This window comes from Primulina huaijiensis, chromosome 3 (genome assembly GCF_012295235.1).
Source record: "Primulina huaijiensis isolate GDHJ02 chromosome 3, ASM1229523v2, whole genome shotgun sequence".
In the NCBI taxonomy this organism is placed as follows: domain Eukaryota; kingdom Viridiplantae; phylum Streptophyta; class Magnoliopsida; order Lamiales; family Gesneriaceae; genus Primulina; species Primulina huaijiensis.
In genome coordinates this window covers 28,620,197-28,729,733 of record NC_133308.1, presented here as the reverse complement: position 1 = coordinate 28,729,733, position 109,537 = coordinate 28,620,197, and the positions used below count along the sequence as shown (strand labels likewise).

General features: G+C 33.5%; 13 protein-coding genes and 1 pseudogene across 32 annotated transcripts; 12 read left to right on the top strand and 2 right to left on the bottom strand.

Annotated features, from left to right (window-relative positions):
• Positions 1–3,147: 3,147 nt before the first annotated feature.
• LOC140974424 (transcription factor TCP5-like) lies at positions 3,148–5,036 on the top strand. The gene is made up of 2 exons (XM_073437873.1): positions 3,148–3,389; positions 3,527–5,036. Exon 2 carries the CDS (start codon positions 3,640–3,642, stop codon positions 4,657–4,659), a length of 1,020 nt encoding a protein of 339 aa, XP_073293974.1. The 5' UTR covers positions 3,148–3,389; positions 3,527–3,639; the 3' UTR covers positions 4,660–5,036.
• A 6,957-nt stretch (positions 5,037–11,993) lies between these two features.
• On the top strand, positions 11,994–22,327 carry LOC140974423 (putative receptor-like protein kinase At5g39000). 2 transcript variants are annotated; one of them, XM_073437872.1, is made up of 6 exons: positions 11,994–14,560; positions 14,769–14,887; positions 15,001–15,220; positions 21,185–21,413; positions 21,518–21,668; positions 21,908–22,327. In XM_073437872.1, the coding sequence occupies exons 1-6, from the start codon at positions 12,046–12,048 to the stop codon at positions 22,193–22,195; spliced, it is 3,522 nt and encodes a 1,173-aa protein (XP_073293973.1). In that variant the 5' UTR covers positions 11,994–12,045; the 3' UTR covers positions 22,196–22,327. The 2 variants fall into 2 exon arrangements, with proteins under 2 accessions (XP_073293973.1, XP_073293972.1); XM_073437871.1 differs by having other exon boundaries at positions 21,182–21,413.
• Positions 22,328–23,999: 1,672 nt separating this feature from the next.
• Positions 24,000–31,946, top strand: LOC140974422 (uncharacterized). Of its 8 annotated transcripts, none has more exons than XR_012174780.1 (4): positions 30,363–30,594; positions 30,684–30,707; positions 31,071–31,130; positions 31,688–31,946. XR_012174780.1 is itself a non-coding variant. In XM_073437868.1 (2 exons), the coding sequence occupies exons 1-2, from the start codon at positions 25,838–25,840 to the stop codon at positions 31,756–31,758; spliced, it is 939 nt and encodes a 312-aa protein (XP_073293969.1). In that variant the 5' UTR covers positions 25,791–25,837; the 3' UTR covers positions 31,759–31,946. The 8 variants fall into 8 exon arrangements, 2 of the variants coding, with proteins under 2 accessions (XP_073293969.1, XP_073293971.1); XR_012174781.1 differs by having other exon boundaries at positions 31,685–31,946; XR_012174783.1 differs by lacking the exons at positions 30,363–30,594; positions 30,684–30,707 and adding an exon at positions 24,000–24,151.
• A 5,185-nt stretch (positions 31,947–37,131) lies between these two features.
• Positions 37,132–38,086, top strand: LOC140972420 (uncharacterized). Its single transcript, XM_073434854.1, has 3 exons — positions 37,132–37,219; positions 37,519–37,607; positions 37,750–38,086. Exons 1-3 carry the CDS (start codon positions 37,196–37,198, stop codon positions 37,895–37,897), a joined length of 261 nt encoding a protein of 86 aa, XP_073290955.1. The 5' UTR covers positions 37,132–37,195; the 3' UTR covers positions 37,898–38,086.
• A 12,361-nt stretch (positions 38,087–50,447) lies between these two features.
• LOC140974421 (cytochrome P450 85A1-like) lies at positions 50,448–53,291 on the top strand. The gene is made up of 7 exons (XM_073437867.1): positions 50,448–50,653; positions 50,771–51,092; positions 51,190–51,582; positions 51,671–51,757; positions 51,845–51,923; positions 52,556–52,662; positions 52,792–53,291. The coding sequence occupies exons 1-7, from the start codon at positions 50,463–50,465 to the stop codon at positions 53,002–53,004; spliced, it is 1,392 nt and encodes a 463-aa protein (XP_073293968.1). The 5' UTR covers positions 50,448–50,462; the 3' UTR covers positions 53,005–53,291.
• Positions 53,292–54,296: 1,005 nt separating this feature from the next.
• LOC140974420 (probable UDP-arabinopyranose mutase 2) lies at positions 54,297–56,189 on the top strand. Its single transcript, XM_073437866.1, has 4 exons — positions 54,297–54,692; positions 54,962–55,212; positions 55,335–55,503; positions 55,625–56,189. Exons 1-4 carry the CDS (start codon positions 54,378–54,380, stop codon positions 55,934–55,936), a joined length of 1,047 nt encoding a protein of 348 aa, XP_073293967.1. The 5' UTR covers positions 54,297–54,377; the 3' UTR covers positions 55,937–56,189.
• Positions 56,190–56,352: 163 nt separating this feature from the next.
• Positions 56,353–61,637, bottom strand: LOC140974419 (tRNA (guanine(26)-N(2))-dimethyltransferase 1-like). Of its 2 annotated transcripts, XM_073437865.1 has the most exons (13): positions 61,500–61,637; positions 61,220–61,469; positions 60,591–60,884; positions 60,375–60,462; positions 59,851–59,972; positions 59,218–59,357; positions 59,063–59,135; positions 58,413–58,501; positions 58,209–58,314; positions 57,880–58,092; positions 57,058–57,252; positions 56,857–56,934; positions 56,353–56,689 (listed from the first exon to the last, which is right to left on the bottom strand). In XM_073437865.1, exons 2-13 carry the CDS (start codon positions 61,376–61,378, stop codon positions 56,459–56,461), a joined length of 1,788 nt encoding a protein of 595 aa, XP_073293966.1. In that variant the 5' UTR covers positions 61,379–61,469; positions 61,500–61,637; the 3' UTR covers positions 56,353–56,458. The 2 variants fall into 2 exon arrangements, with proteins under 2 accessions (XP_073293966.1, XP_073293965.1); XM_073437864.1 differs by having other exon boundaries at positions 61,220–61,624.
• A 4,558-nt stretch (positions 61,638–66,195) lies between these two features.
• LOC140972382 (uncharacterized) lies at positions 66,196–67,692 on the top strand. The gene is made up of 2 exons (XM_073434826.1): positions 66,196–66,549; positions 66,656–67,692. The coding sequence occupies exons 1-2, from the start codon at positions 66,384–66,386 to the stop codon at positions 67,579–67,581; spliced, it is 1,092 nt and encodes a 363-aa protein (XP_073290927.1). The 5' UTR covers positions 66,196–66,383; the 3' UTR covers positions 67,582–67,692.
• Positions 67,693–71,405: 3,713 nt separating this feature from the next.
• Positions 71,406–74,531, top strand: LOC140974418 (rhamnogalacturonan I rhamnosyltransferase 1-like). The gene is made up of 8 exons (XM_073437863.1): positions 71,406–72,325; positions 72,450–72,517; positions 72,629–72,717; positions 72,800–72,965; positions 73,051–73,340; positions 73,418–73,622; positions 73,725–73,882; positions 74,135–74,531. Exons 1-8 carry the CDS (start codon positions 72,010–72,012, stop codon positions 74,358–74,360), a joined length of 1,518 nt encoding a protein of 505 aa, XP_073293964.1. The 5' UTR covers positions 71,406–72,009; the 3' UTR covers positions 74,361–74,531.
• A 1,376-nt stretch (positions 74,532–75,907) lies between these two features.
• LOC140974417 (calcium/calmodulin-regulated receptor-like kinase 2) lies at positions 75,908–81,896 on the bottom strand. 5 transcript variants are annotated; one of them, XM_073437857.1, is made up of 10 exons: positions 81,534–81,896; positions 81,257–81,455; positions 79,435–79,809; positions 79,026–79,115; positions 78,791–78,944; positions 77,718–77,844; positions 76,828–76,913; positions 76,666–76,737; positions 76,382–76,585; positions 75,908–76,270 (listed from the first exon to the last, which is right to left on the bottom strand). In XM_073437857.1, exons 3-10 carry the CDS (start codon positions 79,746–79,748, stop codon positions 75,971–75,973), a joined length of 1,347 nt encoding a protein of 448 aa, XP_073293958.1. In that variant the 5' UTR covers positions 79,749–79,809; positions 81,257–81,455; positions 81,534–81,896; the 3' UTR covers positions 75,908–75,970. The 5 variants fall into 5 exon arrangements, with proteins under 5 accessions (XP_073293958.1, XP_073293960.1, XP_073293959.1 ...); XM_073437859.1 differs by having other exon boundaries at positions 81,429–81,455; XM_073437858.1 differs by lacking the exon at positions 81,257–81,455.
• Positions 81,897–83,481: 1,585 nt separating this feature from the next.
• LOC140974413 (O-fucosyltransferase 27-like) lies at positions 83,482–87,417 on the top strand. Of its 2 annotated transcripts, none has more exons than XM_073437849.1 (9): positions 83,482–83,863; positions 84,307–84,391; positions 84,577–84,644; positions 84,745–84,833; positions 84,913–85,156; positions 85,274–85,477; positions 85,593–85,721; positions 85,797–86,353; positions 86,573–87,417. In XM_073437849.1, the coding sequence occupies exons 1-9, from the start codon at positions 83,630–83,632 to the stop codon at positions 87,051–87,053; spliced, it is 2,091 nt and encodes a 696-aa protein (XP_073293950.1). In that variant the 5' UTR covers positions 83,482–83,629; the 3' UTR covers positions 87,054–87,417. The 2 variants fall into 2 exon arrangements, with proteins under 2 accessions (XP_073293950.1, XP_073293951.1); XM_073437850.1 differs by having other exon boundaries at positions 83,482–83,892.
• A 511-nt stretch (positions 87,418–87,928) lies between these two features.
• Positions 87,929–91,162, top strand: LOC140974415 (uncharacterized; annotated as a pseudogene).
• Positions 91,163–91,870: 708 nt separating this feature from the next.
• On the top strand, positions 91,871–97,084 carry LOC140974414 (WPP domain-interacting tail-anchored protein 1-like). 6 transcript variants are annotated; one of them, XM_073437852.1, is made up of 6 exons: positions 91,871–91,958; positions 92,812–92,860; positions 93,168–93,770; positions 94,054–95,159; positions 95,983–96,180; positions 96,687–97,084. In XM_073437852.1, the coding sequence occupies exons 3-6, from the start codon at positions 93,206–93,208 to the stop codon at positions 96,897–96,899; spliced, it is 2,082 nt and encodes a 693-aa protein (XP_073293953.1). In that variant the 5' UTR covers positions 91,871–91,958; positions 92,812–92,860; positions 93,168–93,205; the 3' UTR covers positions 96,900–97,084. The 6 variants fall into 6 exon arrangements, with proteins under 6 accessions (XP_073293953.1, XP_073293957.1, XP_073293955.1 ...); XM_073437854.1 differs by having other exon boundaries at positions 91,937–91,958; positions 92,815–92,860; XM_073437853.1 differs by lacking the exon at positions 91,871–91,958 and adding an exon at positions 91,971–92,121.
• An 817-nt stretch (positions 97,085–97,901) lies between these two features.
• Positions 97,902–99,831, top strand: LOC140974412 (uncharacterized). The gene is made up of 2 exons (XM_073437847.1): positions 97,902–98,168; positions 98,241–99,831. The coding sequence occupies exons 1-2, from the start codon at positions 97,994–97,996 to the stop codon at positions 99,260–99,262; spliced, it is 1,197 nt and encodes a 398-aa protein (XP_073293948.1). The 5' UTR covers positions 97,902–97,993; the 3' UTR covers positions 99,263–99,831.
• Positions 99,832–109,537: the final 9,706 nt, after the last annotated feature.

The window sequence follows — 109,537 nt, the reverse complement described above, 5'->3', positions numbered from 1 at the left end:
TGAAATATTGCAAATTTAGTCTTATATGTTTATCTATATGTGATTTCGGTTATTTATATCATTCAATTTTAGACTTAATAATGTATATTTCAAATTTTGGTACTTTTTCCTTGAATGCTGATACATCGAAGCCATGATCGTGTAATATCAGCGTACATCAGTTTCATGTGAAGAAAATACTGATTAAAATTTGTAAAAAATAAAAGATAATAAATTAAAATTGAAATTTGACAAATCAAAATATCAAAGTCATATGAATACACGTAACTAAAATTGTTGTATCCTATATAAACAGTGAATTAGTACTATTTCTTATGTCCCTGAACATTCAGAGCTTACTTTCGAGTACACGTGCGCGGCTAGCACGCCACGATTAGATACAATTTCTACAAAATCTTGGCCTGCATGCGATCACCTGCCCATAAACAATAAAAAGCTAGTTTGATGCTTTAATTTTGTATCCGCCAATAAATATTTTTCGATTAATTAAGGTATAGGAACATAGGTTATAAGGATACAAAAATAAGGGACATCTAAAATTTAAGAAGTAACTGGAAACAAATGTGAGGATAGTGAAGTAAGGAGTACTTGAGTCATGTGAGCTTGGTATGTGTATTAATTTAAAAAGACAAATATGTATAGGATCTGCTGACCATTTATTTATTATTAGTAATTATGGAATTGGGGCCTGGCCTTTTATAAAATAAAAATATATAGTAATAATGCAAATAAGAAATAAAAAGTAATTAAATACACTCCAAATAAATTAAGGGCAAGAATATGGTTTTCAATTTTAATCAAGTGAGTAATTAATGAAATTTTATAATATTTAAAATGCTATATAAATACAAATTTTATACGTGTAATTTGAATATTTTCCGACTTGTAGTTGGGCTAGTTAAGAGCTAAATGAATAGCTTTAACTACGTGGGAGTATTGAATTTCTTGTGTATATATTAATTAGCAAGAGACATTAATTATGTCAAAAATAAGAAATCAACGGACTTGTTCAACAATTTTGGCATTTGAAGATTTCGATATTTTTTTATTGTATTATCGAGGGAAATATTGATTTGGCCAGTTTCTAACAAGAAAATTAATAACATAATATAAATCTTTAATCTTTAAAATTTAGCTGAAAAATATTTAATTTAGTTTAGAGAATATTTTTTAAAATAATTTTTATATCTTTCGGGAAAATGTTAATTTTTTGAAAAAACCATCCAAAAACCATGTTAATTTAGTTTAGAGAATATTTTTTAAAGAAAATTATATAAAGCAAAAATGATTTTCTTTACTTTGTATAGACAAATTAAATTTTAATATAAAGCATAATTTTAAGTATAGTACTAAAATTTTACATAAATATAATTATATCGGAATAATTTCTTTTCCATCAACTATTATTTTTGATAATAGATTAAAAATCACAAAAATATCAAATATACACTTGCCAAAAAAAAACATAAAATCTCACACCTAATAGTATAGTATAGTATAGTATAGTATAGTATAGTATAGTATAGTATAAATATTAATATATACGTAATAAAAGGTGCGGTCCTCTCGTAAATTAATTAATAAAATGAAATGGAGAGCTACGAATAAATTGATGGTTGGTTGGTCCCCACAAAAAAAATGATAAACGTGACCTGTAGTCTGGACAAAGTCCACAAATTTTAAATCTTTATTTAATGTAATTAATTTTATTAGATTTTTCGTCTTCACTTGTATGATTTTGTCACTTACTTCATATTAAAATGGGAAAAAAATATTTTATTGGTTTTATATCTTTGTCTGTCAGTTAATTATGTTATCAAGTTTCAGTTTTAATCATGCATATTTCAATTTTTTGTAATTTTAGTCATTTTTATCGGAAGTATTGATGTGGCACTATACGTCATTGTCACATCAGCACTGCATTTGTGCTACGTCAGAAAAATAACTAAAATTGAAAAAAAAAAACAAATATTTAACAATAAAGAAGACCAAAATCACAAAGATACAAATATAATGTACAAAACAAAAAATAATTTTTCCTATTAAAATAATTTTGCATATGCAACGTAAATATATGCACCAGTTATCTAGCACACATAAGGTAATATATATGCTCTATTAATTTTACGGTCTGCTGATCTAATATTATATTTAGTTTTTTTTTGAAACAAAATATTCATTCTTCATAATATTATATCTAGATATAAAATTATAAAAATATCATATATATATTTTTTTACTTTAAAAAAAACATAGAGCTAGAAATACTAACCAGCACTGTACAGCTCGAGTGATTTGATTCGCAATTAATCTATCGCCATCTATATTTTTTTTACTAAAACAACCAACACTTAAATCATATGCACTATGTACTTATTGTAAAAAAAGTTGGGAATGTGCGAAAGTCTTCGTAAATAAACTATTTTTTTTTAAAAAAAATTAGATTCATAATATTTTGGAAATATGCATTTAATTCATTCCTTCCTTGAATCTCATTTATTTCGAGAGTTTTGACAGACTAATAAAAAAGAGGAGGATATATATGAGCCGATCGAGCCTCCTACAAATTACAACTACTCTTCTTGCACCGTAAATAAAGTACGTAAATTAAACCGCATACCTTTGAAATAACAACCTATCAAATTAAGGTGTTCAAGTCACCTTCAAAGGAAAGACAGGGATTGAGAAATGGTTTTTAGCATCTTTAGGAGCTGTTTTTAAACACTGCTAAATTTTTATCAGCAATTTTAAAACCACTCCTTTTGGTGGCGCATTCTCCTATATTTTATAAGAGCGAGTTGTATAACTAGTGGAGCTTCAATTGAATGCATGAATAGGAAATCATAGCTAGCATCGAATTCATCAATCCATGCCAAAATAAATGTTTATTTTTTGATGCATTCTTAAGAAAATATGCTAAGAGTAGCATCGAACTGATACGTACGAGCCTATTTTTTTTAACATTGCAGTGCATCCATCTGCCAAGCCACGTGATAGAAAATTTAGCCACTTAAATTCCTTTTGTAGATATCGATGAGGAAAACTTTACCCATTAAATTAAATTTATCGGTAACAACTAATACCCGCGGGGTTTGTTTTGACCAACACATTTGATTCGTAGCTCACGTAAAGAGTACGCGTGGCCGCCTCTGCACCATTCTTTTATTCTTTCCAATGGAGAATGGTCGGCTCAGGCCGAGCATCTTCTTTGCTCCAAGCACAGAATTAACTTGATTATATATAAATAAATACATAGTTGCAAATATGCTTAGTACGAAAAATCAATTATCCTATCTGAAGATAGCTTGCTATGGCAAGTACGTTTCCTGGCAGATTTCTTAATCAAGAAATGTTTACTGAATTAGGAGCTCCATAATTCCATTTTTTTGGTTATGTAAGTGTTAAATTTCACATCATTTGCAGTTCAACATATGTTACGTATTCATAGATTTCATGGAAAAAGATTCTGTTATTCAATATTCATATGATATTTAAACCTTTTTTTCATGATCAATATGCACGACAGGTAGTTTTGGAGCTGGAATTGGGAAGTTTTCTGCAGGATGGGTTCAAGATTTAGAAAGTTTCATCGATTTCATTAGCAAGTAAATTCATTTCCTTGAGTTACACAATTATCAGATGAGAGACGTAAGGGAAGAAGAAGAAGATTATAACACAATTCAGGAGATCAGCAGCACAAGTACTACTACCTCTATGGCCTCATCGAATTCAGCATCATCGTCGTCATGGTTTAGTTTTAAGGATCCCCGGATCGTACGTGTTTCTCGAGCTTTTGGTGGCAAAGATAGACACAGCAAAGTATTTACTGTGAGAGGTTTGCGCGACAGGCGAGTGCGATTGTCGGTTCCGACTGCGATACAATTGTATGATCTTCAGGACAGGTTAGGGCTAAACCAACCAAGCAAGGCGGTGGACTGGTTGCTTAATGTTGCAAAACATGAGATTGATGAATTGCCACCACTCCGATTCCCGGATGGAAGATTTGGCCAAAATCTTCATCACAATCCAGATTTTCTTGAATTTGGGGGCTCTCGATCTAACAAAGAAAGCTTCAAGATCATAGGCAGCCCGGTAAACTGGGATGATCCGATGAAATATTCTAAGTCAGATGTTTTCTGGGGGAAATCTAAGGATGTTCCAGATGGGAAAAGTGACCATAGAGATGGGAATTGGCCAAGAAATCAAGAGGAAAGGCAATTCAACTTAGAAAAGCAGGGTGCATTTGTTGTTTCTGCTGCGAACAACCTTATTTCTAGGCCAAATCCCTCTTCATTACCAATTTTTCTCGATAATACTACATCTAATAATCAAGTTTTCAGATGGGATCCTTCCAATTTAATTCTATCTCAACCGTCGGATCAAGCACGGGAAGATTTGCACAATATCAGCCTGATGCCAATGGCAGGTTCTCATCAAATTCTGGTGCATCAATCTGCAACGAGTTCACATGAATCTCATTTCCCTTCTTCAAATTCAGAATTCGATCCGAAACAACTGAATTTTCAGGCTTCACAGTTATCGGTTTCTCCGATCACTTCAACTGTTGATGACTCCCATGCTTCTCAACCGGTAAGGCCATCTCATTTCAGTGTAACTGCAAATCTTCTCCCTTCACAAAACAACGCGGAACATTCTTAGTTACGATAGCCACTGCTCTATTGGTGAAGCCTTTTTTTTTATTAAAAATAAAGATTCGATTCGAATTCATCGTTCTGGGAGAGGTACTTCGAACCACTCGATGCGTTTATACTTCTTTCATACTGGATGAATGTGTAAATTTGTTCATTGCTGAAAATATAATTGTAATGAGTTACAGTACTGACCTTCACATAAAATTATATGGTTGAGAAATGACAAATTTTCCTGTTTTGAGTATATTTTCTAAGATACTTGAATTTCGAGCCTGTAAGCTCTTTTTACTGACTCCTGCTGTGTATAGTTGAATGTTTGATTTATGTCGTTGATACAATATTTCAAACTTACGTATCTCCAACATTTTCTCATTCCATGCATTCGGGACTTTGGGAATAGAAACAAAAAACCCTAAATAACCAACCCTTCCCATATATATCCGTTTAGGCCTGCAGCTTATATTCCTTTTCTAGTTCATATATTTGCAACATGAGGAGTAGAAGAAAACAATGAAAAAGGGTTTTTAGTTTCTTGGGCTGATAAGATAGGCGTGGAAATGTCAATTTTTACGCAAGATCCAAGGAAATAATTAACACGCAGAAAAAAATGAGCCTAATCTTGAAGTTCCCGTGGCATGAAAGAAAACTGGAAAAGATAGCGTGTGGTCCTAATCTTGAAGTTCCCGTGGCATGAAAGAAATCTGATAATCGTCCCTGAGCCCCATACTCCTGCATCACCAACTCAGCCATCTCAGCTCTTGTCACTGCATCCTCAAATGATACCGGGTTATTTGATTGCACACGATCAAATAACTCTAACTTCAACCCTTTCAAGAAGTGCCTCATCTTCGCATGAACATTCGTAGCAACATGTGGCACATATTTCAGCAATGCAGAATATCGAGTCTCATACTCAGCAACAGACATACTACCCTGTCTCAAATCTTCAAATTCTTTCTCTTTCTGTTGCCTGGCTGCTATAGAAAAATATTTATCAAGAAAACGAGACCGAAACACATCCCAATCAACAGTACGGCCCTGGGCTCTCAATCCGGCCTCAGTCGTCTGCCACCACAATAGTACATTCCTCGAAAGCTGAAATGTAGCCAATCGTAACCAAGCAGACCTAGCACACGGAGCAATCATAAAAATCTGCTCTATCCTCTCAATCCACTCCTCTGCTCGCTCGCCCGTCTCGGAGCTATCAAATCTCGGCGGAAGATAACTGCTGAACTGTGCCAAAGTCAACTCACCAGGCAATAAAGGCTGATCTGCAAGTGCCTGTCCCATAGGAGGAGATGGCAATGGATTCATCTGCCCAAACCCACTGTCAACCTCGTCCGTTTCCTCGTGTGGATGTACCTGTTCTCTAGCTGCCATCACTGGAAATCAAATTGTTAATCATAACATTTAACAATTACAATCCAGTAATCATCAGCACACTTTTCGCACGAAAGCACACGCAACTAAGGACCAATCAATCATATCGAGAAATCATCAATAACAAGTCAAATGCACGGACACACGCAGATAATAGCGTCATCCAACTCCCTCATCACAAACCCAACTCCTAACCATCCCAGACATCTAACATATGCTCTGATACCACCAAATGTGGCGCCCCAAACCTCGCCACGTAATCATACAACATGTGACGTCATATGCATAAAAATTTTCTTTTCAACGACGTAATAATATAATGCATATACGACAAAATAGTGCAATCACCACACTATCTACATCAGTGTAGCAGAAACAATATAATAAATACACACATACAACTCAAATAAGACAATAAACTATACTGTCTCTATCTACTATCAACTACAGGACTGTTTGACTAGACACACCTAGTCCTTCACCACTATTCTGTCTCACAGCAGAGTCCTGTAACCTGTCCAACAGAAACAGCCCCCAAAGGGTGAGCATACACAACAATCATCATCGTAATACATAACAGTTATATTATCAACAATATAAAATATAACTGGAATGATAACAGAAATACTCCCTTTGCTGTCTCTGGACAATCAAACCACCAACGATATCAACGTCATCACTCCCATACTACTGCAACAACAACATCGACGATACGTCGCACCCCAACACCGGCGACAGCAATATCGTCGAACGAATAACATCAACGATACGTCGCACCCCTACTCCGGCGACAGCAATATCGTTGAACGAATAACATCGACGATACGTCGCACCCCAACACCGGAGACAGCGATATCGTCGAACGAATAACATCGACGTGACGTCTCCCAACAAACAACAACCAACAATATCAACGATAATAAACAACAACAGATATAATATCAAATCACCCAATACCAGTGATTTATCATCGTTCAACACAATAGTATTCATCAATACTAAACAATAACAACATATGCTCGTACGTCAACACGTACCTGATAATCGGGTATATATATAATCTGGCTATTTCTTTGATCCTGAGGCTTGTGATGTATCTAAATAATTCAACAACAATTATTAGATCATTGTCACCGTATCAACACAATCATAACAACCTCAATATATCACATCAAATAGCCCAACAACAAGTAATTCAAATTCTTATCGTTCATCAATTTCATATTCTAGTGTATTTAATTCACAATACTACCATCAAATACACCCTAATTAATTTAACATCAAATAATAGACTATTTTACAACATCCGTCAAATTACGAAAACGTTATATCAACGTGTAGCCTATACTTCGTAGACTCCGAATATATAATCAGAATTAATAACAACTGACAAACAACTCTCTAATCTCAATCCAACGATCAAAATCCCTAATTATAATAAATTAGGCATAATGCGAAACAACAACACAATAATCTTCTCTACTTCGTTAAGATCATACACTATTCAACAATATTCAATTTATGTATGATTTAACAATTTATCGGATTTATTCCAGAAATCGACGAATTTCAAACATCACCAAAACTATAAAATTTATACCTCAAATCGAAGACCTCGTGTCAACGATTCCAGAACTGAAGTCGGTTCGTCGATTGGATAAACCGATAAGTCGCACGATTGAAAAGAAAATTTAAAACTGTATTTTCTTTTCTTTCCTCTACTGTTGCCTCTCCCTCTCTGTTCGTGGAATTGGAATGAATTTCAATTCCAAGTCCACCGCCTCACGTTTTATTTTTATTTTTATTTTTATTTTTTTTAAATATATTATATTATATTAATATNCATATATAAACACATACATTATACGTACACATGCATGGGATGGGACCATATGCAAAGGTCTCGTAGAAGGGTCCCCATGGCTGCTACTGTTGGGTGTCGGGGTGTCTCTGTTGTTATATTCAGTCGGCCTAATAAGCCAATTTACTTTAGGGTTGAGTGAGGTTCGTGCATTGTTTTTCCATCCTATTGCTTCAAATTCTATGAGAATAGTTACTTTCCACAAAGAGCTTTAGAATAACGATTTAAACGCATATTTTTTTTAGAAATACAAAAATTTTGGACTTCAAACTATGCATACTAAAGAGCCATCTTCAAGGATATTTGGCCAAATTGCCCAATATATATAGCTAATCATCACAAAATATTAATACTATTGTTAGTTTCTTTCCTGTTACGGTCCTTCGTGTCGAAAAATTAAGATTTTATTTGGACAAATACTTATAAAACGTTTTTATAAAAGTGATTTTTACAAAATATTTATAAAATGTTTTCAAAGTTGTTTTAAGAACAAGTGTATTTGGACAATTATTTTATAAAAACGTTATTTTACAGTTAAATAGTAATATGTTTTGATTTTCCATCATTGTTTTCATTTATAAAAACATCAAAAAAATCTATTATTTGTTCTTTAAAAACAATACTTGAAGAACACGTTTTTATAAATATTTTTCAAAAACGTTTTACAAAAACTTATTCAAACACATACTTTAAGTTTTTTTCAGTTATAAAAAAATTCATTAAAACATTTTTAAAATACTTTACCAAACAAAACCTAAAATATCCTAAAATGTGAAACATGACTTCTAAAATCTTGTATTTTCCACACGGTGGACATTTGACTTTTCAATCCTACGATCTTTAGAATAGATACATATTCTCGTGCCCTCGAGAATTGACCATATGGCAAGAAAATGAACTTATATTTCTAGAAACAGTCGTGGATATTTTTGAGCTGGTTCGTCCGATTTTAAAAATATCTTATGCCAATTTGAATTTATCAAATCGATGCTCTCGAACATGTTTAAACTTTTTTTGTTGTGAGTTCAAGCTAAAATTATTTTGTTTGATAGTTCACTACAAGAAAAATGATTTTTCGCAGCACGTCATCAACGGCGTGCATTAAAAGCACGCTGCGAATATTACTTTTAATGGCGTGCACTCATATGTGTGCTGTTGATATTATTGCACTTGACAGTATTAACGGCGTGCTTTAAAAGCACGCTGCGGATAGTAATATCCGCAGCGTGCATGTAAATGTGCGCCGTTAATATTTAGCGACGATTTTTTGAAAACCGACGCAATATTTATATTAGCGATATAGCGACGGTTAAAATTATTTTGTTTGATAGTTCACTAAATTTTTTTGTTGTAGTGGTTTGTGAGACGCGAGTAATATTTTATAAAAATAATATAATTACATATTATAATAAATATATTTTGAGTATTTATTTTCGAATAACTCATAAACATGTTTGAATATTTTGAGTTGAGCTTGAGTTTGAACTGAAAACAAAGCTATAAAAATTTTCGAGTTTCGAATCCGTAATTTGGAACCAGTCCATTCCGATTTACAAGGTCGTATTAATATTAATTAAATATATTTAACCTAAGGGATATATAGTGGACACATGAAGATTTTAAGTTTGCAAAATGAGTAAAGGGTCACTTGAAATTCAATTTTGGCCAAGTTTAGAGTTCTGACGTCATTCATTATTCAAAATGACATACATATTGAGTATGGACCAGATGAAGTAGTTGCCATGAAAATCATGGACCAATAGGCCCAGTTATGAGCAAGCCCACAAAAATGGAAGGAAGTGGCTCGAAGGATTGCTTCAATATTATGATTGGCTCTTTTAACTGTAATAAAAAAAAAAAAAAAAAAAAAAAAAAAAAAAGAAAAAGGCCGGGGCCAACACTTACAGGAAAAAATGAGAGTTCATATTTCATTCTGACCATTTTGATTATCCAGCTTACGTCCCCGATGACGTTTCAATTACTGGAGGTTCCCTGGCTACAAATCAAGGGCAAGTCTACCATCTCAAGTCCCTGCACTCCATATAAAGGTTTTCAAAAGTACATGGAGGCTGGCCCTTTCACCCTGCTAAGCGACTTCAGTGCTTCTTCACTAACTGCTGATGCTCTTGGCTTGACTTCTATTATTAAAGAATTCTATATAAGCGTACAAGAAAATTAACCACTGCATATAATTTTTACTCCTACAAGTATTCAGTCAGGGGATACTTATAATGTTTTCCTAAATGGTATTGAGATAATCACAGTACCTTTAGGCCATTCTTATTTTCATGTTGATGGAGATATTGGAGCCCAAATGCTCAGACGTAAGTCTTAAACATATCTATGTAGATAATAGCACCGCGTTTGAAATGGTTCGTCGGCTGGTTCTGTTTCATCGGGCGATGATATTAATGATATTTTTGGGGTGTGGGGAACTGTTCTTGGAGCAAAAGCAAATCAGTTCAACAATATTATGTGGACAATACCAGTGGATGTGGGATTTAGGTACTTGATCAGGCTTTATTTCTCAAATTTAGGGCTCAAGTTCCTGCAAGAGATTGGTTCTGTGAATTTCAATGCCCTGATTAACGAGTTGACTGCTGACAGTGCTCTAGAATTGGACAGAGAACGAGATACCAATAATATCGAGGTGTACAAGGACTACATAGCGATGTTGAATGGGCATAAACAAGGAGTTAAACATGATATTTTGGTTACTTTGCAGACGTACAGTGAATTCATAGATGAATATGGTCCTTTCACAGGATTTGAGATACTCGAGCTGAGCAACCATGACAATAGTCTTGCTTGACCAAATCCTTGGCATCCTGCTCGGGATTTACAATTCGGTAGTTTCCAAATTTTACACTCAGCTCTTGGTCACATAAATTCCTTTGTAACTATTTCAATAATTATAATTGCTTTGGCCAGCACCATTATTCACAAGCTTCGAGAAATTTGGTAGGAAAACAAACCATCATGTTCATGTCGTCATTTTTCACTAATCGAGATGCAATTAGTCACCAAAAATTTTAGTCATCATCTTATCATTGGTAATGGTGGATTTGGTAAAGTCTATAAAGGCCTCGTTGATCATGGTATGTGGGCTCGAAACAAAATTAGAGAAGGAGAAGTTGAATTGATTGTAGGAGATAACAATTGATGCTTCATGTACTGATGAAACTAATTTATATGCTGATGAGCAAGCAACATGGATCGACGAGCGTATTCCTACATCTCCACCAAAAGAACAAACTAACAACCAAATTGATTATGATAATCTTTCATATTAAAGAAAGGATAAGAAAAGTCTTAGCTTATAAATCCTCGCGGATCATTTGGCCATGGGATGTCTTATGGAAAAGAGTTGAACTGTCCAAGAAAATTGAAAACTCAATATCAGGTGAATACTATATTGACATGAAAAAAACATATTTTTCCATAGTCTGCTCATGGAAATCATGATCCAATTTCGGAGAATTTCTTTTATCAATGTACCTTAACTTGAGCCTCATGAAGAGGCCTAGAACTCAAGAGAACTCGTTTAGTAATGAAACGCCAAAGTTGACATGCATTTTTTTAATGAAATTATCTTGCAGAAATTTGTAAAGACATAAACTTGACTAAATATGACTGGTTAGTGATTGTGTCAAGCCACTAATCAGTTCTCATCTTCATATAAGATTGGAGGATCTGGATACGGTCCCAGGTATTATAAGGTGAGTTTCTGGAAATTGACCATTTTATTTATTTTCCTCTAATTTAACAAGAAATGACTCGAAGTTAGTCTGAAAATTTTAAAAAACATAAAACATGTTAATTAAAAATATTAATAAGCTTCTGCATCCTTTATTTCTTAAAAAAAACAAAACAAAACAAATATGTTTCATTCCCATGTTATAAAAATTTAGGCATTTAGTGTTTTTTACTCTTTTTTTTTGAGTGAGTCTCATGTGAGACCGTCTCACACAAGTTTTTGCCTTTTTTTTATAATTATTATTGATGGGAGGAGATACAATTAGCCTGAATTTTGTTATTTGATTTTTTTAATTATTTATATATAATAATAAATAAATATCCATCACAAAATGCCAATCGTGAAGACCCACTATTCCAGTCAAGAACACTATAGTCTGTCGTTGTACATAATTCATGTTTCATTCTGAATTACAATTCAAAATGGATCACAACTCTTTCCCAGTTTCTTCCATCTCCTTCATGCTATGTCTGTGCTATTTCCTCAAATTTACAATTTGTGTTGATGATCCAGCTTACCTCACAGGTGGTGTTTCAATTAACTGCGGTTCAGTTGGAACTTCCGCGGCACACATAGGGAGACAATGGCTCGGAGATACGGACCCAAGATTTGCTTCCTCCGTACAAATCAAGGGCAAGTCGACCATCTCTAGGGTTGCACGGGACTCCGTCTCTGCTGATCCAATCCCATACGAAGCTGCTAGAATATCTCGTTCAGGATTTGCCTACGTATTTCTTGTCAGCCCAGGTGAGAAATTCATCCGCCTTCATTTCAAGCCCACTCTATACAAAGGATTTCAAAAGTACAAGGACTTGTTCACTGTTGAGGCTGGCCCTTTCACCTTGCTCAGCAACTTCAGTGCTTCGCTAACTACTGATGCTCTTGGCTTGACTTCTATTATTAAAGAATTCTGTATAAGCGTAGAAGAAAATCAACCACTTCATATAGCTTTTACTCCTGTAAGTAGTCTATCAGGGGATACTTATGCTTTCCTAAACGGTATTGAGATCATCACGGTTCCTTTAGGCCTTTCTTATTTTCACAATGATGGAGATATTGGAGCTCAAGTAGTTGGACGTAAGTCTCAATGGTTCTACATTGATAACAGCACCGTGCTTGAAATGATTCGTACAGTAAATACCAAACGGGATGGTTATGTTTCGTCCGGTGATGATATAAGTTATGTGTTTGGGATTTTGAAAACTGCTCCCAAAAAAAAAGCTAACCTGATCGACAATATCACTTGGAAAATACCCGTGGATGTGGGATTTAGGTACTTGGCCAGGCTTCATTTCTCAGATGTAGGAGTCAAGAGGGTGCAAGAGACTGGCTCCATGAATTTCAAAGTCCTGATTAATGAGATGATTGCTTACAGTAGTATAGATTTTGTTAGAGAGAGAGACACAAGTAATATTATTGTGTACAAGGATTACATGGTAATGTCGAAAGGGCCGAAAGGTGTTAAACATCATATTTTGGTTTCTTTTAAGCCGTACGGTGTATCCATAGATGGATATGTTCCTTTCACGGGATTTGAGATACTCAAGCTGAGCAACTTTCATAATAGTCTTGCCTGTCCAAATCCATCTCCTCCTGCCTTGGATTCACCACCCAGAACTGTCCAATTTTTACTCTCAGTTCTTCGTCACAGAAATTCTATTGTAACTATTTCAATAACTATAATTACTCTAGCAAACATCATTGTTCACATGCTCGGAGAAATTTGGGAAGCTAGTTGTATGGAGGAGGAAATCAAACCATCAGCCAAGGCCGAACGTTCCTGTCGTCGTTATAAACTAGCTGAGATACAATTAGCCACCAGAGATTTTAGTCATCAACTTATCCTTGGTAAAGGTGGATTTGGTACTGTCTATAAAGGCCTCATTGACAAGGGGAAACAGACGATTGCAGTAAAGAGGCTAAAGTCCGATTCGAGGCAAGGTGAACACGAGTTCTTGGCAGAGATTGAAACTCTTTCACAGCTGCGACATAATAATCTAGTCTCTTTGATTGGTTATTGCAACGAGCAAAAGGAAATGATTCTGGTTTATGAGTACATGGCTGGTGGAACACTGGGGGATCACCTTTACAAACTAACCAGAAAAGGTAGTAGTTGTACTTCTCTTACATGGAAGCAGCGCCTTAACATCTGCATCGGGGCTGGTCGAGGACTAGACTATCTCCACACAGGAAATGGAGTCATACATCGTGATGTCAAGGCTTCAAACATCCTGCTGGATGAAAAGTTCACTCCTAAGGTAGCAGATTTTGGCTTGGTAAAACATGAAAATTTAAGCAACTTACAAAGCCATGTAAGCACAAAAGTAAAAGGCACGTTTGGGTACCTCGATCCAACTTATGTTAGGACGGGTAAACTAACCAGGAAAAGCGACACATATGCCTTTGGTGTGGTGTTGCTGGAAGTATTGTGTGGGAGACCGGCACTTGATCTAAGGGTTTCCGAAGCTGAGCAAATTCTGTCCCAGTGGGCTCGAGAAAAAATTAGGGAAGGAGAAGTGGAACTGATTGTGGATTCGAGTCTGATAAAAGAAATTTCACCAAATAGTCTGAAATCTTTTGTAGAGATTGCTGAGAGATGTTTAGATGAAGAACCAAAGAAACGACCAACAATGACTCAAGTTGTGCGACAACTTGAATCTGCCCTTGAGCAGCAGGATCTCCGAGAATCGTCAGTACCAAAGGAGATAATGGTGCCCTCCATCGATGAGCGTACTCCTACATCTCCACCAAAAGGACACACCAACAATCAAATCAATCATGACTATTCTTCATATCAAATTAAAGAAGGAAGCAAAGCCTTGTCTTATAAGCCATCACGGAAGTTGCCATGGGATGCATTTTGGAAGAAACTTAAACCATCCAGGAAAAACCAGGACCCGATATTATCAGGTACGAACAATGAAATAAAAGAAACATCTCATGCATTGTCTTTGATCATATATCTTTTGAAATGGTCCAAAATTTCTGGAGAATTTCGTTGCCTCAAGTACTCAAGCCTGAATGGATCCAAGCTCAAGAGAACTTAATTAATTTTGAATAATAAACTTGGCATGAACTTTTTGACAATGAGCTTACATTGAATGAAACTATCTTGCAGATATTTGCAAATTGGACAAAAACTTGCCTAAATTTGACTGGTCGATGATTTCATTTGCCACCGATAATTTCTCAAATTCAAATTTCATGGGAGAAGGTGCATTTTGTTCTGTTCATAAGGTGAGTTTCTCGAGACTGAAAATTTTATTGACTTCCTCCTAATTTAAAAAATAAATGATTCGGAGGTGGACTAAAAAAATCTCCATGTATCTACTTAACTCTATTTTGCGTAGGGTGTGCTTCCGGTGTCAAGACAGATAGTTGCTGTTAAAAAATTTAAAGCAGATGTGGATCAAAGGTATGCCCGAGAGCTCGTGATTAATGAGTTTTTTATAGCTCAGAAAATTCAGCACCGAAACATCCTTAGACTACTGGGGTACTGCATTCATAAAGAAAGACTGGTGCTTGTACATGAGTTCATGGAAAACAAAAGTTTATCTGACGTTATATCCGGTTAGTGCCCAACAATTTAGTCTTCTGTCATCCCTTTCCGCCCTCTTCTCTTTCTTTTTTTAATCAACACTGAGATTTACTGACACTTTATTGGATTTGGTTATAAACCCAACCGGATATCATCTCAAAAGGCCATTCACATTAATTAAGTCTATAATATGCACGCCTTCTTTTTTTTTTTTTTTTTTTTTTTTTTTTTTTTTTTTTTTTNACTAATGACAACTATTTTTATAGGTCGTCTCTTCCATTACGTCGACTCTCAAAGAGAACACCAATATTAAATTAGGTTACATATACAAAAAAAAATATCATTTCAAAAGTTTTGCATAATGGATAGTATAATCTCATGAGTTTATAAACTACTTGTTTATCACGAAAACGGGCGTGCCAGACACGTGATCTTGTCAAATGTGAAATGAAATGACTTCTATTATTAAAGATTGTGTATCCTGATTCGACCGTTTGTTATAATTATTTCGGTATGACTTCAAAGCTAAGAATTTGTTTGAGAAATATAATGAAAATTATAGAAGAAATCTATGAACAACATCAAATTTAATTATGTTATTATGAACTCGAACAATATTTTTACAAGAAAACTGAAGGAATATGTCAAAAATTAAAGAAAATAGATTGCTGGAAATTGAAAATAAGCGAACAAATTTTTTAGAGAATTTGCATAAACTTTGTTGTAGTTTTTTGATGAATTTTGTCGAGAGTTTCTTCTGATTATTCCTTGCACTTTTTGTTCAACTCTTTCTCGTGGTTTGGCCATTTTCCACGATTATTCATCGTGGGTCAGTTTTTTCCAAATTGTGCATCAACTGATTTTTTTATGAGATTGACAACTGGGCTTCTCATATTTTTTAAGGGCTCCCATTGTTAGTAGACTTCAAAGAATTCGGACTCAACACTACTCTTTATCTATTATATCTATTATCTATTATATATATAAATATGTGACTTTATATGTGAATTTTCACTTATATCCTTATTAATCACTTGTTTTTAATGTTGTCTATCTTATTAATTGCTTGTTTTTAATATTTTCTACCCACATTACAATATTTTATTTTTTATCAAATGATTTAGAAATATGTGATTTTATATGTGAATTTCCATTTATATCTTTATTAATTACTTGTTTTTAATGTTATCTATCTTATTAATTGGTTACTTTTAATGTCTATACACATTATAATATGTTATTTTTAATCCAATGATTTAGATTTTATTTATTTATCTTTTCTTATGTCAATATAATTAATTAAAATTTAAAAATAGTTCATTGTTGAATTATGAATTTTCTTTGGTGTTTTATTGATTTTTTTTCATGTCCTCATTATTTTTTTTAGTTACTTTGGCTATAACTTATTAGTTTTAATATTTTTTGCACAAGTTTATATTTAAAAACTTCTCTAATAAAATATGGTTAAAAACTTTATTGTGATATACCATTTTTATAAAAAAAAGTTTCTAATTTTTAAATCATTTTACTTATGGCCGTTGGCTAGAATTTATATGTTTAAAAAAAAAATTTGAATCAACATTTTTTGTGTTTTATATTTATAAATTATTTGAAAAAAACACGGTAAAAACTTCTCTAATAAAATATGGTTAAAAACTTTATTGTAATATACCATTTTTATAAAAAAAAGTTTCTAATTTTTAAATCTCTTTACTTATGACCGTTGGCTAGAATTTATATGTTTAAATAAAAAAAATTTGAATCAACATTTTTTGTGTTTTATATTTATAAATTATTTGAAAAAAACATGGTAAAAGATCGTTGCGATTAGGTTCGTCAATTTGGGTTGGGTCCATTGATTTGGCCCACATCACCAAATAATTTAAGTGTGTTGGGTTGAAATTTTGTCAATTCATTTAAAGGTGGGCCTAAATGAGCTCGCACGAGTTTATATTAAAAATATATATAATATTGTCGATTTTCAATCATGAATTCCTCCTGTAAAAGGGAGAATATCGTCTTTATTTTAAAATTTTGATGTTAGTATCTTGTCCATAATTTATGGGTTGTTGAGATATTTTAGTAGTCACTGAAAATCGAGTGTCAAAGTTGACATTGAAATGTATTTTTTGATTCCTAACAATATGTTCGTTAACATATTATTTTTAATTTATTTTTATCAGTATCGTGAATGATAAACATGTTTATTGCAATAAATAAATATTATCATATCTTTAAATTAATATCCACTTTCATGTTTAACATGTTTTGAGTCTTAACAAAATGTGGAACAATAGATTCAAGCAAACGAATAAACAAAATATGGGGCGAGACCAAAATTATGTAGTAACAAGAATTAAAATAAAAACTAATAAATTTTAGTGAATTTATCAACGTTAAGATGCATAACAAATCTTATATCATAATATATAAAATTTCAACCTTATAAATGAAATAAATCAGATATATATGAAATATACAAAATTTCATTAAAAATACAATCCAGTAATTTATTGTATTGTGTTTTATTTTCCAAGAATTGATCTTGTCAAACTCAGTTATTGTGAATTTAGCATTTATTAAATCAACAAACTAAAGAGCGTGTCAATCAAATTATTAAATAACCACATATTTTTGAATTTTCTGATTAGTTTTTTATCTTGATAATTTGTTTCATTTAGTATTTTAAATCATAAGACACTATTAATATAACTAAAAGCACGAATTTTTTTTTTAAAAAAATGTTCACAAGGACTCAATCACTAACTTATACGGAAAAAAATTATGAACATACTATATTTAAAAAATTCTAATTAATTTAGCACATAGGCTGAAAATTTTATAATTAATATAGAAAAATTCATTTACAATAATCATATTTAATTTTTTTGAATTAACACCATTTGTTTCATAAGATATTCATCACAATTGTTTAATAATATGTTAGTCTTTAAATCTATATTATGATGTATATTTTTTTTCCTAAAAGTTCTTAAATAATGATTTAATATATTTATTTGACACTTCAATATTAATATTTTAAAATATATTAATTTTATATGTATATTGTATGCGTGCAACACTTCTAATCCTAACGATAAAAATTCAATAAAAATCTAAAAATGAATTAGGTATGACATAAAAAATTATCCAATTAAACAAAAGGCAGATGACAAAAACTAAATAATTTTCTATTACCTATAAATTACTAATATCAACTTCTAAAAATTGAAGTTGGTGAGAGTGGAGGCCACTATTTACTAAAAAAAAATCAAAAGTTAATGTTTGAATGAGTCACACTGGTTGATTACCACAATGCAAATTTAGTGAAATAAAAATGAATGACAAAGTGAGTTAATAAAAATATTATAATTGGCTAAGCTCAATGAAACTAATATATATAAGTATCTCACTTGATATAAGTAGTTAACTCATCTTATGTTTTGTCACTTCACAAAATGAAAGTTTATGCATTGTGTTGTTCTACATTTTCTTAATTTTTCTCTTGATTTCAAATTTAATTCTATCATCTACTGATTTTTAAATATATCTTAGAATTTTTTCTAAGTACCTAATCTTAAATGTGATCATTAATCAAAAAATTATTATATTTTGTATACAACAATAAATAGATTAATACATTTGAAGATGGAAAAAGTAATGTATTGAAAACAATAAAAAAATGTTAGAACTAACACTTGATTATCTAATTTCAATATTAAATTTAACATCTTACATTTGAAAATATGTTTATTGAGATAAAGACTATGATGATAAACTAAAAATAATAATTTATTTATCATTGTAATATAATAATAATGTGATCGTTGTTCAGAATCAAAAACTGGTGTACTTCGACTTTTTCATTAAATTATATAAACTATTCTCTTAATATTTTTAGTTGTATAAACATGTTGAATCCATTAAAATTAAATAGTAGAATTTAATAATGAGTAGAAATGTATTAATTCAACTTTCAATTTGGGTTTCCGGATTTTGTCAACATGATATGTATTTTTTTATGATTTTTCTTTTATTTTAAAATATAAATTATCAAATACATGAAAATTATTTTTTCTCTACTACTTATGTGGAATATCAAGTATATACACTACTCAAATGTCTTATAAATTCATATGATAAATTAAAAATTTATTTGCATAAACTTATTTGTTGGGTACAATAATTGAACATGTTGGGAAGAGCAATTGAAATGTTGCGCTTGAGCTGCTGTATGGTTTAAAATTTTGACTTGCATCGTTACCATCAGCTATCGTCGTTTTTGTAAAGTAGCAAACGATCAGTCCTACATTATTCGATTGTCAAACTAGAAGAAACAAATTACATTAACTTTCAGTTTTGTGTTGGTCCCTTACATGTTATCCGATTTTTAAATTTAGAAACATTCTTCAGTTTTCAGATATAGTTGTATATTGAATTATAATTAATTTTTTTCAAATTGAAGAAATACACAATAAAACTCATGTAAGTATAATTAATAAAAATATTTAAATGAAATATTGGATTTGTCGATCATCAAAATGAGAAATAAACAAAGTTTGATCCTTGAGTGAGAAATAAGATATTTAAATAAAGTCATAATCGCCACAATAAATTAGTGCACCTACATGCATTTATCACTGTAATTTGCAACTAAATGGTCAAAAATAATTTCACATATTATTTTTATATCATATTTAAAATAATTATGAATCCAAATTTTCAGTATTTTAAGTTGTTCTTTGTTATGAAAATAATTGTGAATAAATTAAATTTGAAAATTCTTATATTTATGTATAATATCACATCTTAATATATAAGCCTAAGTGCAGATAATAGAAAAATACAAAATGAATTATTCATCTTTAATATACACAAATTATATAATGAAGATATATGCTGATTAAGACAATGAAGTAGAGTATATGTTCACATATAACAAAATAAATAGACAAAAAGAACAATAAATAAAAATATTTTTGTAGACATGGATATATTTTTGTTGTTTTTTATAACTTTTTATAGTGAGATTTAAATAATAAAAGAGAAAAAATAAAAGAGAAAAAATAATATCTCTTTTGGGTTATACAAAAAATAAAAATGGAAGAAGAAGGGTTGTTTTTCATACAAAGAATTCAGTCTCCAAATTAAATAAATTATACTATAAAGTTATATTTACTTTTCAATTTTATAAATGCAATTAATTTTTCTCAAAATAAATATGCACAAATTATCCCGTGAAGATATTTAAACAATTAATAAAATTAAAGATATTATTTTCTAAAGATAATATCAATATGACATTAGTAATTTAATTGTGTTCATTAAACTTATGTGTTAAAATGAAATATTAAAATTTATGTCATATGAGACAGTAAAAAGATGATTTATTGTCAAAAATATTATTATTATAAATTTCAAATAAATAACAACATTCAATCAATATTTTTTTATTAGTACGTCAGTAATTTTTATGCGATGATAGATTGTTATAATAATATGCAGTTTATATGTCAACTATAAGTATCTAATAAATTAAAGGTGACTAGGAAATTAGAAACATACAATAACACTTATTGTCAGTTTACATGAAAGAAAATAATAATCAACAACATTGTAAATAAAAAATTGCAGATCATTGATTGCCCAAAAAATTGTAATAACTGAATATTATAATAAAATATATGTATTTGTTGAGAAAATATGACAATTAATAAAAGAAAACAAATATGATAACAAAGATATGAGAAAAATTTGAGTAGTCCAAATTTTTTTTTAAATTAAACAGATATGTTTTTCCAAATTAGTTACATTTGTAATTAACACGAGTTGTCAAAATTTACAATAATATTATCATTATATTTTTTTTTGAGTTAATCAATTTTATTTCTAATTCTAATTACTCCAACATATATTTTCTACGTGCAATGCACGTGCATTATTTCTAGTTAGTTTAAATATGCGGATGTTTGTAACAATCTTACACATTGAAGTAGGGAAATTTCAATACCTTCGGTGGACACAAATTTTCAAGATTATAATGGGGATTGCTCGAGGAGTTGCTTATCTTCATGAAGATTCGGGACTAAGGATAATTCACAGAGATATAAAACCAAGAAATATTTTACTAGACATCGATATGAATCCTAAAATCTCAGGTTTTCACCACGTAAAAACTTTGGAAGAAGATTCATCCAGTAAAACCTCAGCAGTACGTGGGAGTGTGTAAGTTGGATCTGTTTTCCCGTTCGGTCCCTCTTTATTCAATAATTTCTCAGAGTCGGGAATAGTTGTAAATGCCACTGTTATTTTTTGCAACATTTGTGCAGAGGATATATTTGCCCGGAATACTGGAGACGTGGCAGGCTTTCAATAAAGTCGGACTTGTACAGCTTCGGAGTTGTGGTTCTGGAGATTGTGAGAGGCAGGAGAGGCATTACAGTACACAGCGAAGAGTACCAGGGTTATATTGTTAACATTGTAAGTCACTTCGTCTAAGGAATTCAAACTTGACACAGCTTGGTCGCAATTTCTATTTGTTCACACATGCATAAGGTGTTGGTCAGAAAAGTATTTTTCTGAAAATGAGATTGGTAAGTGGTAATAAAGCTTTTGGGAAATTGGTCAGATATCATTTTGATCACTTGGGAAACCCACACAAACGTGTATATATATGATGTGATTATTCATACTTGGTAAATGAATGAATGCATGTTCAGGCGAGGAATCTGTGGCTACAAGATAAAAAAGCATTCGGCCTGGTGGATGAATCAATTCGATGTGATGCATTAACTCCAGTGGAAAAAGAAGAGGTTCTTAGATGCATCAAAGTTGGGTTGTTATGCACCCTAAGTAGACAAGAATGCCGACCAACGATGCCTCACGTGATTAAGCTTTTGGACGGAGCATTATCCGTGGACCTGCAAGAGATGGAATCGCTTCTGGGACGTGAAGTCAATGAATCCGAATGTGATGATGTTAGTCATGTTAGTATGGGAAGCTGGTAGTTTGCTTTGTATTGAACTCCTTGATGTAGCTTCTGTGGAGCTCAAAGACAGCAACCTGTTATGTGGTTTTTAGACCGAAATTCTAAACTTGAATTACGTTGCAAATTCTAGACAAAAAAGGTTTCCCTCTTTTTTTTTTTTAGAATTTCATTAAATTTTTTTTAGAATTTCATTAATCATGTGAAAACTTACAAAGATCCAAATATTCAATCAAACAATGCGAAATCTCAAAACAAATAGATGGACTAGCTTAGAAACGAGTAACTTGGGCAAGAAAATGAGCGGTTATATTTGTTTGTCTATAAACAAATTGATCTGTGAACGAGATTCTTGATGCAAAAAATATTTGTATCATTGCACGATAGCTCCAAAATGGTTTCCCTCTTTTAAAATGCAGTTACGTAGACATTTTTACTCACCTAATTTCATATTCAATATTTTCTATTTTCGTCGTATGTTATCTTCCATTATTTTAATTTAATAACTCTCATTTTAATTATTTTTTTTAAAAAAAAAAACCACTAAATTTCTCTAATTTTTTTTAAAAAAAATTGATTACTTTTATGTTCAACATTTTCTCTTTTTATCTTATTTTCTCTTATACCATTTTTAATTCAAAAAATTGATAACTTTCATTTTGAAATTTTACCACAAAAAAAAAAACCACTTAATTTTCTCTATTTTTTTTTGCGAACCATACACGCTACATGTGTCATGATCCGCTAATCTATATTAAAGTGGTTTCCATCTCTTAAGATGCAATTAATTTTCTGGAAAAAATATGATGGTGTGAGTTTTAATAGTTCAGGATTCGATGTAAACTATATACAGCATTCATATTACCTTTTCAAGTTTGAGAAGGCTGGCTAACCATCTTAATAGTGTCCGAATTGGTAAATTAATTGATCATTTGACCAATGATCAAAATTTCGATTATCTTTATTAACATTTTTTGGGCAAATATATCGCACAGAACTTGTCAAATACGATTTATCTGACTAATTTAATTTGCACGAGACTATATGTTATGTGAGAGCTCAGTTCCCCAAGCCCAGCCCAAATGTCATTAAGAAAGTTTTAAAAATAATAATAATAATAATAAATAAATAAATAAAGGAGAAAGAAACGTGAATTCTTCTCTCTCCCGAACCGAAAGCAGCAAACTTTTCTTTCTTCTTCTTCAAACTTCATCCGTCGATTATTGTCACTCTGTTTGCCCAAAAATTAAAGTAAATATATATTCGGAATCCTCTCGACGAGAGCTATCCATTGATACCAAAATTTCGCAGAAAAATCGTGACTCCCGGAAACCCGTCGGAGACCGCCGCCTGTTTTTTGCCGGAAAAGTTGGAAGGAAGCTTGGGTCATGTTGTTTGAAGCTTAAATTCGAAGCTTTGAGCAATTTTCGAAATTTCAGAGATATAATTTTGATTTTAGGGTTTCGAAATTTGGGGATTTTAATTCAATTGAGTTCCAATAATTAACATATATTGAATTATTGATTGTAGGTACTATATCGGAGTCGATTGGAGGTATTAAGCTAATTTTCGAAATTTAATTAGATAATATTTCGAATTTAGCCTATTAATTTGGGAATTTATGATTTTTGAATGTTAAATCGTTATTGAGATGTGTTTATAACATTAGAGATAGAAAATAAAAATTTTGGAAGTGCCTAGAAAATATCGAAAATTTCAGATTCGGTACGATTGAAATTTCGAAATTTCAAGTTGTCCGGTATTGAGAGATTTAAGTTAAATAAATCGCTATATTTGACTTTGCGATGAGTTTTAGGAATTTTAAAGCTTAAATTATGGATTTTTAGAATTTTAGGCTAAATTAGTGAATCTTGGAAAAATAAATTGAACTTGATATGACATGTATTATTTGCCACAGGATTGGATTATTCGAGAAATCCTTAAGAAATTTCAGTGGTAAATTAAGGGTTCAGTTGAGGTACGTATGAACTGTTTTCATTACGACGTCTATTATGACGTGAGATGACGTTGAGTATGTTGTAATGATTTGTGGCATGCTTTATGTGCTTTTGTGAATACGTGATTGCATTCATGCATTTATTTGTATTGATACTATTAGTGCATAACATTTCGAGCCTTGACTCCTTTGATTACTATTGATATTGATATTGATCTATCGAGTTGTTGCGTCATCGATGGAGCGGGTGGGTAGGCTTAGCACTCCTGATGACTTGCATGAGGGCTGAGCGGGTAGCTCCCGTACCCTCGATGCTACGTGCATGGATGAGTGGCGACTTGATGTTGCGTTGCTACGTTCCTGCCACGGGTGGCCACTGTTACTGTTGTTGATGTGATTCATTTGGACTCCGTTTGGTATCCGTTATCAGTTGTTACCTTTCACGCATTGCATTACATTGCATTGCATCGCATTTTACTTGATTTCATTTCATGTCAGTTATATTTGTCGTAATATTACTGGTTCGTCGTACTGGGGCCCAACCCCTCGTTTCTTTTTATGCTGTGGTTGTTTTTGATGCCATAGCAGGGTATCCAGGAGGATTTGACGCGTCTGATGGAGCGTCAGGTAGTGGTGCCCAGTCGTCGAGTCATGGTTGAGAGTTCCCAGATATATATATACTATATTATGGAGTCATACATTTACCGGGGAGATGCCCCGTGTAGCTGTACTGTTATTTTTACGATGTTGTGAATTGATGGTTGTGTGATCGTGCCTTGCCGGCTCTGCATGTGTTTAGTCCTGGCCAGTGCGGCTATAGGTTGTGAATTGATGTTATGACTTTATTTCGAGCGTATAAAGTTATTGTTGTGTTTTGATTTTTTTGGGATGTCCTATTTACGAATAGGTCATGACGAAATTTCGGTAGGCCCAAAATGAAAAATTTTAATCGCTTTCGCTGTTTACATTAAGATATCATGGTTGTTTGGTCATTAAATATTAATCAGGAGCACGGGCCCCCACAGTTGGTATCAGAGCGTAACTGGGATATGCTCGAATTAGAGTTTAGGGCACTTGAGTCTAGACACAAATAACATGATTGTGCATGTGTTTGACTATTTGCTCTTATTTGAATTATTTGGTGTGATTTTCTTGAATTTACCTGCGTTAGAATTACTAGCTGATTAGGCATGAAATGTAGTTTAGAACTTGCCTATAACTTTCTTTCACCTGTTATCTGCATGTGGATTTAATACTCGTGTCTTGTAGAATGGCACCTGGAGGAAGAGGTAGAAAAGGAAAAGAAATAGCGTAAGAATCTGAGGCGCAAAATGTTCGAGGACTTGCAGATATTATTAGAGGTAGACGTGGTCGACCTAAAGGACAAGTCGCTCAAAATGTTGAAGAAGAAGTGAACCAAGAACCGCCTCGACCTGAACGACCTGGAGCTAGACAGGTAGCGATTGAGCAAGAAGTGGAACAGCTGACACAGAAAGTTGGAGGAATGCAGTTAATAATTTCTCAGTTCCAGGAATTACGTCCTTAAAAATTCTTTGGCAATGAAAGCGGAGAAAAAGCAGCAGGCTGGCTGAAAAGTATAAATCATCTATGTAATTTGTTGGAGTATTCCCACGATATTAGATTGAAGCTTGCCATCTACCAACTTAAAGACCGAGCACAACTCTGGTGGAAGCCACAGAGGAAGCAATGAAGGACTCTGGTGACATTATTACTTGGGATGCTTTTCGTGCTCATTTTACCCAAGAATATGCACCACCATCATATTATGCTGCTAAAGAAGAAGAGTTCAATCAGCTGGTGCAGGGAAATAAATCAGTGGTGGAATATGCTTCACAGTTTTATGCTCTTTTGCCCTATTTTCCACATGTTGCTAGGAATGATCAGGCTAAACTATCACGTTTTCTGCACGGGTTGCAGCGGACTGTTCATACTTTGGTAATGACTGGATTGCCTAATACGTATATTCAAGCAGTGGAAAAGGCGAAGAAAATTGAAGCAAGTTTGCTCAGAGGAGACCCACAGCCAGGTTCATCATCTATTTCTCAGGGATCTGGGAGTAGTATGTCACAGCCAGTGGATTTACCTCCATATCAGCCTGTACAGTCATACCAACAACCCAAACAGCAGAGGTACAAGGCAAAAAGAAAGCAATTCAAGAAGAAGTCTCAATCCAGCTCCTCCAGTTCAGGTAGTGCACGAGGAGGAGGTTCTGTTGGGTCGTCTAGCACTGTGCATTGTGACCGATGTGGTGGTCGACATTTCAGTTCCCAATGTGTAGGAGTTCAAGGGACTTGTCATAATTGTGGTCAGGTTGGACATTACGCCAGGGTATGTCCTAATGCAGGGAGACAGCAGTTCCAGCCACAACCGTTTGGTCAAGTTCCCCGTGGACCAGTCTTTAGACCATATGCTCCTACCCAATCATTTCAGCAATCTAGTTACCCACCTCCCAGAGGTCCTATTCAGCAGCCATTTCCAGGACCACAGCAAGCCCAAGTCCATGCTTTGACTCAGGACCAGGCTCAGGATGCACCAGGAGGAGTGATTGCAGGTATTTGTTATGTTTTTGACTATCCTGCACGCATATTGATAGACACAGGAGCATCTCATTCATTTTTATCTGCTGCATTTGTTGATGAGCATGAGATTGCTACTATTCCTTTGTTGGATATTGTGTCAGTTGCTACTCCTGCCGGTGTATATTTGATGTCCCGTGAGATAGTTTTGAACTGTGTGCTTAGATTTGAGGGTAATATTATGATAACAAATCTAATCAAATTAGCCATGACTGATTTTGACTGTATTCTGGGAATGGATGTGTTGACAAATTATCGAGCCACTGTGGATTGTTTCCATGGAGTTGTCAGATTTAGACCGTATTATGGCAGCAAATGGAATTTTTATGGTTATGATTCACAGTCTCGAATTCCATTAGTATCTGCAATGGAAATGTTCCGGTTGTTGTCAATCGGCAATGAAGGATTTTTTATTTATGCTCTTGATGCAACACGGGAAGAACGATTGAAAGTTTCAGACATTCCCGTTGTCAAGGATTTTCCAGATGTATTTCCTGATGAGATTCCAGGTTTTCCGCCTCAAAGGGAAATAGATCTTAGCATTGAATTGATGCAAGGGACAAATCCTATTTCTAGAGCACCATATCGTTTAGCTCCAACAGAGTTGAAAGAACTCAAGGAATAGCTACATGATTTACTGGAGAAAGGCTATATCAGACCAAGTATGTCGCCCTGGGGAGCTCCAGTATTGTTCGTAAAGAAGAAAGACGTAACGATGAGAATGTGCATCGATTATCGGCAGTTGAATCGGGCTACTGTGAAGAATAAATATCCTCTGCCGCGTATTGATGACTTGTTTGATCAGTTGCAAGGTACTTCTGTGTATTCTAAGATTGATCTTCGTTCCGAATATCATCAGCTTAGAGTCCGAGAGGAAGATGTTCCTAAGACAGCATTTCGGACACGATATGGGCATTATGAACTCTTAGTTGTGCCTTTCGGTTTGACTAATGCACCCGCAGTGTTTATGGATTTCATGAACCGTGTATTCCGAGAATTCATCGATAGATTCGTTATTGTCTTTATTGATGATATCTTGATTTATTCTAAGTCAAAAACAGAGCACAAAGAACATTTGGCACTAGTCCTTCAAACACTTAGAGAAGCACAATTGTATGCCAAGTTTTCTAAGTGTGAGTTCTGGTTGGACAGATTTTTATTTTTAGGCCATGTTATATCCGCACAAGGAGTATCTGTTGATCCTAGTAAAGTTGAAGTTGTCATCAACTGGCCTAAACCAACAAATGTGTCTGAAATTCGAAGCTTTTTGGGATTAGCTGGGTATTATAGGCGTTTTATTGAGAGATTTTCTAAAATAGCTAGGCCGATGACCCAGTTGACACCGAAAGATCGACGTTTTGTATGGACTGCAGAATGTGAGTCTAGCTTCCGGACTTTGAAAGAAAAGTTGACCACAGCTCCAGTGCTAGCTTTGCCTTCATGCTCAGGTGGATTTGTTGTCTGTACAGATGCTTCTCTGAATGGACTGGTTTGTGTTTTGATGCAAAATGGGCGAGTGATTGCATATGCATCTCGTCAGTTGAAGCCACATGAGACTCGATATCCAGTTCATGATTTGGAGTTAGCTGCCATTGTGTTTGCATTAAAAATATGGTGTCATTATCTGTATGGTGAGCAATTTGTGATTTATTCTGATCACAAGAGTCTGAAGTATCTTTTCACACAGTCCGACTTGAATATGAGACAGCGTCGATGGTTGGAATTTCTTAAAGACTTTGATTGTGATATTCAGTACCAACCAGGGACGATGAATCAAGTTGCAGATGCTCTGAGTAGAAAGGTTCAGCCTAAAATGTTGACATCTTTGACTATTTCAAAAGTTCATGAGCATTTGGGAACTTCAGGATGGACTTATCGGTCTAAGGGCGATTACTTCATAGTTTCATCTATTCAAGTTGAACCACAAATTGTTTCTAAAATCAAAGCAGCACAGAGAACTGATCCGCATGTTCATAAACTGAAAGAATTGACTATGACAGGTCAATCAGGCAAGTTCAGTGTTGCTTCAGATGGATGTCTGCGCTATAATGGTAGACTTGTGGTTCCGAATTTGATAGATTTGAAAGAATCTATACTTCGAGAAGCTCATTGTAGTCGACACAGTGTTCATCCAGGAATCAGGAAGATGAATCATATCTTGAAATCTCATTATTGGTGGGAAGGTATGAAGAAAGAGATTTCTGAATTTGTAGCTAAATGTTTAACGTGCCAACAGGTTAAAGCTGAGAGAATGAGACCTGGTGGTATGTTACATAGTCTGAAAGTGCCACAGTGGAATTGGGAGCACATTGCTATGGATTTTGTGACACACCTGCCTCGTTCAAATCGTGGTTGTGATGCGATTTGGGTGATTGTTGATAGATTATCCAAATCAGCTCATTTTATTCCTTATGATCGTACTTGTACTTATAAGAAAATGGCAAAAATGTACATTGATCATATAGTAAGATTGCATGGTGTGCCAGTAACCATAGTATCAGATCGTGATCTCAGGTTTGCTTCGAAGTTTTGGGGCAGTTTGCAATCAGCATTGGGTTCAAAGTTGGCAATGAGCACTGCATATCACCCACAGACAGATGGTCAGTCAGAGAGGACCATTCAGACACTCGAGGATATGTTGCGAGCAGTCGTGATGGATTTTAGGGGTGGTTGGCAGGAATCATTGTTACTTGTTGAATTCTCTTACAATAACAGCTTCCAAGCAACCATCGGAATGGCACCATTTGAAGCCTTGTACGGTAGAAAGTGTAGATCTCCGATATGCTGGGAAGATGTAGGAGAACGACAGATTTCAATGCCAGAATTTATACAAGAAATGAAAGAGAAGGTTGAAATGATCAGTAAAAGAATGAAAGCAGCTCAAGATCGTCAAGCCAGTTATGCTAATAAAAGGCGTAGACCTTTAGAATTTCAGGTTGGCGATCAGGTTTTCTTGAAGGTATCACCATTTCGTGGTACTATGAGATTTGGGCGTAAAGAGAAGATAGCTCCGCGTTATATTGGTCTGTATACGATTGTTGAGAGGATTGGCACTTTGGCTTATCGTTTGGACTTGCCGCAGAGTTTGTCTGCGATACATGATGTATTTCATGTATCTATGTTACGAAAATATGAGCCAGATCCTTCTCATGTCTTGAGGACTGATGAGGTGGAGTTGGATAGTTCTCTTAGCTATGTTGAGCATCCAGTGCAAATTCTTGATCGCAAAGAGAAGCAACTGAGGAATAAGACGATTCCATTGGTTATGGTGCAATGGAGTAGACATGGGAGAGAAGAAGCTACATGGGAATTAGAGGCTAAGATGCGTCAGGAATGGCCTCATTTGTTTGAAAATGTAAAAAATTATTCGATGTATTTTGATTTCCCTATGTACTATCAGTGGTAAATGTTTATAAACCACTTTTGTATAAATGTTGTGTATGCTAGATTTCGAGGACGAAATCTTTTATTAGTAGGAAAGAATGTGAGAGCCCAGTTCCCCAAGCCCAGCCCAAATGTCATTAAGAAAGTTTTAAAAATAATAATAATAATAAATAAAAAAAAGAGAAAGAAACGTGAATTCTTCTCTCTCCCGAACCGAAAGCAGCAAACTTTTCTTTCTTCTTCTTGAAACTTCATCCGTCGATTATTGTCACTCTGTTTGCCCAAAAATTAAAGTAAATATATATTCGGAATCCTCTCGACGAGAGCTATCCATTGATACCAAAATTTCGCAGAAAAATCGTGACTCCCGGAAACCCGTCGGAGACCGCCGCCTGTTTTTTGCCGGAAAAGTTGGAAGGAAGCTTGGGTCATGTTGTTTGAAGCTTAAATTCGAAGCTTTGAGCAATTTTCGAAATTTCAGAGGTATAATTTTGATTTTATGTTTTCGAAATTTGGGGATTTTAATTCAATTGAGTTCCAATAATTAACATATATTGAATTATTGATTGTAGGTGCTATATCGGAGTCGATTGGAGGTATTAAGCTAATTTTCAAAATTTAATTAGATAATATTTCGAATTTAGCCTATTAATTTGGGAATTTATGATTTTTGAATGTTAATCGTTATTGGGATGTGTTTATAACATTAGAGGTAGAAAATAAAAATTTTGGAAGTGCCTAGAAAATATCAAAAATTTCAGATTCGGTACGATTGAAATTTCGAAATTTCAAGTTGTCCGGTATTGAGAGATTTAAGTTAAATAAATCGCTATATTTGACTTTGCGATGAGTTTTAGGAATTTTAAAGCTTAAATTATGGATTTTTAGAATTTTAGGCTAAATTAGTGAATCTTGGAAAAATAAATTGAACTTGATATGACATGTATTATTTGCCACAGAATTGGATTATTCGAGAAATCCTTAAGAAATTTCAGTGGTAAATTAAGGGTTCAGTTGAGGTACGTATGAACTGTTTTCATTACGACGTTTATTATGACGTGAGATGACGTTGAGTATGTTGTAATGATTTGTGGCATGCTTTATGTGCTTTTGTGAATACGTGATTGCATTCATGCATTTATTTGTATTGATACTATTAGTGCATAGCATTTCGAGCCTTGACTCCTTTGATTACTATTGATATTGATATTGATCTATCGAGTTGTTGCGTCATCGATGGAGCGGGTGGGTAGGATTAGCACTCCTGATGACTTGCATGAGGGCTGAGCGGGTAGCTCCCGTACCCTCGATGCTACGTGCATGGATGAGTGGCGACTTGATGTTGCGTTGCTACGTTCCTGGCACGGGTGGCCACTGTTACTGTTGTTGATGCGATTCATTTGGACTCCGTTTGGTATCCGTTATCAGTTGTTACCTTTCACGCATTGCATTGCATCGCATTTTACTTGATTTCATTTCATGTCAGTTATATTTGTCGTAATATTACTGGTTCGTCGTACTGGGGCCCGACCCCTCGTTTCTTTTTATGCTGTGGTTGTTTTTGATGCCATAGCAGGTTATCCAGGAGGATTTGACGCGTCTGGTGGAGCGTCAGGTAGTGGTGCCCAGTCGTCGAGTCATGGTTGAGAGTTCCCAGATATATATATACTATATTATGGAGTCATACATTTACCGGGGAGATGTCTCGTGTAGCTGTACTGTTATTTTTACGATGTTTTGAATTGATGGTTGTGTGATCGTGCCTTGTCGGCTCTGCATGTGTTTAGTCCTGGCCAGTGCGGCTATAGGTTGTGAATTGATGTTATAACTTTATTTCGAGCGTATAAAGTTATTGTTGTGTTTTGATTTTTTTGGGATGTCCTATTTACTAATAGGTCATGCCGAAATTTCGGTAGGCCCAAAATGAAAAATTTTAATCGCTTTCGCTGTTTACATTAAGATATCCTGGTTGTTTGGTCATTAAATATTAATCAGGAGCACGGGCCCCCACATGTTAACTTAAGGCTTACCCAACATGCAAAAAAGTTGGGACCATTTTGGATTCTCAAGTTGTAAAAAAAAAAGTTAATAGATTTGTCACGCCCCAGAACCGAGACGTGTCATCGGCGTTGTTTAACAATTTAAAACCGTATAAAAACAAGCCATGTAGTACATCAAATAGCCAAAAGTCAGTCTATTACATAAATCAATAATCGTCTTTACAATGCGATTAAAACGAAATGCGGAAGCGTAAAATACGATAATCTAACTAAAAGATAGAATAACGAGACTGGTCTTGAATCGGATCACCATCCCCAAAAGTATTCTTGTTCTTTATCTTCGATTTCTTCCTCGTTCTTATCTGGGGTGGGAATGTAAGGGGTGAGTATTTGTAAAATACTCAGTAAATGGGGGCCGATCGGACATAATAAATATCAAGGTGGTAATTATACCAATATATTATCATAATTTCAATGGAATCATAATTTCAATAGTAAGCATGTTGAGTCGAATATAAACAAAGTACAAACGTAGCACTGAAAATCATCTCATTTTCATGGTTTACTGATCAGTCCCCTATATGTTACTCCTCTAAGGGGCGAGGCCAAAAGAACGGTTATTATAACCCACCGCATCAGGACCTTAAACAAAACATATCAAATATCGGAATTTCCTTGCCATTTCTAATTCGAATCATTACAGTGCATTTCAAATATTTCAAACATGCTTTCAAATATTATAACTAATATCAAACAACAAATTGTTCAAGGATTTTCATAACAAATAGGAACGAATATATCATGCCGATCGAATTTCAAGAAACATATATAATGTATTTTTAAGCAAATGTGGACATACTTACGAAGAACGAGTATGTTGATATATTTATCGAGTAGTACACTTATGAAAAACAAGTGTACATAATAGTATAGCAAAAGCCCACTTACTTGATGATAATCTTCAAAGATTTGAGGGAAAGACAACTAAAATTCAGACACGAAAGCTGCTGGACTGCGTCAAACCGGACAAGAATTCGGCTGCTGCGGTGCTTCGAAAACAGCTGCTAGGGAGCTCGAAAGTATGGCTATTTTTCTGCTGAAATTTTCAGAATGTTTGTGAATGTTTTGTGCCTTCTTTTTGGTCATCATGCATGGTATTTATAGGCTCATGGAGGGAAGATGAAAAGGCTCTCATTCAAGGCCATTACATCCATGTTTATGGCCTTCTTGATGGCCTTAAACACCATTAACATGTTGTTACGACTCTTCAAATTCCTCCTTGAATTCATGGCTTGAATGTGGTTTAAAGGTTTGGATTGTGTGGTTAATTTCAGGTCACAACAAGATTCCTATTTTTTAAAAAAAAGAAATTATGAATTAGTCATAATTAAAGCGGTTCTTTTATTTGAAGTTTCCTTCGAAAATGTGAGGCGTTCGTTGAATTATTAAGTTACCTTTTCCCAAGTTCTTGCGTTGTTCTCGTTAGAATGTAATTTTAATGTTAAAAATATACTGTATTTATAATTATAGTTCCCAAATTAGTCTTCTGACCCTAATTACAACTGAAATCGTAGCCAACCTGCAAATTCATCAATAAAAAGGAGTAATATTCAATATTCTTCCACCCCGCCCCTTTAATCGACGAAGTTGAGCAGTAGTAAGCAGCTGCTTCATGCAACACTGTTTCTCATTTGTCGTGTCATTGCTATTCCTCATCGAGATCCGAATGTCTCAACGCCAGTGTTAATGTCTCACATGAGCCCATTAAATTAACTTTTGAAATTGATTTAGTTTTAAGTCTCAATCTTAACATTAAATGTCAGAGTCAGAATGATAACTTGTTTAATAATTTATTTATATATTTATTATTGGAAAGAATTATTTTCAAGTAATGGCACGAAAACATTTAATACTAGAATTATCTGATATACTAATTTTTTAAACAATATATGTCAATATTAAATCCATTCCAGACCGATGGAGATAGATACATTTATTTAACTTCTGATCAATTTCTTTTAAAATATATTGACTTGATATCATATAATTAGGTACGTGCATAAAAAGGGGCAAAAACAAGAATCGCTCATATAAATTAGCTTATATAAGCTTTGGTACTTTAATTCCTATGTAATGATCTGACTTTTTTATTGTCATATTAGCAATGTCCCAGCTTGATCTCAGCACTACGTAAAAAATAACCAATTAATACTTCACTAAGACCAGATATTAAACAATTAGAAGATTTATAAAAATTTATTTATTAAATAATTTTAAAAAAAAAATTTGGCCCCTAGTTAACGGGGTCCAAATTCTTGTTACTTGCAATAGGCACGAATCACGCTTACAAATCAAATGACCATCAAAACTTTCCATTATTTTGAAAACCTGGAAGCTCACCAGCAGAATACAATGAGATACAAAATTACAGAAGAAACTACAAATTTAGGGAAGAAAGCATGATTTGAATCAGCCGAATTCGGCAAGAAGGGGTAAGAATCCGGCGGGGGTAAAGTGCACTCGTCGCCGTTGAAGTACACTTTCCGGGGAAACCCCCACCCCTGCTTGAAGGTAAAAGTTTCCTTGTCCTTCTGAAGAAGTACTTCGAACTGCACATTTCCAAATGGCCCTGCTTCCATTAGCAACTCATTGAAGAATTTCACGCCATAGAACATCCCTGTGTCATCTGCATGCATGTCAAGTTATAGTACTATATATTATATTTGAACTTTGTTAATATCACATGCTTTAAAAATCAAGAAACTTACTGATGGAGCCATATGGAACAAGAGGCTTGTAATTGAAGCTAAAAACTTGAGTCACGTTATTGAGATTCGGGTGCTGGACGACTAGAATATTAATCCACTGCGTGTAGTTCATCCGATGGTTAAAATTAGTTATCGCAACCTTTGCACGCCAGTAATCTTTGTAATTGGCCTTAACGTGCCAATGAACCCGAATCGGGCGCATGTGGTGCGTGCATTGGAGCAGAGGCGTGTTGTCTTTTTTTGGAGTATTTATCCCCACTACACTCAGAAGTTTCGAATCACTCCTGTTACAAAACCAGGTCGAAGATATGATACTTGGATTTACTTGGATGATATGTTCCTGATCATTGTTAAAGTTTTGATCTCAAATTAATCAGAGTCGATTCACGTAACTGACTATGGTTGGATATAGGTGCTCACCACATAGCCATCTGCTGTCCAAGATATCACGTCCCATGCATTTGATTGTTAAGTTCCCATTTGGATCCAAAGGATCATAGGCATCTGCAAGAAAATAAAAACTTCAACTCATCGAACAAACATATCTAGATTCAAACTTCATTTGGAGAGACTAACACAACACTGTACCTATGTAAGAAAACAGAAAACCAAAGAAGAGAGCTACAATAAGGAATCTCATGTTCTCTTCTATGTTAAAAGGCCTGAATTTTTAATCTATGTTTCCAATAAATGTAAGCGACAAGTGCGTGAACTTGAAAGGTTTTTACAGTATTTTGACGTTCAACTACTGGCAATTGGGCGCGGCGCTCAGTCCCTTTTTGCAGACTGCATATATAAATAATTAATGGATCGGAATTCCTGTATCTTGAAGCAAGGATTTAACCTACAACCAGAAATATTTTTTAATAAAGAATTCAAGAAACTCTGAAATTTTCTTCTAATGCATTTTTAACGTGGTTTTGTAACTTTAAACTACATATTATTTATGAAGAAACTATGGTCTAAATTTGTATATATATCGGTTTCATTATAAAGCCATTTTTCTTGTTCAGTACGTTGTCTGTCAAGAATAGGTCTTTTATATAATGAATGAAAAACATTAAAAAAAAATTGTTTAAAAACATTACATTTAAAATCCAAACGATCATACATAATTAAAAAGCTTTATACATTATCATCTTCCTAAACTCCAAATTCTATTTTGGGTGAGAGACATTTTTGGACATGGAGACCCCAATTTTTTACGAGTTAAAGCGAATCAAAGTATAAAAATGTTGTTCTTACACTCTTAAGTAAATAGTAAATGTTGGTATTTTATTGTCTAAACGACCAAGTAAAACTATTTTTGGTAAAACGTGGCAAAATATTATATGCGAGTCTCCATTTCTAGAATTTCGTGGGTTGAATATAGTCGTATAATAAATATTTGTCAAATCATTATGATATTACACACACATATGTATGTATGTATGTTATGAATCAATATTATAATTTTGAAGTTCTTCCAATATTGAGTCAATAATATCAAATTCTTTTCTCCAAACATTGTATGAAAAGAAGTGTTACAAAACCCAAAAAGAAGAAGTTATAATTGATATTTATATATTTTGAATGGTTTGGCTTTTTGACTAACCTGTTGATAATACATAATAATTATTACATTTAACTTTCTCTTGTTTTCTGCTTTGTACCCAGGATTTCTAGTCCACGTATCGTGTAAACCAAGGTTCATCGAGCATGTATATTGAACCGGGCCTCAGGTTTTGTGCTACGTGAGAAAAACTAAAAAAAGAAAATTTAATCTAATTTCATCCTAACGTCATCTTAAATGTAGATGAATGATACACTTTAAATGTTATAAACAATATTCTAAATTGATAAAAACTAGTATTTTTCAAATAAAATTCGAAAAATTTACTTGCAGAGACGACTTTTTACCTATCTGTGACACAAACTCGACCTGGCGGCATGCATAAAAAATTAGAAATAAGAAGACGAATAACGAAGAACAAGATTTCCTTTACTACAATGGATTAAAATGAACATGAAATAAACAAGCTGGTATAAAAGGAAAACAAGAGGCAAGGCACCTTGTATTGGTTTTGTTCAAGTCAAAACAGCCCATAGTAACTTTAATAATTGTCCAAACGATATTTCTTAATATTCAAATATACGTAATTTTCAGTTTAGAATAGTCTAGTCCATATTTTGTACCAATTTTCGATGCTCTACAAGTATAAATATCGGGAAATATGTATATTTACACTGTTCTAAAACAAATTGATTCCAATCTTAGAAGAAACATATTTTTATTTATTTATTTATTATTATACATATATAGGCCAGAGACATCAAATGGGGCGTTGGATGAAACCCGAGGTATATTATGAATTTCGGGTGTGTGTGTGTGTCTATATATATATATATATATATATATCTCGAGTTTTATGTTTTCTATTATATATATTAAGTGGGATTGTGTTATAAATTATAAAAATATTAATTTTACTCATTCGTACGTACGTAATATTTTACCTTCAAATTTAGGATACAGAATTTTATCTTTTAATAATTTAATTAACACCTATCAAAATAATTCTTTTAAAATTTTGTTTTAGGAATTATATGTTATTCAAGAATGACAGTAACTATTTTAAAAAATCAATAAATGAAAACAGGTTTACCCTCTGATGGCTGCCATGGCCTTTGTTACTGGGATGTGCATATCCCAACTTACAAGGAATTTGCTACTTAATCCCGATGTCAGGTACAAATTCCTTTCTATTTTTTCCATTTTATTATTATTATTGCTAATTGATTTAAATATTTGAGATCCAATAATAGTAAGTGGAATATTAATTACATGCATGATAAAATGATAAAAATTAAAACTCCCACATTGTTGGCAGAATAAACAAAGTTCATCGCAAAACAGCTGTTCTTGACAACCAAGAGGAAGGCGAAAGATACGCAGAGCACGGCCTCCGTAAGTTCCTCCGTACACGGCCACCAGAGGTCATGCCGACTGTCAACCGCTTCTTCTCCGATGAAAACTGAATGAACTTGTTATAATCATCCCCTTTCTTCATGAATTCAAAACTTATATTCACAACTTGTAAAATAAAAACCCTAGCTCGTGGTTAGTCATGTTTCGAAAGTCTAAACAAAAAATCGAAACAATTGCGATTTTCACTTCTACTGTAATCATGTTCATTTTCTAAGGCAAAGTAAAGATCTTGGTTTACCGAGTGTAGTTTAATTTATATAAGTGAAAAAAAGGAAAGAAACATATATAGACGAGTTATAAATACAATAAATTAATATATTTTGAAGAGTAATATGAGTACTCTACTTTAAAATTTTTGTGCGTTAGATGTTAATTAAAAAAAATATTAGTTAGAATAATTTAAAAGATATATAAACTTATTAGGTATTACAATTGATCAAATTAACATATATCTTCCATGCCATACATACCAAAAAGTAATCAAGTTAACGTGATAAAATTATAAAGGAAGCAAATTTTGGGGAAAAAAATTATGCTAAGGTTTTTACTATTCAATTTTTTATGTATAAATGACACATATGGTCAATATTTCTGTATTATAGGAATTTGAGTGAAATTCTTCAAGCTGTGATCCATCATAAAATAATATCTTTATAAGTTATTTATATAGTTTAGCACATTTAAAAGTAATCAAATAAAGTTTATAATATAATTTAGACGTCTTATTTAATTTGGCATTTTATTGCATACATTGATAATTAATTATATATTATAAAAAATCAAAATAATATAATAAAATTTACTACTGCAGATTAAACATATTAAAATATTTATTATCTGCCATTTAGAAACATATTCTATAAGTGAATGACCGTCACTACTTCTAGAAAATTTGGAGCCCATATTTATCGCGATGTTGTGTACTTTAAACAAGGCCCAATTAGATTGTTAAGCAATGGGGCTTTCTATATATAATATAATATAATTATATAAATATGTGTGTGTGTGTGTGTGGACAAGTATAATTTCAGTTTCATTATGATTTTGGTTTTATACGTCGTGAAATTTCAGTCTTAATCATATATATTTTAATTTCTTGCAATATAATTAGTTATTTTTTGAGAGAACGGTGCATCAACATCATTTCGACATTATGTCAACACTATATTAATCTCTCGTCAATGTCATGTCGGAACAAAGACTAAACTTGTTAGGGAAAAAAATTGTGCACAACTTCCCAACATGACTCCATTAAGGATCGTGGATGGGTCCAAAGAGGGAACTTTATCATCAATTATCAATTAGTATTATTTAGTTGTGCCTTATAGTTTGTACTAAAGTGGCATCATTTAACTAACTTTATAATGTAAACGTCTCAACTAAAAGCGTATATTATAAAAGAATGACAATAAATAATTATTTAGCAGATTTAACCTACAATTTTTGAAGTAATAACGACAGTCTACAAACCTGATTTGTAGGGTATAATATAAATTCAATTAAATAATTTATTGAAACGACCAATCATTTTTATATAAATTTGGAAATTCTTGTCAGCTATTTATTGGCAACACAGAAAATACAAAAAAATTAGGTGTTATTAGTGAAATAATATTAATATATAATAATTAATAAGCGTGCGTGCCAAAATAAATAGTTGATCAAAATTTTAGTATTTTTTAAAAATATATTTGTGGGAATCATGTGATTAGGTGAATTTTGTGGCATCTAACACATGCTTTCAGATCCTAAAATGTAATAAACTAACATAAAGAATTGTAAAGTAAATTCTCAAAGAAATCCAAATAACTCTTTTCTTTAGTTTATTATATTATATATAATACAAATAAAACTGTATAATATGGGTTTATGTTTAGTTAAAATAAAGAATAAGAGGATCATCACGATCTTTCCCTATCTCTCATGATTTCTTTATGAACAATAATGTGGTAAATAAAAATTAATACTAATTAGTGTTTAATTAAAAGAATGTTATGATTGGAAAAGTATGATGCAAATAAAAAAAAAGTCAATTTAATGTCCTTTATAATGTCATATGCTTTGTCTTACGTCTAATATGTCTTCAGTTTACATTGCTTAATTATGATAATTAAACGTCTAATTATTTGTTTTAAACCATAATAATTTTGAAATAATAGAAGTTTGAACCTTTTTTTTTTCAATTTCTTCGGATCCTTATAAGAACTAAATCGTTCGCCACAATTAAAATTTTCAGTTTCATATTTAATTAAATTATTTTTATATAAATCGATCAGTTTTATGCAGGAAGACAAATAAATCAAGGATGTTGTCATTAGGGTTTTATTAAGTATAGGGAAACTTGCAAATTTTGTATTTTTGCAAAAAAAAAAAGACCAAAATTGTCAAAACAAAAAGAAAAAGATGAAACTAAAACTCATAGCGAACCAAAATCGCAAAACGTCATACATAGAGAACAGGAAAAACAATTTTCCCTAAAATATATAAGCTACAACTTCTTATTTACTTCCATCTCCGAATCAAGCCACAAATCAAAGAAAATCATTTAACCAAGAAAAGAACGCAATGCAAGATACCAAATAGAAAATAACACACAGCCAAAACTGATATAAATTCACAAGCAATCCAAAGAGGAAATATGCCTCGATTCCTTTCTTTCTCTCTTTCCTTTTTTAAATTTTATGAAAATAAAATATCGTAGGGCTAGGGATAATGAGAGGTGGGTATTCAAGGACGATTACGATAGTCCCACGAGGGGTAACATGCGAATGGAAAATTTTCCATGGACACCTTTATTTAACATAAGAGAAAAAATGAATCAATGGAAGGGCTAAATTTCTTGCTTATTGTGGCCAAGCAATCACCGGATCACATGGCAGTAAAGTTCTGGCTCGCATAATATTTTGTTCTTGCTAAGCGCGATCATTACCGTGCGATGGCTAGCTAGTATATAATATAGATACGTGGGCTATATCGAATTAATGCAAGAGGAGAATATAAAGTTGATAAATGGATTGCAACAGAGCGATGTGTGCCAATGGTGAAATATGGGAAGAAACAAAAGCAAGGACAAAGAAATTGAAAGGGTCGTCAATCAAAAGGGGGACCTTATTAACACATGGTGTGGGGTTTCGTATGGCTTTTTGAGTAATTTTTGCAATGGTGCCAGCCAAAAGCTAAGATTCTTTCGCCATATGTTGGTTGGAAGAGCACATACATATATATTTGTGGGAATGGTTGTGAAAATATATAATTCGAATTTAAACTCTAAAATTCATTTTTTTTAAAAAAAAAAATCAAAATATGTGAGTGACGATTGCGTATCGAATGAGAATATATAAAGATCTTCGCTCGCAAAAGGACGTGTAGTTCCAAATGATTCAATATTAAATATCAAATGAAACTCTATCTATTTTAGAAATGGTTCTTTAAAATATGTGAAAGTCTTGCGTATGTTAGTTATGATGCCTAATTTTTTATACAATTAATATGTTATATAATGAGAATAAAGGATGGATAGGATATTTATTTGCACGAAGTCAGTGTCTAATTGTCTGTCACATGTGCATGCATGAAGATGAGATTTAGATACTTCATTTACCTACATCCACATATATCAAAGTTGGATAAAATCGAGGGCAAACCAAGGGATCGGAGGAGGGCGAGGAAAGCGATTTTGTTCATTTTTCGCGTAAATTAACTTGGATAGAATAAAATAAGGGGCGATTTGAAGGAGTGATCGATATCTCGTGAGTTTACGGATTAGATTATCAATCATTGTAACTCGTCGTACCCATCCTAACCTTGGTAATTAAATGGCGTAAACAAGATATATATATATATATATTATGTATAAATTTTAAATTTTTGTACAAATATTTTGGTACTAATCTTTTCATAATCCTACAAAAATAATTGGTACGGCCTAACCCATTTAATGTTTAGTACGTACTTGAGAGCAGAAAGCGATCAATTTCACATCAACATATGCGTGTGCAAATTTGCAGCAAAGAATCTCCATATATTATTGATTCTGGATATCATTTAATATGTATTTATTGTTGCACCGTGGTGGAATAAAGACCTGGAATTCTTGATTTATTAGTTCAAGATTCAGGACCATGCATGTAATGAATGATCTCTAAATGCTGCATTACAAGCATGGTCCATACAATATACCAACAAATCGAAACCAAGATGAAGAAGAGTATAATCGAAAAGTGTGATAAGATTTCCGTTTATTATTGTAAACAAAATCGCGCTTACAAATTATTGTCATCTGCCTTTTGATTTAAATAAGTTTCTTGCAAGTTGATACAAAGTGATTGAAAAATTGATGATGTTTTTTATTAGGGTGAGCGAAACCGAATCAAACCAGAAAACCAAATCAAACCATTAGTTTGGATTGGGTTTTTAGCCGATCATGGTCTAGATTGATTTTAAAATTAACCAAACCGAAACAATTGATTTGGTTCGAATCTTAGTTTTAAAAAATCCATAGTGAACCAATTATATTAAAATATTTTTTAAAGTATATATTAAAGTTGTGATAAATTGGTAGTGGGTGACTATCAATATTGTCTATCTATAATAGCTAATTCAGAAAATTTACAAAATATTTTATTTGAAAAAATAATTAAAATGTGAAAATCGAGCATCGAAATCGAAACCAAACAGAAATGTTGTAAATTGTTTGGAGTGAGTTTGCTTTTGNAGGAGCAATTGATGCCATTGCCACCCGCAGAGCGGCAATAGTAAATAAAGTGCGAAAACTAGAAAAGAAAGGCAGCAGCTTTCTTTCCCTGTGGATATTAATATTTTTCAAGCTCATGCAGTAATTAAAGAATTTCGTGCCATAACATAAATAAATTGAATTTTAAAATGTCAGAGAGGACCATTACAATTAATTTATGAAAATGACATTTAACTGCATTACACTTATCTTTCTGCATTCGGTACGTGCATCATTCATCGAGTCAACCGTCCTATTATCCGGATCGACTCTGTCCGGTCTATACTATCGTTAAAGGTCGGAATATGGCCTGATACGTGAAACCACCGGTTCAACCCAACAACCGGCGGTTCTAGACCCATTGTCGGGTCAATTAGGCAATTCACATCTCATTTAAGTTTTTCTTTTTTCCCCTTTATAGGCCTCTTCATTACTTTTCTTGATTTAATAAACCGTGGCCAGGGAAAAACGAAGAAGAAGCTACGTGAAATCCCACTAAATGCATCGGGACTGTGTTTATTATAAATTTAATATATTAGAGACAGAAACAGAAAATAAAGAAACCTAATAGGGAAAACTTCATTAAATTATAACCATGTGAACCTAAAAAAATCATTTAATTTCTGATGTGAAATAAATGATTTTAAAATTCTATTATCGTGAATATTCATTTTGGTAAAATGACAAACGGTGATCTTACATGCATACGAATCTCAATGAATATTTATTTGTACTGTTAAATGTAAATCGTGTTTAAAAATTACTTAAAGCCACGCTTTGGCAATCCATACGAGATGTACGGATCTTATTGGATTTGAATTCACACACATTATTACAAATCAGGCCAATTTCGGATCGACGTGAAGATAAACATATCAACTTGTCCCTTTCCATGAATTATACTCAATTTTAAATCTGACCCATTAAACAACAACAACAACAATAATAATAATAATAGAATTTTAAAATCAGGAGTTTCAGAATTAAACCATTTTATAGCTAGTAACACGAGAATATAAGATTTTTTTAAAAAAATTTACTAATTTAATAACGATTACGGAATAAAGAAAAATGTACCAAGGATTTTTAGAAATTTTCGAATTTAAATACAAACTTTTTAGAAAACAATTTTCGATTTGTTAGGACACACACGCACAAAGCATTGGGGGCAACATAGGATGAAATGGGCAAAGTACTAAATTACGTGAAACCATCTTCGTGTACAGAAGCGTGTTTGATGGAACGACAATTATGGTGTAATAAAGAGACAAAAACCAATCAATTTCAGCTTCCCCTGGATAAAAACGAGTGCACGTGGATGCACCACCACACGTGCGGTCAATCATGCGTGGAGGCCCATCCGCCCACCCCCCCTCGCCACCACCATCCCCGAGGGGGGGTCCCCCTCCTCAGTCCTCAAACAGGATACGCACGTATGCGAGATCAGGTATTAATAACAAACACGACTTTGATTATGGATCACAAAAGTACTTGTCCCCAACGCACAAATTCTCTGCGAGAATGGATAAGTACAACATAATTTTGGTAGAAAATATGTTTTGAGTTGAGATCGAACTTGAAATATTGTCTCAAACTTAAGTTTTTTGTATCAGATGTATTATAAGACGAGCTCATATGAATTTATACGATAAATCTATATATTTGATATATTATACATCTACCATATACATTTATACGATAAATCGATGTTGTAAGTTTATATAGTTTAATATCATCTCCAAGACACTGGATTAAATGAATGTAATAACCAATTAGGTGAGGATGCTTCGTACTAAAAACATTCAGTCGACTAGATGACGACGAATATAATTAATATCACTCGACCCATTAATTAGGAACACCAATCCATACAACATTTCGATCATACATTTCACATTATGACAATTACAATTTTGGACACAACAAATTGCTTATTTGGTCAACCTAAACATTCTTATAGCAATTTCACATTATTCATTGAATCCTAGAATCCAAAATCAACTATAGAAATTTAAAAAAAAAAAAAAAAAAAAAANCTTGCAATACCCGTTTTTGCACAAAATTAGTAAGCGATGATAATCGATCGATCGCGATCAGATTTTACGTACACATCTAAAATAAGATAGAATCAAATCAAATTAAATTGAATAAAACCTCGTGTGAAATACCTGTGTTTGATTAATTTAATTGAATCGAGTCTATATGTATAATTTTGTACGTATCTTGAAAATAGCTAGCATTTTATCGTTATATAGAAGGAGAAAAATCTTGTCAATAATTCAGTGGAAGGGAAAAAAAATAATTGTAGGGAGAGAAAAGTGAGGAGGTCTTCCATGGCCAACTTTATGAAAAAGCATAAGAAAACAAAATGGAGGCCCTCGTGCAAGTCTGGAGCTTTGATTGTGTATCACACATTTATTGCAGCAAATAACTCTACAGTCCCCACCCCACTTCAATTCTATATTTCATATATACATTTAAAATTATCATTTTTTTTCTTTTCAAAGAGCAAGAATGATGTTAAACCCGGGATAATTTAAATTGGGTCGAGTCAACTCGGATGCATAACCGAACTAAATTCGTAGAAATCAGGTCGAACCGGCCGAGTGTTGTCGAGATATAATTAACTCGAACGAATTATCCAGCATCGTATGTGATCAACGGATATCGATTTGGTTCTCTTAATAAATATTTAATTTATGAATATTTAATGAAATGTATATAATTGAAAAGTAATATCGATCGGCTAAAATAAAGAAGAGGGGATAATACATGCACGTGCGGTGGACAAGACATTCGTTCCTTATATTTATATATTTCTCTCGCGAAATTATAAATTACAATTATATATGCAAGCAACTTTTTGCAGCCAATTGTGTGTAGTCTCCACGCACTTGTTCTTAGCTTACCAATCATATTTTCCAATCGTTTTCAATAACCCCGCGATTTATTGCAATTTTAATTTTAAAATAAATAAATTTTGGGATTTTATTTTTACCTAATTTTTTTTAATCAATTGTCGGCAATCACTGATCACACAAGTCATCAAGATATGTATAATATAAAAAATAACGACCAAAAAATATATATAAATTAATTTGTTTTGATAAAATACTAATAAGAGATGTTCCATCTAATTTTTTGGGTCCAATATTACCGATAGTTGTCAAATTGTCCTTTATAGTATACAAAGAAAAATTTAGATAATGAAATTAATTGTCCAATCAAGTATAAGCCGAATACATGTAAGATTGAGAATTGTAATAGAATACGGAATTCAATGTTTCGCTCAAAAGAGTAGTACTTCGATACTGTTTTTTCAAGTGTGTACGTGTTTATATATAAGGGTGATTCTAATTTTGCGTATATTTTTATACGAGATGTTTATATATAAAGATGATTCTAACTTCATGCGAATTTTTATAGATGAACATCTGAAATTAAAAAAAAAAAAAAAACAATTTAGGTGAGATCGTCATTGCTTTTTTGTTTTGTATAAGATGTTTGTACGAACATCTTAGATATACACAGAGGGATAAGTATTTTTGGTATAGCATAAAATCACTCTATATATAAATATAATATATATGTCTAGTGTGATATATTTATACTGAGTTTTTTGATCAATTTTTAAAATAGGTAATTAGCTACAATTACATAAGTTTAAACTAACGTAACATTAATAATGTTATACATCAGCTTTTTGATAATTTTTTTTTTCAATTTTAAAATTTTTTAACAATCTGACGCTAATATGACACAAGTGGAACACTAACGTCTATCGTGTCATATCATCACTCCCTGTGAAAAAATATCAAAATTCCAAAAATCGAAAGATACGATACTAAAGAGAGAATATAATGCATAAATATACATTAAGCTTTAATATTATATATTGTAATTTTATTAGTATAATTTTTTTCCCTAAATCGACTATGCTGGAATATTTTTTTCTATCTAATTGTGTATTAGCCTTTTATTTTCTATATTCTAATCATAAAATTATAATAGTGTGGGAATGGAAATTTTGAGGAAATTGATGTTTCCGGAAAATCAAAATCAATCTCTTACTGAATAATCTATGAATTCGTTTTTTCCCTCGATTCAGACTCTTATTTAATAATATAGTACTGTGTGCATTTTTGTAGTTTCAAATATATTTGAAAGATGGTTTTAATATATCCGACCATGAAAATTTTAGTTTTTTTTTATTTTTTTGTTGAATCAATTGTTGTCTGGTAACTATATTTTGACTATAAAATAGTTTTTTTTGCCAAAATTATGTAAGTAAATGACCAATATAATTACTAATTTTGATAATTACATTCATAAACACATTTACATGTCACCAGAGAATTTTTGATTCCATAATTAAAAAAAATTTAACAATGATATTAATGATTTAATCACATGATTTTGGGAAAAAATAATTAAAAAAATCGATCACTAACACATGTTTAAATGACTATAATTGATTCAACAAAATATACAAAACTAAAAATGTCATACCTCTGAACATATATGACTAAAAAGATATTATATACAGAAAAATCTTAAATTAATATAATAAAAATTTTAAAAAAATTAGAAACTATTGATTTAAAATAAATTATACAAGCTATAATAAGAAAAAAAGAATGCCAAAATTTACAATAGTTCATACATAACAAATTCCAAAAACCAGTTCTATCTCCAGAACATAGTTTCTTGTAATAAGAATCAATTGGATAAATTGCCACGACTCTTGTATTAAAAAAAAAAAAAAAAAGAAAATAGAAAGAATAGCAGCATATTTCTTTGATATTAAAAAGAGGGACTGTGTCATATCCCTTTCGAAGGATCTGCCTACGGATCCACACTTTTCTTCAAGTCGTTGTCCAGCCTACCTTTTTGTGCCACACTTCATTATCTCTACAAACACTCTTACTTTGTATTATGAACAAAAAAAGTGATAAAATCATTAAAATCAATGGTAATAATATAAAGTCTACCGATGAATGCATGTACTTAATTAAATTAATTTTACCAAACAGATTCAAACATTTAATTATCTCACGTCAGATAATCTTTCGAGCTAAATTAATTTTTCCACCAATTACATATAATTTGATAGACTATTGAATTATCGTAGAAGAAAATATTCTTTCGATCTTTAAAATGAATGTTCTCCCTGAGCATTCAAAAATGTAAGTTATTTAAAAAAAAAAAAAAATTAATGAGGTATAAGAAATATTTAATCTCATATACGACATAATTTTTCTTGTGACAAAATATAATATTGTAAGTTAAGTCAAAGTTTGAATATTCAAATTGTTCTGACATGATTATTTTATGTTTTTTAGCACACTAGCTAAGCATATATTAAATCAAGCTGGAGATAATCACTTTAGTTGAAAAGATAAATGATTTGACCAAAAAATAAATTTGTCTTAAAAAACATTATTTCACGAAGAAAAATAAAACCAAGAAATTTGTGACACGAAAAGTATTATTGTCGCATGCATATGTTTAATATTTTTCTTACCAACCGATAAGACTACTCAAGCATGTAAGCCCGTAGCAATCGTTTGTACGGTATCACCACATCACATTTTCTTTTCTTTTCTTTTCTTTTCTTTTTCTTTTTTTAAAAAATAAAATTTATGTGATAAACCTAGAAATGTGAAACAAATCCAAATTTTTATTCAAAAAATTGTGAAAATAATATAAAAATAATAGAATGTCAACAAATATTTGAATTTTGATGGGTAAATTAATATTTCGAAATAAGTTTAAATCCTATACAAAAAATGTGATTTTTATATTAAAAAATATATTCTAAAGCAAAGAGCCAACTCCCCTCTATTGCACCCCCTTCCCCCCCAATTAAATTAGCAGTATATGATATATAGGAACACGCGTGAATAGTCCCTCTCCACATTGAATGGTACAATCAATATATAAAACTGTTTATATAAATATATATATATAGTATAAATAAATATATAAAACTGTTTATATATATTAAACTGTTCAATCATCGACATATAAATTATATTTCCTGATTTTTTTCAATTTTTTTTGGGTTGCGATATATATATATATATATACTCTGTAGGTTTCTACAATGATTGAGTCAAGATAATGGGTATTGGCTACGTATTAGAATTTATCTAGTTGTTTGTCATATTTCTTGTCGGATGTCGACTGCATCAAATATTGATAACGTTTCCATTAAAGAAAATTTTGACTGGGGTCATCTACCATTGTATTTGATGTGTGTATTGAGTGAACTTCGAATTTAACCCAATATTATATAAATCACTTCAACTCATGATCATTTAACTTTATGTATATCTACACCAACTCGCACATCCTTTAAGACATGTTTCCATAAATTTAATACAATTGCATGAGACATATCTAAATTCTAATTACATTTTATACTACGTACCCCTATCCCTATGTATGGCTTCCAAATTACTAGACGAGGAAATGTTGCATGAAATCTAAAATGGACAATAAAATTAAGGGTGGTCCGGGACAGATAGTACAAAATACTAAAAATTTATTAGCCATTTTTTTTAAAAAAAATGTGATTTCATCGAAGTCAGTTGCCACTCACCAGTTTCTTGAAATGTGTAGAACTGGAATTAAAAAATGTCCTCTACGTGTACAACTGCAAATGAAGAAGATTTGATTGCCTCTCATTATCTGACTTCTTTTTATTGCTCGACGCGAATTTCTAATACTGTTGAATTAGCTAGCACACCAAATCTAAGTAAAAAATTTATAAGCTCGTTTAGTCTCCTATGTACACAAGGCTCTATAAAGACGAGGATTGTTTGAAATATGATACTATATTAGAACATGGCGTGCATTGGGAAAGAGGAAAACATCCTCAAAAAAGTCAAATTTCACAAGACAAATTGCTAATAATCACAAGCCTATATGCTATAATCTTTCATTATATGTACATATACGAGAGGGACCGACTCGATCATTAGTACTATCTTCATTATAACACCTTGTCTCCAATTTAATAACCAGCACCATTTTCTCCACAAAAGAACACTTGCCCTTTTGCTTTTAATATAAGGAATTTGAGTAGAAAGTGCCCAGAAATCGAAATTTACTTTTAAATCAATTCAATGAGCAAAGGGCTCGAACATGAACAAAACTGCAAACAATATGCCTTTCAATTTTCAAGTCACTTTTGTACTTTATTTTATGCACAAATCTATCTGATAGACATGTGAACTACTCGATACCGAGGTTTTATAAATTTTCTTCTGATAGAGTGGCGTCCATGTGCTCCTCCTACCCCCCCCCCCCTCTAAATTTTTGATTAATTCTCTTTAAGAAATCTCATGATAATTAAACCAAACTAGAGTTCCGGTCTCCCCACGGCCGATGTATAAATCGAGAAAAAAACATATTCGGCTGAACCAATTTTCGAAATCAGAGCATAATAAAATATGACTTTCAAACTTCTGATACATGTTAGTATCTATCTTATAAAACTTTGAAAAAACACTCGGTTTTAAAATTGTCACCTTCTTTTTTTAAAAAAAAAATAAAAAGGAAAGAAAGAGGAAAAAAAACCTTAATAATATGGTTGTGTTGGAAAATTACACATTAAATCTAACAATCTCCAAAATGGCTTTACCTTCTTTTCTTTTTTTCACCATAAGTTTGAAGATGTCCTACCATTGCAGTTTGCATGATTGTGACGTATTCTACCTCTCTCTACCTCTGTCTCTCTGTCATCCATACGCCTACTGGTTTCTTATGTCTATATAAGCACCCGCACGAACTCATGATCAGCCAGTATTAAGAGCAAATCACACCTCTCCTCTCTCCATCTCTCTCTTTCTCACTATTGGAGATTCTCTGAAGAAACAATGGCAGGCTTGCTAGTACTTGCAGGGGTATTCTGGGGGCTCTGCATCTTGAGTGCTGCTTTATTGAGATGGAATGAAGTCAAATACAGGAAGAAGGGATTGCCTCCAGGTACCATGGGGTGGCCTGTTTTTGGAGAGACCACTGAGTTTCTCAAACAAGGTCCTGGATTCATGAAAAACCAGAGATCAAGGTAGATTTCACGGTTCTTGTTGCAAGATTCATTTTCCGTGTTATTTTCGTTCTTTTTTTAGTAAAATATAGTTCAAACTCTGGCCATTCTTTGACAAAACTTCTACTGCTGTGATAGATTTGGGAATTTCTTCAAGTCCCACATCCTGGGATGTCCCACCGTTGTTTCAATGGATCCAGAGCTAAACAGATACATTCTAGTGAATGAAGCAAAAGGGCTAGTACCTGGATATCCTCAGTCCATGTTAGACATATTAGGGAAATGCAATATTGCAGCAATCCACGGCTCTGCTCACAAGTACATGAGAGGGGCATTGCTTGCTCTCATCTCCCCCACCATGATCAAAGAGCAACTCCTGCCGAAAATCGACGATTTTATGAGATCGCATCTTAGTGATTGGGATAGCAAGATCATAGACATTCAAGAAAAAACAAAAGAGGTATGTTTCAGAAACTCAAGATCCAATGAAAGAAACGGTTTTTTGCCACGCTCCGTGGTTCATAGTTCTGACACTAGAATAACCGTGTTTATTTCAGATGGCGTTTCTATCATCACTGAGGCAAATAGCAAGGAATGAAGCTAACTCAATAGCTCACGATTTCATGCCTGAGTTCTTCAAGCTTGTATTGGGAACTCTTTCGCTGCCTATTAACCTTCCCAATACAAACTATCATCGTGGATTCCAGGCGAGGCTTAACATTACAAACTTATTGAGAAAACTAGTAGAAGAGAGACGAGCCAGTGGAGAAACTCAGTATGATATGCTTGGTTATCTTCTTCACAAAGAGAATAAATATAAGTTAAGTGACGAGGAAATGATTGACTTAATCATCACAATCTTGTATTCTGGATATGAGACCATTTCGACTACTTCTATGATGGCTGTCAAGTACCTTCATGATCATCCAAAAGTACTTGAAGAATTAAGGGTTAGTGTAGAATGTTTGAATTCAAAAGTGCGTGCTTATGTTTAGTTTGATATTTCCCAATTATCCTAACTCAATTTCGAATTTTCAGAAAGAACATATGGCAATCAGGGAAAAGAAAAAACCAGAGGACCCTATTGATTACAATGACTACAAATCAATGCGTTTCACACGTGCGGTAAGTAATGTAACGTCTCACATGAAAAATTCAGCACGCTAAATTTTCAGGGAGCTGATGCCTTTTTTCCTGATATTCTTGATGCAGGTTATATATGAGACATCAAGATTGGCTACAATAGTCAATGGGGTTTTGAGGAAAACAACTACAGATATGGAAATAAATGGTAAGTAAAATACTCCTTTTTGCTGTTTATTTAATAATTTAATGCCCTTGTGTGTTCTTTGTTATTTTTATCCTATCATGTTTTAACCTAGGCTGCCTTTCTAAAAAGAAAATGTTTTAACAATAGACAGGAAATCAAGATTTACTGTGTTAAAATATATTTTATAAAAGTAGCAGTTGCATACCTAAGCAATATGATAGAATAAGAGATCATCTTTCTTAATGGACCCTACCCTCTCAAGATCCACATGGAAAACCTACCATTCCAACCCAAGACATTCCATTGGTGTCCCCTCTTCTGTCCAAATGAATTATTTTGTTCATAATTGTGGATAAGAAAGAAGGAATCTAAAATCTCCAAGTGCAATTTCTCACTTCAGCCAGAAACTAAGGATTGACGCACCTTCTGTCTCTCTTGAGAACAAACGATTATTGTGATTTGATCTAGTTTACAGCAAAATATGCTAGAGTTCATGATAACACAAGTAACACTAGCTTAACTCCCAAAAAAGGTTATACGCCATCAATATATACTAAATAGTCACGCGTTCTTAGTTGATCCGCCCTGATCTTGCTGTATTTTGAAATCAAATGTTGCTACAAATGCTTACCTCTTGCTTGATCCCATTTCAGGATATGTCATCCCCAAAGGATGGAGAATATATGTGTACACAAGAGAGGTCAACTACGATCCACGATTGTATCCGGATCCATTAACTTTCAATCCATGGAGATGGATGGTTAGTATGCCAAACTCCCAGATTCAATTATTTCAAAAACTATACAACTACAAATCAATCATTTAAAGAAAAACAAACTAAACAAAAACTGACGAAAGGCACTAACTGAGACTGTATCGAACATTGCAGGTGAAAGGCCTTGAAAAACAAAACCATTTCTTGATTTTCGGAGGAGGAACGAGGCAGTGCCCTGGAAAAGAACTGGGATTGGCTGAAATATCAACATTTCTTCATTATTTTGTGACAAAATATAAATGGGAAGAAGTTGGGGGAGACAAGTTGATGAAGTTCCCAAGAGTTGAAGCGCCTAATGGACTTCACATTAAGATTTCCACTCACTAAATCCATCTACAATAACAATGTACAGAGAGAAGAATAGCAACGGTAGATTAGAGTAACGATCGGGATGTACATTATCTTTTTTTTCAACCAACACATCGAATTAGAGAATCGAAACCCATTTTTCCAGATCAATAATTCTTCAAATGATCCCATCCATCCATTTGTCTTCACATTAAGCTAAAGCTATATAAAAATTACATCAATATGAATACCATATCATTAACCATAGACTCGGTGGAAAGAAATTAAGGTGCTTCCGGTGGCGAGGACCACCGCGGACCACGAATAAAGTCGGGCAGCACCACCATCTAGTCATAGATTGCGATGATCCCCCGTGCGGGCCGTGCATCGCTGTTTCATTATTTTACCAAATTTGGATAAACTAGCCTCTTAATTCTATTTATCAATGGATCTAGAGTTTAGGGTTTAATCAAAGCGTGATAACTTCCAGCCCTTTGCCCAACCGAATTGGGGATTATTTTCTGTGATTTTTTTTTCTTTGGAGTTTTATTAAAAATATATTTTTCACATATTCAATACTTATCATCGTTTACTTCATGCACATATATTTAACATTTATATATAAAAAAAACTACAAAATAAGATTTTAAAAACTATATTTTATAAAAATAAATAATTTTAGTCACATTTAATGAAAGGATTTGACTGTGGGGTGGAATCAGAATAAAGAATTTGCAATGAGACTTAGGCTGATATTATTTCACAATTATCATTATCTTTGATTTGGAATTGATTTCAGAATGAATTTCAAATATATCGAAAATTGATGTTATTTGAAATACACTACGATTATTATTGAAATTGCATTTCAGATTAACAGATTTGGAAAAAAAGATACTCGTTTTCTTTTAATAAAAAGCAATAAGATAATATTTAATTCAAATGTATTGTCCAAATATAATTAAGCAAGGCTTTTTGTTGTACATTTATTTGAATTTTGTATCTATTTTGAACGAACTTAATGATGTCCCTCCCAATATTTCTATTTATATCTAATACCACCACATAAATGCAGACAAATAAATATGAAAATAATTAATATTTAAAAAAAAAAAAAAAAAAACAGACTAGAAGAAGAAACGAGAATGCTTGAGGTCTCCCAAAAACATAGGTCAACTACCACTTTGAACAATTCCCATACCATACAAGTTAATCTCCAAATTAAACACCCTTCACACGTGCCTATCCCACCGCTCTCGCACGTGCAAACACGTTCCCCATGATCCATATAATAACGTACAGTCTTAATTTGGACAAAAACATTGTCCATTGTCATCTCATTATTACATTACACTTAGTAAAGCCTACCACCATATACTTCAATTGCTCTATCCCCTCCACCGTCCGCCGCCATGACCACCACCGCACCACCACAATTGAAGAATGAGCTCGACATTGTGATACCGACGATCCGAAACCTTGATTTCTTGGAGATGTGGAGACCATTCTTTGAGCCGTACCACTTGATCATAGTCCAAGATGGTGACCCTTCAAAGACAATCAAGGTCCCTGATGGCTTCGACTACGAACTCTACAATCGAAACGACATTAATAAGATTCTTGGCCCCAAAGCGTCCTGCATTTCCTTCAAGGATTCTGCTTGCCGTTGCTTCGGATACATGGTCTCCAAGAAGAAGTACATATACACCATTGATGATGACTGCTTTGTAAGTGAACATTGGATGCACTCGTTACCTTTGTCTAGCAAATATGAGAATAGTGTCGTCCATAAAGAGAACATAATAACCTATACGATTAGTTCACTGAGTGATATGGAAGAACTGGTATTTTGACCTCTCTCTGTGATGTTTCATGGTGCATTAGATGTAGGTAGCAAAAGATCTGTAAGTCGTGTCTTGTATTATAAATACTCAACACTTTGTACGCTACATAATCTAGAAATTCTTACTTATATTTGATGGTGAATTGTTTGTAGGTTGCAAAAGATCCGTCTGGTAAAGACATCAACTCCCTCGAACAACACATCAAGAATTTGCTTTCCCCATCAACTCCACATTTCTTCAACACGCTGTATGATCCTTTCAGGGAGGGCGCGAATTTTGTGCGTGGGTACCCTTTCAGTCTCCGAGAGGGTGTTCCAACGGCCGTTTCTCACGGCCTCTGGTTGAACATCCCTGATTATGATGCTCCTACACAGCTTGTCAAGCCTCTCGAGAGAAACACTAGGTATGAAGCCATTCAGTCACATTCGTTTACGTACGTGAAACAAGATATGTAATAACATTTATAACAGAAAAGGTAGGCTGTATTAGTTCCCTTGATGTGTCTTGTGGGATATGCATATATAGGTATGTTGATGTAGTTTTGACCATACCAAAAGGCACCCTTTTTCCAATGTGTGGCATGAACCTGGGATTTGATCGAGACCTCATTGGCCCCGCAATGTACTTCGGACTCATGGGTGATGGTCAGCCCATCGGGCGATACGACGACATGTGGGCAGGCTGGTGTATTAAGGTACGATATTTTTTTACAGTTTACAGCACGTATTAACAGAACCATGACTTTTATTCGATTCAGGACATCAAGCGTGCTAGGTATTCTGATGATTGTATCCTTGTTCTTGATCATCGTGTAGGTTATCTGTGATCATTTGGGATTGGGAGTGAAAACAGGGCTCCCTTACATCTGGCACAGCAAAGCTAGCAATCCATTTGTGAATCTTAAAAAGGAGTACAAAGGAATCTTTTGGCAAGAGGAAATAATCCCATTCTTCCAATCCGCCACCCTTTCTAAGGATTCAACCACTGTGCAGAAGTGTTACCTCGAACTTGCTAAACAGGTGAGGGAAAAGCTTGGAGAAGTAGACCCATATTTTGTGAAGCTGGCAGATGCCATGGAGACATGGATTGAAGCTTGGGATGAGCTCAACCCTGTAAAGGCCAAGTAAACGAGGTTTCTTGAAGTGGGAAGCATCGTTGAATTAGACCTCTAGTGATTTATATATGTGTCTCTATTAGTTACCGTTTAGTTGAGAAGAGTGTAATGTTGGAGTTTTCCTCATTTACTTTTCTATCAGTCGCGATCATAGACATTGGTGTGTGCAAGTTGAATTTTGACTGCTCTTACAAACTGAGATGTTATCCTAGGCAATATCCGTGCTTTTGCTGCATCCAAATGAACATTTTTCATGATTTTGTCAACATATGTTTTTATTTTCCCACTAATCTAAAGTCCTCAAAGTGCCACGAATGTGATTCTTAAAGAACATAACCACTCTCACTCTGGCAGAGAACCAAGGATGGGACAAAAATAACTCGACTTTTAATTCAAGACGGGTAAAATTTTTTTGCGAAGCAACGAAAATGCAGCTGAGGAAAGACGACAAAGTGACTATAAAGTTGATCTTCGCATCAAAGTTAATATAGGCACTGAACAAAATGATAAAAAGGACATCTTTTAAAATCATGAATTAGGGGGTAGAGCCTTCAGTCTTGATACGCTTGCTTGGGTTCTCGTCTTCTTCGTTATGATTATTTAGTCCGTTGACTGCTTCTGCACCAAGAAGAGATATGTGTTTGCTAGTAATCTTACGACCGGCCCTGAGCTTAGGACCCCAATGTCGCTCAGGATTTGGAAGAAATCTAGCAACTTTGTTCACCTGAGACTTGCTAAGGGAAGCAACAGCTCGTGCAAAATTAGCCTGCAAGAAGGTACAATAAAGTTTTAACACGATTCTCACTAAGAGAGGGGGGGGGGGGGGGTAATTTTTTCAGTTAAATTGAATGTTGTTTCAAGTTTATTATAGAACGTAATCGATGAGGGGACGTATAGATTGATTCGAAATAGTGGGAGGGTGTTGCGGATTACCTGCAAAACAGGTTCCTTGGCAAGGATTAGGCTTCCGGCCTGATCAGGTGGCTGAGCTTTCACAGGATGCTTCTTGACCTAAATAGAAGGCTAACATCAAATTAGGCAAAAAGCATCCAGAAATAAAAATGCGAAACTATCTTTTCCGAAGATAAATATGTGTAGGGTATTTGCATGAATATGGAAATATGCTATTCTTACCCAGCAGCGCATAATGTCCCAAATCACATTCATGGGAGCATCTGTTTTTAATCCCAAGGGATTGGCATGACTTCCAGATATACGATACCCTGCATTGATCACCGCGGAACGAAATATAACCGCTGAAGGAGATGTGCATTTTAATGTTGCACCGAGATTGTGCAAACTCAGAAACAGAGGGACATCAGGCAACTCCTGTAAAATGTATCAGAATCAAGTAAGAACACAATCACAGATTGCCAGTATAAATTTGCTGCAAACTCTTCGTTCTCTTCACAATATTTGGAAATACTTAAAATAATGAATGGAAATGAATGCAGCAAAGTATCTTGCTCAAATCTCTCAAAACTTTGGAAGTCTACACGAAGAGATCATAAACCAAATGTAAACTTGAAATAAACCAGGATGCTTCCTTTTGGATCTTTTTTTGGACTTCTGAAAAGCAGCTCACTAAAAGGGTTCAACTAAAAAGATCCTTATTTAAGCTCGGGATTTCAAGAAACATATCCAAAATTAAAGCATAAAAACAATTCCACGAAAACTGGAGAACACGACAGATTCTACGATAATAAATATGAAAAATGTTCCTTTGTTCAAAGTATCAAACATAAGCAGTGATCAATTGTTTTACAGCCAATTAATTTTCCCATGATAGTGATTGATTCCCATTAACAAAGAGAAGTCATCAACACAATTTGCAATGTATTTCTACAATCTTGCAACAATCAGCAAAGAAATGTACAGTAGCTTGTTTTATTATTAATATCTAAATCTCAACCAACTAGAGCAAAACAAAATGTTTGCCAAGAAAAGGCGGCATACCTCTGAAATAGTAGTCAATACAGCTGAAATCTTATCATAAGCAGGATAATTATCTTGCGCGGAATTAACATCCGCCAAAATCGAAGTTACCCATTCCTGATCATGGATTGGAGCAGACCATACAGGCCCGCCCATGTTGTATTTCTTGCCGCAGTCGCTGCACACTTGGGGAACGACAGGACCAAATCCAGGATGGTATTTCACATTGTTATTCTAGAGGAATAAATAGGGGGAAAACATCATTTCATGCACATTATTCAAGATACGAATTGGATAGCATCATGTGATGATGAATTGCGTTGAAAAAATAATACGCGAGATTTATATACCTTCGAGACAGTCCTTCCAATTGGCTGGAGATGAAAAGAATCACAACCAGTGCACTGATAAACATATGAGAGCTTCAAAGGAGTGTTCTTCATCGCACTTGCTGAACTGTAAGCAACAATTCCATAAAGTAGACAATACTACACAGATTGCTAATCAAACCACCTGGCAATACTGATCAACAATCTTGGAGGAGAAACACTCACCTGTATATTCGAACAAAAACTCGTACATAAAAATCCATTTGAACAGATAATATGGGAACAATGCATCTCTTGTGACGGTTTGCATGGCTCTGTATTCCAAAAGAGTATTCATGTGTCAGAAGGTCGGAAACAACAGCATGAAGGAAGAAATATAAAATCAGCTGTATCAACAATCTAAAAGAGAATTAAAGTAAGAATAACTGCTTTAATTTATTTTTGGAATATAAGCTCATGAGTTAACAAGTAAAATTCTATCCAACAAAAATAGTGTTTCACATGGACCCCATTGAAGCCTTACTTCCTTGAGATAAATAAGTTGACCAATTGTACAACCAGCAAATTGAACACGATCTTCATCTTTAATAAAATTGTATTTTACATACACTACATGACTGAGATAATAAAGGAGCTGTTTTGAGGTAATTTGATAAAACATAACTATTTCCACTTTGTTGTCGGTCAAGACATAATCAAACCAACCAACTAAAACCAGCAACCATGTCAAATGTAAACCAATAATATCAAGCACAGAAAGTAAGCAAAAAATGGAGCTGATACAAAAAATTCAGAATCACAGCTTTCTGTTTTCAAAAATAGCCTTGGTCCTAAATATTAAATATGAAGGTTAAAATTTCATTTCAAAAACATACCTCAATACATGCAAGAAGGATCCTCAAAGCCATTTCATGGCAGTATTTTCCTCTCAGTGGGTAAGAGCCATATCTACTCCACACAAGTGGTGTTATTAGTCATGGCTACTTTTTGAGGTCACATAGCTACGAGTTCAATGATTGCAAAATCTTACTTGGAGTAGCATGCCTCACCATTGCTCCCACACAGCACAGCCATATCAGTTGCTGTGCACATCAATATCCCTCCATCTGCAACCGATTGGACAGCAGAGTCTAGGAAGACAGATGGTGAACCATAAGGGTCAAGATCAACCTGCAATAATGACAAAGTGAGCAGAGAGTATATCTCACCAAAACACAACAAACAAACAAATAAATAAAAGCCAACGAATTTTAACAGTTATATTCTATAAAATACCAAAACATGGGATAGAAATAAATGCCGAGCCTGGAGTGATGTACTTTGTAAAGATGTTACAGTCTGCGGAGAAAACATCATAAATGTGGTGCTCGAGTACTGACTAAATTGCCAATATTATAATTGATACAAAATATATTCACCATCAATATTATGGGATTGTTGGACTATCTTCAAAAACTCTCCATGCGATACCCCTAATTCATTTCAAATGTAATCAGTGATCACTTTTACTGAAAACTGTTGCATCTCTTGCTTGTATATATAGCTGGGCAAGTATTATCCTTATAATGTGAATGACAAACGAATTTTAGCAAATGTCCTCTTTCTGAAACAGTAAATACATGCAACAAAAGAATTTGTCTTTTGATGAAGTTATTAAGCATACCACATCAAATTCTTTTGGATGGGTAAGCATGTAAACTCGAGCATCAGCAAACTGGGATTCCACCTTCGAGCGTGCTACTGAACCATTAAAGTTTATATTTCTCCTGCAAGCTTCCACAGATGCTGCAAAAGGAGTAATATTAGCATTTGACGAGATCGCATCACGATACAGGAATAATCTATGCTACAAGGGTGAAATTCACCCCTATGGTGTGCTTAAATCATAGCCACTGGATCCTAAAAAATGATGTCGGCGGTCCCTCATAATTTTTAAGAGGGGCCCAAAAAATCAATGATGCCGAAGTGACGGGAAGCTTCTATCTAGGAATGATATAGACTCTCCCAGCAGTAAACTGTGCATGGTTGTAAGAGGACTCAGAGGACATGTATGTGTACGTAAAATGAGAAAAATATCCTCATCTACGAAAATTAATATCCTTTCACAAAATTTCAATAGACCAACAATAAATATGGGTCTTCCACCTTAGCTTGGTTTCCTTTTCTATACATGATGAATGAACTTGCCTTTATCATTGTCCAGGGCTACAACTTGACCAATTTCATCAACTTCAAGAGCATATCTCAAAGCTCTAAGCCCAGAGGCCGACAATGCCTGTGAATTCAAAATTGTAGCACTCATGTAAAACACTATTGCACAAAGACTGATCGAATGATCATACCATATGTAATTTCTTGAAAGAAAATTCAGCAAGATGATAAAATGAAATGATAAAAAAAAACCTCAAGAACTCGTGGTGGCATCAATTCTCTCCGAGTGTTCTCCAGGTGATTAGCAGCCCTATTTTCGGAGATGCTGCAAGGTCCCTCTTGTGAAATCTCTTCAGAGACTTCACACACTACATTATCTTTCCCATTGTGAGGAATGGAATCAGTAATACCTTCTGGCTCAACAGAAGGCTCCTCTACAACCTTGGGCTTAGTTTTCATTCTTTTGGATATCATCGCTTCGTGCTCTTGTTTGTGTTTTGATATAAATGTTCTCAAAACCGCAATGGACATGTCTCTGTTGTTAACCTGTCATAATTATTATGAATGCAAACCTCAAATTATATCAACAATATGATCATAAATAAGGAAAGTGAGGTAATTAAAGCAATCGAGCAAGCCTGAAGTTACTCTAGTTGGGAATAGAAAACTTTAGAGTTTTCAGATAATACTTAGCCTGAAAGAAAACCGCTAGTGATTCAAATAATTAATCAAGGGACATAGAATATTAAATCCATTAACAGTAATATAATACTAAATCAATGTAGCAAACGACTAGATTCCCGTCCACTGAATATAGATTAATAACCGCGAAAAACACAATCTTTAAGCGAAAAACAGTGACACAAGATTTAACAAGGCACCTGGGCTTTATTGAAAAAAACTTTATTTTTGGTGTGCATTAAGATTTCAGCCTTCCCTTCTTTAATCACGGTGAAATCATTGAGATCAAACTGCTCCACTGCAGGGGCACCGTTATGCTTTTCCCGGTCATCCACGATTACTTCACCAGCGCCGCCCATCTCTTCGGCTTACTACAATTGATTGGATTCTTGGCGGCGAGGGAGGAGCGCAAAAGCCGGGAACTTTAGGAGGGTTCTTCTTCTTCTTCTTCTTCTTCTTCTTCTTGGAGTCTTGAATTACAAGCACATGGGTTTATTTGGAAAGCGGAAAAACCCTACCTGTATGTGTGTGGCAACAGGATTGGAGTGAGTGCTCAGATTCCGTGCTTACAAAAAAACGGCCAAGACCAAAACGTGGTTAAGGAATAAATGGATTTTTTTTCCCATCCATGGATTTGTTTGAATAAAACAAATAATTTTAGAGTTTAAAACCTCAAATATTTAAAGATTTCGTTTGGTAAGTTTTTGGATTTAAAAAATATTTAATATTATTATTTTCCAATTTAACATTACCTCATTTATCATTTTAACAATTCGTTGTCGAGGAGGTATTACCAGTTCTATTGACATTTTAGAGCCGATTGACTTTTTTTAAACAAAAGTATAAATAATTAGATAAGTTGGAGAATCTTTAATGGGAAAAAAATTTGACATAAATATGAAAGAGAAATCGTTGTTCCATTCCGCAACCGTTGTGAACTCACCGATACTCCCTAAAATACAGTGTTAAAGATGAACGTTCAATTTAGACAAAAATTTGTGTGAGACAGTCTCATATATTATGAGGAATCTCTTATTTGGATCGTCCATGAAAAATTATTACTTTTTATGATAAAAATATTATTTTTTATTGTGAATATCGATAAGATCGACCCATCTCACAGATAAAATTTCGTGATCTGAAATTCATCAGCGGCTCTTGTCATTCATTTCCGTATTTCTGTTCTCCAACCGCGATGACAAAACTATGATCTTATGAGCCAATTTTTTTCATTCAAATGCAATCTAAATTATTGAAATTATGTACTAGTAATAATTTGTTTCTGAATGATAAAATAAAATGTACAAGTGAAATAATAACTTATCCACTGCTCCTTATAATTTTTTTTCCATATTCTTTTGTTTCAAACCCCTAACCTTGGTGTAATTATCTATGTTACATTACATTTTATTGTTTAAATACGTGCCAATGAATCCTATTTCTCTTCGCCATGGGAACACCTTATCGAGCACAAACAGTCAACATAACAGTATCGCGGTCCATGGATAACAGTTTTTTTCCCTTTTTTTCCCTTAAATAATTTTAATTTTTTTCCCAAGTTTCAATTTTTAAATTTTATTGTAAAAAATAAGCAGGCAGAACCAGGGTGGCTCTGCAGATCCGTTTTTCAGAACTACTGTAGAACAATTTTTTTCAAATAATAATCCAGAACACGGTGATGGTGGCCTACAGAAACAAGATAAAGCCAGCTGAAAAATTAAAAAAGTGATAAAGCCTGATTTTTACAAAAATACATACTCTATACCGTATAATCTGTACTAAAAAAGGCTAAAAAAACAGAGAAGTGGAGTCGAAACGCAGAAGATCTATACCAAAGATAATCGGATGTGAAAATGGAAGGATAGGGGAGGAAAGGGGAGGATGAATCGGAAGCCTTTGGTATGGGTGGAATCGGAAAGGGATTTTGAACCAATCCAACCCTTTCCGATGACACCCACCCAAATGTTTCCGATGGCTCATCGATCCCTTGTCGCCGTCCCCTCCGACGTAGCTGAAGCAAATCGCCGCCACAGATTTCCATTTAGGAGGCTGAGCTTCTTAATTAGGGGTTGGTTAGGTATTTATAGTGGATAGAGTATTACTTTGGGCCTTATTTCTTCGTTTCTAGAATCGATATGGGCCTTAACCCGATTGAACGTGTCATCTTATATTAAGTTCACAATTTTATCAATACTAGAACACATTCTCCCACCATCTTTTATTTTTCAAATTGTCCTTATATTGATATTTTTTCTTGAAATTGTCATTACAATTTATTTTCAATATTATCCCTCACAATTTTTATTATTGTTTATCACTAATTAATTCAGTTATAATACATTTTTATTTTAATATAAATTAAATTAAGGAGAAAAAGACATAGGGTGCTTGAGTTCACTAGTATATTCGGTTGTCAACCTTTACCAGATATAATAAGGTATTCGGTTCCAACATAATCACTAGCTAAGAAATTAATAAATCAATGGTTTTGATAGATTAATAAAATAACGTTTTTTTAGATCCTTAGTTACCTTTCATTTAGAAAAACGATGAGTTGCTAAACTTATAACAACAATTGATAATGACAAATTTTAAGAAATTGATACATTGTTGTTAATTTTTTCTTTGATTTAAAAACTCATGAAAGATGAGACGTTGGCTGTTCATGCTTTGTTTGTTTCCTGTGAATCAATCACCAGCTGCAAAAAAAATAAATATTAAAGGATTTGTTAAATTGAGCAACAAGCTAGTCCCACGGGCCACGAGGTTCAGTTTATGTTCTACCTGAAGTAACACTTCTGTGTTCAATACAACATGTTGTGTTTGGAGATCGAGTTCTTGTATATTCTCCACGAAGAATGAAGTTAATCGTTCATGGCGGCAAAGCCATGGCGGAGTCCGTCGTGATCCTCCAATGCATATAAGAAACATGGCCTGAAGCAACAACTCCTTGATGCATGCAGATCCTTATGACTGCCCTCGCTCGTTTTTGGAGCAGAAGGTGATAAAATGATGATGGAATAAGGATTTTACCTTCTTTCTTGATTTGCATGCTCCCATCTTTTTCACCTTCTTTCTATCTTCAGAAGAGGATGGATAAAACACGGGAAAACAAGCGTTAAAAAAACTATGAGAAAATTATCATACAAGATGAGGCACTGGCAGGCAAGTGTGGACTTGTCATTGGGGTGGCTCGTCCACTGGATTGAACCGTGGAAGAAGTTGTCGGATTGCGGATTATGGAGCCACGCATCCTGCCTAAATTGTGCGAGTGGGCCATAAGTTCAGCCAAGAGCCTGTCATTAAGGAAAATCTTCCGGACAAGGTGGAATTGGTGGCATGTTCCAAACGCGTCAGGGGGAGGAGATTGACCTCCAGCAATAGACTTCTGGTCATGCTGAGTTGTGCTCTTCGACGTTACAAATGGATTCATTAATGTGTTTGTTCAGCTGTTTTTGTCTGATTTGGATCTTCTTCACTTCTCTATTTTCATGCATGTTTGATGATTGTTACGAAAATAAAATTTCAAATTAATTGATCTTGAAAAAATAGTAACATATGCACAATCTTGTGATCACCAATTCTTGAAATAAGAATCAAATTTTCAAGTAATGAGGCACAGACGTAACAATAATTTAAATAAGTTTTACCAATTAAACAACACAATTATAAAAAATTTACTTATGATCATAAATTTCACACTAGGGTCCAAACCAAAATTTCCCAAGAGACTCTTCTATACAATAGATTTACATGTTTGCAACCAACTAAAATTTGAAATCTTCTATGGGTATACTTGGAACATGGATTTGAAATCCATGTATTTCGATTATAGTTTTATTATTTAAAATTAAATAATAAACAAAATCTTAAATTAATTAATCTCTTATTTATTTACAAATTAGAAGTATAAAATAAAATTTATTTCAAATAACATTATTATTGAGTGAACTTGACTAATTAACATAAAATATTATATAAACTTGTAAGATATGAATTTGAATTTTATGTATATTTAAAAATGTTGGTCCCAATTTTCTGTTGGAGCATAAATTGGTCCACATTGAACTGATTTATTTTTCACAAATGAAGTAAATTGATGGAAGATATTAATTAAAAAAGGAAAATTTAAACAAAAAAATTCTAAAAAAACATTTCAATAAAACATATTTAAAAAAAATTCGAAAGAAATTCATAATGGGTTATTAACAAGAAAAACAAATTTCTTCCTGATTAGCACCAGACGGAGTTTAATTATGCCCAATTTCATTGGATATATTTGACAAGATTTTTGGATTTCAAATATACCAAAGTTGTATTAGTCATGAAATTTCTAAATAATTACTATAAATTTATTAGAGAGAATGGTGTATATTTGGACTAGAAGCAAAGATTCACATCAACATTATATAATATTATAAGATATAGTTATATATATCACCTAATAAGGGAATTATTGATGCATGTGAACCCGTGAAGAACTAGCTAGAATTCCCGAGACAAAACAATGGGTACTGTCAAACCACTTGTACTCGCCAAAAACTCGTAGAACAACAAATTCTCGATAATGTATTGTATATTTATCTATTCTTGTATTTTATATTGTAAAATTTCAATTTCAGGTAAATATATATATTTTTTTTAAAAATATTGTTTATTCTTCCTAAGTGATGAAAATGACTATATTAAAATATTAAAAATTAAAAAATACGTACGTGACTAAAACGTAATTTGACTATATAAATTACCAAACGAGCAAATAGTCAAACATACAAGTCCAAAAACACAATTTTCTTTTAAATAAAATGAATTTATACGTATTAAAATTTAAGTTATTTCTACCATTAATCTATCTAGACCCTACCAAAACTCAAGTCCCACACCAAAATCACATGATGAAGTGAACTATAGGCAAAAAATTGATGAGCAAATTCATGCAAATGTAACCTACGCCACGTTTGGGATGTGAACCTAGACAAAGACACATGAACTTTGTGAGAGATTTGATCATCTCGTGAGCTAACTGGACCCCAACTTTCAATCAGAAAATTCAACTAATGAAGAATTATGCACATTAATTTGAAGAATATTTTATTTACTTCTTTACACTTCAAATTTTTCCCTGTTTGATACTTACTAATAACTGCTGCTAGTTTGTTGCGGTTTACTTGTTTCTTCATGAATGACATTAAGACCCCTTATTCTTACCTAATATAAAAAGATAGCTCCTTTCTTACAAAACATAGATCTCCATCACAAAATATAAATTTAGAGGAATTTTAGTATGCAATTCTTACGAAATCTCTCTCTCGAAAAATTAATCGATACTTTTGATTTAGTTTTATAGAGCTGATTTTATGTTTCATGATGTCTTTGTTTTGGACACTGACTTTTCTTGGTTTAGCTTTTAATATCAACTGCTCAGAATCCAAGAATCAGAAGAAGCTTCCATCTGCAGTTCTTGTAGGAACTGTGTACTGTGATACATGCTTCCACCAGGATTTACCCAAGGCCAGCCACGTTATGGAAGGTCTCATTTCATCTAAAACTTCTTCATTAAAACAAAATTTTCGATTTTCAATTTGATATCGAAGGTGGACTTTGCTTAATTAGATTTTTTGCATGTTGTGTTTTAGGTGCAACTGTTGCGGTTGAATGCATGAACACGAGATCAATTCCGAGTTTTCGGCAAGAAGTGAAGACAGATAATCATGGAGAATTCAAAGTTGATCTCCCTTTCTCTGTAAGCAAACATGTCAAGAAAATCAAGGGCTGTTCTGTGAAGCTAATCAGCAGCAATGAACCCTACTGTGCTGTGGCTGCAACCGCAACTTCTACATCGTTGAACCTTAAATCAAAAAAAGAAGGCGTGCACATTTTCTCTGCAGGATTTTTCACATTCAAGCCTTTGAATCAGCCACAGGTTTGCGATCAGAAGCCGAGAATCGGGAATTTCAAGAAACAAAGTGTTGATGGTGGCAAATTTTCGATCGTTTCGAATGCTAATGACCCCGCATTTTTGCAACCCGTTCAAGATCCACTGTATAATCCACCTGTTTTAGGCCATCTCCAGCCGCTTCCGCTGCTTCCACGGCTGCCACCGCTGCCGCAGCTTCCCCAACTGCCGCCACTCCCCGGAATTCCATATTTACCACCCGTACCTGGTATAGAAACCGCAATAAAGCCCCCCAAATTATCTGATGAAGAGAAAAATCTGCCCGCAACTTCCAAAATCCCGTTGCTAGCAAATCCGTTCAACAACCCACCGAATATATTTCCTTCAAACCCTCTTCGGCCGCCATCTTTACTTCCTCCAGTTGTTCCTTCGCCACCTGCGTCGATTTTTCCGCCTGTATTTCCTTCCCCGCCAGCTACTTTTTTCCCCCCAGTTTTCCCTGCGCCACCTTCACCCCCGTTTTTTAAGCTGCCGCCAATACCTGGTTTTACTCCATCAGCTCCGCCACCGCCGCCACCTTTTCCCATCTCTTTCCCTTCGTTTCCCTTCCAGCCGACGCCTGGGTTTCCCGGAGTGCCGCCTGCTGTAGTTTCAAGCTCCCCTTGATGTTGCAGTTTACATATATATAGCAGTCGATCACCACATGTATAATTAAATACTGCTTTTAAAAAATAAACTCCGTCGATACTTGTTTACCTTTGAGGTTTTATGTTTATGCTTTAGATTAGACATATTAAACAACTTAACAAATTTTATTATATAGTTTTTTTCTGGAAAATATAATGTTTAAATGACACAAATATATGATAAAAAGAAGAATGACAAATCTACAGCATGCATCTATAAATATTAATTCGTTATTTGCTACTTAATTTGTCTCTCCATCAAATTACTTTAAATCTCTAGCACACTAAACACGTATCTGGATTGAGGTATTTGAAGTCATATATTTCAAATCCACTCTGTTTGTTGGATGAATTTAGTTTAATATAACGGTATCCTTCATATATATAATTGAGATATGAATTCAAAATATACTTATATTGTGTTTGAATTGATGGATTTCAAATATGTTTTTATTGTTTAGAAGAGTAAGATCATAAATTTTAAATTTACACGTTACACGTTCATATGATATTTCATGTTGATTATGATGAATTTACAATTCACCCAATAATTATGTTATTTGAAATAAATTTTAGTTTTTATTACTAATGTATAAATCAGTAAAGTGTGAATTTAAGAATTAGTCTATTATTTCGTTTTAAATAGTATAACTATAATTGAAATTCAAGAATACATTCTTAAAAATTAGTAAGGCTTTACTTTCGTTATCACTAAAGCTTAACAATTTAGTAATATTATCAAAAAATGCCCATTTTTTTAAAAAAAAAATAAGATATAGATTATATTAAAACAAACAACAAAACATCTAAATAGATGAAGATAGCACATAAGAAATACATTTAACTTGTATTCTTGAAAATTGTAGAAAATAATTAGCTATCTACTTCTCATGCATGTTAGTGTTGATAGTCTTAGGTAAAATGTTAAGCACGTACGTTATTGATGGTTTATATTAACTCAACTGACATCAAATTTGTCACTAATTAGTGACGAGATTTCGAGTTCGAGATTAAATTATAACAAAATCTTACATTCTCCTTCACTTGTACGTGTTGAAGGCAACTATTTTAAAATGATATAAAGATGAGCCTATATTAATCGAGCCCTAGATGAAATACAAGAACCCTAGTAAACCGTAGCAATGAGTTTAAGATGAATAAACTAAGGAGGAATTGGGCCGATAAGATTGAAATCGGGCCTATAATTTGACATAATTTTATTTAGACAAATAAAATCTTCTCAATGGCCTTGAGCATTAGCTACATATGGCAAAGTCCCTATACTCCAATTTCTTTATATCTATATCGTCGTAAATTATTGAGTGATGGCCTCATTAAGTTTTTGTGAAGGTCATAGTTTTTCATTCAAATATATATATATATATATATATATATATATAATTTGAAAGCATTGGAAATAAATTCATGCACCGGTGGGACGTGATCACATTATTTTCTTGTACCAATTTGGTACGTATGGTCCTATATAATATCGCCACCTATTGATATTAATGCTCCTACATTATTGCATTTGCGGGTGGGGGAATATTATTAGTATTAAAATTTAATGATTCTAAGAATAAACGGACCGACAATCTCTTCACAACCAATACTTTGTTGGAATTTCTAAAAATGCAAAAAATTAACGTTTCAAACCAAAAATATAAACCTTGCCAAAGTTAAGATTGTATGTGTGTGTGTGTGTCTGTATATATATAATAACCATATTCGATTGCAATACAAAAAGGCAAGAAAATTATGATAAAACGCTATACAACATTTTATGATTAACAGAATTTATCCTACTTAAAATATTATCTGAGTAGTTGTCAAAAAAAAATATTATGCAAAATTATTGTTAGGGCTAATAATTTAATTTATACAATTTGTATATAAAAAAATATTTAATATAAACAAATATTAGATGCACGTACATATATGATTATTAGTATATTACTTAAATAAGAGAATATTATAGAATAGCCATATTGGTTTCTTGGTATATTTAATTTACTTGTCTTCTAAAAATACCAATATAATGTGTCATTTTAATATTTTTAAAATCAAAATTTTAAAATATATATTTCATCTATTTTAATATACATATCGTTTCTTAATATATATACCTAGACTGTGTTTAATAAAAATAATTATAGCACTAAATTATTTGACATTAGAAACTTTCTAATTCATCCGAATACTTTCCCATCAAAGTCAAATACATTTATTTCTTATTTAATACACAAATCACTTTCATTTTCCACTTTTCAACCCCCAAATNGAACCGAAGAAGAAACAAGTTTTCACGCAACCAATTAAATCTTTTATAGTCTTATTATTGGCTACACCTACCACGAAAGATGACTTGTCGTCCAATAAAATCGAGTCCTTGTGACCACAATTAATAAAGTAATGGTTGAATTAAAATTAATTGAGACAATAAATTTTTTATTTTTAGTTTTTTTTAAATAATATATGTATATAAAATAAAACACATGAATAAGACTATTTCACCTACTGATTCCCTTTAAAATGACCAATTCCTTAGTGTCCACCAATTAATAGTTTTTTGACTAAATGGAGCACTTCTATTTTTACACGCCCCAACTACCGGGGTTAAATTAAAATAAGGGATCAAATTAGTTTAATTTGGAAATTTTGAATTTAGAAATTTGATTTAGTTTGTTTGCTACTTTGATTTTTGTTTGAATAATTCAATTAGTTTGAGACGTCGTCGCAACTATCGACTTGATCATTGTTTTTAGTTAAATAATAGTTATTTTTGTGAACCAGACATATAACCAATTTTAAATCTTTTGAGTAATATTTTAACAAGACTTAATTTTATTTTATTTTTTTTGAAAAATATTTAATCACGTCGTATTTTCAGAGGAAGAAAATCGAAGAACATAGTATAAATTGGTGGGACTTGATTCCATTGATTTTTTTTTTAAAAAAAGAATACAATAGAGTAGGCAAAATAATATGTTTGAGATGATTTTTATAAGAGCTTTTAATAATTATTTGAATATAATAATCTTAACTTTTTTTAAAATTTATGATGCTTCATAATTAGTTGCTTGTATTGAAAGTAATATGATAAAAAAAAAAAATTCAGTTAGTAATATGATCATTTAAACGTGGGTAAAATTGTAATAAACTTGCAGTTAAATTTGAATAAACTTGAGATAAATTTGTATATTATTTCTCAGTATTTAACATTTACATATAATTATGAATATGATTAATCTGATAATACATTACATATAATTATGACAAAAATTTGTGTGAGACGGTCTCACCGGTCGTATTTTGTGAGACGAATCTCTTATTTGGGTCATCCATAAAAAATATTATTTTTTATGTTCAGAGTATTACTTTTTATTGTGAATATCAGTAGTATTAACTCGTCTTATATATAAAAATTCGTGATATCATCTCATATACTTATTCTATAATTATTAATCAAGACTATAGATAAAGACTCGGGAACAAACAAATAATTGACAGTTCAAAGTTTGGAGTACATGGGATTTCGAAATCTGGATGCCTGCCTTTGCTCGTGATATATTTATTGTTTGTCTTTGCGGAAATGTGACATGTCATTATTGCCAAATATTTTAAATTTTTTTTTATAAAAACCCAAATTATTCTCGTAAACCAGAAAATTTTATGTATATATATATATTTTTTATTGAATATTTAATGAAATAATTTATTTGCGAATCAAATTTTAATGCCATTTTCTTTTACAAAAATAATAAAAAATTTAATCATCATGTTCATAGAAAAAAATTTCCACACCGACGCTATAACTACGATCACCAAGTTTTTGTTCTCTGTGTGCGCGCTCGACTCTTTGTGTTAACCTTCTTCCCCGAGTCTCAAATCGTGGAAATCTTCCAGAAGTCTTAGGGGAATCCAAAATCTTGAGAAGGGTCTTCAAGTCTCTCAGTTTTCATCCTCCATTCACCTTGTTCACCCCGCAAACCTTTTTTTTTGTTTTCCCATTTTTCGCTGCTGGTTCATATTCACAAACAACTCTGTGATGGCGTTAAGTTGAATGCTTCGCATTGTATTCTTGTTTTGATGAAAATGAGAGTTTGGGAAGAGTAGTTTTCAAGATAAATAAGTTAGATCGTCGTTAGTTAGCATTGTGATTTTCTGTGTCTGTGCTTCGATGTGTTTTATTTAATGATAATATAATAATTAAAGACTTAGATTCGCCTCGTTTTGCGTAATCACTCTCTTAAAATAATTCTAATTAGTCTCAAGATTTGATTTTGAACCATATTCTAGTAGTGTTTTAATTCTTTAGAACTGTATTAGCACATGGACACCAAATTTTTGTGAAGGGTCTTCGGAATTTCATGTCTTTGGCCTGAATTTTTTTGGTCGTATCATCAAAATGTGTAAAGTGGAGGATAACGATGAGAATGGAAAAAAGAAAGGTGGACATTGGGATATAAACATGAAGTTTTTGGGTGGAGAGAAAGTGAAAGATGCCAAGTTTTTTGGGGTGTCTCATTGTAGAATGAAGCTCTGGATTATAAGGCTAATCACTACATTATTGCTGTGGACATGTATCATTCAACTGGTGGCGATAGGAGAGGTTTGGGGGCCAAGGTTATTGAAAAGCTGGCCTTCTTGTTCCAGTTCCCATGATATGAGCTTATCGACCAATATGTCGTTCGTTCAACCTAAAGTTCATTATTCTCCAAAGAGTGAGTTCGTTCTTGACATTAGATGTTGAATCTTGTAATTTATTTGGTCCATTGTTCGTATGTCATTTACCTTATTGCTTCGTAATTCTTCTTCTTAATGTGAATCTGAATGTATTGCTTCCAGGGGTGTACAACAACAATGGATATCTTATTGTTTCTTGCAATGGAGGCCTTAACCAAATGCGAGCAGCTGTAAGTTGTTTCTTGTTGATTATAATGATAACTAGATGTTTGAAAATCAGGTGCGATTTTGTACAAAGATATTTCTTGATCATCGGTTGCTTTTACTTGTTTGCTTTGCAGATATGTGATATGGTCTCTATTGCAAGATACCTTAACGTCACACTTATTGTCCCAGAATTGGATAAAACCTCATTTTGGGCGGATACGAGGTAGATGGAAATTTGGTATTTTCTCTGAGTTCTAACGTTAGACTACCATTCATTAGTTGCTAAAAATATATTCTCCATTTAGTTCTTTCCAGGACATATTTGATGTCGATCATTTCATTGCATCTTTGAGGGATGAAGTTCGGATACTTAAAGAGCTTCCCCCTAGGCTTAAACAAAGAAATGAACTGGGAATGTTCTATGAGTTACCACCTGTTAGTTGGTCGAACATTTCTTACTACCACTCTCAGGTTGTTTTTCTTAGAAAATTTGTAGTTGGTACCTTGAATGAATATTTTTAGATGATGAAATTCATGTTGTGATTTCCATTGGCAGATTCTCCCTCTTCTTAAGAAGTATAAAGTTGTTCGCTTGAATAGAACGGATGCTCGGCTCGCTAATAATGGGTTACCACTAGAGATTCAGAGGCTAAGGTGTCGGGTGAATTTTAGTTCTTTGAAGTTCACTGCCCAGATAGAAGAATTGGGCCGAAAAATCGTGAGGATGCTGAGGCAAAATGGTCATTTCTTGGTTCTCCATCTTAGATACGAGATGGATATGCTGTCTTTTTCTGGATGTACTCGAGGCTGTGACGCTGAGGAAGTGAATGAGCTAACTGCAATGAGGTAAGAACGTGTCCGTCTCTCCATGTAAAAAACTGAACCATATTCTTTTGCTGACTGCATAAATGGTTAACAATTAGATATAATAACCCCTTATGGAAGGAGAAAGCCATAGATCCCGAACTTAAAAGGAAGGAAGGTCTATGCCCTTTGACACCGGAAGAAACTGCTCTGATACTAACTGCACTAGGTATTGATGGTAACATTCAGATATATATTGCTGCTGGAGAAATTTATGGTGGAGAAAGGAGGTTAAGAAGTATGGTCAAGGCATTTCCTAACATGGTTAGTAGTGAACCATTAATGCTTGATCCCGAAATGACTATTTTCATGTATTTGGACTTTAAAATATCATTTTCTGACCACTAATCGAGTTTGTACCAATAGGTAAAAAAGGAGACATTGCTGGAACCCTCCGACTTAATGTTTTTCCGGAACCATTCATCTCAAATGGCAGCTTTGGATTATCTAGTCTCGTTGGAGAGTGACATATTTGTTCCGACGTATGATGGAAATATGGCTAAAGTTGTAGAAGGACATCGCAGGTACATTTATATTCTTGTGATTTATATGTGATGAATTCTTCATGTCTTCTATGTTTTAGCTGATTTATTAAGTTGGACAATCACTGTCACAACTATCAAAATGTTGTGCCTTCAATTATGGTAAGATTTAAACATTTAAATTATACAATTACAATCAATTATGAGTTTTAGTAAAAGTAACAAGTACTCAATCCTAGACTAGATAGCATCTTTTTCATAGTTACGTTTGTAAGACTTTTACAATCCTTCCAGGTTTCTTGGTTTTAAGAAGACCATTCTACTAAACCGGCAAGTTTTGGTGGATCTGGTCGATCAATACAACAACGGACAATTGAGCTGGGACGAATTCTCATCTTCCGTTAAACTATCCCATGAAAACCGAGTGGGAAGACCAGAGAAGCGTGTCGTCATTTATGAGAAACCAAAAGAAGAATACTACTTCTATGCCAATCCACATGAATGTCTTATGATCGATTAGAAAGGTTCCACTGATCATACACAGCTTATGTGCGTTATTCTACAGATATTATTGATTCTTTTACATTTTTTGTTTATCAGCTTGTATATACAAATTGTACCCTGTGAATTAGTGGGACGCATGAAAATTTTTGGCAAGCAAGTGAAATAAAATCTTGTATCTTCGTCCTTATCTAGCAATATTTGACTGAAATAGCTACATATCATTGATGTAAATTTTTTGCTCATTGTTGTTTCAGATTTTTGTTATGAACCTAATGTCTAACGCAAGAAACCACAGACGTGGGGATTCAAACTTACGTCTCTTCCTCGAAGGTAGAGGTCCATGCCACTTTATCCAAGTGATAGTGGTAATCAAATTTGATAATCTCGAATATGAAAAAAAATGATAATTCTGTTAGTCCTCTTCTAGAGATTAACCATTGCCCCCACAGTTTCGAACAACATTTCCATCATTGCAGATATTTTTACACATTAGTTCAAAGGAAATGAGAGCCCTACTCTTCAAACATAAAGCTGTAAATCAAAGACCTTGCACGTGGATTATCAGCAGTTATCATCCTACTTTACATTCATCACGAGTCATGACCAATATCAAGACCTTTTATATTGATTATCAGCGGTTATAATCCTACTTTACATTCGTCAAGAGTCATGACCAATATCGTTTCGCCAAAAATAATGAAATAATAAGAACATCACAAACCAAACCATCCTTGAAGGGAAATAATATTCTCGACTTTAATTGTTATAATTCCCTAGATCTTTAATTATTTCTCTAAAATTATTTTTCCTTGTTGATTTGATTGAGTAGATTATTTTGTGTGATTTTGACTTTCTTAGAGAAGGAGATAATCATTCAAAAGTAGTCTAGATATGTTATTTATTGGAATGATTTATAGAGATATGATATCAATGGTTAAATAGAGTTTATTTCTAATAAAACTCTTACTTTCCTTATATTATAGGTTTCCTTGTGGAGATAAAAGTCTACATCTATAAATAAGAGACAAATGACATCATTGGGCTCTCTCTCCCTCTCGGCTTCTTCATTGAGAATAGTCAGACACACACTTGTGCATGCTGAGGATATCAAAGAAATAACTCGTCAAGGATCGTGTTGTTTTGAAGAGTGCAGATATCGCGTGTTGCCTTGAATGTTGCCAACATCTTCAGACAACATCCGTAACGAAGTTGACTGAAGATCGTGTTTCGTTTATTTTGCTTTTAGGCTTACGTTTTTGCTTTCTTGTTTTAGTTTTATTATTGTTGGTTATTTTAGAAAACATTTGTTTTCTCAAAGTATTGAAGAAATTGATTTTCGTGGAGATCACTAGTGATAGATTTTTGTGTAAACGCTTTGGTTTTCTAGTGATTAATTTTGGTCATAAGGCACCGCACAAGTGTAAATACTTGTGCATATTTAATCTTGTCCGTTTATTTATTTAAAGTCGATCTGTGTTAGAAAAGTTAATATTCCGCTGCATGTTGTCCAAGATGTTGTAACATCTGGCACAACACATAATTCTGATAAAACACAAATTTGCTATTTTAATTGCCGTTTACGTATTTATTCATAACTGTCAAACAACATATTCCTTACAATCCTCATTATGTTAGCCTTTCACTGATGCTGGCCATTTTGTTCAATTCCAGTTGCTGACACTCTATCCTACTCACAGCTCTCGAGAAATCTTCTCTGGCAAATGACATTGTGTCTTCTTTGACAATGCGCCTTTGCTTTACCTTTAGGATAGCCTGTGAAACTTCTGAGATCGAGGGACGTCTTCGGGGCGTTTTATGCAGACACCTGTGAGCGATTTTCGCAAGAGTCCTAACCTCTTCTGTGTTACACGAATCTGTAATATTGGCGTCGATAATTTCATCCACACCATCTGAGCTCATGGCAGCCTTAGAAAGGAAACGGAAACATAAAGTTAGAATACAAAGTATAGGTTGTGAGAAGAAAGTAATGCGAGAGTCACATAAAACTGAGAGAAATGGATGAAACAAGAGTCTTACAAGATTGATGTATTCCATCAAGTTTTGGTGTGGATGGATGGCAGTGATGAGCTCGAAAAGGATAACACCAAAGCTATATACATCACTTTTTGTAGTGAACTTGTTCGTGGATATATACATGGGATCAATATACCCATACGTACCTTTAAGGCCCGAATTATGGCCATCGTAGGTTTCTTCTTTGGAAAGTCCAAAATCAGCAACCTATTAATGAAGGAAGCCAAGATGCAGAATATCAATATCTTGCTATAGAGAAATCTACGTTCTAGCAACTTGTGATTCACCTTAGCTCTCATGGAGGAATCCAGCAGTATGTTAGCTGATTTCAAATCCCGATGTATTACAGGAGGCACTGCCTGTTACACAACAAGAAATCCGAAACCTTTTAAATGGCAAGTTCTCTAAATTGTAAAAAAGGTAACTGAGTATGATATCGTTCGGTGTACCCCATCATGAAGATATTCAATCCCATGTGAAACGTCTAGTGCTACTTGTAGTCGATCGTCCCAACTTAACACTCGTTTGTCTTCACCTAAATTGTGTGCATAAAAAAATTAGTTGTCACCATCAAGAGCAATATAAGTAAAGAAACCAGAGATGAGGAGACAGAAAAGTTTCTTGATGGAATATATGGAGTTTGCCAATCTATTTAAAAAGCTTTTAATTTCCTGCATTTGGAACACGTAGTACATGAAAAGTAAATAAGAAACTAAAACATAATTACAGTATCCAAATGACAAGCTTAGAATCCATTATAGATCATGCGTGTGAATGGTCTGGATCAGAAACACGTTACTTAACTCGTTGCATAACATAAGATTACTTGTGCAGAGGATTTGACTTAAAATAGTGAAAATTTGTCATGATAGAACAGACCCGACATATAATGAGTCAAAGAACAGACCTTTTTATGTTAATTTAAGGTCGTCATTACCGCCTCCTTTTCTCGCTCTTACAACAAAAATAAAGTGTGAATAATCAAAAACCAGTTGAGCATAAAAATATACAAAAGAAGATGATACATGACCTGCGTCCATTTATCTAGGTATGAACATGACTCTTTATATTATTCATATGGCCCCAAACAACACCATATCAAAGTCAATAAGACTCGTTACCGCGGTTGGACATTATGGAAACTATTACATCTTTCAAATTTTGCAAATCCTCTTCAGTGTGTCTTTGGCTAATTCATGGATGATAAGACACAACTAGTTTTATTCTTCCACTTGGCTATTATTCAAATAGAGAGTGAGAGTGGCAAAGGCAATGCTATAAGATAATAGTGATTATGAGTAATAGTATTCAGCAGACCAGATCATATGTATTAACTGACCATATATAAGGTTTTCCAAACTTCCGTTGCTCATGTACTCATAAACTAGCATGTGTTCTCCTTTATCAACACAGTATCCAACTAAATTTACCAAATTTCTGTGATGCAGCCTAGCTAGCAAAGAAACCTGAGAAAAGGTAGATACCATAACATCAAGAACTGAATTGAACATTTACATAAAGTGAATCCGATGCAGTTTATCTCACCAGGTAAAAACTTTAAGAAAGGCAAAATACACTCCACACAGTAAATTCTTCCATTTTTATATTTATTTTTCTCCAAGGTGCCCTTTGAATGAGAAACCTTTTGAAATAAAAAATGTAACGATCGTAAGTGGAAAGCTCATATTCTTCAGTCATTGATCGACGGATGCTCCTATTACACTATGGGGTGGGTGGAAAGACTTGTGATACTTCGCTTGCAAAATTCCTTTATCGATAATCGAAAAAAATAATTGTTGGATACTCAAATGATGGATATGCAAGCATTCTTTTTGATAGAATTTTATTTTAGATAAATAAAAAATGCCAAAATGGTATTATGTTTTCCTACTTTTTTTAGTATTTCATGATCAAATAATTTTTTTCTTCACATACTTTTTGGAACTGAAAATATTATCCGCTCAAAATGGCAAAATAAGCCTTCCCATTAGGATGAAATGGGATGAGAAACAGTAGCACTAACATTCCTGTCATTTAAGGAGCTGATCCAGTTCATACAGTAGCAGCATATTGGGAGTCTATTATTTGAACTTGAAAAGTTTTAAGAAGGACACAATGTATATTGTTCTAAAATTTTCCTATTTCCTAATTGCAAATATGTCTTTATCACTAGGTGGAGTTTTTATGTTTTAGTCCACAACGTTTCAATTTGTTCTAAAATGTACTCCCTCCATGGGAAAATGAATGATCTCTTTGTTCAAGGGTCAATGGACTTTCTTGTTGGATAATATCAAGTGATTAATTAAAAATATAAATGCATATGGTGAAGTGAGGGTAGTTGATTGGAGGAGTGACGTGAAATTCAGTATATAGTTCAATCTCCGGGTGAACAGTTAAGGATCTTGCCGCTACCTCTGTGTGAAATTCCCTTTCCCCTTGTTTGGAATTTGAAGCGAGAACTTTTACAGCAACCACTTCACCTGCAGGCATTGTGGCTTTATATACTGGGCCAAATGAACCCTGGCCAAGAATAGTTGTGAAATTCTGTGTTCCCTTTTGAATGTCTCTGAACATGAAAGGGGGCATAAATCATTATTCCACTGAATGCTACATGTGACGTAAATCCCAAAACAAGAAAGAAAATTACAGAGTGAAAAGTATCCTGATTGAAAAGCATAATCGAGCGAGTGAGCAAATCCCTCCCGCCCTCTCTTTCATCAAACTCCTCCACTTCACCCTTCCCAACATATAATTCGTGGGATGAATACAAAAATAAAATATTTGTAGCCAACTTCATAATATAAGGAAATGTCCGACGCCCTCCACTCCTAATATCTCCAACTCTTACTTTGAATAGTATATCAAAATTATATATGTCCAAGCTTATTCTAATTTGTAGTGGGATTAGCCAGGATATACTTGATCGTCCAGAATTCACCAACTTTTAGCAATCGTAATATGCCATTATACGCAGTCAAGAAAAAGAACCTCCAAAAACGTTTATATTTAAGCGAAACGTGAATGAGTATGAAAAGTAATTCAACTGGACAACATACTTGTAATGGTATCTTGGAATACCAGATGCTGAAGCAAACCGACATTTGGTATGATTATTCCACCAGAAATGTTGAGGTTTTCGGTCAAGGAACTCTGACCCCGGGATAGCTACAGAATTTGAGATAGAGGCGCTTGAATCCATGCTTGTACCTAAGCCATTAGTTCGTATAGGAAGGATAGCAACAGATCGTTCATTTGAGTAGCGCCGAAAATGAGCACGTTTCTTATACCAACAAATGCCAAAGAATACAAGTGTTGCAATGAGTATGCCCAGAGTCAAGCCAACAGAGATGCCAATTATAACCAAATCCATTTTATGGTCCTTCAACCGTATTACAAATCAGGAGCATTTTGCAGGAAAAGTACCATGGTCACTGTAGTTGTACATTAAAAAAAAGCATGACTCAATTAAAGACCAAACAGTTTAAAGAGGATAAGAACTCCATTTTGCCAGTAGCAGAAGACACTATACGTAGTTGCAACAACAGAATTTTTTTTCTCCAGGACATGATTTTATAGGTTACGGCACAATAAGGTGATCACCCTAAAAATGTCACCGGAAAATTCAACGACAATAATTCGCAAACGAAGAAATGGTTTTTTATTGCATACACAAGCAAATTTGCAATAGTTAAATCTACAGATGGACCGAGTGCAAATGGTTCAACAACATTGATCCATCACTAATTCATGAATCATCATTTCACATGTAAAGAAAAAACCAACATAAAATATTTTTTTTGCTTTTACTTGGGTTTAAAAGGGGAGAGGTTCAAGTGGTGCTGACAACATAAAATATTTCCTCTTCCTGTATTCTGCATTGCCTTGTCCCATTCTTGCTTTGTTTTTTTCTTTTTAAGAGAAGAAAAAATTGAGAAATTGGAACATAATACGTTGATTTAATTCATACATCTATATAATCAGCTACTTGCAGACAGAACTTGTGAATCGTAGAACTCTGTATCCGCCTCTAAATTATGAATGCATGCACTTTATATGAACCATGAAAAATATAACATAAATACATAGCCAATAACAATAAGCACGAATTAAAGCAACATATACATAGGTTCCCAGATCACTCCATCAGAAGTTTTCGCTAATTTGTTCTAACACTCAAAACTAAAAGATTGTATCAATTCAAAATGAAACAAATATTTACTTTGCACCACAGGACCCTAAGAAATAAATTCAATGACTTCTTATCGTGGATAACCGACGAATCTTGCTCGTCGTGGCAAATCACTTTTTTTTATGAAACATAATCAATAAATTGGGATTTCAGCAAAATATGACCATCAAGAAATAAATACTAGGAATTCGAGCAGCTACATAATACTATAACAAAAACCTGGAATAGATAATATCGCCATACTCTAAAGCTGCAATTTTTTTTAAAGCAGGAAGAACCGAATAAGTCAAGTGAATCAGAAATAATTGATCCACATGATACTACAATAAAAAGAAACACAATGGAAACGTAATCTAACTCATATACGTTTTATGTACAAAAGGTAAACATCAGAAAAAACGAATTTTGAAGGCATCATCGAAGCAACGATGAGTGGGTTTCCCAAAAATTTCACAAACAACAGTACAGGTAGAATATAAACAGCACCAAAACAGGTGTTACATTTGGCTCTGCATCTACACTCATAAAGACACTATATTCAAAGGGAATGATGGCAACCACAAAAGAGTTGGGTTGGTTAACTTTCACTTGGCATGGATATATTTATATGATGGTTGATTCAGTTAGCAGTTAGAAATTGTTGGTTAGGAGTCAGTATATAGATACGTGAAAGCCATTTGTAATCGTACACTTTTCATTCATTCTTCATAGTGGCATATTCCTTTGCAGTTGGCTGCAGTGGAGTAGGTCTCAACGACCGAACCACGTAAAATCTAGTGTGTTCATTTCTTTTAATTGCTCTCAATTTTCACTCACGATCACCCGTTAATATCTCCCATACAAGCCCACACTTTTACTTACTATGAAAAAGGCCAAAGAATCTTGAAGCTGCAAATGGAGTTCTTGATTAGTTTTTCACAACAACATGGATCACCAAAAGAAGTAAGAACGAATCGCTCTACATACCCAAATATCGGCTGCATTTCAACTCGAGGAAGAAAACCCCGGAACACGATCAAAGAGAAGAAATTACCCATGTCAGAGGAAATCCCATCAATTGTTTTTCAGCTGCAATTGACTTGTTCAGCTGACAAACAACAAATCATTATATAACTCGAGGAGTGGTTTGATTGATACAGCGGGGGAAAAAGATTTCTTTGGGGAGCGAAACAACATCGATTGAAGAGGCAAACAGGGTTTTGGGGGCGACATTTAAATGGTGGTCACTGGGAAATTGGCAGAAGAAGCCAGATTTGCCGATTGGTTGGGTTTAGAGAGTGGACTTGGGCACATCCACCTTTGTGGTTTTGTTCGAGAGTCAAATTTCTCACGCGGTGAAAGTTTCAAACATTATAAATTTTGTGTCAATTTAGATAAAAATTCACATAAAAATTCAGGGAAAATTACATTTATCACTCCTATAAAATATTTTTTAAAAAAAATAAAATTCTTGAAAACCACATGTTCTAAAATCAAACAAATTAGTCAAAGTTTTATGTCTGCTTTTTTAAAAATAATTTTTATTATATAAAATCATATTTTATGTAACAAAAGTTTAATATATATACAAACATAGTATATCTTGAATTACTAATTTCAATTATTTCTCATTATACGTATGTGACATACGCAGTCAATATTCCAAAACTTCTCGTTTTAGTTTTGATCTTATGGATTAACCAAATTAATCGACAATCATTCTATTTCAAAATATATGTGGCAATTTATGTTTAGATGTTTTAATTTATTTTTCTCAAATCGGATAAAAATAATTATCATATATATAAGCTCTATTATCATATAATACCAAATCCAACTAACGACTTGAAATTTTTTTTAAAATAAAACTTTTAAAAGATTAAGACAGATCTCTTACTTAGGTTATCCATGAAAAATATTTTTTTATGTCAAAAGATTACTTATTATTGTAAATATGAACATTGTCGACTCGTCTCATAAATAAAAATTAGTAAGTCTATCTCACAACAAAATTAATAAAAAATAAATTAAGATGGTACACTTATTTCACTTCTTTTATTTATTTATTATACGTGCAATTGCATTCTGGACCTTTACCTTAGTCTCTTAAATAGTTGCAAAATGCCACCTCTAGGCTGCTATTATTTCGTCTGGAGTAGTTAAAAAATTAAATTGGAGCTGCCATCCCATACCCCTCACGTGTTCAATAAATAAAAGGGGTTTTTCATACATATATCATATATGTGTATGATACTTGTGGAAATTTAACATGGCAAATCGCAGCAAACAGAAAGCGAAAAAATGTAGATAAATGTTATGGTGTGCTTGGATTTATGGGTTATATATGATTAACTTTAAATTTATTGATTTATTGATTTGCTTGGATTGACGAGTGAATTTTAAGTTCACCTTATATTAAATTTTTGTCATTTTAATAATTATTATGTTAAATTTCGAATATTCTTGAGGTTCGATGTCAACTGTCAAATTTATCTTTCAAATCTCTATCTCTCAATCAAATATATCAATTGAAACGAAACACTATGTTCTTATAATAAAAGGTAAGTTTATAAATTGTCACGATTTTTTTATTTGGTCAAAAACATATCTCTTCTTTCAACTCTTATTTTGGTCACAAATTTTAAAACTATGGTTTCATTTTATTTTTATTTTTTAAGACGTCGTGTTTTATTTTATAACCGGCATGTAAATTCCAAAGAAATATTCATTGCGAGTTTCCATTTGCATAAAATAAGGGAGCAATAGCAAAATATTGTTTTGATGGGAAATTTTGAGTTTAATTTTTATATTGAAATGATTTGTTTAGTAAGTTAACAAAACATCAATTTATTATATTACTAAAAAAACATGTGATTTTCCAGAACTTATACATACATGTGACTAAGTGCGCAGAATCCAGCCGTGCAGACAACCCCATATACAACAAACAAATCTGTGTCTGAAGTGTTTCCCCAATCCGAGCAATGATCTTACTCGCACGCGTCATCACCCGTTCCTTTCAATTCTTTTGACTACCACTCTCACCGCGTCTCCATCCTCTCTCACTCTCACCTGGTGTGTGCATGCGTGAAATGAGGTGGGTTTCGTCCGCCAAAGGCGGCGGCGAGAAGGGAGTGTTTTTCAAGTCCAGGCTGAAGTGGGTGGGGCTTATAGGCCTAGTTCTTTCTGCTGTCTCACTCTTCGCGCATTTTCTTCTCGTGAGATACACTTACGGGGTTGCTACTTCTGAGTACCAGTCTTCAATCACCATCTTTTCTTGGAGGCCCATCTTAGAGAATGCAGATTTTTCCAGCGATGTAATATGATAAAGATCCAAACTTTCCGTGTAATTTCCTGTGTTTTCTGGTGTGATTTGTTTTGCGCTGTTCAAATCTAGGATTTGAGTTTGTGTAATGGTATGTGGGTCTCGAGTTTGCTGATACTGTGTCACTGAATTATGCTTTTCTTGTAGAGAGAAGATTTTGGTTTATTGAATTGCGAAAATTCGAGGAACTTTTTAGGGAAATGGGGTGGGTTTTGCGAATAATATTTTTCTAACATGTTGTTTAGTGGGGCCAATCTGCTGGTATAATTGCTAATTAGTATCCTTTTGAGTTACTCTTAAGTTTAGTTTTAGATCCCCCAATGTAATTTACGCTTTCTATTTTTTTGTTTTGTGGATTTCCGTACCTTTATAGGTATAATTAAGGATTCTTTTTATTTTGTTTCGTGGTTTTATGGAAGTTTCGCCATTTTTCAGACTGCGTTTTATAGAAGACTTTGGGGTCCAGTCAGGCCTTTTGATTCGATACATCCTTATGCTAATCCAAGAGGACACTATGTAGGTAAGATTTATTTCTTTTACAGTTGATTTAGCATTTGATGTTCGGAACTTACTTGATGAGTTGAGGTAGATTGATGGCAATTCCGTCTTGTTGGTTTATGAAAATATTAAAAAGAAATAAAGAAATCTTTATGTTTTCGTCCCAATTATCTTGTTTATTACTTAATGAGATCCGATATGTTGCAGCTCCTGTAACTAGCAACGGATTTTTATTTGTGAGGATACAAGGTGGTTTTCATGAAATAAAAAACTCCGTGAGTGTTACTATTGAACACTTCCTCATCCTTCTGGCTTCGTTTTTTTGTCATTCTTTTTATAAAGAAGAATTCTTTGCAATAACTTACTTTTCTGCAGATTTGTGATGTTGTTGTTGTTGCCCGGCTTCTCAATGCCACTCTAGTTATTCCTGAGATACAATCCACCACAAGTAGCAAAGGAATCAGGTTGGTTTCTTTTCAACTTTAAGACATGTTTCTGCTGCACAAAAGATTGGTTAACTCGATGCTCATTAATGTTATGCAGCACGCAGTTTAAGAGTTTCGCTTACCTCTATAACGAGGATCAGTTTATGGTGGCTTTAGCAGAGGATGTTAAGGTCGTCAAAACACTACCAAAGGATCTTAAAGGCGCGAGAAGAAAGAAGAAGATCCCATCTTTCAAAGTCTCCAAGTCAGCATCTCCATATTTCTATCTCCACCATGTTCTTCCAGTGTTGAATATGCACTCAGTTGTCGAGCTCGTTGTACCGGATGGTGGGTGCTTGCAGGTAAACACTAGAACGTGTAATCTTTTGTTGCACACAGCTATCCTTTTTAATTATGGCGGCGACGGCATATCATGCTTAGACCAATATTTCTTTGTGATATGATCTTGTATGGCTTAGGCGGTACTTCCTTCACACCTAGAAGAATATCAAAGGCTGAGGTGTAGGGTTGCGTATCATGCTTTAAGGTTCAGAGAGGAGGTTCAGGAACTTGCCACAAAGATTCTGTACAGGTTGCGAGCTTCTGGGCGTCCATTTATAGCCTATGATCCAGAGATGACTAGGGATGCTCTAGCATATCATGGCTGTGCTGAGCTCTTTCAGGTATCTTTATAGTTAAACCTTTTGCCTGCCAGTGTTAGCTTCTGTATTATTTTTTTGTCAGTTCGCTAAGGTTTTCAAAACATTTGTCTTTGTTTTGCCTACTGTTCCTATTTAGGATGTGCATACTGAACTTATCCAACATAAGCGAGCCTGGATGCTAAAGCGGGGAATTGTCAGAGGGAACCTTTCTGTAGATTCAGCTGCGCAGTTTCGTAACGGTCTATGTCCACTTATGCCTGAGGAGGTATATTTCATTAATATAATCTGTTATTTTCATCTTTTGAGACTGGTTATGATTATTAAAAATATTTTTCTACAGGTTGGTATACTTCTCCGAGCGTATGGCTACCCATGGGATACAATAATCTATGTTTCTGGTGGCGAGGTCTTTGGTGGGCAGAAGAAACTGATTCCCTTTCATGCGATGTTTGAAAATGTTGTCGACCGGACTTCCTTGAGCGTGCCGTGGGAGCTAAATAAAATGTATGGCGGGGAAGCTAATCTGGTGGACAAAGCTCCTAAGACTAAATCACCTCCAGTGAAAGTCGAACAGAAGCCCGATGACTGGAAAAATTCAGGGCCCCGACCACGTCCGCTCCCTCCACCACCAGCTCGACCGAAATATCCTTACAACATTGAAGGTTGGTGGGGTTGGGTATCTGAGAGCGATAATGAACCGGAGAGTACGGTTATCGAGTTGAGGATCAATGCACATAAATTGCTATGGGAGGCGATAGACTACACGATCTGTCTAGAAGCAGATGTATTTATTGCAGGATTTTATCGTGATGGTAAAGGAAACCCAAATTTTGCTAGCTTGGTTATGGGGCACAGGCTCTATCAGTTTGCTGCCTCCAAAACTTTTCACTTAGACAGGTGATTTTCGTGACACCATAGCACCACGCCACATCAGATAAAAGTTTTTAAATTATGTGTGTTCGTTTCTTCTTCTTCTTCTTCTTCTTTTTTTCCAAATTGGAAGTTTCAAACCCCAAAATCCTTTTGAGTTGTCTCGGTTACCCCGCTCTGCTGATTTATTGGATTTGCCCCTGATGCTGGACGCCGTCTTATTATGTTTTTCTTGTCGCGGTGTAGGAAAGAAATCGCGAAGCTTTTAGATGAGATCCGGGACCACTTTTACCGAGCCAACCACACCTGGATAACATCGGTACGAAGACATATGAGAAGAAATTTAATCGACGGGCTGATTCAGGAATCCGCTAGATCGAAAACCTCGTCGTTTTTGTCCTTCCCTGTTCCCGAGTGCTCGTGCTTGCAAAACAACCCAGCTGAAGGGTCGTCCCATGCTTCAAGCCCTTCAGCTCGTTCGCAGCTACACGATGCTCTTGGAGCTATGCACCATTGTCCATCCTGGATGGATGGAGATGCGCCTTCTCGATCAATGGACAAGGAAGATGATGAATATCTCGAAAAAGATGATTCAGACTCGACCGCCACTGGGCTTCTTTTCCGGCAGAGTGGCGGTGGTGAGAGTCCCGAGGGAGGAGTAGAAGTAAGCAGCAAAGAAGATGCACAGATCGAGGATCAAGAGGAGCTAGAAGGAGGAGAAAGGTGACAAGATTGTCCTTTTGTTTAAACATGATGCTTTGTGGTGATTCTGGGAGGCATGGATTTGTTCTTGGTTGAACGCGTGATGTATGATCATAGACAACCAACAAGTTGTATTTGAACCGGGTTGGTGCCAATTCAGATTGATCGATCGATCAAGCGTGCTTGAGTATGGTTCGATGAATCCTCTAGATGGGATATTTTAACGATCCACGCCATCAATTTCGATGTAATCTAGATTGTGTGTATTAGGCTCTTAAGACAATGGAATGACTCTAGTTTAGGGTATTGTTCTACTTAGGAATCAGAACAATGGAAAAACTGCCTGAATTAGTTAAGGTGGTTGAACAAAATTATTGAAAAAAACAAAAGAAATTGGCATGACTTGATTTGAGATGTTCCTATTTTCTATTTATTTTGTCAAACGTGGTTCATATGTATATATTATTTTTTGTTGGAGAAAAATTTGTTAGATTTAGTCTCAAATTCGAGGTCAAATCTTAAACTTGAGAATTTGATGATAAGGCGTAAACTTGTATGTATATTTTTCAAGTTATTGGATAGGACAGTTCAAGATATTTGCAATAAATCCGAAGTTGAAGCTTTATTTTAGGTCGAGAATCTCTACAGGTTTAGATACATATTTTTTTTTTTTTTAAAAAAAAAATAGATTACTCGTATTTATTATTAAGATCTTATTTTAAAATGCATCTTTTTTTTTAAAAAAAAAAAGAATGCTATAAATTGAAATTTTGAATTCGAGCAATTAAACACAGCCCTCCAGCAGCATGTTACCCCACACGTGCTACCATCTCCGGGGATATCTCCTCAGTTCTTCCCCCTATCTTCTTTTGTTTTGTTTTTTTTGTTTTTTTTTTTGTTTGGTTTTTTCAGAAGCAGATTTTAAAGATTATATTTAAGATTAATATATCTTCGAAAATTTTCCCAAATTCATAACGGACAAATCTAGATTGTTGGAAATGAATCTTCAATCCAATCACCTGTACGCATCCGTAGCTTTCTAATTTGAGTGAGAACGATTATTTTTCAGGTTTTTAATTGTTGTTTTTACTTAATTTATTGGTGCATATTTGTGTAAATGGGGGCGGTGACGTCGTCGATGGCGGCGAAGTTTGCGTTTTTTTCCGCCGAATCCACCTTCGTATGCGGTGACGGTGGAGGAGGCGACGGGGAAGCTTCGGATGACGGAGGTGGCGGAAAAGGAAAATGTTGACGTTCTGAAAGTTAAATCGAAGAGGGGGACGGAGATTGTGGTAGTTTACGTGAAGAACCCGACGGCGAAGCTCACGTTGTTGTACTCCCACGGAAACGCCGCTGATCTAGGGCAGATGTATGACCTCTTTAGTGAGCTTAGCATTCACCTCCGGGTGAATTTGATGGGGTATTTTCAAAATTCGCAGTTTTTTTTCGATAAATGTATAAGTTTTGTTTCTGCATTTTTATATACGAGATTGGCGCAGTTGGATGGAAAAGTATAAATTCATTTTTTGTTAATGCATGGTTTCATGTGGTGGAATATGAATACTCAGGAAGGCGGGTGAATTTGTAGATTCTGAATGATGCGATGGGCTAAGTTGAATGTTACTTCTGCTTCAGTTTTTTACTCGAACATGTTTTGAAAATATTTACTTCGTTAAACGATAGTAATTGAGGGAGTGGGTTGAAACAAGCCCAGTGGATACAGATGCCATGTATTTGGGGGAGCGAAACTTCGATTTTTAAAAATAAATTAGGCTTGAAATTTCAATTTTTTTAGTTTAGAGGCATCCCCTCTCAGTAGACAAGAAAGAGCTATGGTTTACTCTAGTTGTCTTAGTAGAAGTAATTTTTTGCCTCCTTTTATTGGAAGGTCTTCAGTTTTCTGTTTACCTCAACCAGAATTTAACACATACAAGATAAGTATTCGGCTCTATTCTGTCTTAGAGTTCTCAATCTTGTCATCAAATTTTGTAAACCCCATGTAGACCACAAAATAATAACCAACCAGCATAACTGTGCATGCGAAAGTTTGAATTCACTGTGCCAACTTCTAAATATTAATTTCTTTTTGGCAGGTATGATTGTTCAGGCTATGGACAGTCCACCGGGAAGGTATGAGTGACGGGGAACGAATTCAATAGCCGTGGCAAATTTTTAATGGAAATTATTAACTTCTTTTTGTTTGTTCTTTATTTTCAAAGCCAAGTGAGCAAAACACTTATGCGGACATAGAAGCTGCATATGAATGCCTTCAAGAAATTTATGGTGTGAAGGAAGAGGATATAATATTGTACGGTCAGTCTGTTGGCAGTGGACCAACTTTAGATTTGGCGTCTCGTTTGTCTAGATTAAGAGCGGTCGTGCTTCACAGCGCTATACTCTCAGGACTGCGAGTTATGTATCCCGTGAAGCGAACATATTGGTTTGACATTTATAAGGTCGATCTAATTTCATACAAGTAATGTATCACGTTTCTTTTATTCATTGTACTGTATGGATGAATTCTCCATTTACTAATGTTGTTCTATCTTGTGGCACAGAATATCGACAAAATCCCATTAGTCCAATGTCCTGTATTGCTTATTCATGTAAGTTTTTATATGCTTCAGAGGGTTGTAAAAGAGCTTCTAATGATCGTTAATACTGGCAAGCTGGTAGAGGGATTTATTCTGTACATTCAGTTGTTGAAAGTAGTTAATAGTGATTGAATAGATATACACGCATTCTACAGATAGAAAATTTCCATTGATACTGTATAGTTTTTGAAAAATAGCATCTGCAATCAGTATTTCTGCAATTGAGAACACTTGGATGGTTTGATGATTCAACCTGTATTGTATGCCTTTGGATGTTGCATCTATTTCAGACTGTAAACTTTTTTGGCTGTCGAATTTGTTCTCCCACTGTGATACTATTGCTACTTTTTTTCTGAATTCTATTTTGTAAACTGAGTTAATTTACCATGTTTGGGAAGCTGCATTGTCATACTCAATATCCGGACTCAATATTCATGATAGCTGGAAGTTTTGTTGAAGCTTTAGTATTATACTATCTGCTATTGAATTGTTTTCTAAGAGTCCATGATGTTTTTAAATGTTGCAGGGTACGGCAGATGATGTAGTAGATTGCTCCCATGGTAAACAGCTATGGGAGCTTTGTAGAGACAAGTACGAGCCATTATGGGTTAAAGGTGGCAACCATTGTGACCTTGAGCTCTACCCAGAATATATCAAGCATTTGAAGAAGTTCATCTCAGCTATCGAGAAATCTGGACATACGAGGAACGGATCCTTTTCATCTGTGGATCGGATGGACATTGATCGAAACAGCACAGATTGCAGACCCAGACCAAGCTTAGACCAGAGAGAGAAGTCGAAATCAAGCGCAGATGACAGAGAGAATCCTCGAGTGAGCATAGATCGAAGAGATAAGTCTAGAGCAAGCACTGACAAGAGAGAAAGATCGCGAAAAACTGCAGATTATCCTGAGAAACCGAATAATAACGCAGAACAGCCAGAGAGAGCACGGAACAGCATAGATCGGTTAGTCTCAATATGTATCTGTCAAATTTTCTTCAGTTATATGCTCGTACAAACAACGGCGGACCCAAAAACTTAGTGACTGGGCGAGCGAAGCCTAAAGGGTTTATTTCTTTTATTAAGAGAAGATTTATATTTCTATAAAAAGCCCTCGTAAAAAATAAAAATTAAACCAGGCTGGGCGAGTGCCCATTCTTCCATGTTGGATCCTCCTCCCCTGTGTACAAATGCATGTTTTGTGATTACCAATTTTGTTTTTCAATTGACCGTTGGAATTGAATTTGTGGCAGCTTTGGAGATATGATGAAATCGGCTGTTTTGTGTAATATCGACTGTTTCAAGCCTGTGGGAACGAAGATTTGAGGGTGGAGGGGTTGTAAGTTCAACTCTGGTCACTTGTTAAATCTACTTGTAGTCTATAGTTTTTCTTTCCCTTTTTTTTTGGTTTATTTTTATATAATGGTGTTTCCATAGAGAGGCTCAATTGAAATTGTTTCAGGTTTTAGATTTTAAATTGTTGTTTAGAAATGTAGAGTTGAATTTATTTTTCTGGTTTTTAATTTCTATTTATTGTTTTAATGGGACTCTCGAAGCCGGGTTGAAATTTGAAAAAATAAACAATGTCAAGTTTTGGTTTGAAACGTTTTTTTTCGTGTGAATAATAAGATATTAATTGATTATATATTATTATTTCATGGCTCGAGCTTACATTAAGTAACATATCTATGTATTTCAGTTTGTTATTTTCTATGTCATGCATATTTTAATATTTCATCATCCAAACAGTGCCGTGCCCCACGTGACATATTGCATTAGTATTAAATTAAATCAATAAAATTATTTTAGATAGCCGATGATGTTATTAAATTTAGTGGATCTATATCTGATGGCCCAAATGATGTTAATCCTAAGCCCAACCCGACATCGAAAGTGGGGCAGCAGTCCGCAGTTTGGCTCCACGTGCCACAAGAAATGGGTCACTTGACATCACGTGATGACCAAGTCGGTAAATTTATGTGAAATTATAATTTTGGTTCAATATTTTTAATTATTTGTGATTTTGTTTTTGTTTTTTTTTTAATTTCAAATTTAGTCTCTCTTTTATTTTATTTTTAAAAATTTAAGTTTTTTGACATGAAATTGATTATGATATCGACATGATAACATGACGTTATATTAATATTCACAAAACAATACTAAATGTATTAAAAATAAATAAAAAATATGAAGATTGAAATTTATAAATATAGGAGGCTTAAATAACAAAAAACAAAAAATATGGGATCAAACTTGCAATTTTCATGTGAAATTATCAATGGTGAATTAAAGAACTTAGTTCCACGTAGGGTCTGGAACCTGCGACATTCCAAACGGTATGTTTCTTCTTAAAAATGTGATTTTTTTTCGATCTATTTTCTTGCATGACATTTTAGATCACATCCACAAATGATCTCGTTTCTGTTCTCCAACATGTGAAGTGATTTTTCCCCCATTTTGAGGTTTGAATTTCGCTGGTTTTGTCGTGACTGTGCATAGGCAAGTGCAATTCGATTGCTGATCTTTTCTTGGCGTCGTCGGTTATCATTTATCAAATGGAAAATAGTAACAGATATATTGATATTTGATTATACGTTAGTTAATGAAGGGCTTAAGAATTATGGATTGGGATGATCTTGATGGCGGACGGAACCATGAAATTAGTAAAGGAGACTGAGGATGGATTTGAGTTTTGTGGGGGAGATGTGAATGCTACTTTTGTCATGTTGTGGACTCAAGTGTGTGTTTGAAAGAACTTGAGATGGATTCGGGACTCCCTGTTGAAGGTTTTTTGATTGGTGAAAAGTTAGGGCAGACCCAATCTGGTGTCTGGTGGTGAGGTTGATGGACTCAGGGGTGACTGGCTGTATTTTTTGGGATTGAACTTTCTTTGTTAGAGAAATTATGAAAAGATTTTGAACTTTTCTAGAAGGACTTTCACATGTTGACACCGTGCTCTGCTCAGGCTACTAGTTTCATTTGACAGTTGCCAGGATTTTGCGTCAAGATTTAGGGGGTTGATGTTGGTTGTGAAAATATGTGAAAAAAAAAATCTGATTGTATAGCTAAGTGATGATGATCACATTATCTCTCCGTTCACTTCTTCCTCGTACATAGTTTATATTTTTGATTTTCTTTATTTCACCTACTTATCTTGCTTCTTACTCGGTTTCATCTTTTACGGTGTAGAAGCTGGATCGGCCAGCATTCGTGTAACTTTAACCATGAGCAACACAGGGTAATTCTTACTCCAATTATTTCCTAAAGCTTTTAGTCTGTATATTCACCAGTCACCAATGAAACTATCCAACACAAAAGCAAAGTACAGGCAAGCCTCTTTGTGCAAAATGAAACCCGAGTAGTTTATATTAGTATTTGATTTTAAACGGAACCCAATCTATTTAAGACAGTGTGAGTGGAAACTTTGCTGAACTTCAAACAGTTTTCTTTAAGGGTCTTATCAACTCTACATGACTCCTCATTATGATTGATATGTTGATATATTTCGCCTTTGTTTAAAAAGATATATAAGCTCTAATTTTCAGGATCTAAACTTTAATGCAAGCTGATTTGAAGACTTGAAATGGGTTCCGACACCATTCAAGATGAATCTACTGCTGTCGATAATGTAGGTTCTGGTGAAATGGAAGCTGAATCAAATAATGTGGATTCACTTGAAGTTGTTTCATCTCGTGGAGACATCATTGAAGAGCTAGATAGCGTAGCAAAATCTTTAACAAGGGTTGAATTAGATTTAGCATGTTGCTCTGAAAAGCTGGTTAATTTGGATATACTTGTGATGCATGTGGCTTCAAGGGAAAATGATTTTGAAGCTTTTGCTTTGGAGGGGGAGCGTACACTGGAAGGCTCAGTTGAGAAAGCATTTCAATTTGACCTTTTATATGGGTTTTTGGACTCTGAGATCAGAGAACTGGATAATTTTCTATTGGATCTTCAAACTGATGTTGTTACTTCCGGAAAGGTCATATCATCATTCAAGCAGCTTGGTGATGGTTTTAGGGAAATGGAAGAAAAGATGCAAGGTTGTGAGGAATCTCTGAAGCGGTCATTTGAACAGGTATCAGACATGAAATTGCAATCTGCCAACTTCCAGAGGATCTTGTTAACTACCTCTGAAGATGAAAAATGTATGTTCATAATTTTCTCCATTTTCTTTCTATTTTCCCCCTCCTTTCATAACTTTCGAACATGGGATTCAAATTTGCTGCTCGATAATTAGTTTATGTTGCAATATTTACTGGGATTTCAGCCTGGATTATAAATATAGGGAAAATTTTGGTTCTTTGTTGTTCAGGTTCCTGGTTGCATCCCCGAGTACATCAGTCCTGATTAAGTGTCTTCTGTAATTGCATTTTCTTGGGGAGTGATTTTCATTTATAACAATCTAACAGTCTCTAGTACTGTTGGCAGCAAAATATGACAAGGAGTTTGCAGGTCTGGAAAATGGCGACCTCTCTAATTTGAATACAAAGATTAGAATGCAGACTTCAGAGCAGCAGAGGCATATTTTGAGAATGCTGGAGAAGTCTTTGGCTCGCGAAATGGATTTGGAGAAGAAGCTGACTGAGGCTAGACAAATTGAGGAAGATTTAAAATTTAGGCTACAACAAGAAGTCATCAGTATTGAAGAAGAAGCTGAAATTATTTGGGAAAGACTATTTGAGGCAGAAAATAATTCAGAAATTTTGTTGGGGATTTTGAATGAGCTAGTTGGAACAATTCAGATGGCACAGTTTAATTTAGATGGATATATTCAGAGAGAAGGAGAATTGATATTTCAGTGTAAAGGTTTAAATGAAAAACTGCAAGAAAAAGACCTTGCTTTAGTGCACTCTGAGCGTTCCAGGCGTGAACTTTTGGAAAAGGTTTATTTACTAAAGCAGAAACTGAGCGAATATGAGGCTCAACTGCACTCTTTTGAGGATACTTTAGAGCAAAATGAAGAATCTTCCTCAAAGATTTATGACAGAGAAAATATAAGTGATGAAACGATGGAAAAAGTCGCTGAAGCTGAAAAGTGGGTTGAGAGTTCCGAATCTGAGTGTAAATTGCTTAGAGAGTCTAATATGGAGCTTAATAATGACCTGAGTCGCTTGAAAAGTGACATTTCTGATGCAACTGAGAGGGTGGAGCAACTAGAGAGGCAGTTAAAAGATTCCGAAATTAAGCGACTGCATTCAGAGGCATCTGCTGAAGCTAGTGAAGAGAAGCAAAATATGCTAAATTGCACTATCGAGGATATGGAAGATTTGATAAAGGATCTTAAATCAAAGGTTTCAAAGGCCGAAAGTCAGACTGAGAGCGTTGAAGATAAGTGCATCACCTTGTCAGAGTCCAATGCTGAACTTGTTGGAGAAGTTAATTTTCTAAGAGGTAGAGTGGAACACTTGGAAACATCTTTGCATCAGGCTGATGACGCAAAGAAGGAGACTGTAATAGATGTTAGGATGTATACTAAAGTCATTGCTGATTTAGTTTTGCAGTTGGCTCTTGAAAGAGAACGTCTTCACAAGCAGGTCAGCATTCTGATTGTTTCTATCATGGTGGTTGTTGACTGAGTTACTAGTAAGAAAATTCTGGTTTGTATCATTTGCTTGTACCGTTTCTCCGTTCTCACTCTCCAGCAAGCTTTTGGTTTGTTGGATTAAATGAGATTTTATCCTGTGGTCCAGATATTTTCACCGAACCTATGCCTTCTAGTTATTTGATCTTAAATGATAGTCTTAAGCCATCAGCCTGGGGTGGAATTTTCAGTTTCTTTTGTAAGGTTTGCCTACATAGACTGCAGTGCAGTGGAAGTGTATCCCATATCATGTCTACTTGATACAGTTCCAATTGAATATCAGGCATCTGCAACTTAGTTTCAGACTGCAACGTTAGAAGTTATGGAGGCAAGAAAAAAACATAGCTACGTTTTTACTCCTCCATGCAATGAAAAAATGTTTATCTACTTCTAGCCTTTCGTATTGCGGACAAGCCCAAGGAGATTACTCCATTCAATGAAAAGATGTTTATCTACTTCTAGCCTTTCTTATTGCGGACAAGCCCAAGGAGATTACTGGTTATTTTACTTCTCAAGGTTCAGAAGCAATTGAAGTATCCAACATTGTGTCCTTCCAAATACTGATTTCTTCCTTCATCCCACTTTGTTTCTAAATTATTGGGACAAGAAAAGCCTCTTCAATCAGGAGCTATATGAAAAATATTTAATCAGTTGATGCTGTGCAAATTTTAGAGCATTCTTACTGAATGACAGTAGTTTCCTCATTATTTCTGAATGTTCTGCTTTCAGTCTTATAAGCCTCCATGCTCATTTATCATTATGTTATATTGTTACAGATTTCAACTTTGGCAAAAGAGAAAAAGGTAGTACATAAGCATTTGAAGCAAATGAATGAGGGCAATTTATTCAATATGGTTGAAAATCCTGCTGCCAACACAAAATTATTGAAGGTCTCCAATTTTAGTCTTAATCGTGGGACCTCTGGAAATGAAAGTAATGAGAAAATAACAGGGTCTTCAGTTACAGATTATCAGGTTAGTGCTTCTGTTACTTTTGTTGGCCAGGTTTCATTATTCTGTTTATTGCTAATACCCCAAATTTTATCTTTTACGAGTTTGGGATAACCAGCCTTGTTGGACTCCCATTTTTCTGGTATGAACAGATGCAAGTGCAACCCTAAGTGCGCGTGCACTGGCTTCTCCAGTTATTTTACGCCCTTCGCGGTTTAGATCTGTCATTTTATTCATTTTATCTTACTTCCCGTATCCTTGTCCATTTCGATATATGCTCAAATCTATCATATGGGGCATATTCTTGTATTCCATAGTTCCACTTTTGCATTTTAAAGAACTGTTGCTTGTTGCTTGTTGCTTGTGTTGTGGTGGTGTACCAAAAGTCAAAGCACAACTAAGATTTTAACTTTCGAGGTTCCTATCTTGAGTAGGATGGTTCTTTTTCGCTGAACTTGTTCCCTCTGCAACAACTAAGATATCAGATGATCCAATCTTTCTTCCAACTATATGTTTATTTATTTATTTAGATTGGAAATGATCCTGGAGATTCATTATTAACAAGTGAGATCAAGATGGAGCATTCCATTTCCACCTCCAAGCTCGAGCCTGTGAGGAACATAGAAGCAAGTCAGCTAAATTTCAAGTACATATCCGTTGCTCTTTTTGGAATGGTGATTTCTTTGTTGGCGGCTTTTCTCGTCCAGTGCTACGAACGGCAAAATTGGAAGAACTCGGGCTAATTCACACCAAACGAGATAAATTCGAAGGGGGGAAAATGTTTGTTGTGTTGTACCATTTTAGGTAATGTTATGGCAATTTTTGTACAACCCAAGAAACAGATACTTGGTTAGTGAATTGTAATAAATCTTTTGTATAATCTGTCAATGATGAAACATCTAGTGCAATTCAATTCAAAAATTTATCATGCTGACCTTGAATTTGTTTACTCTCATGAGATCATATGATAACGTCTCCTATGTCAGTGCCGTAGAGCAGCTTCTGTCCAAATATTTAAATCTTGTTGCTTATGTAATTGAAAATTTTACCCTAATCCTTCTCTATTATATGACTGACACCTCATACTAATGGTTTTGATGTGTCACCAATTTTTTTTAATCATTTTACCCTTAAATTTAACTTATATCTTCTTTAATTAAGTTATATCTCAAATGACTAAATTATCTTATTTTTCTTAAACATTCCTCTCTCTCTCTATACCACTTCTTTTTCAAATTTCATCCTTTACCAATTCTTGTTAGATTATTTGTACAAATTTTCACCTCTCTCCATGTTATCTTAAAAGTTAAAACTCACATATTTTCTCTCCCTTAAAAATCACGAATTAATACTATTAATTAACTGATAGTATTACTATATGAAATATGTGATAAAAATGTAAATTTTCTTTTTTATATTTATATATTTTTTTTATTTTTGATATTGAAAACACTAATTTTCTAAAATGTGTTTTTAAATTTTGTGAGATGCAATAATTATTCATTTTTGATAGAATAATCGAAAGATAACATATTCAGATGTGACGTTTGAGCTATTATACATATTAAAAGATTTTAGTTCACGATTAACTTTTTTAGGTAAAACATTTTATCCTACAAATTTGATGATTTTGAATAAGCAAAGACTAGAAAAATATCTTAGTCGACGTGAAAACTAATAAAAAAGACAAACAAAAGTTTCTCTTCTATTTAGTATTTATATTTTTTATCACACAACGAAACAAACAAAGAGAAATAATTTTGGAATAACATTTTTAATACAAAAACACGAAAATAAACAAACACGCCGCGTCTCTTCTTTACGTCAAATTTCTCCAATGGCGGAGGTCTCTAATCTACACGGCCTCAACCACCATTCTCTGCCGCTTTCCCGGCGCTCCTTATCATCCACCGCCACGAATGTGCCTCTGCAAGAAGAAGCCGTGGAGGAAGAAGAACTCTATCGTCATCGCGACCCTTTATTTTTTAATTTCGATTCATTCTCCTCTCCAGGTAATCCTTCAAACCCCACATTTTTGGACGATTACACCAGTTCCTTTAATTTCGAGTTTGAGGCAAACGCAGCTGAAAACCTGGATTCTGAATACGAGGACCCGAATTGCTTCTTCTTCGGAGGCGAAGAAGATGAGGAACAAATGAATTTCGTCACAGATCTATTCGAATCGCGTGAAACCTACTTGAGGGAGGACCCGATCTGGGAGTTTGATTCAGAACCGGTGGACGTTTCGGGCCTTGAGTTCGGGTTTGGTCCGGGCCTTGGGTCAAATGGGGGCCTTCGGGTTGCGGACATGGATTCGGAGTCAGATTCTGAAGAATTCGAGGTGAATTCTGGTTTTTTCAACAACGATGATGATAATTATGATGATGGCTTTGAGGTAAATAATGAGAACTATCATAGCGCAAATGAGCGGGAAGAGTTTGAATGGGAGGAGGTGAGTGAAAGACTCCATTTTGACGAGGTAGAGAATTTGAATTCTGTTATTGATAGAATCGAGGAAATCTCCGTTTCTTCAGATATTTCTTCCTCAGACGGTGGAAATTCGATGTTAGGTGATGCTATGCGAGAAGAAGATGAAGGAAATATAGAATGGGAAGTGCTGTTGGCAATGAATAATTTGGAGAGGAATTTTGAGCTGGAAAATTCTGCAGAGAGTATTGAGGAGAGTGGGATTCCCCATGGCAATCTGCGGGATCGTGAAGATTATATTTTGGCTTTGGAATATGATACCCTTTTCGGGCAGTTGGTAGAGAATGAGAATGCTTTAAAGGGTAGTCCCCCGGCTGCTAAATCCGTCGTGGAGAACCTGCCTTCGGTGGTGTATACAAAGGAGGTGGTAGAGGAAAATAGTTGTCTGGTTTCTTGTGCGGTTTGTATGGATGAGTTTGCTGTTGGGGAGAAGTTGACGAGGATGCCTTGCTTCCATTTATACCACGGTGAATGTATTTTGCCGTGGCTCCACAATAGGAATACATGTCCTGTTTGTCGATATGAGTTACCCACGGATGATGCAGATTATGAGAGGAGGAGGTCTGAGAGAAGAGGAGGTGGTGGACTTTCTGCTTCAAGGCTAACGATCTTGAGGTAAGGTACAATTTTGGACTTTTGCGTTGAAATTGTGGATTAATATGAAAAATGTTTTCTTTTAAAGATAATAGATTTTGGATAGTTGGGGGTGTGTTAATTTAGTGTTGTATATAAAATTGGTGAAGCCGCAGAGTTTACTATGGATTCGGCTGTCATGTTGAATATATGAGTTTTAGCTGATTTGCTTATAATTCTTTTAAAATCGCAAAGCTGTATGTTGGGTCATATGAGAAGACGATCAGTTGGATAGCCGGGTGTTTCCTTCTGGATTTACCTGCCTTTTGATGGTTTGCCGGTCTGGACTATAATCAAGGTCGAATTAGTTGGTGTAAAAATGAGATGCAGGTTTGCAGTCGAGCCCCTACCCCTATTAATAATGGGATAAGAAGATAATGTTAGAGACCGGTTTTTACTGGATGAGCTATGTTTGATGTACATATTAGGTTTGTGTTCGATATATCTTAGCATCTTATGACCGTTTGTTGAAACCATCGAAATTGCAAACTTTTTTACTGCCCGTCTTCAGTTCATGTTCTATTGTTATGAATAAAGTTTCCAATTGTTCAGTTACATCGATGTTGATGCTAGCTCGTGAACTTTACTATGTTGCGGGTAGTCTTACCTGCCATCCCTTCTCTATCTGTATTTATAGAATAATGGGACAAACAACTCTGAAGTGCGAGTAATCAATCGGTATGAAACTACAAAACACAATTCATAAGATATCTACCTAAATGTCTCTCTCATAGGAATACACTTAATACAGTTACTGGTTTCTTCTTTTGTGGTTAACATGCGGCATAAAGTCTTGTGTTTGAAATATGGTGCTTCTATGGTAGTTTGATCCGAAAAATCTCAAACAGGCCGAAGCAATCTCATACGTTCCTCCAAATCTTCGTTCTGGTCGACTGTCCCGATAATCAAATCTCAAGGATACATAGTCCATATTCAACATGAAGACGACTAATCCGTACCCACTTTATCTATTTCATGTCAAAACTATTCATACACTAATACTCTAGCTCAGCAATAAGGTTCAAAAGTTGCCTTGATTTATAAACAGCTTTACCTTGTTCAGGTAAGAAGATAACATCCATTTGAACACTTTACACTAAATATTGGTGCCTATCGTGTTTTACCTGGTAGTGATGTACATATGGAATGGTTCTAGGATGCACGAGCTAACGATGATAGTGACCGGCTCAACTCGCCCTCGTCGCTTTTGACACCGAGACTAATCAACTGAGTAATCGATTAGCTACCTTATCTCATCAAATAACTTATTATGTGGGGAAAAATCAAGAACAAAGGGCAAAATACTACCAACATAGGCATTTATTTACCATGGGTTTCTTTTCTTGAGTAGCTGCAAATATAATAGTTCCATCATTTTAATGATATTTATGATCAAATTATCTTTTGCATAAATATATATATCTTTTGCATAGCTTATAATTTTTTTGTAATCATGAAATTAATTGTTTTCATTTTATTATAATATATATCTTGTTTTTTTATTAAGATAATAATGGTTTTCAATTATTACATGTATTTTACTAGTTATGTTTTTCTGAAATAATTTAAAGGCTAGATATAACGAAATAATGCAAATAAATATTTTTGAACCTATTTTGGAATCTATGCCATTGGTTTGATACAAAAATCATATCAAAAAAATTCAAACCAAATGGATTTTTACAAATATAATTTTTTTTTTCAATTGTAGAAATATTTTACTTAATCTTTTGTGATATAAAGTAATTGATCTTATTTATTTCTTAAATTTGTTTTCTATTTTTAAGATGGTGATATTAGAATTTTTTCAAGTTGAACTAATACATTGTGAGGATTTTTATTCTTTATGCTAAATTTATAATGTAATTATTACATTTTATATTTTTATATAAACGTTGTCTGTTTATAATAGTTAGTAAATAAATTATAGTTAAAAATAACCAAAATATTTCATTTGTCTTTATAATAGCTAGTAAATAAATTATACTTTAAAATAATAATATTTCATTTGTAAAAAATTAAAGTTTAATGTCGATCATCCAAACAAAAAATTTGGTTTGTATTTATGAATTATTTGGTTTGCTATTTAGCAAAACCGGTAAGTCGAGTTTTTATTAGAACCCGAACTGATCCAGTTTTGCTGAGTCGTCCTAAAAAAATAAAAAAGAAAATGTCAAATATGTTCATGAATGGTGGGGACAGCCACACAAACTTGGCCTAATCATGACTTTACCTCTCGCGAATGGCTGCATTTACACACTAATTTATTTGTATTAATTTAACTACTACTTTTTGCACGGGCCAGACACTTTTTAATTGCTTCCTTTTAATTTTTTTGTCATCAGAGGATTCAATATGTCAATATCTTTCGAGTTGAGCTCGACTCGAGTTGTGTTCATAAAATACTCAACTCGAGAAAAATTAATATAACTTGAGCTCGAGATCAAACTCAAACTAATAACTCCTATTTTTGAGCCCGAGTTCCAGTATTAAATTTTATTTATAACACCTTTTAAAAATTGAGCAGCAAAATAGAACGTAAGATGTCTTTTTTATATATATATATATATAAAATATGCTATCTCAAAATTGTTAGTTTTCATTAAATTTTTTGGCAATGATTTAAATATAGGGGAAATTGGTGAAAAATCCTCAATCAAAACATTTATTTGGGTTCACTCCCTACCCACAAAATTGTGGTACTATGTCATACAAATTGTGGTACACTTCATGTGGAAATGTGGTACTAAAAAAATACCCAGAGACTGAACACAAAAAAAAAACGGCGGCTGAGAAGTTGAGTCCAATTTCCCGTTAAATATAAAGTATTCTGTCATTTTTTAAAAAATATTTTATATGCTTATATTTATAAATACATCACTTTAACGCGTCATATGTTATTCATAAAAAAGTAAGTCCACCCTGAAATTATTTTTTTTTATGAAATGATATTAATTTTTTAAATAATATCATATATATAAAGACAGTAACATCGATTTCTAAACATTCTTCGTTATAATACTAGTAAAAAACACACAGACATTACATAAAATTAAACTATAATGAGTTCATTTTTTATTAAATGATAGAAATAAGTTATTAATAATTATATTTTAATCGATTTAACTCCTGACGATATACATATATGTGTGTATATACATTCATATATATGAAAAGGAGAGTATGGTGAAATAACAACATTTTATAGTTTCAAGTGTAGATAAAAACACCCTTTTATTTCTTTATTAAAAAAGTATGGAAAATTATAATTTCGATCATGTATATTTATGTTATTTTTATTTCTTCAATTTCAGTTTTAGTTCATCATCATCATATTTTTACAATGTTGGTTCTCTTTCCAACGTGTTGTTGATGTTGCGTCGAGTGACGTTGATATAACACCTATGTGATGATGTACAATATTATATCAGCATTCCTGGTAAATAAAGATTAATTTTGCTAAAAAAATTCAAATATTTTTCTCATGAAACCCCAAAAGATTAAATTTAAATATTCATTAATTAATTCTGCTTGAACAAACGTATATATCTCTCATAAATCCTAGCTTGATTTCTAGGTAGAATTATTTTATTCTTATCATATCTATGAAATATTTTGCAGATGAATCACTAAATTGTGATGAGTATTGCTTATGGAGGAATTAAATAGAGTGCAAATAAACAAGAGTTGGCTCCACAATGTGACCAATGCCCACTCAAAAGGGTGCATATATATCCCCTCAAATATTGCAATTGTTCCATCAAATTCAACATCATACACCCCACAATACAAACATTCTCTTTTTTTTTTTTGTTAAGATCCAATTTCCCATCACAAGAACATACCAAGTTGAGAAAACTACACTACAAAATAACAAACCAGACGTTCAATATAAACAGATCGAATAATTTTTCAAGAGTTGTTTACTCACTAGGTATTATAAAATTTAAATATAATGATTTTTTAGTTGATTGTCAATGCGAACCCTTTTTCGTTTTTTACTATGTCTATATTCTATATTATCTATACTATATTATGATAAAGAGTGTGTTCGGAACTTCATATGATATCTAGCTAGGCCAAAATAATCGATAACATGGATAATATCGACCCATAAAATTAATTTTTTTTAACACCAATTATAGTAAGTGTTTTAAAAAAAACCAACATAAATTTGCCCTTTTTTTAGCTCATTTAAATATACTTTTAAGTTTTAACAACCAAACAATTATATATCCCACAAAGTTAGTGGATCGGGAACTTGTCCCAAGTACGTACGTAGGCACACTTTCGTACTAATGCGTACAAAATAGTTCTAACAATCAAACGCACCACCCACAATTTTTTTATGATATTCTTATATCATATAAAATAAATGTCGCCTAAGCTGGCAATGCCTTTAAAAATATTTATTCATTACACACGATATAATGATATAGAATTGAGTGTTTATCGTTTTACTAAAAATTACATTGGTGATAACAATACAAGTCAAATGTTTTAAATCATTAAACAACTCAGACATCATGTTCCGATCGTTCTCTCAACAGAAGTAATTATAACATCCCATGAACAATCAAACTCTCGATAATTGCACAATTTGGAAGTCCACGAAAATTGAATATGTGACATTTATTCTAATATCAATTGTATGATCAGTGCTGTGGTAATTATACAACTCAACAACCCAAACACATTATGTATGTTTGGATAGTCAATAGAACAATTATTGCACCCTATTTTTTTAATTTAAAATGTGTATTTATTAAATAATATATTATATCGTCCCTGTGTCATAGACTAAGTGTTTGGCACCCTGACTAAGTGATGAAAGACAAAGTTAATAACCCTAATTAATTAAATTAATTAAGATTTAACAATTACGTTCGATGTTAATGAAACTTATCCCCTATTAACCCGGCTTCTGAGCTTTGTTATGTACTACCTCATGATATAATATCAAAATCTTAAGATATAATAATAAAATATTATGATATAATTATTGTAAATATCGTCGTACGATATATTAATCGTAAATTTAGTATTATTAAAAATATATATAATTAAAGTGGAGTGCATACAACGTAGTAAAAAGTTGGCTATATCAAAGGTATGGTATATTCAATTTATATATACATTTTGAATAATTAAAAGTAATACAATAATCAGACAACAATTATTTTCCAAACTTAATTCTGGTTAACTACTTATCGTATTCCATATTGTTCTTAAATAAAAAATACTATTTTAATATCTTTTCTTTTTATTTAAGTTGATCCTCAAATGTCCTAAAGGGATAAATATATTTTAAAATTATATTATTTTTTAAAAATACTTGTGTGTGTATCTATATTTTTATAATATATTACTAAGTGAAGGTCTTTACAACAACTAGTAACACCATTTACCTATAAATATCGCATTTTATACTCGTGTATAGCCTTATTTTTATATATAAAAAAATTTTATTCTAGAAAAAATTTTATTCTACATAAATTATATTATACACATGAAGAATTAGGAGGAATTAATATTGTAGGACCAGATTTTTCTTCTTTAATAGTTGGTATTAATGATTGAACTCAAATATTTTAAGACGTACAACAGTTCAAACATCAGATTTTGATCTATCTCCTAACAATAGTATTTATTGCGCTTCAACAATCTCTCTTAATAATTGACTCGTTATGATACACGAGAANGTCACTTTAAATCCCACCTCGTCCGTTACTTACGGGCCCTGTCCCTATTCATTAGATTTCTTCCACAATTTTAATTTTCCCAAAATCTTCATATACAAAATAATTACTCCGCAACATTAAAATAAAAATATAGTTGTAAATTATATGCTGGTGGGTTCAGATAAACGAAACTTGAATAAATTTGAGAAAAATACGTTATAAATTTCTGAAATGTTTTATCTAAATAAAGTCAATGAGATTTGGTGGTTTGCTTTTTTACAATTAGATTTCGCATTCAAAATCTCGTTTCAAGCTTAGTATTTTTTAGTATCAGATGAACTATAAGTTATTGGACAATAATTATGAAGTTAAACGAGAGGTTATAATGGAAAAAATGATGAGATACGGGCACGATTTTGAAACATAGATAAGATATGGTGACAGAGTTGTGCCTTGAGTGGGTTTTAATAATTTCTATCATTCACGTCAAAAAGAACAAGGTTTCCAGCCAACCCTTTCTTGTTCTTTTCCTTTGCCTTGCTTTTATATATTTTGTATTTTTTTTTAGAAGATAGGAATAAATTTAAAAAGCAAAATGTTTTTTAGGATAAAGTTTCTTGTGATACGATTAATCTGTGAGATGAGTTGACATGATTCATAATTATCATGAAAAAGTAATATTTTTGTCATAAAAATGATATTTTCATAAGTTGAGTTGGGTTGAACATCTATCTTACAAAATTACCTTATAAGAAATTTGTTTGTTTTTTAGAGTAAACACATTAAAGTCCATGTAAAGTATTTGTAGTGGTGTGTGTTTTTGAAAGTTTTACATATTACAAATAGACTAATTCGTGTGCTTATATGCTTTTAAATTAATTATGTTGTTTTAAGAAGGTAGTATACATAATACACATACGTGCGTGTGTGTGTGTACATGTATACATTGGTCGGTGCAATTTACAAAAAATTAAAGAAATTAAAACGCTCCATTGAAATAAAATTTAAAAGCAATACCTTAAAATAAATAAAAATTAGCTCAACCACTAAATTTAGTTGACGGGAAAATTATAATTTTGGTTGTGCATATTTTTTTGACTTTGATAATATATATTGTCAAATTTCAGAATTAATAATGAATTTTTCGATTTTTTACAATGTTATTTGTTTTTATGCAAGAATGTTGATGCGGTCGCAGTACACATGTATGTGGCATGTCAGTGTCGTATTTGGAATACATTTAAGATCTTTATAATTTAAAATACAGTATATCTATTATATGATATTATTATTTTACATGATATAACGTTTTTTTGGTCCAACCGTCCGGTGGAAACAGTCCGACATATTGAACCGTTTTTTTAAGATAGACCGTTTTGATAACGAGTTTGATTATGAAAACATGGGGAATAGTTGGATAACTATTTTATAAGATACATCGATCTTTATATTAAAACAAGTAACAACTAAACATAAACTTCGCTTCATGTAGACATATGTAACATAAATTAAACAAAGAAGCGAGCTGAAATTCACGAATGTTGTGTTTGAATTGATGAATTTCAAATTTATTTTTGTTGTTTAATGAAATAAGACCATAAACTTCAAATTTATCATTTACATGCTTTTATATTATTTTTATTTCATATTAATTATGATGAATTTCAAGTTCACCCAATTATGATGTCATTCTAAATTTATTATATTTTTTATTATCAACATATAAATAAGTAAATTATGAATTTAAGGTATGACATATTGTTTCATGGTAAATAATAAAAATATAATTAAAACCATAGATTTCAAATCAATATCCCAAGATCCACCCGAAGATTCCATGGTAATTTTTGTATAGTCGCCATTACCATTAACATAATGAAAAAGAAAAAACGAATAGGTTTAATCCCTCTTAAAATCGAGCCAAATATTTAAAACTTTGTCGAGAAAGATGATGTATTGTGAGAACCGAATCTTCAATGGAATAATTAATAAGTTGTAAGGAAATTTTTAGCATAGGATTTTTTTGTAGTATTTTAAATAAGGTTATGCTTATGGGAAATATTTGTTGGAAATCTTTGGTATCAAGTTAATAATATTTACCCTAATGCATGATTATTTCGAAAATTGGAGTAAGGAATCGACAAGATTTGGGATATCTTAATAATTAGAAGAATTAAGGCATGATATTGAATAGGATTTTCGAAAATCCTACAAGGTTATATGCCTAATAATTGTGGTGCATGGACAAGGAAGCTTTCAAGGTATTGAGAAGCAAATCAACAAAATTTGTTCAAAAATAAAAATAAAAAAATCATTCCATCCCTTACACCTAGATTTCGAACCAAATTGAGAGCAATGGATTAAGGAATAAATCCCCTCACTTGGCCTCAATATTTTCGAAAATCAGCAAGGAAGATTGGAGTCAATATTTTGAGATTTGGCATGATTTTTGGTATGATTTGAGTACCAAATTTAGCTCCACCATCCTTCCCTATAAATAGTCCATCAACCCCTAGCATTCTCTACCCCATAATTTCAAAATTCTTGGCTGAAATTTTCGAGAATTTCAGTAGCATTCCCTAGCCGAAATTCTGCTGAAAAGTCGTCCCAAAGATAGGCTAGAAATCGAAGCCGACGTACTGTCCGAGCAAGAACGAGAGGCGACTCAATTCCCGAAGCCAATCACCTACGTTTTTAGCATCAATAAACTGTAAGTGGGCTGTTTTAAATTCGGTTTTATGCCTATGAAATTTCGTTTTCTTGGTTTTAAAAATTCGGTCGAGCACTGTCTCCCGTCTATACGTTTTTATGAAATTTGGATGCGTTTGTGTTTTGACCCTGTGAGGATTCCCTAAAAATGGGTGGAATTCCAACATATGGCCCTTCACGGTGGGATAGAACCGTTTTATGACCTCGCCCCCTTAGAGGATTAAAACTTAGGGACTGACGTCAGTAAACCGTTAAAGGTGAAAAATCGCAGTGTTATTATGTTATGGATATGATGTTACGATTATGAAAAACATGTCGTAATTATATGTTATGTTTTCGAAAATGTTATAAAATTTTATGTGGTGTTCGAAATTCCCTCATTTACTGAGTATTTCCCAAAATACTCACTTCATTACAACCCTTCCCAGATAAGCTCGAAGAAGAACTCGAGGAAGAAGAGTTCGAACAGTTCTGGGGATGGTGAACGTTCGAGAATTTAGATTAAGCTTAAAGTTATTATGTTATTTAGTTTTACGTTTCCGCATTAAACTATGTTATTTTTGAGATTTCGGTATTGTAAAGACAATTGCTATTTCATTTGAGACTATGATATATAAACTGATTTCGGTTTACACTGTGCTGCAAAGGCTTGTTGTTTTGATCGTGTGATTGTTAAACAACATCGGTGTCAATCCCGAGTTTCGAGGCGTGACATGTATAAATTGTATTTAAACATATAGATATAATTAATATATTAAAAATATTTATTATAATGTATGCTTTAACAAAATTAGGTCTCATAACATATCCTTCCATTGTTTATACTATTCATTAGCATGATCGATTATAATTAAATCACATTCATTGTACTTATCCCTCTTTATGATTAACATATTGCCCATTACAAATCTACCATTAATTAAACACTAATTAAAAAAATTATCACCCCTTGGAAGAATGGATAGGAACTATCGTTAACTTTCATTNGCACTCATGGCTATATGATTTCCAATAATAGAATGATATAAAACTAACATATGACAATTAACAAAAATCTGAAAAAGTTGTAAAAAGTCAGTGGGTTTATAAAATACTTCGTTTTTAAAAATCAGACATAAAACTCTTAAAAAACGAGCCAAGTGCTCGTCGGGTTTTTGGAAAATACAATGTTTAGAAAGATAATTGATTTTATATAATTCATTGTTTTTTTTTTTTTTACAGAAGTGCTAGATGCAATTTATCAGAAATAATAAAAAATAAAGAAACATAACTTAATTATGTTCTTTTTTTTAAAAAAAAATATGAATTTAATTAGTAATGATTTTTTTATTAAATAACTTATGCATCTATTAAAAACATATAGCGAATAAATTATTAATTTGGCTGACCATTATTATTTGATTGACTTTTCACCCCATACCATTTTCTCACCGAGTTACAAAATTATTTTCTATGACGTAAGCATCTTTTCCTTTTTGAAAAGATTATCCACAACAAAAATTAAATAATATGATCTGATATAAACTTCTATTAAATAATGTTATTCCAATGACTCCATAAAAATCAACTATGAAATCATATTATATTTAACTTTTTGCCTTGCAACTAACATATTTTTTATTTTAAATTTTGTTATTAGTCTATTCATGTCGTATTAGTTCATTCATTTGTAATTTTTTTTTGTAATTTTAATTATTTTTAATTTGAGGGTTAATTTGACATCGAAACAGCAACAATGACCAGTGTCACATCAGAGAATTTCGATGACACATAATAATTTTTTGATATCATGTCAATATTTGGATGAAAAAAAATTTAAATTGAGAAAAAGAATGAAAATTATTCGATTATATCTGTGAATTAATGATTTT

Coding starts and splice junctions, on each gene's coding strand:
- LOC140974424 (XM_073437873.1), top strand. CDS start 3,640: ATGAGAGACGTAAGGGAAGAAGAAGAAGATTATAACACAATTCAGGAG.
- LOC140974423 (XM_073437871.1), top strand. CDS start 12,046: ATGTTTCATTCTGAATTACAATTCAAAATGGATCACAACTCTTTCCCA. Junction 14,561..14,768: donor CCAGGACCCGATATTATCAG/GTACGAACAATG, acceptor ACTATCTTGCAG/ATATTTGCAAATTGGACAAA. Junction 15,221..21,181: donor TTTATCTGACGTTATATCCG/GTTAGTGCCCAA, acceptor TACACATTGAAG/TAGGGAAATTTCAATACCTT.
- LOC140974422 (XM_073437868.1), top strand. CDS start 25,838: ATGAAGGACTCTGGTGACATTATTACTTGGGATGCTTTTCGTGCTCAT. Junction 26,703..31,684: donor ACCAGGAGGAGTGATTGCAG/GTATTTGTTATG, acceptor TTGATGCCATAG/CAGGTTATCCAGGAGGATTT.
- LOC140972420 (XM_073434854.1), top strand. CDS start 37,196: ATGGGGCGTTGGATGAAACCCGAG. Junction 37,220..37,518: donor GGCGTTGGATGAAACCCGAG/GTATATTATGAA, acceptor AAATGAAAACAG/GTTTACCCTCTGATGGCTGC. Junction 37,608..37,749: donor CTACTTAATCCCGATGTCAG/GTACAAATTCCT, acceptor CATTGTTGGCAG/AATAAACAAAGTTCATCGCA.
- LOC140974421 (XM_073437867.1), top strand. CDS start 50,463: ATGGCAGGCTTGCTAGTACTTGCAGGGGTATTCTGGGGGCTCTGCATC. Junction 51,093..51,189: donor TTCAAGAAAAAACAAAAGAG/GTATGTTTCAGA, acceptor TGTTTATTTCAG/ATGGCGTTTCTATCATCACT. Junction 52,663..52,791: donor TCAATCCATGGAGATGGATG/GTTAGTATGCCA, acceptor CGAACATTGCAG/GTGAAAGGCCTTGAAAAACA.
- LOC140974420 (XM_073437866.1), top strand. CDS start 54,378: ATGACCACCACCGCACCACCACAATTGAAGAATGAGCTCGACATTGTG. Junction 54,693..54,961: donor CCATTGATGATGACTGCTTT/GTAAGTGAACAT, acceptor AATTGTTTGTAG/GTTGCAAAAGATCCGTCTGG. Junction 55,504..55,624: donor GGGCAGGCTGGTGTATTAAG/GTACGATATTTT, acceptor ATCATCGTGTAG/GTTATCTGTGATCATTTGGG.
- LOC140974419 (XM_073437865.1), bottom strand. CDS start 61,378: ATGGGCGGCGCTGGTGAAGTAATCGTGGATGACCGGGAAAAGCATAAC. Junction 58,502..59,062: donor TCCTTCTTGCATGTATTGAG/GTATGTTTTTGA, acceptor TTTGGAATACAG/AGCCATGCAAACCGTCACAA. Junction 57,253..57,879: donor TATTGACTACTATTTCAGAG/GTATGCCGCCTT, acceptor TACATTTTACAG/GAGTTGCCTGATGTCCCTCT.
- LOC140972382 (XM_073434826.1), top strand. CDS start 66,384: ATGATGTCTTTGTTTTGGACACTGACTTTTCTTGGTTTAGCTTTTAAT. Junction 66,550..66,655: donor GGCCAGCCACGTTATGGAAG/GTCTCATTTCAT, acceptor GTTGTGTTTTAG/GTGCAACTGTTGCGGTTGAA.
- LOC140974418 (XM_073437863.1), top strand. CDS start 72,010: ATGTGTAAAGTGGAGGATAACGATGAGAATGGAAAAAAGAAAGGTGGA. Junction 72,326..72,449: donor AGTTCATTATTCTCCAAAGA/GTGAGTTCGTTC, acceptor TATTGCTTCCAG/GGGTGTACAACAACAATGGA. Junction 73,623..73,724: donor TCAAGGCATTTCCTAACATG/GTTAGTAGTGAA, acceptor TTGTACCAATAG/GTAAAAAAGGAGACATTGCT.
- LOC140974417 (XM_073437857.1), bottom strand. CDS start 79,748: ATGGATTTGGTTATAATTGGCATCTCTGTTGGCTTGACTCTGGGCATA. Junction 79,116..79,434: donor ATTCCAAGATACCATTACAA/GTATGTTGTCCA, acceptor TATGTTGGGAAG/GGTGAAGTGGAGGAGTTTGA. Junction 76,586..76,665: donor ATTCCTCCATGAGAGCTAAG/GTGAATCACAAG, acceptor CTTCATTAATAG/GTTGCTGATTTTGGACTTTC.
- LOC140974413 (XM_073437849.1), top strand. CDS start 83,630: ATGCGTGAAATGAGGTGGGTTTCGTCCGCCAAAGGCGGCGGCGAGAAG. Junction 83,864..84,306: donor ATGCAGATTTTTCCAGCGAT/GTAATATGATAA, acceptor GCCATTTTTCAG/ACTGCGTTTTATAGAAGACT. Junction 85,157..85,273: donor CGGATGGTGGGTGCTTGCAG/GTAAACACTAGA, acceptor TGTATGGCTTAG/GCGGTACTTCCTTCACACCT.
- LOC140974414 (XM_073437852.1), top strand. CDS start 93,206: ATGGGTTCCGACACCATTCAAGATGAATCTACTGCTGTCGATAATGTA. Junction 93,771..94,053: donor TACCTCTGAAGATGAAAAAT/GTATGTTCATAA, acceptor TACTGTTGGCAG/CAAAATATGACAAGGAGTTT. Junction 95,160..95,982: donor GAGAACGTCTTCACAAGCAG/GTCAGCATTCTG, acceptor ATATTGTTACAG/ATTTCAACTTTGGCAAAAGA.
- LOC140974412 (XM_073437847.1), top strand. CDS start 97,994: ATGGCGGAGGTCTCTAATCTACACGGCCTCAACCACCATTCTCTGCCG. Junction 98,169..98,240: donor CGATTCATTCTCCTCTCCAG/GTAATCCTTCAA, acceptor AGGCAAACGCAG/CTGAAAACCTGGATTCTGAA.